A 106,969-nucleotide genomic window follows, 5' to 3' on the forward strand; every position below is an offset into this window, starting at 1 on the left:
CTAATCGATGACGAGAGCTACTTAGAGTTGAATTGCTACACTGACCAGTCAATAATTTTGTACGAATAAGCCACACTTATTTCAATGGTAAGGGTGGTAGCCCGGGGTAGAGTGGACCTTCAGCAAACCATGCTTACCATAAAAGGCGACCCAGCTTGTCGTAAGAGGCGACAAACGGGATCAGGTGGTCGGGTTCACTGACTTGGTTGGCACAAGTCATCGGTTCCCAATCGCGCGGATCGATGTTCATGCTGTTGGGAACGAGAATTAGAAAATGTTAAAAAAAACATGCTCTGATCAGTGACGATGAAAACATACAGTTTTCCGCACGTTTCCCGTACGCGACAATGTGCAATCGTGATAACCGTACGTCAACCCTGAACGCCCCGTGAGATACTTCGCGGAGCAGTAACAGCCTCGTATAAGACCCCGTAAAGATACGACTGACTACGGAAGCGGCCCCGTAATGGTCATGACAAATTAATTACTCAAAAAAAACCCCCCAAAAAACAAAGGCGTTCCCGACACGGTTTGACACGATTTGGCCTACAGTTAGTACTCACCTGTTACAGATCCACATGGTCAGTCTGCAGTCTCTAAGCTGTCCTGAATCTTCTTGACAATATGGCGACGACCTGATCCTACCTCTGAATTGTTGGCTCCTCTCACCCTTATTGCAACAGTAATTTTGTCACGTGTTTGTTTGAGACCGTAAACAATGGGTAAAATGTAAACTAATCCGTCAATAGTATGATGAGTTCGTGATTCTAAAATATCGTGTTGATCTAAAATATACTGGAATAAAGATATGTTGTTGAGTTTGAAGAAAACAAACCCGTTGCTTTATGTTCACTTCCGGTCATCAAGTTCTACTTCTGTTATTAACAATTATCCACAATCTGAGGCTGGGTTTTATGTTGCATTGATGCTTCCTATTTATATACTTCTGCTGTAGCACTGCTTAAGTCGTTTGGACAACACTCTCTTGTTCACTCGTACCCATGCAACCATGCAACCCCCCCCCCCCCCCCCCAATACTCACTCACTCAGAAAAATCCTTTCGACATGGTATTCTGGTGACGTAACGTGTCTAACATCAATAAATGAGTTTCAATACAAGTTTCTTTGCTAGCCATGATGGGATAAACTTCTCAGACCGCCCCTATGTGAAGACGGTGTCGAAGAATTTGCCTCCCCATTGACGTAGCGGTCAAGCGCCTGATGGAAGTGCTCCTCTGTAGCCTGACGGGGTAGCTTAGTCTGTGACACTGTGTAAGTGAGTGAGTGACGTCGGTCTGTGACTGTGTCGGTCAATTATATACAGACCGCCGGCATGCAGCTGGTACAGTGTTGAGTGGGGCGCAAAACTAAATTCACTCATTCATACACTGCGTGCACAGTTCGCCTTATTAGCAATCAAGAAACTGATTTTTAAAATCTCACTATTTTCTTCACTTGTTAGTTTCTATACAGAAACGACCCACTCATTAATAGAAGCAAGTTCTCAATCCACAGAGTTATCGACCTTACCTGGAGAAACCACAACAAGAAGTGGCCATTTAATTACTCAGTCAGCAGAGCTTTATGTATACTAAGATCACCATACAGCAGATGGGTAGTTTTCACTTTAGGGTGCCTTGAGGGTGCCTTAAACATTTGAACGTTTCTAGAATATCAATACGCGTGAAACATAGGTAAACAATTTCACATCTACCATGATTAATATTTCTTCGAAATGAATAAAACTAAAAGTATTTTTTGTTAATATTATCTGTCTAACACAAATGACAATACCTATACATATCCTCTGACGAATGAGACGTATTTGGCGTTCCTTCACTCACTCTCACTCACACACTCACTCACACACTCAGCCCAGAACTGTCTTATATGATCGATATCGTTCCGAGACATGTTGGCCACTTTCAGCTCAGACCTCCTTGAAAAGTTGTTGGTCACTAGCTCATCAGCTACTTCTGCAAGCTTTGCTGTACGGGGTGAAGAACTTCGACAGCAGCAAGATACCCGTTTGCAATCTATCGGTTACTGCAGTTAACTAAGTCACTCTGGTAAGATAAGTTGGCAACGCAAATTTGAAAATTATAATCTTTGGTTATAATAAGGCATCTTTGTTGGGCCTAGTTCGTTTGCTTCAGTGTGTATTCAAAAAGGAGTTAAACACTGTTTTCTGTCACCTGACGTACAATTTCCAGAATTCATAATTTCCAGTGATGATCTGCACGGTAAACGGGGTGACGTGCTCTGAAGAGTGAGCGAGTGAGTTTAGTTTTAGACAGCGTTTAGCAAAAATAACGGACACTAAAAATGTCCTCCGCACATTGAACCCAGGTGGGGAATCGAACCCGGTCTTCGGTGTGACGAGAGAACTAGGCCACCCCGCTGTCCTGACTCTGACGAAATTTAGTTGACACCGAAACGAGCGTTTGAGCTTGGTATTGGAGGAAGCACAGGTTCAATATTTTTGGTGAAACGCATGAGGTATGGTGTCGAATGGTGGGAATAAGGATTAAAACTTAGGTTGGAAACTTTCTGGCGTGAACCAGAGATGGAATTTATCACAGGAAATTGCTGTGTCATTCATAATTAATGTGTATACTCTTAAAAAAAGTAGAGGATAATGAACTTTCAATAAGAAGTGTAAACGTTAACAAACATTTCAAGGACAGACATCTTATGAACGCACCACCATTTCCCTCTATTACAACCACTAAACCCAACGCAAGATATGCATGTGCACAACGCAGTTGCCCCATACACGTGCATGGGGTCCTATTCTTGATTTTGACGTTTTTTAGGGACCGCTTAGAAGATTAATTATGACACTCATCTTGCATCACACATTTGTTAGTGTTCGTTTCTAGTCGTTTGTATTAACATGAAAATCTTATACATGCAAATTACATGCCATACACCAATTATCTTTTAAAAGCGATTACATTCCAAATAACTATGGTTTTAAGGAAGTGCAAATGGTGATGCACTCTCAAAACATTCAATAACATCATATCAACATTGATTGCCTCCAATAAATCTCCTAAAGATGTTTAATAGATATAAAAAAATGAAGATCCCTACTTTTTTGAAGAGTATATGTGAAGAAAAATACTGCATATGACTGGTGTCAGGATTGTGAAGGAGGTATACTACTTTCAGATGTCTTTTGTCAATCAGCAATATCGTCAGGTGCAGTACACCCTGTGTGACTTATACAATGTACTAGCTTTACATAGTCACTGATGATGATCTGGGGTAGAATAGGCCTTCAGCAATCCATGCTTGCCATAAAGGGCGACTATGCTTGTCGTAAGAGGCGACTAACGGGTGGTCAGGCTTGCTGACTTCATTGGAACATGTCATCGGTTCCCAATTGCGATGTTCATCGATTCCAAAGATCGATGCTCATGTTGTTGATCACTGGATTGTCTGGTCCAGACTCAATTGCTTACAGACCGCCGCCATATAGCTGTAATATTACTGAGTAACTAAACTAAACTCACTCACTCACTCATGAGTGATCACTGATGATGATGATGATGATGATGATGATGATGATGCAGTCTCCCACTTGTGCAGATGCAGCTCAAGATGTAAATCACTGGATTGTAGATAATAGAACAGTATCTACTTTCTCTGGAGGGATTGATGTCAACAGGAATATATTATACAAGGTAAGAAAACAGCAAACAGCCACCCTGTCTAATAACCAGATTCTGTATATAAAAAATTATCAGATTTATGATAACCATCATAATGGCACAAAAAAATCATCCAAAAAAAAGGCTTCACACAGTGTGTCCATGTGGGGAATCAAACCCAGTTCTTCAGTTGACAAGCAAACACTTTAACCACTAGCCCAATGCCTCTGTTTATTGTTAACTTGGATTCTCTCTTTGAATCCAAATGAGGGGTTATTTCTATGATAATATACCCCTGTATGTCCAGAAAGAAGGTGTCACTCTACCAATACCAACTAGGGGCACTTACTGGCTCAAAAAGGACTAGTTCAGCACCGACCTGACAATGACCTTGTGAGAGGCTTATGAGCAAGGCATGTGCTGCTACAATCAATTTGTGTGCACTTGCATATGTCTGCTCTCCCTTTCACAAAACAAATAGTTTTGCTCATTAATGTACACTGCTTAGTTCTCAAAAACACATTCTCTGCACCAGTCTGACTTATCCATGTTTGCCAGTACATGTTTTCAATTTATGATTTGATGGTACTTATTTAATAATTTATGGCATCAAGGTATCCAGGAAAGCTAACGGTTTTCTTAATAATTTTGAATTGATCAAATGATACAAGAATCTAATTCCATAGTTGATTCATATGGCATTAATGTTGTCACTTCTTGTCAACTCTGAGATGTGGTCAGTTTGTGTTCGAGACAAAATAAGATGACTGGAAGGGATTACTCCTTGACTTGTTCAATCTCCACACCATTTCATACGGATATGGTATTCTGGGTTCAGAAACTTTGTCCAATCGAGCCATCTGGAAAACAAAAAGATATTACAGGAAACTCATCATAAAAGTAAGATCAAAGTAACAATACAACTATGTCACATTCACTTCCTTATAGAAGAATTACTTGTGATGTCAACTTCTGTATTATGAGGAACTTAATTTCCAGAATATATTCTAATGCCTTTATCATCCATCACGTGAGCAAGAAATACAAAAAGTTATTAGTGCAAACTCACCTCCTCAAAAGACAGTGCCCTGCCACCAGCAGCACCCAAGTTTTCTTCAGATGTTACAGACTTACCTCTTATGAAGAACATGCTCAGCCACCAGCAGCACCCAAGTTTTCTTCAGATGTTAGAGACTTACCTCTTCTGAAGTACATGCTCAGCCACCAGTAGCACCCAAGTTTTCTTCAGATGTTAGAGACTTACCTCTTCTGAAGTACATGCTCAGCCACCAGTAGCACCCAAGTTTTCTTCAGATGTTAGAGACTTACCTCTTCTGAAGAACATGCTCAGCCACCAGCAGCACCCAAGTTTTCTTCAGATGTTAGAGACTTACCTCTTCTGAAGTACATGCTCAGCCACCAGTAGCACCCAAGTTTTCTTCAGATGTTAGAGACTTTCCTCTTCTGAAGTACATGCTTAGCCACCAGCAGCAGACGTCACAGACTCACCGCTTCTGAAGACATGTCCAGCCAACAGGATCACACAAACAGGCTTCAGATATTCCAGACTCACCTCCTCTGAAGACAGTGTCCAGCCACTAGCAGCTCCCAGGTTGTCATCCAGCTGTCCCAGACTCACCTCCTCTGAAGACAGTGTCCAGCCACTAGCAGCTCCCAGGTTGTCATCCAGCTGTTCCAGACTCACCTCCTCTGAAGACAGTGTCCAACCACTAGCAGCTCCCAGGTTGTCATCCAGCTGTCCCAGACTCACCTCCTCTGAAGACAGTGTCCAACCACTACCTGCTCCCAGGTTGTCATCCAGTTGTTTCAGACTCACCTCCTCTGAAGACAGTGTCCAGCCACTACCTGCTCCCAGGTTGTCATCCAGCTGTCCCAGACTCACCTCCTCTGAAGACAGTGTCCAACCACTACCTGCTCCCAGGTTGTCATCCAGTTGTTTCAGACTCACCTCCTCTGAAGACAGTGTCCAACCACTACCTGCTCCCAGGTTGTCATACAGCTGTCCCAGACTCACCTCCTCTGAAGACAGTGTCCAACCACTACCTGCTCCCAGGTTGTCATCCAGCTGTTCCAGACTCACCTCCTCTGAAGACAGTGTCCAACCACTACCTGCTCCCAGGTTGTCATCCAGCCGTCCCAGACTCACTTCCTCTGAAGACAGTGTCCAGCCACTAGCAGCTCACAGGTTGTCATCCATCTCTTCCAGACTCACCTCCTCTGAAGACAGTGTCCAGCCACTAGCAGCTCCCAGGTTGTCATCCAGCTGTCCCAGACTTACCTCCTCTGAAGACAGTTTCCAACCACTACCTGCTCCCAGGTTGTCATCCAGCTGTTCCAGACTCACCTCCTCTGAAGACAGTGTCCAGCCACTAGCAGCTCCCAGGTTGTCATCCAGCTGTCCCAGACTTACCTCCTCTGAAGACAGTGTCCAGCCACTAGCAGCTCCCTGGTTGTCATCCAGCTGTCCCAGACTCACCTCCTCTGAAGACAGTGTCCAGCCACTAGCAGCTCCTAGGTTGTCATCCAGCTGTCCCAGACTCACCTCCTCTGAAGACAGTGTCCAGCCACTAGCAGCTCCCAGGTTGTCATCCAGCTGTTCCAGACTCACCTCCTCTGAAGACAGTGTCCAACCACTACCTGCTCCCAGGTTGTCATACAGCTGTCCCAGACTCACCTCCTCTGAAGACAGTGTCCAACCACTACCTGCTCCCAGGTTGTCATCCAGTTGTTTCAGACTCACCTCCTCTGAAGACAGTGTCCAGCCACTACCTGCTCCCAGGTTGTCATCCAGCTGTCCCAGACTCACCTCCTCTGAAGACAGTGTCCAACCACTACCTGCTCCCAGGTTGTCATCCAGTTGTTTCAGACTCACCTCCTCTGAAGACAGTGTCCAACCACTACCTGCTCCCAGGTTGTCATCCAGCTGTTCCAGACTCACCTCCTCTGAAGACAGTGTCCAACCACTACCTGCTCCCAGGTTGTCATCCAGCTGTCCCAGACTCACTTCCTCTGAAGACAGTGTCCAGCCACTAGCAGCTCACAGGTTGTCATCCATCTCTTCCAGACTCACCTCCTCTGAAGACAGTGTCCAGCCACTAGCAGCTCCCAGGTTGTCATCCAGCTGTCCCAGACTCACCTCCTCTGAAGACAGTTTCCAACCACTACCTGCTCCCAGGTTGTCATCCAGCTGTTCCAGACTCACCTCCTCTGAAGACAGTGTCCAGCCACTAGCAGCCCCCAGGTTGTCATCCAGCTGTCCCAGACTTACCTCCTCTGAAGACAGTGTCCAGCCACTAGCAGCTCCCTGGTTGTCATCCAGCTGTCCCAGACTCACCTCCTCTGAAGACAGTTTCCAACCACTACCTGCTCCCAGGTTGTCATCCAGCTGTTCCAGACTCACCTCCTCTGAAGACAGTGTCCAGCCACTAGCAGCTCCCAGGTTGTCATCCAGCTGTCCCAGACTTACCTCCTCTGAAGACAGTGTCCAGCCACTAGCAGCTCCCTGGTTGTCATCCAGCTGTCCCAGACTCACCTCCTCTGAAGACAGTGTCCAGCCACTAGCAGCTCCCAGGTTGTCATCCAGCTGTCCCAGACTCACCTCCTCTGAAGACAGTGTCCAGCCACTAGCAGCTCCCAGGTTGTCATCCAGCTGTCCAGACTCACCTCCTCTGAAGACAGTGTCCAGCCACTACCTGCTCCCAGGTTGTCGTCCAGCTGTCCCAGACTCACCTCCTCTGAAGACAGTGTCCAGCCACTACCTGCTCCCAGGTTGTCATCCAGCTGTTTCAGAGTCGTGGCTCCGATGATGACTGATGGGACAGTGTCCTTCTGTAGCAGCCAGCGGAGAGACACCTGGGCCACAGACTTGCCTGAAGGCGAAAATGTTAACAGAACTTCAAAGTATGTTGCAAATTACACTGTGTATCAGGTTTGTCATAACGCTTGCCAAGTTTTTGAAAATGTTCACAAGGTCTCTTTGCAAATGTTCTTTGCCAGGATTGTCTTCCCAACTTGTCACAATGTCTACTTGGTTGGTCACAATATCTACCACCCATGAAGATCCGGATTAGAATTGATGTTCTGTAACCCATGTTGGGTGGTCAGTCTTGCTGACTTGGCAGACACATGTCATCATATCCCAGCTGCATAGATTGATGCTAATTCTGATGATCACTGGATTGTCTGGTCCACACCATCGCCATACAGCTGAAATATTGGTGTGTGTAAAACAAAACTCACTCACTACCAAGTGTGTCTACTTATCGCAATGTCAAACAAGTTTCTCATACTCTCCATCAGTTTTCTCACAGTATCTACCAGATCTGTATCTACCTATTTTTACCAAATGTCTATCTGGTTTGTCACTATGTCTTTTTGTCAACCATGTAAAGAATGTTACTCACTACATCTACCATATATATCCACTACTTGTCTGTATGTTGCCTGTATATATCTACCAAACTTCTCATTGTCTCATTGTTATAATAAAAGACACAATAAGTACCTAATTTTTCAAGCATATCTACCACATCTCTCACAATCTACAAATCTTGTCATTGTTCTCTACCAGGTTTTACTGAATGTCTACCTAATCAGATGCAATATCTACCAGGTTTTACAGAATGTCTACTTAATCAGTTGCAATATCTACCAGGTTTTACAGAATGTCTACTTAATCAGTTGCAATATCTACCAGGTTTTACAGAATGTCTACTTAATCAGTTGCAATATCTACCAGGTTTTACAGAATGTCTACCTAATCAGCAGCAGTATCTACCAGGTTTTACTGAATGTCTACCTAATCAGTCGCAATATCTACCAGGTTTTACTGTATATCTACCTAATCAGTCGCAATATCTACCAGGTTTTACTGTATATCTACCTAATCAGTTGCAATATCTAAGAGGTTTTTCACATTGTCTACAAGTTTATCATACTGTCTGTAAGGTGTATATAAGATGTCCGAGAGTCATCCTTCAAGTGACACCTACCATGTGTCGTCGCAATGTCCTTCAGGGCATCGATGATGTTCCAGATCTGATCATTCCCTTCTAGGGTGCTCCATCCCGGCATGGCCTGGTTTGCCCGTTTCTCATCATCCCTCACCCAGCCCAGGCGCCCACTTGTCGGGGGAGAGTCTCGTGTGTACTTCCCAGACAGCAGGCCACTGGTCATGACATTGATTTATTCAAAACAATTATCATATGGTGAATACTGAATTTCTCTGAATGGCATTTTAAGTGACAAATTTATGGATTAAAGTTTTCATATTTTGTGAATGCGATTTTTCTTAGATTCTTGTATTGCTGCCAAGCAGGACTTACTGGCTAATCAGCCAAACCACATTTGTCTGAGAGCTAATTTAAGTAGAACCATTGAAAAATGTATTGAAAAAGCACACAGCACACAATTAAATGGAATGTTGTACAGCATATTCTTCATGCATACATCACTAAAGAGATTGGCCTCATTAAAAATGTGCTCATCCTTCAAGAAAGATTACACAATATGAGTAATCCTTGATTAAACGCAAACCTACTGAACCTTACTTCCATGTGCTCATTACTCTTTAGCAAATTTTACTTGCTGGTAGGGGAGAATGACGGGTTTGGGTGGTCAGGCTCGTTAACTTAGTTGACCATGTCATTGTAATCCAATGGTGTAGGTGACTGCTCATCCTGTTCATCACTGGATTGTCTGGTCTAGACTCAATTATTTCCAGACCACAGCCATATAGTATTAAACAACAATCCAATGAGTCACCCACTGACTACCAGACCAACACAACACATTCACCCATTGACTACTAGACCAACACAACACATTCACCCATTGACTACTCGACCAACACAACACATTCACCTATTGACTACTAGACCAACACAACTCATTCACCAATTGACTACTAGACCAACACAACTCATTCACCCATTGACTACTAGACCAACACAACTCATTCACCCACTGACTACCAGACCAGCACAACTCATTCACCAATTGACTACTAGACCAAAACAACTCATTCACCCACTGACTACCAGACCAGCACAACTCATTCACCAATTGACTACTAGACCAACACAACTCATTCACCCACTGACTACCAGACCAGCACAACTCATTCACCCATTGACTACTAGACCAACACAACTCATTCACCCACTGACTACTAGACCAGACCAACACAATTCATTCACCCATTGACTACTAGACCAACACAACTCATTCACCCACTGACTACCAGACCAACACAACTCATTCACCCATTGACTACTAGACCAACACAACTCATTCACCCATTGACTACTTGACCAACACAACTCATTCACCCATTGACTACTAGACCAACACAACTCATTCACCCATTGACTACTCGACCAACACAACTCATTCACCCATTGACTAGTAGACCAACACAACACATTCACCCACTGACTACTAGACCAACACAACTCATTCACCCATTGACTACTAGACCAACACAACTCATTCACCCACTGACTACCAGACCAGACCAACACAACTCATTCACCCACTGATAACTAGACCAACACAACTCATTCACCCATTGACTACCAGACCAGACCAACACAACTCATTCGCCCACTGACTACCAGACAAACATAACTCATTCACTCATTGACCACTATACCAACACAACACATTCACCCATTGACTACTAGACCAACACAACTCATTCACCCATTGACTACCAGACAACAAAACTCATTCACTCACTGACTTCTACACCAACACAACACATTCACCCACTGACTACTAGACCAACACAACTCATTCACCCACTGACTACCAGACCAACACAACTCATTCACCCACTGACTACCAGACCAGCACAACTCATTCACCCACTGACTACTAGACCAACACAACTCAGACATCCAATGAGACATGGCTAGGGTAACCGATCGACACGATGCTTTACAATGTGATTTTTGTGCCAAGGTAAAAGGTATCACCATATGGTCATTTACCGGGTAATCATTCAGTTAACATCACAGCAGAATTGTTGAGGGATCTCCAGGACATTACTACAGAACTGTAAACTCCACCACAAAACTGTTAAGTGATCGCCATTTAATTCATTCATGCCAAATTGTCCATTAATATTCATCCTTCCCTAGAATTTGATTGATGACGCAATGCACCATTTATACACCCAACTCACCCCTTGAGAGGACTCCAAGGCAGTACCCCTAATCCCTCCATCTTGCACACCTGTAGGGGTTCAAACTCCGGTTCCCGACACGCCAGGCTGTATTGTTGCTGGAAGCCAATACATTGTCTCATTAGAATTATAGATACTGCAACAACATGAGAATGCTGGGTTAAAGTGAATGAGTTTAGTTTTATGCTGCTTATAGAATATTCCAGAAATAATATGGCAGAGGACATTAGAAATGGGTTTCACACATTGTACCAATGTGAGAGTGATGAGTGAAAGCTTTACCCACTAGGCTACCGGCCTACAACTGGGTTAGACGGGGCACACAAATGTTGGTCAGGATCAGTGACGTGATTCATCATTTTCAAGTTGTAAACTAATTCTTCCAGAAACAATGTTTGATCAAGACTTGAAATTATTCACAGACTAGTGAAGTACAACTGGAAAAATGTGTGTTGTTGCACAGAAAACACTCAGACAGAAATTTTACTTCATTTCAAACACTGTCAGTATATAGAGATTACTGAGTGTGTTTCCATGACAACAATATCATATATCAGGAATAAAAATTATATTACATGACACATTTAATGTCATTGTTAAAATTATTCTTTAAAAAAAAGCAGCAAATGATACATAAAGAGAATTGAGCATTCACGTCAGAATACACAGTGCAAACCAAGGTGATGTAATGTTTTTGGATTTTCATGGCATGTATGGAGTTTTGTGGAAGTAGATTGGATCTAATTTGCATATTTGTCAGATTCGGTCACCAAGTTTATCAGATTGCTTTATTGCACCGATAACACCCGCCATGATATGATAAAATGCTATACCATTAATTTGGTTCCAGCTATCTTGTCCTACCTGCAAGAGAGCAGAAGCATTTATACCTTTAGAGTCCTACCTGTAAGCTGATAAAGGGGTTCAGGCCAAGCTTCTCTGATGTGCAGACTATCTTCTGTAGTTGCCAGCCCACCACATTGCTAGCACCAACATAGCGCACCTTCCCACATCGAACCAGGTCATCAAATGTGCGGAGTGTTTCTTCAATAGGCGTGCCATCATCCCAGAGGTGCATCTTGAACACCAGCATAGTCCTTGGTTAGACTATGGCAATTTAAACAAGACACTTGAGAAACAAACGCTTTCCAAAAAGATGGCTATGTCCCTTGCTGCTAAAGAAGAATGAAATATAATTTATTTACTAGTTTCATCTTTTGGTATCATAGAAAATTATCTTTTGTGTGATGTAGCTTTTAATCACTTCTAGAATCTTCTGCTAACTCAAGAAGCTAAAGAATATAGTTGTTTGAATGTACCAGTGCAGACAGACATATCCACTGTCAGTATCAGAGCTTATTATGACTGGGACAGTTGCAAATTCTCAACCCAGATACCCCAACCCTCTATTACCCTACCCTACCCTGATATCTGTTATGTTAGTTCCTGACATCAAATTTATAAGAAATGGTAATATCCCCTCAGTTCAGAGGCTAAAACATGGTGCAATGTTTTATGAGATATCGCATTTACATAAGCATGAAACTGGTCAAAGTGTCATGGTGACCTTGAAAATAATGTGTCAACATGTTCCCCCAATGTAGAGTGTCACCAAATTTGAAGACACAGGATACAACAGTGTATGAGATATAGTATTAACAAGAATCGAGACATAAGTACATAAGGGTGGACAGTCTGACACAGTTTCCTGTTCCAGGTTGCAGCAGGAGAGTATCAGAGAGACAGTATACACAGATTATAGCATATAGCTGGAATATTGATGAGTGCAGCATAAAACTACACACTACACAGTGTAGAGACTGACAAAATACAGCCAGTACTCACCTGATACAGATCAACAAAATCTGTCTGCAGCCTCTCAAGGCTGCCTTCAATGCTCTTTACAATATGGCGCCGACTCAGACCCTGACCAAATGATGTGGTTCCTCTCACCTTTGTGGCCACAACAAACTTCTCCCGAGATTGTCTGAAATTGAAACCAAAGTCTCTTTTCATATGTTGTCTCAAAATGCATTCAATTACTATCCAATTAAGATTTAGTGGGTAAGTCTCTATCATCAAACTGCCATGCTCCTAGCTTTTGCTTGACACAATGGTGAAATGCACAAAATGAAATATCACCAGTGAAACATCCTGTAAGATAAGAAAATGATGGGAACTTACTACTGAGAAAGCACTACAGTTAGTTTTGAGTATCGTCCATCAGTAGTGTATGACAGAATGAGGTGTGCATGGTAGACTTGAGTATTTCCAAAATTTGCAAATTGCAATTAGTGTAACGCATGGTTTAGGGTACTGAAACTTCTGTTTCCTTTCTTTTGAAACAATGCCACTGGTAGGACTCAGATGTGATTGAATAAGAGATAAAATGAAAACATTCCCTAATTGAAGACTTCGCATTAAAGTTTGAAACACAAGAAAAAGTGTCGTGAGAGGTGTCCTCCATTTAGGTTTGTTCATCGCTCCAACAAGTAATGGCAATAAACTATTTTCTTATTTAAATGGTTTAAAAGTCAAGCAAATGCAATTATATAACCAACAAATATTCTCAAAACTATTAGTGTATAATATATATATAGGAGATACAAATGTTATTTATATTTTGAAGTCAAGGTCTACCATGACCGGTAGCAACAGACAGACTGTGTTGAACCTTGAGGTGATTCTTTATTGCAGTTTTTAACAAAGGCATTCAGAGCTTAGGAAAATAAAATGATGTCTAGATAATGTGAGGGCATGACATGGTACTGTCGGTGATAATAAAAAACAGTAGAAATTTCTTAACACATAATGCCCATATAAGACATCCCCAACTATTTAACGGCATTGGTATTCATATTGGTCCATTACTACACACTTTGAGAGCCAGGATCCGATGAACTTCTCAGACAGTCCTTGTGAGTAGACGTCAGCAGTGTCAAGAAAGTTGCCTCCCCACTCGACATAGCGGTCAAGCACCTGGTGGGAGTATTCTTCCGTGGCCTGACCAGGTAGCTTAGCCTGTGACACAAAGTGAGTGAGGTGAGTACAATATAAAGTTGCTTTCAACAGTATTTTACTTCCAGAATAGCATATAAATATGCAGGCACACATTACATACTTACTTCTGCTGTAGCTATGCATTGAATTAGTGACTTATCCCACTTGGTACCCATTTTCTGTTGGGTGAACAGAGGTAATTTTCAACAAATTCACTTGAATAAGGTGAGACCACATGTATCAAATGTGCTTCATTGTAGGGCAGGAAGAAATTCTAAAGAAACACGCTACAAAGGACTCTCAGTGACCAACATTGCTTGCAACATGGTCCTAATAATGACCTAGCTAAGATTAATAATGGTGTCTGACGAGCGAGAAATAATGGCATGTAAAAAAAATACCTTGTGGCGTCTGATTATTTATAAAACAAGTTAGAAACCAAGCCCTTGCCAAGACAAATGTGCAGTTCAGAAACTGAAACACATTATATAAATCTCAGTTCAAAAAGGGACACACTGCACATAGCTTATCTGACAGGGTCAAATATATTTCTCCATTTTGGTGTTCAGATTCTACAGGATATGCCCACATTGTTTCAATAGTACCTCATGGCATACTTGCACAATGATACACAAAATCTCAATTAAAAAATATAAAGTTCTTTGTTGCAAATGTTTATTCACATTAATCACAAAATACTGTCTGAAATTATAACATAAACGTTATAAGTGATATAGAACCTCTTAATGTCCCATTGGAGGTGTTGTCACACATTTTGAAAAGTTATGTTTGTATTTTTATTTCATTAAAAATAATTACAACTTTTAACACTATGAACAAGTCAAGCTATAAACATCATGTTTCAAGATGCATTGTGTGGGGCAAGTCCATTCAGGCAGTAATGGTTTAGTAAATGTTAAAGGGTAAAAAGAAACCAGCAGATTGACAAACGAAGGCCATACCACAAGTTCACTTGAACCTTGCTCTGGGTGATATAAGCATGTCAGCAAAATATTAGAAGAAGGTTAAGCAAAGCCCTGTGTGGGGTCATAGATTAACACCACTAGCTATGTTGTAAAGGTGAATAGGTAGAATGATATAGGTTGTGTGTCCACTAGGATAGGCTATTGACCCTGTGATGAGATTCACCTCCCTGGCCAAAATATGGGTTGTCATGCTTACATCTTTCAAATGGGGTGCCAGTCAAATCGCCCCAGCACATTTGGTCAAAATGCCCCAGATTTTTGGTCAGATCGCCCCATGTTTGGCCAAATCGTCCCAAGGGGGTAGTCAAAATGCCCCAATTTACTTAATAGCGTTTAATATAAGCCATAAATGCATAGTATTTGTCAACTTCCGTATAAAATTCTTCAGATAATATTATGTAGAAATATTTCTGATAAATTTTATGTTAGTAAACTGATAAGATCAAAAGCAATATGTGTAGACCGCGCTGTAAAAACAGTTGTTTGGTAAAGAATCACCAGAATAAACTAATGGTTTGTAGAATATGTTTAATGGAAAAGCTGTAAATTTATGCATAGTTTTTCTGTTTGTGTTTCTCCAGAGTACTGCAGCAGCCTAGCTCCCCGACTTACCCCCGAATCGCCAAACGTCATCGTCCCGAGGCACAAGTTTGCCACCTTCAGTCCAGACTTTCCTAAGAACTTGTAAGGTAATTTACTCTCCTCTGGTACAGCTGTCATCTTGAGTAGATGTTCGTAACGTCTTTTCTCAACGGTGGACGACTTGTCTCGGGAACGGGGTTAACCCCACAAAGGGGGGGCAACTCTATCCAACATGATTTTCCATTTTTCCTGGCCAAGCTTTTGTAAAAAAATTGATGTTCGAATCAAGTTTTCATTTTTAAAACCCTTTCATTAAAAATATCGGTGTTTTGGAGTAATAGATTTGTTATATTTGAGTTGGAAAAGGTATTAATGGTTTCCACTGCTTAAATAATTTTGAAACTATTTCTCGTTCAAAGAAGTCAAAACTTCCACAAAGATCAAGACTGACATACTTTATGGATAACAATTTCTTTATTATAGTATAGTAATATAGTGTGACGTTTCGGTACAGATTCTAGCACCGTTGTTAAGCAGGAATGTAACATTACAGTGGTGGCAAAATATATATAATGAGGCTAACAAAGACAACAAGAAAACAAGGTAATTAACACAATAGGGTGGGGAATGAGGTGATGTTTATACAGCTGATGGTATACAATTAAGTGATCACGTGCCACCCATGTTGCTCTGTTGCGGACTCTGAGACTATATTCCTGGATGCACACATAGTAACAGGAGCGAAAACGGTTACAATGTGAGGAGTTACGTCCCTTTGCCGCGTTGACGCAATAACACCGGCGTTGTGCCAGTGGTGGAGTGAATTACAATTTTGGGGGGATAGATCAGATCTGAAGGAGGCAAACGTCTCACGAGGGTGTACTTCTGTCTCCATGTTTTACTGTATTTATTTGTTTTATGGTTTATGTCACCTGACTCACTGACACTAAGTTGAAGCGTTAAAGTAATAAAACGAAGATGACGATGATAATGACGATGTTGATATTGATGACGACGACAATGGTAATGACAGTGATGATGAAGATGACGACGATGATGACGACAACGACGATGATGATCATGATGATGATGATGCCGACGAGCGACAACGATGGTTACAACGATGATGATAGTGTAAAAGTTCGAGATACAATCTTGAACGGCCCCGCAGTAACCTGATACGAGATATATCTCCTCGAACTGTAACCATATCAGTATGAATGAACGTGACCCGTGTCACTCTCAGTCTGAGCAGTCATGTGACAAATGAAGTTGGCTACTTTGACGTCATCGCCTCGCCTTAAACCGGCGGCGCACGCCTAAGCAGCATGGACGTTTTCTCTTTAAAGTGCGTGCAAAGTGAATGCGTTGATAAGATATGAGTTGTTTTCTTTGTTGGTTTCTTTATGCTGATTGTCCGGCAATGTAGCGTCTATAAATGACCTAACCCGGACCAGACAATCCAGTGTTTGACATAATGAACGTCGATCTTCTCGGTATCAGGTGACACGCATCAGTCAAGGCACCCTCTTACGAGGACAGGTCTCTGTGAATCAATTTTAATCTTGTTCTTCATGGTGGTGAAATTGTGTGCACTTTCATACACAGGGCAGCAGAAACATAAACATACTGAACAACAAAAGAAACGCAAGTTTAGGAAAAATAATATTTCATAAAAGGAAGCATTGTTATGTTTTTATTCTAAATCTTGACAAAAGATGATTTGCGTTTCTTTTGCTGTTCAGTATAACTTAACAAGTAAGAACAAAGATGTAATTTGTACGTGTGCATGTATGCATGTAGGGTCTCAGTGTTTCCAGGTGCCATTACAGGTCGTGTATAAGTATTCACGTCCAGCTCCGGGTATTGGTGACAACATTTGATGCAAATGGGCAAGAATATGGTGCTGTACTTTGAACTGAACTGTTACTGAATGCAGTGTCACCAAACAAGCCTGAATAAAACTTGGTCATACGATGCTATATCACGCTATGTACGTTTACCTCCCTTTGCCCCCAGTCGATCACGATATAAACACGAGTGTCAATCCACTGTCGTCGTCATTACTTGCCCAGCAACAAAGATGGCAGCTGTGCCAGAGGAGAACAAGCTTTCTTATAACTTCTTGGGGAGGTCTGGACTGAAGGTGGCTAACATATGTCTTGGCACGATGACTTTTGGGGATTCAGGGGTAAGTGATGAATGTTGACACGAATGGCAGTGAGTGAGACCTCTGTTCTGAGGGTCTTAATATATGTGCTCTGTCACATGATGAATGGCCTGTATTTACTCACCATCTTGGACTGTCGCCATTGTGGCAGCCCCTCCACAATTTCAGTCCAACCAGTTTATTTGTATATTTATTTATCCTATCGTCTTTTTCAAATGATGTTTATTTGCTCCTGCAGCATACGATCATTCGTTCTTTCTTCGAAACGTTTACTTTTCCCACTGTAGTATGAATATACTTTCGTTCGCAATATCTGTAATGCACACATTATTTCAAATTGATTTTTTAAAAAGGGAACATTTTAAAAATTTTGTCTTTCACTTCGACTATTTTTGTCTTTCGTTGAATTCTTGCTCGTGAATCAAAATTACAATTATTCTAGCTCTTTTTTCGATTATATTTTCCGTATTTCAAAATACCGAAATTTCAATCATATTTTCAATTATGTAAAAAATGCAGTAATTTTGTCGTCAATTAAACTATTTTCTTTCAATTTCAAATTATGAAAGTGAACTTGAACTAACGAGAACATAATTAGTATTATGATAAATTAATCGGAATAATGGTAAGAAAACCTCGGCAATTTGAAGCTAAATAAACAAATAATTAAAATAACAACTTTCGATGTAACAATGAACGTGTTTCACCTATGTGGCGCCTTAAGGATTTTGCATGAACGTATTTGATCTGTCGCCATGTTACAGGTCAAGCGACCCGGTCAGGCCACAGAGGAGTACTCCCACCAGGTGCTTGACCGCTACGTCCAGTGGGGAGGCAACTTCCTCGACACCGCTGATGTCTATTCGCAAGGACTGTCCGAGAAGTTCATTGGATCCTGGCTGTCAAAGTATGTTATAATCGATTAGCAGTGCGAGGCACTGGGGTACACCAACTGTAAATGGAGTAGCGTGTGCAGGGAATACCTGTACCTTTGAACTTCTAGAATCTGCTGGATCTGACGAAGGCTGTTGTTGTACTGGATACTGGAGTGAGTGAGTAAATGAGTGAGTGAGAGTCTATTTGAATAATGCTCCAGTTGTATCAGGTAGCACTATTTTGAGGTAAGAGAAAGTCCTCAGTAAGGTGATTGGTAGCTTCAGTTTTAAATATACAGAGTCAATACAGACGTATAAGCATTTTTGACTATCAACAGAAATAGATTTAATTTGTAGCAAGGTGCAAAAAGGCTGTGAAACTCGTATGAATGGACAGGTGTTCGTTACCATGGTAAGCATGTCCTGCCCAGTAGGTTGTACCCGCAATCTGCAGAATTTGCAAGTATTAGAAGGCCGATACCACACAACATTATTTCTGCTCTGGAAAAACTTGTATACAAACCAGACAAACAAGTGATTGATGAATGAGAAAGTCCAGTTGTTAAATTGGGATTACGACTAACATGCAGTCGTTCCGAGATATATTTGGAATGTGTAAAAGAAAAACGTTTTGGAAATAGATGAGTCTATGACCACTCTTTCTTTGTATTTTTGGTCCTAGAGCTTAATGTATTTCTTTAATGTATAATGTATATCTTTTATTAATGCAGACAGTCACGTGAGCAGTTCGTTGTAGCCACTAAGGTCAGGGGTAACTCGGCGGTTGGTGTCGGACTCAGTCGTCGCCATATTGTCAACAGTATCGAGAGGAGTCTTGAGAGGCTTCAGACGGACTACGTGGATCTGTACCAGGTGAGTACTGACTGTAGTGTGTGGACCTGTACCAGACCTCTGTGAGGATCTCTTCCGGAATAGTATAGGTGTACTGCCTGGAGTGGAACCAGGTTTACCTCACGCTTTTCTCGAATCCAAACCCACGATAACGAGGCAATGGCACCATTCCTAAGTGCGTGGAATATTGTCACATCTTCCAGATGCACCTTTGGGATGATGGTACTCCTATTGAAGAAACACTACGCGCATTTGATGACCTGGTTCGATGTGGGAAGGTGCGCTACATCGGTGCCAGCAACGTGGTGGGCTGGCAGCTACAGAAGATAGTCTGTACATCGGAGAAGCTTGGCCTGAACCCCTTTATCAGCTTACAGGTAGGACATTGTTTCATGAACCGACTTGCTCAAATACAGATCGACTTACAGCTGGGACCCCGTCATCAGCCATCAGGTATTACGTGATATCTTGAAACAGTTTATACATTTTTAACCTGAAAATTATTGTCGTAATTGTTTTCAGCAACAGTACAGCTTAGCGTGTCGGGAGACAGAGTTCGAACCCCTACAGGTGTGCAAGACGGAGGGATTGGGTGTGTTGCCTTGGAGCCCTCTCAAGGGGTGAGTTGTAACTGGTGGACTGATTTAAGAGGCAAGCAATAAGGAAGAGTATTTACTGAAACATACAAAGTACAGATTTTTCAGAGGCGGAGTAATGTACCAAGGCACTCTCTTATGGCGGTAGGGTAGCCCGGTGGTTCACTCCTCAGTCCGGGTCCGATTCCCTACATTGGTACAAAATCCATGTCCGGTGTTCACTCCAGTGATATTGCAAGAATACTGATAAAAGCTGTGTAAATCCCAACTCACTCTTAACTGTTCGGTAGCAATGTCTTAGAGCCAGATAGGTGTCTTGTAAATACCTCAACAGTTTAATAAAAGTGGTTAGGAAATGTCTCATTCGTTTGTTGGTCGCATGCAGAAGGTCCTTGAAGAATGTAGTTGTAATGTCCTAAAGATCTCTCAGCAGTAATGGCGTCCTTTAGATGTGACCCATAAAGGTCCGTGGTAGAATAGGCCCCTAGCAACCCATGCTTGCCATAAAAGGTGATTCTGATTGTCGTAAGAGGAGATTAACGGGATCGGGTGGCCAGACTCGCTGACTTGGATGACACATGTCATTGGTTCCCGGTTGCGCAGATCGATGCTCACTGGATCACTGGATTTGCTGGTCCAGACTCTATTATCTACAGGGATATTATTTAGGTGGAATATTGCAGAGTGCAGGGTAAAACTAAACTCACTCACTCTTTTAGATGTTTCGCAAGGAGTGTCACCTGCGTATCGTTACGGGTGAGTTGACCTTGATATCGTGATATGGTACATTACTATTCTCATGCACATCTCATTCTTATCTCTTTTCCGTTATTAGCTCAAGTAAAATGAAACAACCCTGCATCAATGTCGCCGGAAAGTGTATAATCAAACATCCTCTCGATGTCAGAAAGCGTATCCGATTGTTTACAAGAAGTCAGTACTATTGTGAATGTCTTATCGCTAATCTATTATACCACACGACTCACACAGAGGCCTGCTGTCTGGGAAGTACACAAGAGACTCTCCACCGACAAGTGGGCGCCTGGGTTGGGTGAGAGAAGATGAGAAACGAGCAAGTCAGGCCATGCCAGACTGGAGCGCCCTGGAAGGGAATGATCAGATTTGGAACATCATTGATGCACTGCAGGACATCGCCAAGTCACATGGTAAGTAGAGCTGTAAGAGCGAATGCTGCTTGTGACGTAACAGTACGGAATTTGACAGACAATATGGAGACCATTGTAGACACTGAGAGGAATCCGGTAAATGCTGTGACAAACTGAACAGGTATTAGTCCAAAACACAGACGATAAAACCTTGTTGAGAAGACCAAGATTGAAATATGTGATAAGATTACACATATGACATTGTATGGCGTTTTTTCCTTAAGGTAAATCCATGGCCCAGGTGTCACTACGCTGGCTACTACAAAAGGATGTGGTTCCATCAGTGATCATCGGAGCTACATCCCTGGAACAGCTGGATGACAACTTGGGTGCAAGTAGTGGTTGGGCGCTGTCATCAGAGGAGGTGAGTTTGTGACTGACAGAGACTGGATGATATCTCAAGAGGAGGTAAGTCTGGCACAGCTGTTGAACAACATAGGTACACCTAGATACTGGATGATATCTCCAGAGGTGGTAGGTCTGGCACAGCTGTTGAACAACATAAGTGTTGCTGGAGACTGGACGATATTTTCAGAGGAAGCAAATCTGGCAAAGACGTTGGATAACATAGGTCCTAGAGACTGGACGATGTCATCAGAGAAGGTCAATCCATGTTAGATGACTGACAACGACCTGTTGTTTTTGAGTGGGTACAACCATCAGAGGAGGCGAGTCTTTGACATATATGACTGACTACGAGTGTTGTTTGTGGCCGTATGCTGTCTTCAGATGCCGATGTGACAGAAAGATTACAGCAAGGAAGCTACTCAGGTTATTTCCCTGGGCCCTATGACGTGATCGTAATTTTACCACTACATAAGGCATCAGGCAATATCAAATCACAAGATGATTTTTGTTTGTCATACAAATTATCAAGTTCACCATGCTTTTCAGATGGCACGACTGGACGAAGTGTCTCAACCCAGAATACCGTATCCATATGAAATGATTTGGAGACTCAACAGGTCTCGGCGCAATCCCTACCAGTCATCATACTTCGTCTCCAACTCAGACTGATCACAGCAAACTGCGAAGCTTAGAGCGTCCATCTGGTCTTTTACACGTATCATTGCACCTCAGAATATTATCTTAAATGTTACCTGCATACTTCATTGGGATATAAAATCAAATTCTCGCTGAGTGACAGCACAAAGACTTTATTACTGGTACATATATTTGCACTATTTTCATTAAACTGACATATCACATATTACATTCTGTCGACGTGTATTTCGGCCATGTTGCCAAATTGTCTGTCTGTCGTATTAGTTTTCTTTCAACCAGCATGACAGATTTGTATCCTTTGGTGTGATTTCTGTAATAAAAAACAACCTTTTTCCCTTCTCATTGATTTCCTTATACTCACGACCTTTCGTCGTTTAAAGACTTTCTGTTGTTGCTTAATGCTTTATGCTTCCACAACATAATTCTATTTAACGTTATGTGTACAAAGGCTGTATGACAGCCTCTGAGCTTTCCTTCTTGTCGTTCCGGTAACCACGTATAGTGGACAGATAGCACATATTAAATAGTTCTGTCCATACGTAACGGCTGCATTTGGAACAGAACCAGTGAGCATATTTCTGTTGTCATGAAAGTGTCAAGGTATATGTTGTTCATCTTAATGACAAAACTGACGGTCATAAAGTCTACAATCTCAAGAGAAAGAGTGCTTACACGGCGCCTCATCCACATCACTCAGAGACATGTTCTAAGCGCATAACATATATACAGGTTCCGTGCTCAGGAAAGTTTACGTTCACAGATATTTCCTGAAGAGATGACTTTTGAGTTTGGACTTAAAGACTGGCAGTGATGGGGAGGTTTTAAGAACTGGTGGCAGAGCGTTACAGAGAGTGTCATCAGCATGACAAAAATGTATTTGTACGAAAGGCTTTTTGTTTCTACACAGGGACAACTAACCGATCTTTCAGATTTACGTCTGCAATAGGAAGGTGTAACTCCCGCAGCTAACGTTTTGAAAGATGGACAATGTTTTATTACATAATCCCAACAAAGCATAATAATACCTTTTTGAGGGTATCAATGGAGGCAACATGTGTGCCAAACACAAAGACACGAGGATTCAACACAAAAGATGAAACAAACTTGATCGAGGGAAACAAATACCAGCGCCTTGAGCATGCAATAGTTGCATGGATATGTGCGCTATATAAATATCCAATAATAAATAACAATATATAATAATTTTGTGTTAAAGTCCGTGGAACCGTTTGGGTCAGAGGTTAAGCAGCTTTCAACTGACAAGAACCAGTACACTATGAGGAGTTGCGCCCCTTAGTCGTGTTTATGCAATAACACGCTCGCCGTGGCAGCGGGAGTGTCCTAAAATGTCTTGGGTAGATCTGGTCTGAAGGTGGCCAATATGTTTCATTATGTGACATTTGGGGAACCATTCTAGCACCTCCTATCTGAGACTTTACGAGTCACAGGCCTGGGATGGAAGGACCCAATTTTGTTTCCACGTTTTACGGTATGTACCTCTCTGGTTTATGTTACCTGAGACCCTGGCATTAAGTTGAAGCGTGTAAGTAGCAACGACGACGACGATGATGATGTTGATGATGATGATGTTATGGTGATGATGATGATGATGATGTTGTTGATGATGATGATGTGGTGGTGATGTTGTTGTTGATGATGATGATGATGATGATGATGATGATGATGGTGGTTGTGACGACGACGACGACGACGACGACGACAGATAGTGTAAAAGTTTGAGATACAATCTTAAGCGGTCCCGCAGTAACCTGATACGAGATAGGCCTCCTCGAACTGTATCCATATCAGTATGAATGAACGTGACCCGCGTCTGTCACTTGGAGCTGTCATGTGACTAATGAAATTGGCTACTCTGACGTCATCGCCTCACCTCAAGCCGGCGACACACATATTAATAGCATGGACGTTTTCTCTTTAACGTACGCGCGACCTGAATGTGTTTGATAATGTTATTACATGAGTTGTTTGTTTGTTGTTAACCGCCGCTGTCGGAGATATTTCCGGCTAAGTAACCCAGTTATGTAAATAACCTGCATATAATTCGGATCAGACAATACAGTGATTGATGTCATGAACATCATTTAGTCGGTGAGACTGACCACTTTTTCCATTAGACGCCTCCTAGGTTTGTTTGTCTGTTGGTTAACGTGACATATAGCGATGTTCCAACTATCAATCATGTGTTACGGATGAAATATTCTACAAACTTAACGTGCAACACAAACTTTTTTATATTCCAAAGAGAGGATTTTACGAAGATTTCTCAGGGACAGTTGTTGAAAGAGAGAGAAAGAGGAGAAGGAAAGGGGGTGGATTAGGGTTTGACCCCACCTTTGAGCCCCCATTGATTATTTATTTATTTATTTATTTATTTATTTATTTATTTATTTATTTATTTATTTATTTATTTATTTATTTATTTGATGCACGCCACCCTTTTATGAAAGGAGTCCTAGTCCAAATATGAAATAGCCACGTTGTACTATACCATGCTATGTTGGGGTTACCTCCCTTTGAACGCCGTTGTTCTCGATATGAACACGAGACAATTTAATCCTCTGTCGTCGTTATTACTTGCCGATAACAAAGACAAAGATGACAGCTGGTGGGGAGGGTGTGTGTGTGTGTGTGTGTGTTAAGTAATGAATGTAGCCAAGAATAGCTGTTGGAAAGACCTCTTTTCTGGGGGTGTAAGCACGTGTTCTCTATCATGTGATGAATGGCGTGTATTTACCTCCGTATACTTTCTATTTCTCATTCTCAACTCCCTTGGGACAATATAACCCGACCTGCCATTTAAGGCTTTAACATTCGCATCGCAGTTCGGGAATCCTCTCCCGTCTACATATTTGGAAAATGTTTGAACGACGTCACTTGCCCAAGGAGATACAAGAGTCTTTTCCCACATGTGCTTCGGGTGTATGAACGTGCTAAAGTCAAATAGTGACAGTTTAATTGGTAGCATAAATTCACATTTTGAAATAGAAATTTAATGAAATGTCAGTTACATTTTAGCCTGCCTTTTAGAAGATGCTATTTAACGAATTTTATGATTTGTATTCAGAAGAAAAAGATGAAAGCCAGAATGTTTTTCTGTAATGGCAGTTGCTTCCACGTTATTCTAACTTGATTTTAAAGAATTCATTTTTTTTCAAAATGCTATCGCTCCAAATAGTTCCTTTTTTTGATTATTTTCTCTTTCCCTCAGGTCTATTGTTAAAATCAAGGACAAGATATTTTCTCTTACATCACCTCAAAACTGCCTTATAAATGTTTGTCGCCATGTTACAGGCTACGGAGGAGTACTCCCACCAGGTGCTTGACCGCTACGTCCAGTGGGGAGGCAACTTCCTCGACGCCGCTGAGGTCTATTCGCAAGGACTGTCCGAGAAGTTCATCGGACCCAGGCTAGCAAAGTATGATATAATGGATTAACAGTGCGAGGTACGGGGGTAAACCAATAGTAAATGAAGCATCGATGTACGTTTTAAGACATCTATCTTTGTATCTTTGACCTACCAGGATCTGCTGGTTCTGAAGAAGGATGTTGTTGTACAGAATACTGGAGTGAGTGAGTGAGTGAGTGAGTGAGTGAGTGAGTGAGTGAGTTTGAATATTGTTCCAGTTACGTCAGGTAGCGCCCTTTTTGATGTAAGAGAAATCATCAAGATGGCGATGGTGCTGGTTCAACGGACGATCAGCAGTAGCTGCAGTTGTAGACGTGTAGAGCCAATACAAACGAATACCCAGTTTTGACTATCCACAGGAACAGATTCACTTTGAAGTAAAGGGCAAAATAGCTGTAAAACTAATAGTCAGTGAATGGACAGGTGTTCGTTCGTTAACACGTTTAGCGCGTCCTGCCCAGAATGTAGTAGAATTTCCCTAAAGATGTACCCACAATTTGCAGAATGTCCGTGTAGACTTACGGGCAATTTGCAGAATTTCCCTAAAGATGTACCCGCAGTCCGAATCTGTAGCAAGTGAGAACTGAATGTAGTGTGATATCTGTCCCAAGTGAGTACTGACAGTAGTGTGTGGATCTGTAGCAAGTGAGTAATGACTGTAGTGTGTGGATCTGTAGCAAGTGAGTAATGACAGAAGTGTGTATCCGTAGCAAGTGAGTAATGATGTGGTGTGTGGACCTGTAGCATGTGAGTACTGACCGTAGTGTGTGGATCTGTAGCAAGTGAATAATGATGTGGTGTGTGGACCTGTAGCAAGTGAGTAATGACTGTAGTATGTGGATCTGTAGCGAGTGAGTAATGACTGAAGTGTGTGGATCTGTAGCAAGTGAGTAATGATGTGGTGTGTGGACCTGTAGCAAGTGAGTAATGACCGTAGTGTGTGGATCTGTAGCAAGTGAGTACTGATTGTGGTGTGTGGATCTGTAGCAGGTGAGTAATGACCGTAGTGTGTGGATCTGTAGCAAGTGAGTACTGATTGTGGTGTGTGGATCTGTAGCAAGTGAGTAATGACAGTAGTGTGTGGACCTGTAGCAAGTGAGTAATGATGTGGTGTGTGAACCTGTAGCAAGTGAGTAATGACCGTAGTGTGTGGATCTGTAGCAAGTGAGTAATGACTGTGGTGTGTGGATCTGTAGCAAGTGAGTAATGACTGTGGTGTGTGGATCTGTAGCATGTGAGTACTGACCGTAGTGTGTGGATCTGTAGCAAGTGAGTAATGATGTGGTGTGTGGACCTGTAGCAAGTGAGTAATGACTGTAGTATGTGGATCTGTAGCGAGTGAGTAATGACTGTAGTGTGTGGACCTGTAGCAAGTGAGTAATGATGTGGTGTGTGGACCTGTAGCAAGTGAGTAATGACCGTAGTGTGTGGATCTGTAGCAAGTGAGTACTGATTGTGGTGTGTGGATCTGTAGCAGGTGAGTAATGACCGTAGTGTGTGGATCTGTAGCAAGTGAGTACTGATTGTGGTGTGTGGATCTGTAGCACGTGAGTAATGACAGTAGTGTGTGGACCTGTAGCAAGTGAGTAATGATGTGGTGTGTGGATCTGTAGCAAGTGAGTAATGACAGTAGTGTGTGGACCTGTAGCAAGTGAGTAATGACTGTGGTGTGTGGATCTGTAGCAGGTGAGTAATGACCGTAGTATGTGGATCTGTAGCAAGTGAGTACTGATTGTGGTGTGTGGATCTGTAGCAAGTGAGTAATGACAGTAGTGTGTGGACCTGTAGCAAGTGAGTAATGATGTGGTGTGTGGACCTGTAGCAAGTGAGTAATGACAGTAGTGTGTGGACCTGTAGCAAGTGAGTAATGACTGTGGTGTGTGGATCTGTAGCAAGTGAGTAATGACAGTAGTGTGTGGACCTGTAGCAAGTGAGTAATGATGTGGTGTGTGAACCTGTAGCAAGTGAGTAATGACCGTAGTGTGTGGATCTGTAGCAAGTGAGTAATGACTGTAGTGTGTGGATCTGTAGCAAGTGAGTAATGACTGTGGTGTGTGGATCTGTAGCATGTGAGTACTGACCGTAGTGTGTGGATCTGTAGCAAGTGAGTAATGATGTGGTGTGTGGACCTGTAGCAAGTGAGTAATGACTGTAGTATGTGGATCTGTAGCGAGTGAGTAATGACTGTAGTGTGTGGACCTGTAGCAAGTGAGTAATGATGTGGTGTGTGGACCTGTAGCAAGTGAGTAATGACCGTAGTGTGTGGATCTGTAGCAAGTGAGTACTGATTGTGGTGTGTGGATCTGTAGCAGGTGAGTAATGACCGTAGTGTGTGGATCTGTAGCAAGTGAGTACTGATTGTGGTGTGTGGATCTGTAGCACGTGAGTAATGACAGTAGTGTGTGGACCTGTAGCAAGTGAGTAATGATGTGGTGTGTGGATCTGTAGCAAGTGAGTAATGACAGTAGTGTGTGGACCTGTAGCAAGTGAGTAATGACTGTGGTGTGTGGATCTGTAGCAGGTGAGTAATGACCGTAGTATGTGGATCTGTAGCAAGTGAGTACTGATTGTGGTGTGTGGATCTGTAGCAAGTGAGTAATGACAGTAGTGTGTGGACCTGTAGCAAGTGAGTAATGATGTGGTGTGTGGACCTGTAGCAAGTGAGTAATGACAGTAGTGTGTGGACCTGTAGCAAGTGAGTAATGACTGTGGTGTGTGGATCTGTAGCAAGTGAGTAATGACAGTAGTGTGTGGACCTGTAGCAAGTGAGTACTGATGTGGTGTGTGGATCTGTAGCAAGTGAGTAATGACTGTGGTGTGTGGATCTGTAGCAGGTGAGTAATGACCGTAGTGTGTGGATCTGTAGCAAGTGAGTACTGATTGTGGTGTGTGGATCTGTAGCAAGTGAGTAATGACAGTAGTGTGTGGACCTGTAGCAAGTGAGTAATGATGTGGTGTGTGGACCTGTAGCAAGTGAGTAATGACAGTAGTGTGTGGATCTGTAGCAGGTGAGTAATGACCGTAGTGTGTGGATCTGTAGTAAGTGAGTACAGACTGTTGATTGTGAGTCTGCATTAGGTATACCAAGACCTGTTACATCAAACGGTTTGATGTGTATCTAGTATCTAGCTGGCAATAAGATGTTGAAAACGTGCTGACACTGTGTTGTCTGCCTCTTCTGGAATCTTTGATATGTTTCTTTGGTAATAAATAAAGATTGATGAATATGTCGCCTGAAATTTGGTTCCAGATGCAATTCTGGGATGATGGCACTGGGATTGAAGAAACACTCTGCACCTTTGATGACCTCGCTCGATGTGGGAAGGTGCGCTACGTCGGTGCCAGCAACGTTGTGGACTGGTAGCTACAGAAGATAGACTGTACATCGGAGAGGCTTTGCCTGAACCCGTATGTTAGCTTACAGGTAGGACACTGATCATGATCACTTTCGTCACCATGGACGTAACTAAGGAAAAAGAAATTGTATGCAAATAGCAACAGATAAGTCGTGAAGCGAACTGACCGATAGCGCGTAACGCTCGAGCCTGCTAGGGGACATGTCCCCAAGAGAAAACTTTGAACTGAAAACGATCTGAAATACGTTTTCCTGCATTAGAGAAGTAAGTTAGCGATATGCTTTAGGGCATTTCTGTAGATAATTTAAGATGTCCTGGGTGCCTTTCCTGACATTTTATTTGACTGACACATACTGAGACATAGTATTTTCAAACCTCTCTCGGCGCTAAGATAGTCGTTGGTCCCATACATTAACACTTACGATTGTCGTAGTGTTATGATTGCTCCGAAAATCTAGGGTGAGTTCTTTAAATGTTAAAGTAAATATTACCCGGATTTTCATGGTCATGACATTGATGATCTGTAATATCATAAACATCCACGTTCAGAGATATCATCCACAAAATGTGACTTACGTTTTTTTTCTATCATGATGAACGTGTCTTCTTTAAGTATGTCCGGAAACCCGTTTATCCACCCATACAGTTCACACTGAGATCCCGGACAAATGGATGTCCAGATTACAGAGTATATGACTAAATCAAACTAAGATGTTTCCTTTGTACATGTCCGAATGGTGAGGTGTCCAGGCCGGCAAGGCTGCAGTGTTTAGTCCTCTTAGAAGCTCTGACGGTCATCCCTGGGTGCTTGTGGCGCTGAACCTCCTTTACGGAAGATATGAGGTGCTATCCTCCAGTAAATTTGTTGCCAAATGCGGCCTGTTAAAAGTAAACAAAGCACGATAATACTGAGTTACATCATGCTAGGTAGGGTTAACTGCTTTTGCCAATCAGGTGATCGCGATAAAACACTAGTGTCAACCCGCTGGTGTCGTCATCATTCGCCCGACACCAAAGATGGCAGCTGTACCAGCGGAGAGTAGACTGTCCTACAACTTCCTGGGGAGGTCTGGACTGAAGGTGGCCAACATTGGCCTTGGCACGTTGACGTTTGGGGAGTCAGCGGTAAGTGGGTAGGGGAAGTTGAAAGTTTGACCTCTACGCTGATTGTCTACATGTGTTGCGTAATCTCTCGCCACTGTGCACAGTTTCTGGAGCAATGCGTCACTATGCTTTTGGGCTGAGTTGCAATGGGTATCGGCGTTCGAAATAATCGCCTGCCCGGAGATCCAGCGCCGGTTGTTATTTCATTGGGCTGGCAGTTTCAAATATCTGTAGGCCCTTGTTGCCTTCGGTTTCCCTTGTTTTGTACCCTTTGTTAACGTTGGGGATATCACCCATGATCTGTCATGTTACTTTAACTAAGTTTAACTTCTTGGTATTTCAGAGCTTTACTCATAGGAATGTCCACACCAGTCTTCAACAAATAAACACGTCTCTCTGCGCCATAGGGTTCGCTAATTGATTTTATAGAAACAGCACGATGCTGTGACCGGTGTAGCTTATTTCGTTTGTTTGTTTTTTATGTTTTTTGTTGTTGGGTTGACTGTAACACGATGGGCCCGCAGGTTTCATTCAGGGCCTGTAGATTTTAAAACCTGCAGGCGGCCGCAGGCCCTGATGGCCAACTGGCAAATTAAAGTATTGCAAACACTGATGGGTACACCTATTTATACAAACATATACGCATTTTCATACCTATAGGCTACTTTACAAGTATAACCACAGCATGTATAGTTTTGAACGTTGCACTATATTTACACCGTGCACGATAACTTTTATCAATGCAAGCACAGTGACAGTGCGCGTGCGTGCGAGCATTATTATTTCTTATTTCCAAGTTCAAAGCATTTGAGTCCATTGGATCAGTTTAATGCTGATGATATGACAACGTCTTTTGTCAACATAAACTCGTTTACAAAATATACACTTCACCTTTTGAGATTTACTCGATTTCGGACCGGAACTGTTTTCTATAACGAATCCCCGAGTGATTCAGTTCTCGGAGAATCATTGGGAGAATGTGTATTGACCGGAATATTTGGATTGCATTGGGAATCCAGAAAAAAAAGTAAAAAATGTCATCTATAATGACATATTTGATGTGTAGATGATATGATAGATGTATATTCGACATAGATGACAACATCATGACCGTAGACGTAACGTATCATGAACGTAGACGTAAAGTATCATGAACGTAGACGTAACGTATCATGAACGTAGACGTAAAGTATCATGAACGTAGACGTAACGTATCATGAACGTAGACGTAACGTATCATGAACGTAGACGTAACGTATCATGAACGTAGACGTAAAGTATCATGAACGTAGACGTAACGTATCATGAACGTAGACGTAAAGTATCATGAACGTAGACGTAACGTATCATGAACGTAGACGTAAAGTATCATGAACGTAGACGTAACGTATCATGAACGTAGACGTAAAGTATCATGAACGTAGACGTAACGTATCATGACCGTAGACGTAACGTATCATGAACGTAGACGTAAAGTATCATGAACGTAGACGTAAAGTATCATGAACGTAGACGTAACGTATCATGAACGTAGACGTAAAGTATCATGAACGTAGACGTAACGTATCATGAACGTAGACGTAAAGTATCATGAACGTAGACGTAACGTATCATGAACGTAGACGTAAAGTATCATGAACGTAGACGTAACGTATCATGAACGTAGACGTAAAGTATCATGAACGTAGACGTAACGTATCATGAACGTAGACGTAACATATCATGAACGTAGACGTAACATATCATGAACGTAGACGTAACGTATCACGAACGTAGACGTAACATATCACGAACGTAAACGTAACATATCACGAACGTAGACGTAAAGTATCATGAACGTAGACGTAACGTATCACGAACGTAGACGTAACATATCATGAACGTAGACGTAACGTATCATGAACGTAGGCGTAACATATAATGAGATGAAAGTATCACGACCGTAGACATGACGTATGATAAACGTAGAAGTAACGTATCAGCGACGTAGAAGTAACGTATCATGACCGTAGACGTAACATATCATGAACGTAGACATAATGTATCATGAGCATAGAGGTAACGTATCATGAACGTAGATGAAAGTATCATGAACGTAGAAGAAAGGCTCGTCCAAGAAGAAAATTGTATCATTTTCATAGATGATATAGTAAACTATATTTTTATACAAATGATTCCTGTTCCACACTGAAAATAGCTGAAACAACAATCCAACTGAAATCCACAATGGTTTAGCAAGTCTTAGGTGCCTCAGCTCTGATAAACACGGACTGTTCTGAACCAGCATTTCGATGTCACCTTCAAATTTGTAACTAAACGCTTGCTACAATCAATCAGCGATGCTGACACTGGGATAAGGTTCCCAACACAACACATGTTCGGTCACAAACTGGACAGTTTCCTGGAATTGTTCAGAATCAACGGAAACACAAAGGAAGCGTGTTTGTTTGCATTGCTGAGTCAAATGACTTTTCTTTGCATTACAGAACAAACGACCTGGCCAAGCCACAGAGGAGTTCTCCCACCAGGTGCTTGACCGCTACGTCCAGTGGGGAGGCAACTTCATCGATACTGCCGATATCTACTCGCAAGGACAATCTGAGAAGTTCATTGGATCGTGGCTAGCGAAGTATGTTATATTGGACCAGACGGATTAGCAGTGTGAGAACGTAGGTAGACCAGTGGTTACTGGCGAAGTAATACGTCTTTGAAGTACCAGGATCTGCTGATTCCGTGTTTACACACCAGAGTTACTGCACAAAAATAGAAACCAGAGTGTGTGGGTGAGTCTGTAAGTGAATCCAATTCATGGTATTAATGTGTTTAGTGCTGAGAACTTTTAGAAAATGCCAACAAACTTTCATAGAGCAATCGAGATAACATAGATAGCAAACATGGTCAAAATTTGAATACAAACATTATCACGTCAGAAACCAGCACCAAGAAGCATGGATCAATTTTTTACCGCAATTTGACGTATTAATGTGAAAATCATTTATATTACCTCCGGATTGTTTTGATAGTGTGAGAGACAGTCTCGCATTCTGGTCCCAGACTCGGTTTGGTGGCGGATTTGGTAAAACGAGTGCAGGAGGGCCTGTACGTCTCGCGAGGCGCTACTTCTGATACGAGGCCGGATCCCGTTTCCCTTTGCGCACTCCAAGTTGCGACATCCAAGACGGGCCCAGCGTCCTTCCGGTACCATGTTTCTGGTGACAAGTGCATATTCAAGAGCAAGTTCTGGTTCCAAATTGCATGACCGCCAAATATAACTTTACTAGACCGAATCAAGTGTACAACTTGCTTGGCTGTCACAGCTGTTGACAATCGTAACAGCTGGCTGATTTGGGGAGGGTTAGATCGGAAATTTGTTATGCCTGCAAGGATCTTGGGTCGCCTACTGAAAACCGACAAACATGAGACCATTCGAAAAGGTACTATACGTTGTGTCTCACCGGAAGTACTAAAGTCTCGCGAAGTAACATGACCTACTTACGGGTCCTATTGTTGCACAGCATCCTGTTTTGGTACATGCATCTTTAGAATGACGACAGAAACACCATGGACGGTCTAGCTTGATATTTGCTACCTATTATTGAGAACTGTAAGCAATAAATATGATATGCCAGGTCGGCACAACGCAAAAGTTCGACGTCTTTCTGTGAAGAAAAATATTTGAAGTTATCGATATTTGAAGGATCGACATTTATACTTCCTTGAATTTTTTTTAAAGACAGTCACGTGAGCAGTTCGTTATAGCAACAAAGGTGAGAGTAACGACTCCGATTGGGGTCGGACTCAGTCGTCGCCATATTGTCAACAGTATCCAGCGAAGTCTTGAGAGGCTTCAGACGGACTATGTGGATCTGTACCAGGTGAGTACTGACTGTAGTGCGTGGATCTGTTCCAGGTGAGTAGTAATTGTATTGCGTGGATCTGTACCAGATGACTACTGAGTGTAGTGCGTGGATCTGTACCTGGTGACTACTGAGTGTAGTGCGTGGATCTGTACCAGGTGACTGCTGATTGTATTGCGTGGATCTGTACCAGGTGACTACTGAGTGTAGTGCGTGGATCTGTACCAGGTGACTACTGAGTGTAGTGCGTGGATCTGTACCTGGTGACTGCTGATTGTAGTGCGTGGATCTGTACCTGGTGACTACTGAGTGTAGTGCGTGGATCTGTACCTGGTGACTACTGAGTGTAGTGCGTGGATCTGTACCAGGTGACTGCTGATTGTAGTGCGTGGATCTGTACCTGGTGACTACTGAGTGTAGTGCTTGGATCTGTACCAGGTGAGTGCTGATTGTAGTGCGTCGATCTGTACCAGGTGACTACTGAGTGTCGTGCGTGGATCTGTACCAGGTGAGTGCTGATTGTAGTGCGTGGATCTGTACCAGGTGACTACTGAGTGTAGTGCGTGGATCTGTACCAGGTGAGTGCTGATTGTAGTGCTTGGATCTGTACCAGGTGAGTGCTGATTGTAGTGCGTCGATCTGTACCAGGTGAGTGCTGATTGAAGTGCGTGGATCTGTACCAGGTGAGTGCTGAGTGTAGTGCGTGGATCTGTACCAGGTGAGTGCTGATTGTAGTGCTTGGATCTGTACCAGGTGACTACTGAGTGTAGTGCGTGGATCTGTACATGGTGACTACTGACTGTAGTGCGTGGATCTGCACCAGGTGAGTGCTGATTGTAGTGCGTGGATCTGTACCAGGTGACTACTGAGTGTAGTGCGTGGATCTGTACCAGGTGAGTGCTGATTGTAGTGCTTGGATCTGTACCTGGTGACTACTGAGTGTAGTGCGTGGATCTGTACCTGGTGACTACTGACTGTAGTGCGTGGATCTGCACCAGGTGAGTGCTGATTGTAGTGCGTGGATCTGTACCAGGTGAGTACTGAGTGTAGTGCGTCGATCTGTACCAGGTGACTACTGAGTGTAGTGCATGGATCTGTACCAGGTGAGTGCTGATTGTAGTGCGTGGATCTGTACCAGGTGAGTGCTGATTGTAGTGCGTGGATCTGTACCAGGTGAGTGCTGATTGTAGTGCGTGGATCTGTACCAGGTGACTACTGAGTGTAGTGCGTGGATCTGTACCAGGTGAGTGCTGATTGTAGTGCGTCGATCTGTACCAGGTGAGTGCTGATTGAAGTGCGTGGATCTGTACCAGGTGAGTGCTGAGTGTAGTGCGTGGATCTGTACCAGGTGAGTGCTGATTGTAGTGCTTGGATCTGTACCAGGTGACTACTGAGTGTAGTGCGTGGATCTGTACATGGTGACAACTGACTGTAGTGCGTGGATCTGCACCAGGTGAGTGCTGATTGTAGTGCGTGGATCTGTACCAGGTGACTACTGAGTGTAGTGCGTGGATCTGTACCAGGTGAGTGCTGATTGTAGTGCGTGGATCTGTACCAGGTGAGTGCTGATTGTAGTGTGTGGATCTGTACCAGGTGAGTGCTGATTGTAGTGCGTGGATCTGTACCAGGTGAGTGCTGATTGTAGTGCGTGGATCTGTACCTGGTGACTACTGAGTGTAGTGCGTGGATCTGTACCAGGTGAGTGCTGATTGTAGTGCGTGGATCTGTACCAGGTGAGTGCTGATTGTAGTGCGTGGATCTGTACCTGGTGACTACTGAGTGTAGTGTGTGGATCTGTACCAGGTGAGTGCTGATTGTAGTGCGTGGATCTGTACCAGGTGAGTGCTGATTGTAGTGCGTGGATCTGTACCAGGTGAGTGCTGATTGTAGTGCGTGAATCTGTACCAGGTGAGTGCTGATTGTAGTGCGTGGATCTGTACCTGGTGACTACTGAGTGTAGTGCGTGGATCTGTACCAGGTGAGTGCTGATTGTAGTGCGTGGATCTGTACCTGGTGACTACTGAGTGTAGTGCGTGGATCTGTACCAGGTGAGTGCTGATTGTAGTGCGTGGATCTGTACCAGGTGAGTACTGACTCTAGTGCGTGGATCTGTACCAGGTGAGTGCTGACTGTAGTGCGTGGATCTGTACCAGGTGAGTGCTGATTGTAGTGCGTGGATCTGTACCAGGTGACTACTGAGTGTAGTGCGTGGATCTGTACCAGGTGAGTGCTGATTGTAGTGCGTGGATCTGTACCAGGTGAGTGCTGATTGTAGTGCGTGGATCTGTACCAGGTGACTGCTGATTGTAGTGCGTGGATCTGTACCAGGTGAGTGCTGATTGTAGTGCGTGGATCTGTACCAGGTGAGTGCTGATTGTAGTGCGTCGATCTGTACCAGGTGACTACTGAGTGTAGTGCGTAGATCTGTACCAGGTGAGTGCTGATTGTAGTGCGTGGATCTGTACCAGGTGAGTACTGACTCTAGTGCGTGGATCTGTACCAGGTGAGTACTGACTCTAGAGCGTGGATCTGTACCGGGTGAATAGAAATTGTAGTGCGTGGATCTGTACCAGGTGACTACTGACTGTAGTGCGTGGATCTGTACCAGGTGACTGCTGATTGTAGTGCGTGGATCTGTACCAGGTGACTACTGAGTGTAGTGCGTGGATCTGTACATGGTGACTACTGAGTGTAGTGCGTGGATCTGTACCAGGTGAGTACTGACTGTAGTGCGTGGATCTGTACCAGGTGAGTACTGAGTGTAGTGCGTGGATCTGTACCAGGTGAGTGCTGATTGTAGTGCGTGGATCTGTACCAGGTGACTACTGAGTGTAGTGTGTGGATCTGTACCAGGTGAGTACTGACTGTAGTGCGTGGATCTGTACCAGGTGAGTACTGCCTGTAGTGCGTGGATCTGTACCAGGTGAGTGCTTACTGTAGTGCGTGGATCTGTACCGGGTGAGTGCTGATTGTAGTGCGTGGATCTGTACCAGGTGAGTACTGACTGTAGTGCGTGGATCTGTACCTGGTGACTGCTGATTGTAGTGCGTGGATCTGTACCAGGTGAGTACTGAGTGTAGTGCGTGGATCTGTACCAGGTGAGTACTGACTGTAGTGCGTGGATCTGTACCAGGTGAGTACTGATTGTAGTGCGTGGATCTGTACCAGGTGAGTACTGACTGTAGTGCGTGGATCTGTACCAGGTGAGTACTGATTGTAGTGCGTGGATCTGTACCAGGTGAGTGCTGATTGTAGTGCGTGGATCTGTACCACGTGAGTACTGACTGTAGTGCGTGGATCTGTACCAGGTGAGTTCTGACTGTAGTGCGTAGATCTGTACCAGGTGAATACTGACTGCAGTGTAGGATCTGTTCCAGGTCACTACTGCCTGTAGTGTGTGGATCTGTATGAAGAAAGTACTGACTGTAGTGTTTGGACTTGGAGTGTATCCAGTCGGTATGAGCTGTTGTCAATGATATAGAATCAACTCTAGCAAAGCCTCAGTCCATACTTAAACAAGTGATATGATAGCATCGTTCCATCTCTGATTGGCTGTAAACCTCACTGAAGCAGTTGAACATCTTCCTATTGTAGTTACACATTTGGGATGATGGCACTCCTATTGAAGAAACACTCCGTGCATTTGATGACCTAGTTCGATGTGGGAAGGTGCGCTACGTCGGTGCCAGCAACGTGACGGGTTGGCAGCTACAGAAGATAGTCTGTACATCAGAGAAGTTGGGCCTGAACCCCCTTGTCAGCTTACAGGTAAGATCAGATATTGTAGCATGAAACGTGGATTGTGACTATGTGTCTTAGCCCACCCAGATGTCAATGGGTACCTCGTGTTGAGAATCAAACCCGTATCTTCAGCGTGACGAGTGAACGCTTTAAGCATTCGGCTTCCTCACCTTCCCTGAAGTGAAAGAATGGTATAACCATGATGTTTGAAATACAACTAAGTTGTTTTGCTTTCTGTTCTGCAATTCACAGGTCTAAGAAGGAATGATCCAGTTATACTATAATTATAACCGCTCCAAATTTCAAGACTGGGGGACACTAACCAGTAGTTTATGTAGTAAACAATGATTCACAACTTTTGGGTAATGTTTAAGGAGCAGGTACTGAGTGTATGGTAAAGCATTGTATTCACAGCGTTTGAATTATTGTGGATTGGCATATTTATAAGACCTCAATGTATATTGTTCAGCAACAGTACAGCCTGGTATGTCGTGAGACGGAGTTCGAACCCCTCCAGGTTTGCAAGACGGAAGGAATAGGGGTGCTGCCTTGGAGCCCTCTCAAGGGGTGAGTTGGGTGTATAAATGGTGCATTGCGTCATCAATCAAATTCTAGGGAAATATCAATGGACAATTTGGCATGAATGAATTAAGTGGCGATCACTTAACAGTTTTGTGGTGGAGTTTACAGTTCTGTAGTGATGTCCTGGAGATCCCTCAACAATTCTACAGTGATGCCCTGGAGATCCCTCAACAGTTCTGTAGTGATGTACTAAAGACCTCGACACGATTTAGTAGTAATGTAAGGGTTGTTAGTCAATACTTCATTAATAGTTTATAAGGATCACTCAGCGATTTAGTAACGGTGTCTTGGAGATCTTGCAAACATGGAACAGTTGTTTAGTGGATACCTCGCTTGGTGTGAGTTGACCTGGGTATCACTAAATGGTATACCAGTATTCTCGTTGATGTCTTTGCGTGCCAGACCACGAAACATGGAGTAACTCTCTACAGTAAATGTGTCGTTAAATGAAGACCAACAGAGACATCCTCACAGAGACAGTGACTATATGAAGGCGTGTTAGTGGTAACGTTGTTGCTCAAATGATTTACGCAGAGGCCTGCTTTCTGGGAAGTACATACGAGACACTCCCCCAACAAGTGGGCGCCTGGGTTGGGCGAGAGGAGATGTGAAACGAACAAATGAATCCTCTCCAGACTGGAGCTCCATAGAAGGGAATGATCAGATTTGGAACATCATCGACACAGTGCTGGACATCGCAAAGGCACGAGGTACGCACAGCACCTAATAACACCAGATGAATATTATGAATCTGTGATAGACAATCTCAGAAACTTAGAAGAAGTTACCAATATCCCGGTAGACCGTACAAAAAAACGGAAATACATTGTGACAAACCTGGAAGATGCTATATGAAATACTATTTAGACACAACTTGAAACATACGTTTTGTCCACAGACAAATCTGTGGCCCAGGTGTCTCTCCGCTGGCTGCTACAGAAGGACATTGTCCCATCAGTCATCATTGGAGCCACGACTCTGAAACAGCTTGATGACAACCTGGGAGCTGCAAGTGGCTGGACACTGTCTTCGGAGGAGGTGAGTCTGGAACAGATGGATGACAACTTGGGAACTGTTAGAGGCTGGACACTCACTTCTGAGGAGGTAAGTCTGGAACAGATGGATGACAACCTGGGACATGCAAGTGGCTGGGCACTGCCTTCAGAGGTGGTGTGTCTGGAACAGATGGATGATAACGTGGAAACTGCTTGTGGCTGGAAACTGTCTTCAGAGGAGGTAAGTCTGGAACAGCTGGATGACAACCTGAGAGCTGCTAGTGGCTGGACACTGTCTTCAGAGGAGGTGTGTCTGGAACAGCTGGATGACAACCTGGGAGGTGCTAGTGGCTGGACACTGTCTTCACAGGAGGTGTGTCTGGAACAGCTGGATGATAACCTGAGAGCTGCTAGTGGCTGGACACTGTCTTCCGAGGAGGTGTGTCTGGAACAGCTGGATGACAACCTGGGAGGTGCTAGTGGCTGGACACTGTCTTCAGAGGAGGTGTGTCTGGAACGGATGGATGATAACCGGGAAACTGCTAGTGGCTGGACACTGTCTTCACAGGAGGTGTGTCTGGAACAGCTGGATGACAACCTGGGAGGTGCTAGTGACTGGACACTGTCTTCAGAGGAGGTAAGTCTGGGACAGCTGGATGACAACCTGGGAGCTGCAAGTGGCTGGACACTGTCTTCAGAGGAGGTAAGTCTGGAACAGCTGGATGACAACCTGAGAGCTGCGAGTGACTGGACACTGTCTTCAGAGGAGGTGTGTCTGGAACAGCTGGATGACAACCTGAGAGCTGCGAGTGACTGGACACTGTCTTCAGAGGAGGTAAGTCTGGGACAGCTGGATGACAACCTGGGAGCTGCAAGTAGTTGGACACTGTCTTGCGAGGAGGTAAGTCTGGAACAGCTGGATGACAACCTGAGAGCTGCAAGTGGCTGGACACTGTCTTCAGAGGTGGTGAGTCTGTAACAGCTGGAAGACAACCTGGGAGCTGCTAGTGGCTGGACACTGTCTTCAGAGGAGGTGAGTCTGGGACAGCTGGAAGACAACCTGGGAGCTGCTAGTGGCTGGACACTGTCTTCAGAGGAGGTGAGTCTGTAACAGCTGGATGACAACCTGGGAGCTGCAAGTGGCTGGACACTGTCTTCAGAGGAGGTGAGTCTGTAACAGCTGGATGACAACCTGAGAGCTGCAAGTGGCTGGGCACTGTCTTCAGAGGTGGTGAGTCTGTAACAGCTGGAAGACAACCTGAGAGCTGCTAGTGGCTGGACACTGTCTTCAGAGGAGGTGAGTCTGTAACAGCTGGAAGACAACCTGGGAGCTGCAAGTGACTGGACACTGTCTTCAGAGGAGGTGAGTCTGTAACAGCTGGAAGACAACCTGGGAGCTGCAAGTGGCTGGGCACTGCCTTCAGAGGTGGTGAGTCTGTAACAGCTGGAAGACAACCTGGGAGCTGCTAGTGGCTGGACACTGTCTTCAGAGGAGGTGAGTCTGTAACAGCTGGATGACAACCTGGGAGCTGCAAGTGACTGGACACTGTCTTCAGAGGAGGTGAGTCTGTAACAGCTGGAAGACAACCTGGGAGCTGCTAGTGGCTGGGCACTGCCTTCAGAGGTGGTGTGTCTGGAACAGATGGATGACAACCAGGAAACTGCTAGTGGCTGGACACTGTCTTCAGAGGAGGTAAGTCTGGGACAGCTGGATGACAACCTGGGAGCTGCTAGTGGCTGGACACTGTCTTCACAGGAGGTGAGTCTGGGACAGCTGGATGACAACCTGGGAGCTGCTAGTGGCTGGACACTGTCTTCAGAGGAGGTGAGTCTGTAACAGCTGGAAGACAACCTGGGAGCTGCAAGTGGCTGGGCACTGCCTTCAGAGGTGGTGTGTCTGGAACAGATGGATGACAACCAGGAAACTGCTAGTGGCTGGACACTGTCTTCAGAGGAGGTAAGTCTGGGACAGCTGGATGATAACCTGAGAGCTGCAAGTGGCTGGACACTGTCTTCAGAGGAGGTGTGTCTGGAACAGCCTGGATGACAACCTGAGAGCTGCTAGAGGCCGGACACTCATTTCAGAGGCGGTAAGTCTGGAACAGATGGATAACAATCTGGACACATTTCTTGTGACTTGCCCCTACCTTCAGAGAAGGTGTGTCTGTAACAGCTGAGCGACAATTGGGTATTGCTAATAACTGGACACTGTCTTCTAAATAATAAATGGATAGCATCGGAGCTCTTTGAGACTAGACACTGGTCTGTAGGGAGGTGAAAGCTGAGTGGCAGTCTGGTGCTGCAAACTATAGTGACTGGACAGTCTTCTAAAGATGCGAATCTGGTATAGCATGGTGACGCCGAAGTGGACATTATTTTTATTGGGATTGAAGAATGGAAAGCTGGGCGCTGCTCATATCTTAATGAAAATCAGGGTCTCATTGTGATGCGCTCCTCCTTCTGCATGTCAAAGCGTGCATTACCTTGATGAAATCGGAGACGACGATAAAATACAAAAGAACATCTGGTGAATCATGTGAAGATAAGAATGCACAGACTTACGCTGAATTATGGCATTAACTTGTGTCGCCGGTACGTCACATGATAAATTCAAATCGTTCGGGTTTTTTCTATCATGCAGTTTCTCAAGATGACTCTGTTTTTCAGATGGCTCGACTGGACGAAGTGTCGCAACCCGGAGTACCGTATCCATATGAAATTATTTGGAGACTCAACAGGTCTCGGCGCAATCCCTACCAGTCATCGTACCTCGTCTCCAACTCAGACTGATCACAACAACCTGCCATGCACAGAGCCACCAGCTGGGCTTGTACGTGAGACATCGCATATCAGAACCATGAAATACCATCCATACAGAGATTGTGCGCAGAATTATATTGAATGTATCAAATAACTTATCAGCTTTTTCTAGGTCCAGTTATGGATAAATTGAAATGATTTTAGCTGTGAAAATATTAAACGCCTAAATGAAAGTCAAAGATGAACATGCTGCCAAACATGAATGCGCACACTGCCACTTCCTTCTAGATATCCAGATCTAAACCCCCACCCAACAGTTATTGGACGATCTTGATGCAAGCTTGCCATCACGTCTGGAAAAGCCACGGACATGCGCACTACAGGACGAGTGCATAGACATTCCTTTCGCCACATTTCTTAATAATTGGTTAGAAGGGGCGACGATGACAGGCAGGTCTGGCCATACGAGATATTTATAACAGATGACCTTCATCTTGACATTCCATTCTCCATGTGTTTCTGGTCTGGTTTTGTCTGGTCTAGACTGGTTTTGTTTACAAACGACATCGTACAGCTAGATGTAATACTGGTGAAACAAATATAAACTCATTATATTGTTACAATTATACAGAGATTTCTCATGGATGTGGAAAGGGTTTTGTTGCATCTATTTCCGTAATGAACCTATGACGGTGGGGTAATCTAATGGTTAAAGCGTTCACTCCTCACACAGAAGCCTGGGTTCGATTCGCCACATGGGTACAATGTGTGAAGTCCATTTCTGGTGTTCTCCGCCATAATAGTGCTGGAATATTGTTGAAAGTGGTGTGAAACTAAACTCGCTTGCTCACTCACAATGAACCTCGGTCAGAGACAATGATTTGTGAACTGTGACCAATTTGCTATGATCTGCTGATTGTTTGTACAATAAAGATTTGAAACTGTTTTCCCTTTGTTGTTTTTAGTTTTTTTGTTGATTTTTGTTTGTTTGCTTTTATTGCAGAGAACATGTAATCGGCAGTCCTGTCAAGTTAACCCCAGAAATAGTGACTCAACATGTGGGGATCGACCACGAGAGACAGTGATGTTAAACTTGTTACTGACTGTTTAATTTGTCTTTGTAAACAGTGAAAACAGGCCATTTTAAAGACCACCATTTATGTTCAGCAATTTCTGTCCTACATTCATTTCATGTTGGTGTATTTGGCCGCCACGCTCCTATATTGATGCGTGCATGTGCTTCCTCCACTTTCACTTTTTTGCCGTACCCGAACAAATCACTCCTGATGCATGTACACGAGAACATCATATTCATGTTGTATGAATATCAGTAAAACTCAGTCAGATATTCAAATTGTTGACTTTTGCGTTTCTTTTTCTTTCATAGTATATTCGTTATGTTGATTGTGTGTTCTGTCGTAAACACGTTCGAGTAATTATCTTTACCAATCATCTAACTATGTGTTTAGTGAGGGTTGGTTTGGTCTTGTTTGGTATTTTATCGCGGCACTCAGCATTACATATGACAGCGGTCTGTAAATAATCGAATCTGGACCAGAAATCCACTGATCAACAGCATGAGCATCGATCGACGCAACTGGGATACAGTGACATTTGTCAACCAAGTCAGCGGATCTAACCACCCATCCCATTAGTCGCCTCTTAACACAAGCATAAGTTTCTGAAGACCAGTTGTAACCCGGATGTGAACGAATCAGGATGGAAGTTTCGGTATTAAGGAAATACAGACTGTCTTCTGTACGTAAATACTAGAAAAAAGAGAAGGTAGGCTCAGAACATTTCAAACCGTTTATTTCATACAGCTCTCGTACACATCAGATGATATAAAGTAATTCTGTAAGGTAACGATCAAGCAACGGACAACAGAACCTCTCAGTGACGATAGGAGGCGAATATAGGTGCATAGAGATGAGGAGGGAATGAGTTTGCTGTGATCAGTGTGAGTTGGAGACGAGGTACGATAACTGGTAGGGATTGCGCCGAGACTTGTTGTGTCTCCAAATCATTTCATATGGATACGGTACTCTGGGTTGAGACACTTCGTCCAGTCGTGCCATCTGAAAAGCATAGTGAACTTGATAATTTGTATGACAAACAGAAATCATCTTGTGATTTGATATTGCCTGATGCCTTGTGTAGTGGCAAAATTACGATGAAGTCATAGGACCCTGGGAAATAACCTGAGTAGTTTCCATGTTGTAATCTTCCAGTCGTGCCATCTGAAAAGCATGGTTAGGCTAATCATTTGCACAACAGACACGTGAACATATGGTGTTTGATTGACTCATCATGTACTAGCAACACTTTGTAAACGTCGTCTTTACATATAAGGGCTATTAATATTAGTTGCCTCTGTTTCGGCCACAGAGTCACCCATTGTGGACACAGCGTCTGGCGTCACACAACGGCTGGTTGTCAGTCACCTCTCGTAGGCTCACCTCATCTGCAGACAGCGCCCATCCACTATCACGGACTGCTCTAAACGCATCGTCCAGCCACGAGCAGCTTACGGCCTTTCATCCATCTATCACAGACGTCCCTCCTCAGAAGATTTTGTCCAGCCTGTAGCAGCACCTACGTCGTCCAAAAGCTGTGCCAGACGTTCCTCCTCTGAAGATATCGCACAGTATCTAGCAGCACCAAAGTGTCCAAAGTTGTGCCAGACTGAACTCAACCCTTAGACACAGCCTTACAAACTCACCTCCTCCGATGACAGCGCCCAACCATACCTTGTGGTCATCCATCTGTCTTTTCCTCAGGAGGAAATGTCCACTCACTAGCAGTGTCTAGATTACCATCCATATATCACAGACTCACCTCCTCTGAAGACAGTGTCCAGCCACTAGCAGCTCCCAAGTTGTCATCCAGCTGTTCCAGGGATGTGGCTCCGATGATTACTGATGGAACAACATCCTTTTGTAGCAGCCAGCGTAGTGACACCTGGGCCATGGACTTCCCTGGTGGAGAAAACGCCATACAGTTTCATACTTTCATCTTGCTTACCAAACAACTTAACACAAGGTATTATCCTCAGTAGTTACTGGAATTGTTACAATATCTGTTACGTCCGTCACAAGATCTACAGGGTTCATCACAGAGTCTACGATGATTTCCATATTGTCTGTCAGATTTCTTACAGAGATGTGTAGTTGTAGTTGTGTGTAAGAAGCATTCGCTCTTAAAACTCTACCTACCATGTGTCGTAGCGATGTCCCGCAGTGCATCAATGATGTTCCAGATCTGATTATTCCCTTCCAGAGCGCTCCAGCCTGGCATGGGCTGACCTGCTCGTTTCTCATCTTCTCTCACCCAACCCAGGCGCCCACTTGTCGGTGGAGAGTCTCTTGTGTACTTCCCAGACAGCAGGCCTCTGTTTAAGTCATCTGTTATGTTTGATTACCCATTCTGATCTGCACTAACTGACCTTCTGTTAAGGAATCACACATCTTCACAATATAGCTTATAACCCTCTGACATCGAGAGGATGTTTGATTATGCATTTACTGAAGACCTTGATGCAGAGTTACTTCAATCAGGGAAAAGACATTAAACATTCACGTTAATACTAATGCACCATATAGAGATATCCAGGATATCTCACCCGTACCGATATCCAGGACATATCACCGGCAAATTTCAAAGACCTCAAGGACACTATTACTTAACTGTGGAGGAATCGTCGAGGCAGTGTATTGTTCAACGGCCATCTGGACGCCACTGATGTATCTCTGCGTCACCATTACAGAAATACCTAGAACATTTATTCCTCTGTAGCCCAAAGTCCTCCACGCTATTATCAGACCTTCAAGTGTGAGTGAATTACCAAACTGAGTTAGTGGGTAGGGTTTTACGATGCTTTTTTCAATATTCAAGCCATACCTCAGCAGGGGACATAGGGTGTTTAGCTTCACAGATTGTACCCATGTACAGAAACTAACCTGGCTTGACAAGTGAACATCTGGGCTAAAACCGCCCCAAACCTTTCAAATATTAACACCCCATTGAAGGTTCTGCAAGACACCTCTACTGACTGTTGAGGGGTCACCGAGACATCATCACTAAACTGTCACTTGTGTAATGTTCGATAAATATGCTGCCTGACTATTTGCTTCTTAAATCAGTACACCAATTACAACTCACCCCTTGAGAGGGCTCCAAGGTAGCACACCTAATCCCTCGGTCTTGCACACTTGTAGGGGTTCGAACTCCGTCTCCCGACACGCCAGGCTATACTGTTGCTGAAAACAATAATGAGTAGCAATATTCGGGTTAAAGTGTAAAATAATAGGTTCATATCATCCAGCGTGATGAAGTCCATGTTATAACATCGTTATAATGGCGTTTTTCCAGTTATGTGTTCTAAGAGTGATTGAACCGTTCTTGTCACAATGTCCTCCCGCAATTTAAAGAATGTTATAATGTTATAATGTTTTACCTGTAAGCTGATACAGGGGTTCAGGCCAAGCTTCTCCGATGTACAGACTATCTTCTGTAGCTGCCAGCCCACCACGTTGCTGGCACCGATGTAGCGCACCTTCCCACATCGAACCAGGTCATCAAATGCGCGTAGTGTTTCTTCAATAGGAGTACCATCATCCCAAAGGTGCATCTGGAAGATGTGACATGATTCCAGCGCACTTAGGAATTGTGTCATTGCCTCGCTATCGTGGGTTTGGATTGGAGAAAAGCGTGAGGTAAACCTGGTTCCACTTCAGGCAGTACACCTATGTTATTCTGGAAGAGAGCAGTCTTGAGGATCTAACCTGGTACAGGTCCACACACTACAGTCAGTACTCACCTGGTACAGGTCCACACACTACAGTCAGTACTCACCTGGTACAGGTCCACACACTACAGTCAGTACTCACCTGGTACAGATCCGCACACTACAGTCAGTAGTCACCTGGTACAGATCCACACACTACAGTCAGTACTCACCTGGTACAGGTCCACACACTACAGTCAGTACTCACCTGGTACAGATCCACACACTACAGTCAGTACTCACCTGGTACAGATCCACACACTACAGTCAGTACTCACCTGGTACAGATCCACGTAGTCCGTCTGAAGCCTCTCAAGACTCCTCTCGATACTGTTGACAATATGGCGACGACTGAGTCCGACACCAACCGCCGAGTTACCTCTGACCTTAGTGGCTACAACGAACTGCTCACGTGACTGTCTGCATTACAAAAGATGAAATACATTAAGCTCTGGGACCAAAAATACAAAGAAAGAGTGATCATAGACTCATCTATTTCCAAAACGTTTTTCTTTTACACATTCCAAATATATCTCGGAACGACTGCATGTTAGTCGTAATCCCAATTTAACAACTGGACTTTCTCATTCATCAATCACTTGTTTGTCTGGTTTGTATACAAGTTTTTCCAGAGCAGAAATAATGCTGTGTGGTATCGGCCTACTAATACTTGCAAATTCTGCAGATTGCGGGTACAACCTACTGGGCAGGACATGCTTACCATGGTAACGAACACCTGTCCATTCATACGAGTTTGACAGCCTTTTTGCACCTTGCTACAAATTAAATCTATTTCTGTTGATAATCAAAAATGCGTATACGTTTGTATTGACTCTGTATATTTAAAACTGAAGCTACCAGTCACCTTATTGAGGACTTTCTCTTACATCAAAATAGTGCTACCTGATACAACTGGAGCATTTATCAAATAGACTCTCTCTCACTCACTCACTCACTCACTCACTCCTGTATTCAGTACAACAGCCTTCGTCAGATCCAGCAGATTCTAGAAGTTCAAATGTACACGTATTCACTGCACACGCTATTCCATTTGCGGTTGGTTTACCCCTGTGCCTCGCACTGCTCATCGATTATAACATACTTTGACAGCCAGGATCCAATGAACTTCTCGGACAGTCCTTGCGAATAGACATCAGCGGTGTCGAGGAAGTTGCCTCCCCACTGGACGTAGCGGTCAAGCACCTGGTGGGAGTACTCCTCTGTGGCCTGACCGGGTCGCTTGACCTGTAAGATGAAACAGTCTTGAGACTACAAAATGTAGGTTGTTTTTTTTTTAAATCGAGAGTTGTTCTATCAATTATTTGTTTATTTTGTGTCGAAACAGATTTTATCGTTACCTCGATTATGTTTTTTTTTCGTAATATGCATTATGTTCTTGTCTGTTCAAATACATTTTTAAAATTTGGATATTCTTGAAAATAGTGGAAGTAAGGATTCAAAGTCGGGAAAGAAGTGAAATAACGAGAACATAATCGAAGTAAAGATTAGATAGTTTTAGGAACGAAAAGAAATTCGGATCGTTTTGAAATAACGTTTAAAAAATCGCCGAAACCAAGATATCTTTATTTTATTTTTATCAAAGACTTGAACGGCAACATGATCGAAGTAGGAAATATTTGGAGCGATAAGAAAACAGAGTATATTATCTAATATATCGAAACATTCCATCTTTCAAATTTAAATTTATGCCGGTTCAATTCCACCTCTAATCTTTCATACGTTTGAACAAGAACAAGTTGGAAAGTGCAATATAGGACGCACTTTATGGAGAACTTCTTTTATTCGTGAGAGATACAGATTCTTGTAACGTTGTCACATATAAATGGAACACGAAGAAAACAACATAATTAACTTAACTGGCAAGACATTTTGAGCTGGTTGAGACCAAACCTTCGCTGATGAGGCCAGTGATGTACAATTATAAGTGAGATGTTTATACAGGAGACTTTATGCAGTAGATTGGGCTTGGTGAAGGACTGAATAATGGGATGAAGTATCCTTGCTCTCGGCTGATGGTGGGTTGTTGGCGTTTGACGTTGATGGCTTCGGTGAGCCTCACTTTAGTCAAGTCTGTTGATTGTTAGCAAGAATGCTGATGTCAGACCAACGTGTTTCATGATTGGGGCTTGCTTTGATATGGTCAGAGATGGCTGATTTGCTGTCGGAACTAGTAACAGAGGACTGATGTTCTTTTACTGGGGTGTTGATGGGTCGGGGCGCTTCGCTTATATAGACTCTGTCCACAACCACAATTAGTTTTGTAGATGACATATTTCGGGTTGTTGTGTTTGACGGTGGATGGTTTTCTTCCATTAGCAGAGAGCATGTTGTCGACGCTGGAGGGCACGGAGGTGGTGTCGGTGCCTGCTTGTTTTCGGAGTCGTCTGATTTGATGTACCCGTTTACCAATGTAGGTAAAAGATATCTTGTTGGTTGAACAGGCCCCGATTTCCCGAAACAAACTGATGTTTTTACTCAAATTTCAAACTGAGTCTGACAATTGGAAACAGCTGACATTTTATCCCAACTGCATTTTCAAAATATAAAAGCCCAAACAACTTAAGCAATACATTCACAAACCTCAAACTGTCTACTATTTTTGATTGAGTTTATTATCAATTTCAGTACATTCTGGGAAATGTATTTTCTCAAATTTGGGTAAAAACTTAAACTTAAGGGTCAAAACTCAGACTTACGTGTGTTTCGAGAAATCAGGACCAGGTGTTCTTGTCCTTTTCCATGACGTACTTCTGTCCCGTACCTACTGTGACCAACTCCAGACCACTGTATACAGAAAACCCACCTATCCGGATCAGTACATAAACTACAACTCCAACCATCCTCCGAAAGACATGACCGGCATCATTTACACATTCACCAGAAGGGCCAAGAGCATATGTTCAACTAAACTATAGGATGAAATAGAACATCCGAAGAAAGTCTTTGTACATCTGAACCACCATCCGTCAAAACATAACCGCCTGATCCATCTATGATACCCTGTCATCTACCAAAAGACCCAAACCAGATTCAGCTCCCATCAAGATATCTATTCTTTGTATTTATAAACCGTCAAATCAAATCAGCCGGCTCTTAAAACAAGCCGAATAAAAGGAGTTGTTATCCATAAAGTTTGTTCTATAGTCACATTCTGACGTTCTTCAAACGTGCCCATAAACAGTATACGGATTGGTTGAATTAATGAATGAATAATCGGGATAGAGGATGGCCTACTGACATTGAAAGGCGTTATCTTGGCTAAGTGAGACATTGGCGAACTGCTTGGTGATAGAAATATACTCTATGGACGGCATGACTTAACGTAAATATACAGGTAGACCCTCAAGATTGAGGTCTTTCTCGCAACATTTAATGTCAACATTTCCACTTACCGCCGAATCTCCAAACGTCATCGTGCCGAGACATATGTTGGCCACCTTCAGTCCAGACTTCCCCAAGAAATTGTAGGATAGTTTGCTCTGCTCAGGTACTCCAGCCATCTTCGTTGTACGGTGAGTTGTGACGACGCCAGCGGGTTGACACTCGTGGTTATATCGTTATCAACTCAGGTCAAAGTGGGGTAACTCATTTTAGCATGCTATTGCACAATATGACCTATTCTGGTTACTCTGCATTTAGCAATAATTCATCTGTAGGACAGCACTTTTCACCTGAAAACAGCGAGACTCTGTTAATCTGGAAACCTCACTTTGCGAGCAGTGTGAAGGCATTTGTATGTTACTGAATTACATATCCTCCTTTCTGTAATCTAGATATCTTTACATCCAGAACACTTCACTGTCTGTGGAATACCTTCTTTGAAATCTATCTAAAACCAACTATGTATTTCTCATTGCTGTTGTTTTAATAATGATGTATGGGTTTTTAAAATAGTAAAACCTCATCTGTACTTTGTACTTCAGCTGTTTATGAAAGCTGACTTTCCATTATGTGGCTAGAATAATACCGATGTGATTTAAAGCCCAATCTCAACTCATGACATAAAGATTGAAAGGCGCGTTTCCTAATTACATCTCTCTTCTTGTAGCATAGTATTAAGAGTATGCTTTTGCTGACCTGTTTATGACGGCACTCACATTATTACCACCATGATAATTCTTGTTAGGGTTCATATACAGAGACCAGTCCTTATGAGGCCACATATGAGTCACCCACAGGATCGGGTGATCTAACTGGTGCATGTTATCTTATGCCAATGGCGTTGCCATATGCTCATGATGTCCATCACTAGATGGTCCAGCTTAAAGTCATGGTCACATAGCTTAAATAATAATGAAATGCTCCTTTAACATACTTATGAACAGTAAACGATGAATGACGTTTCGATCCCAACTGGTCAGTTTCAAAGGCGACTACGTTCTCGAGGTATGTGTGTCTTTCATTTTTAATATATTGAATCTGGCTGTTGTATTTTGCAATTTCTTTATTTAATATCATAAAGTGTAATGCAACAAGTAATTAAAGAACAGAGGCACTTAACAGGGTTAAATCTTGGGTTACAATTGGTCTTCAGCAACCCATGCTTGTCGTAAGAGACAACTAACGAGATCAGGTGGTCAGGTTCGCTGACTTAGTTGACACCTGTCATTGTATCCCAGTTGTGTAGAGAATGTTCATGATAATATCTGGTGTATTGTCTGGTCCATACCAGGTTATTTACAGACTGTTGTCATATATCGAGAACATTGCTGATTATCTTATCAAACACACTCAGGTCGCGAGTTGAAGACGTCCACTTACTTCATACATGCATTGCGAGTGAGTGAGGTGATGGGTCACAGCCTTTCATTAGTCGCATACCTAATCCAAGTGATAGGCAAGGGTTATTCATATTGACATAATTATATCTCGCACATGTCACCGTGAGGTTTTGTGGATTCAAGGTTGTATCTCAAACATTGATAGATGATAGAGCTAATTTTATCACTCTTTGCATCATCAGCATGACTGTCATCACCACCATCATCAACATCAGCAACAGCGTCATCGTCATCACCAACAGTAGCAGCAGCATCGTCGTCGTCATCATGACCACCATCACCATCATTATCGTCGCCATCGTCGTCGTCGTCATCACCATCTCCACCACCACCACCATCACCATCGTCGTCGTCATCATCATGATCATCGCTATCGTCATCGTCTTGATCACCACCATCATCACCATCGTCTTCATCATCGTCATGATCACCTCTAACACCATCACCGCCATCATCGGCGTCATCATGACCACCACCATCACCATCATCATCACCATTGTCACCACCACCATCACCATCATCATCACCATCGTCATCACCACCATCACCATCATCACCATCGTCACCACCACCATCACAATCATCATCACCATCGTCACCACCACCATCACCATCATCATCACCATCGTTACCACCACCATCACCACCATCATCACCATCGTTACCACCACCATCACCACCATCGTCATCACCACCATCACCATCATCATCACCATCGTCACCACCACCATCACCATCATCATCACCATCGTTACCACCACCATCACCACCATCGTCATCACCACCATCACCACATCATCACCATCGTCACCACCACCATCATCACCATCGTCATCACCACCATCACCACCATCATCACATCATCACCACCATCACCATCATGACCATCGTCACCACCACCATCACCATCATCACCACCACCATCACCATCATCATCATCACCATCGTCACCACCATCATCACCATCGTCACCACCACCATCACCATCATCATCATCACCATCGTCACCACCACCATCACCATCATCACCATCGTCACCACCACCATCACCATCATCATCATCACCACCATCACCATCATCATCACCATCGTCACCACCACCATCACCATCATCATCACCATCGTTACCACCACCATCACCACCATCATCACCATCGTCATCACCATCACCACCATCATCACCATCATCACCACCATCATCATCACACCATCACCATCATCATCACCATCATCACCACCATCACCATCATCACCATCATCATCACCACCATCATCATCACCATCGTCATCACCACCATTATCATCACATTTATAATCAAATGCTCAAGTGAAGTAAACTATAGAACATATTTACACAGTCACACATGTACAGTACAGGGTTTTCGATGCCTGTCAAGAGGAAGCGCTTTTACCCATTGACTCGTATCTTTCAAGTATCTCTGCTTGACCAGTTCCTCAAAGCCACAGTGACGATACATGCTTTAGTTCAGACCTCCTCAATGAGTTGTAGGATACTCGACAACTAGTACCTGATCAACACCAGCAACGTTCTTGAAAACGTCGCCTACGCAGCAAAGGGAAGTAACTCCTGACAGGGTAACGGTTCTCGTTGCCGTCACATGAGTGACTTTACGATACAGCTTCTTAGAATTGTCGGATTTCTTTTAGACAGGGGCGATTTCTTTTCAGTCGTTTCCCGCTCAAATATTGTTTGGGAGCCTCTGCATGAGTTAACATTTCGGCAGATACCGGGACACTTTCAACCAGCGTGTACCGGCACACACAGCAACGGCCTATTCTAGGGCCTTGTGGTCAACTCGTGCGATGCTCACGGGTTTGATTCCCGACATGGGTACAATGTTCATTGTTGTGTCCGTTGCTTGTTGGGATATTGCAGCGTAAAACCAAATTCATCCCAAGTACGTGGAACCAGGTCCATGATATTAATCACTGCATTGTTTGGTCTAGGTTCGATTATTCAATTAGCAGCTATAGTAGCTGGAATATTGCTGTGTTGACAACTAAACTCACTCACTACTAATAAATTATTCACTGAAGCAAAAAACATTAAATATTATTAAATGAATTTTAAATGTCATCAACAAAGTTCCACAATTATCAAAAAATCAGTTTTATAATTTTGCAGTTCGCTCCTTTGTTTTTCGGGGATAAAGATGAGAAAAAACATCAAAATATATAGATGGCCTTAGAAACGCAAGTTATCAAAAAAGATCACGACATTTATATTTCACCTGTCAAAATATTATTCCAAGTTTCTTGTACATTAATTCGCAGTTGATCTAGGTATGTTTGGATCAGCAATGAGTACTATTCACGCCAAAGGTCGTCGGTCCTCAGATTCGTATGTTGACGTGAAAACCGTTTATCATAAGTCTCACCTGTTGTCTAATGCTTATTTGACAGGTGATCAATAGACGCCCGTCAAAGACGACTTCCTGAAGACTCAATACCCCACAGCTGTTCCGAGCAGGGGACTTTCTGAGTCCCTTAGTCTCTGTAATAAATATTCTCACAGCGTTCCTATATTAACAAGATACACACATCAGGTCCGGCATGTCAAAGCCACTAATAGGAAAGAGCTGGTTGTCATTGTTGTAGGATTAGCGACTTGTCTGTTGCAGGACGTGTTCGATTAGGAGCTTCCTTGTTGGATTTTGAGTGAGTGAGTTTAGATTTACGTGACATTTTACAGTATTCCAGGCGGGGCACACCAGAAATGGGCTTCACACATCGTACACATGTGGGTTATCAAACCCGGGTCTTTGGCGTGACGAGCGAACACTTCAACCGCTAAGCTACATCATCGCCCTCAGAGAATTTTAGTTGGTTAAAACCGTAGCAATTATGAATGTTTATATTATTTAAAGTAATATGAAAAGCAAGTGCCCGAGGCAGGAAAATATCCGTCAGATCGATATAACGGTGTTCGTTATAAACGCTGCATATTGCATGCCTGTGTGGGGAAACCTGATACAGTGATTGAGTATAGATTTATGCCGTTTTCAGGCAGTGATAAGTGTTTCACATATTTAACGGGATTTTGCACGCTATAACGGCTGGGATAACCAGGCGGCTTGAGTACGTAAGCGAGTGATTGAGTTCTAGTTTACGCTTTCTGGTAATATTCCAGAAATTTTACCCTATGTAGGAAACAGAACGCACGCTGATCACTTGGCTTCACCTCGAAGTTGACTGAGAATCTTTGATAGATCGTTTTCCGTAGGGCTACCTTAACACCAAGTCTATTTTCAAGTGAGAAATAACTGTTTCAGTATTGCAACTGTAGATCGACAGTCATCTATATTTAAATCAATCGTCTACCATATCCAGCTGTCGGGGGAAATAACGTATACTTGAATACCTGATTTGATCAAAAGATCAAAGGTTATGATTGCAAGATGCCCTGCAGAAAGTAGTCAAATGTAACATGTGTCATAGTTGGGATTTCACACTAAGAAATTGTAATCCCAAATTTGACATATGTTACATTTGACCACTTTCTACATGGCATTGTGCAATCATAGCTTCCGGCCCCGCGAGCCAATGTACACTTTTCAGAGGGGTACAGAAAGTACGCAGTTTAGACTACCAGTTGTCCGACCTCCATTTTATTACTAGAAGTGTAATCCTAGATACGTTAGATCAAAGGTCATTAAAGCACTTCGAGACAAAATATAACAGCCATGGATACACTGCAGCCTTAAGTGTTCAAAACACAATAAAGAACCTGTTTCAAATACATCGCCATCCATGCCAGTAAACCTTATTCATTTTTACCAGCATCAGACAACGGTTTGTGTTTTCAGCACGACAATTTTACACGCACACACAGAATCACGCGTGTTCTCTCAGAATCTTAATCAATTCATTTTTTTTCGCAAGTTTTCTTCACGAACCTGGTTTAAACTTACATGCGATGGCTTGTAATGAAGTTTACTCATGCAAAACGAAATAACGGAAGTTCGATCCAACCAGCGATTGCAAATTAATCAGCGAGGGATCATATGTTTTGCCCAGGTCTTGTTGGTACTTAAGTTTTGTCAATCAATACTTTCCAGTCACAGAGTTCCACATATCCGATTACATAGTGATCGATCACCTCTTTAATTTCAGCACAGACAAATGTATGGCACAAGTCTCTGTAACGCAATCCATCCCAGTCATCAAAGATTCATACTTGTGTATACTTGATTGAGGGCGTAAGTCGGGGTAACTTGATTAAAGCATTGATTATCTTTAAACATGCAACCAAGACGAAATAAACTTTTGATCTTATTCAACCTTGAAACAAGTCTTTGAAGGGCATTTAGAAGTGAAATACATAAGAATGAAAATTTTTATGAATATCAACTCTTTTATCATGAGAACACAACGTTTCGGAGTTAATGGTTACTCCTTCATCAGTTGAATGAGAATTGGGTAACTACGAGAGGCCATCGAGATCCGGAGACAGAAACCAGCAATCAACCGTGACCAAGGAGTGTACCTACCTCGTTGATAAATTAATCTCTTCTATCTGTGTACATTCCATCTATGTATTCATTAGTGTTTACACAACAGTGTGCCAATATATAGCCAATCCACCCGTATACATCCATTATCATCATCCCTATCATGTGCATCACCCTTATAATTATCCTCATCCAATCATGTGTATGTCATCACCGTTGGCTTCCACCCTTAATCCCCAATCGTTTACATCGTCCTTAATCCCCATATGTGTAAACATAATCTTACCATTGGCTTCCATCATGGTTATCATAACTGTCGGCTTCCTATCAGTGCTTGTTTATACTGGCTTCCAGCTTTTGTTAACTCAAGCCACTTGTTACTTTGTTATTGTTTTACCTGTACATATAAATATAGCTCTGTACCCAATTCTCATTCACCTGATGAAGGAGTAGGTATTAACTCCGAAACGTTGTGTTCTCATAATAAAAAAGTTGATATTCATAAAAATCTTCATTCTTAACCTTGAAACAGTCTGTATGCAACACGACATTTTATGGGGAATCCATAAGGAATGAGTCGGATGGTCAACAGATGCTTCGCCCGGTCCCCCGGCCCCTCAACACTCCCCATCCACCATCCTCCAGACAACGCTCCACGAGCACAGCAACCATGATGTCACATTGTCAGCTTTTTCAGTTGCCCTAGATCATTTTTTTCAAATTCTGGATCACTCCCGAGTGCGGTTAGTTTTACACCGCTTTTAGCAATATTCCAGTAGTAGGACTCAAGAAATGGGTTTCACACGTACCCATGTGGGAATCGAACCTGGATCCTCGTGTAACGAGCGAACACTTTAACCACTAGGCTACTCCCCAGTCCTTTACGATTCAGAGGATTCACAAGTACTATAGTTTCCTGAACTGGGTTAGCAGTACGAACAGGATCTATATATTTTACTTGTCCTGTATTGCGAAATATTGTGGTAGCCTGTTATGAATGTCGGTTTTATACATTTTCTTTCACCCGAAGTCCAAAGCTCGACTGTATTGTGACTTTATGAAGTGTAGAGGGAATGGCTTTTATATATGTCACATAAATGTCACATACATACACACACAAACACATGGACGCTAACACAGACACACACGCTAATGTGTGCAGAACGGAAAGGATGTAAGACACTGAGATAGGACATAAGATCTCTCTCTCACACACACACACGCACACACACAACCACACACACAATCAAACAACACAATACATCTACAGACCCCCTTAGAGCATTACCATTCAATGCTTGACAAATGGCCATTCTTTAGGTAAAGTCGCCACTGAAATCAATTGAAAATGCTACCATTGCTAGTTTACACATCATCTCACTTCTCCAGGCAAATTCTGGACATCCCACAGTAAATGACATCACGACAGGACGGACACATTCATACACTTTCCCAAAAAATACGCACACGCGCGCGCGCGTGCGCGCGCACGCACTCCCTCTCTCTCTTTCTCTCTCTCTCTGTCTCCTCTCTCTCACCAACGCACACTTCTCTCCCACATGCAAGTATATTCAAAATTGCTTCTGTTCACCCCACAGAAATTCCAAGAGGCTGCTCGTGCTATCCGTGGTAGTAATAATGATATTCTGTGAGCACATTCATTATGCATGGAGCAATACTAAATTCCCACTAGCCACATAATACATACACAGCTATCACCCTCGTCGAATCCCCTCTGAATCACTGTTTTCACAAGTTACTCTTAAGTTATTCAACACGCAATAAGTAACACCTGTTATTCAATCCAACAGGGCACTTAGTAACAACCCAAACCTCACGCCCACTACTTATGACAACAGATCATATATAATCCATAACTCATGTGCAGTCAGAAGGATCAGAGGAGTGACCATTACTGCAGGATCAATGACGACGCTACAATACACTATAACGTGATGAGACCCGGATATGTTGGTTGGGAAATCGATGAGTCACTTTTATGATAGATTAGTGTTCGATAAGGTGATCAGGAAATATGTTGCCGTTGTTTGGGGCGATGTTTGTTTATCTTAGCTGCCTTCACGAACAATGCTATACTTTGATACCCGTCTTAGGAGGAGATTTTCATGAGTGCGAAGTGTTTGTTTTCAATACACAATCAAACCACGAGTCTCCCCATATTTTGTTTATAATTGTTAGCTGTATTTGTGATCTTGCATTTGCTCTCAAACAGCAAAATATATATTTAACGGCATTTTCGTTATGGAGATTATCCCAGCAGCGGCTAAAGTTTGCTTTGTGGGTTATGGGGCATTAAAGGTGCCCAGTACATATAAATATAGCATATATTTCTGGTGTCCATGGAGATGATGTCCTCGAGACATTCAGTTGGAGAAGAGGTGGCTTTTTCATCTATCCGTATTCCGTAATATGTGTCCTGTACTATATACCATTCTAATTTAAAGATTCTGAGCGACGATACGTGCCCTGTATAATATACGTCAATACCTAACGGATTCTGAGAGACTATATATGCGCCCTTCACAATATACAATGTTACTCAAAATATTCTGAGGCAAAACTATGTGGCCTGACATACGAGCTCATATAACCTGAGATCCACTACGGAGCACAAAACGAACCGCGATTCCATGTTAAGAATGGACTCGGTCGACGAACTGTGTTCCATAAGTGGTTAGTACGTTAGATTATTTTCTGCTGATTAAATATGTATGCATAATTAAGTTTCTCAGTGATACTAAATGTATGTTCCAGGGGTTCCTTTCACGTAGCAATCTTTACTTAGGTTAATCTTAACTCCCATTCTTTAACATTGCACCACGTCTACCTCAGTGACTTACGATCACCTTGGTGCTGTGTGAAAGGAGGCCCAGGTCGTCGACAATGTAAATCTGCGATTCCGATGCAGATTTGATGATATACAGGTTGGGGCATACCCGTGTCTACAATGTTGCTGGCAGAATCCAGTACGTCACTCATTCTTCCTGAGACAATAGTGATAATTTGCCAAACGCAAGTGCCATGATTAACATCACAAATAACCTATTAACATCCGGGTTGCAGCTAGTCTTCAGTAACCCAGGTTTGTCGTTGGAGGCGAGTAACGAGATCTTGGTTGACATATGTCATCCGACCCCAATATAGATATTATATAGATCTATACCGTATATAGATGCTCATGCTATTTATCACTAGATTGCAGGAGAAGGCTCCATTACATACAGATTGCTGCCATATAGCTGGAATTTTGCTGTGTGCGGCATTAAATCGTAAAAAAATATCCCAAACGTGACCTAGGGCACTCGGTCTGGACCTTTTTTCGACATAATTGCCAACTAATATTCTCACACAAAATATACGGGCACAGTTCAAGTCAAACGGTCTCTTTACTGACGTGCAGTATACAATTCAACATTCATTCAGGAATGTTCTCAATGGAAGGCCGCACAGCCTGTGCTTTGAGTCACGACAAACGTTGCTAGTAACCTTCTCCGGCAGCACAATACCGTCCTGCTTAATGCCTGTACATAAGCTTAACACCCAACTTGGTATTTTGACAACCAGTTTGTCAGAAATCCTCTCACATACCACATGTCAGCCACGGTCTGTCGAGCAAGCAAGTGGAGCCTAATCAAACACGCCCATAGCTGTTAACGATTCTTTGAGACACCAACAGCTTCATGATCGCATAGCATATCGACCCTCGCGGAGATAGACGAGTCACCAGGTAGTGGGCGACGCGAGCAGAGGGGTAAGCCTATAGGGGTAGGTTCCAACCGTCACGCACCTGTCAAGCGGGTATATATAAAGAGACAATCACGCAATCAGTATGCAGGACAAGAGGGGGACCATCAGCACGACAATGAGGTCACGGAAGGTGTGCTTCGACGACTACACCAACGCCTTCTTCGTCGAAAGCAGACTGGAGACTCTGAAACGACAGATAGAAACTCGAAGCGGACTGACTGATGTCCTCAACAAGAGTCAAGAGGCGAGATGTGATTTTAAAAAAAGACAATTTGATGCCGCTAAAAGGATATTCATTCGTAAGAGCTCAATGGCGATGACAATCCATAGGGACAACTTACAAGAGTATAAGGCTCACTGGAATGTGCTACAGGACATTGCTCGGAAGAAACAACGAGCGGGTCTATATGATGAAGATGATTTGGGGACGTACGGACCTGGTGCAAGTAAAGTTGAAATTCAGGATTTAATTGAGAAGAAGATTAAACAGAGTTCGCCGTCCGCAAAACGGCGGAGAGACGCTCGGAAACACTTGAACCACAGGAACAGAGTGGAGGTGTTCGACAGGAACCTCCCCACCTCGGCTCTTCTTAAGTCGAAGGTTAAGAGTCGAACATCGACCAAAGGAGGGGAGTTCAGAAGTAGGAGAAGTGGAATTGTGTTGCCTCCCATTGCTGTGACTTTCACCAAGCAGGACGGGGAAGAGGTTGGGAACGGCGTTCATATTACTACACGACCTGCGACCAGTGGACGATACAATGATCTCGGACTCCCGGCAGTGTTTGTTACGGAGACCAACCACACCGTTTGACGCAGCAACGTGGGCGACATTTTTCACCACACTTTCAGTATTAGACACAGTTGTGATGACGATGTGTTATGGATTTGGGTATAACGAAAGGGTGATGCTTCAATGTGATGATTCAGTGATGATGACGACGACGACGATGACAGTGATAGTTACAACGCGACAATATTCCACACGTATTATGTTTCAACGGCAACGACGTTGGATTGGATTGAAATAGATTCCGTTATGTTTGCGCATACTGATCTGTGATCGTCCACCTTCACGACGATTATGAGACCTACGCAGACCTTGTTTGGCTGCCATCGCACACATATTTTAACTGGGATTCAGATGTGTAATTGTGTAAACGGATGTAACATCACGGATGCACTGAAAACTCACGAGTTCGAGGATAAATCGTATGTTATGTCATCTGTTACCGTTGTTCACGATATTTGACAATATGTGTCTTAATTACTGTGAGTGAGTGAGTGAGTGAAACCGAAAATAGACTCACGCATTGTACCCGTGTGGGGAATCGAACTCGGGTTTTCGAAGTGACGAGCCAACGCTTTAAACCACTAAGCTACCCCACCGTGAATGAGTTGTATGTAAATGAGTGAGTGAGTGCGTGGGTGAGTGATTTGAACAGTTTTCATGTGTATCACACCATCCGGCGTAGTATGGGTTAAAACCCAGTCGTAATGCAGATCTCACACTCTGTTGAAGTTCCAGAAACTGCTTTCATGCTTTCATGCTTTCTTCAAATTTAACATTATCATGACCAAGGGAATATTCAAAATATCCCCCTTATACCGGTAGCCGCCAAAACTAGGACAGTATGATTATTGTTGTGTTTGGCTGATGGCACCGTGACCCGTGAAGTTCCGGGGTAGAGCAGACCTTCAGCAACCCTTGCTTGCCATAAAAGGCGACTGTGCTTGTCATAAGAGGTGAGTAACGGGATCGGGTGGTCAGGATCGCTGACTTGGTTGACACATGTCATCGGTTCCCAATTGCACAGATCGATGCTCATGTTGTTGATCACTTGATTGTCTGGTCCAGGCTCCATTATTTACAGACAGCCGCCATATATCTGTAATATTGCTGAGTGCGGCGTAAAACTTAACTTACTCACTCACTCACTGATGGCACCGTCGTTAACATCCCGCTGTAAAATAGCTGGAATATTGCTGATTTCAAATGCGGCGTATAACAACAGTTACTTATTTTTGGTATTCTTCGAGAACTGACCCGACCATATTGTGTGGATATGCTCGCATGTGATATTTTGAGAAATTTATTCACTTTTACACACTCATCATGCACTTTTTGTATGCTGAAGTCTTGCCAAATATATTTCTATCTCTTTGGAAAACATGTTTTGTTTTGAATCACAGGGGATATTTTGAAATGTTTTCCCAAATATGTCGATTAAAGAAGATAAAATAAGAAAGGCAACCTTACGGAAAAATCAATGCAGATACCAGATTTTAGATATCGATTCAACTGGACTGTAGCGATAACGTTATACAGTAAGTGGGATTTGACAAGTGACGAACACCGTTTGGTCTCGTTGGTCTGAACCATGCGTCATCTACTACCCGTAGCAAGCACATTCACAGATATTTAATTTACATCTAATTTATATTAAGCTGACCATTGACTGATTCACTAGAGGTCACTGTGTACCTAAACACATTTGTGGCTTTCGGAATCTGTTAAATGATTGTGCAAAACTCTTTCAGTCCGCTTTCTTGAAATAGTGAGTGATTTTTGTTTAAAACCGATTTTAACAATATTCCAGCAATTTCACCAGAAATGGGCTTCACATATAACACACACGTGGGGAATCGAACCAGGTATTCGGTGTGACGATCGAAAGCTTTAACCGCTTGGGTACCTCACCACCCTTCTTGATGTAGAGTCCAAACTCGCTTCCAAATGTGTCGTCTCAATATTGGTCTCAGTATCTCTTTGCCAATATCACTTCCTCAAAATGACGTCATGCCATCATTCGAGTTGTCATAAACCTGCATACAGCCTCAACCCTAATTATTGTTTTAAAAAACACCATTGCCATTATCACATATACTGTATACACTGTGTGCGTTCATTGTGATTCACCTCCTTGAAAATTATAATTAGGAAAAGACAATAAAACAGTAACACTTTACTCAGTAACGTCATTTGATTAATCACCGTCAACTGTATTAATCACCGTACAAAGCCATAGAAAGTCTGACATTTTTCATTTCAGCCTTTGAACTAAACCACTCGTCTTTTGACAGGCCTTATGATTCGCAAAGGTGTTAAAAACAAGAGTAATTACAAGTCACATGTAGTATTTATTCCGGCCCAGTTTTAAAGTGTGAGAACGCTGTGTGCCTGCGTGCAGGATACGTACAACCAACACCAGCAGAGAGCAAACGCCATTAATCAATTAACACTGGCATCAGCAGCGCAGATCAGAGGCTAATACTTTGGTTTAAATATTCAAAGAAGAGTAAAATGCATTTGTTTCCTTCGGGGAGGGGAGAGGGGAGGGGTCTGTCTTGTTACTTGTGTTTATCTATTTTGATGTTGTTTTGGTATACCATTGACATGATCGTCCATGTCGGGCGAAGAACCTGGCACGCTGGAAACGTTGTTTCGGCAAACATGAAAGTCAAGGCTTGTAAGTCAAAACAATAATTTGAAAGTGTTCACGTATTTTTTATTTTTTTAGTTACTTATTTAGAGGAGGGGGTTTGGGGTATTTTTATTTTTATTTTTATTTTTTTTGGTTGTTGTTGGTTTTTTTAATTTTTTTTTGTTTTTGTTTTTTTTTTTTGGGGGGGGGTGTTGTTGTTGGTGGCGTTTTTATATTGGTTTTGTTCGAAGATAATAACCAAAAGGCAGTTTGTGTAGTTTCTTTAATGCGTCAGTTTATTTATTTTGTTTTTGTTGTTTCATGGGATTCGCTCTTGAATTCTTGCAAGGAAACTGCACTCCTTCACACTAATGCTGGCGCATATGAAACATTTCGGTAAAACGTAATTTAACAAAGGACATGATAGTACTTACTCCCCACCTGGTTAACATGTAGCGACACACAGCAGTGACAGGCATGCCCACACCGCAGATACCTCTGTCGTACTGTACCAGAACATACACGATACATGGGAGAGAAAAAAAGTTTCACACGGACACATACATACTGCCGTACGGTGCATTCAAGAGAAATATGAGATTATATTTTCCACTTACTTTAATATAGAGATAAAGTAGGTGGCCCCACGCAGTTTGGTGTTGTGGTGACATGCGCGTCACGCGGGGTACAGACACAGCGCGGTGTATCTGTTCATTCAGACGCACTGCATTCAGACACACTTGTTATTTAGAACATGCATGACGCGTGAGATAGTGACATTCATGTATACACATTTTAGCATGCGTGTACACGCAGACTCACGCGACACGTACGGCAGGGTCACGAAGACATACATAGTGTGCCAACCGTCCCCTCGTAAACCCTTACATGTTTAACTCCGGGTTCGATTCCCCAAATGGGTACAGTGTGTAAAGCCCATCTCTGGTGTCACCCTATGTGATATTGGTAAACTATTGCTAAAACGGAAACAGAACAAGTCGTAAACACTCACATACATGTATTAAACATTAATATCAGACGTGTGACATTGTTAATTACATGTACTTCAAGGAGCCGTTCCTGAGCGATGGTAGCGCTATGGTGGTCGTAACATCTATACTTTACCATAGACTTACGACTGTCGTAGCGAAACTCAAACTGCTACAGGATGTTTAAATCATCCCTGCCTTACCAACCCTGGCTCAACCTGACCAAGATTCTTGTCGCATGCCGTGTTGGAGGCCTTGTCATTCATAGCAGTAAGCGATAGAGACATCGGTGGGACATCGTGTACCATACGAGTGAATAGCGATCTCACCATGTGTTGAAGTGCTCTGTATTGTCGGATCACCGTTATCATATCATAAATAATCTCAGCTTAATCACTCCCAGGTGTAAAGTGACATCGCTACAGACACTGAACACGACTATAACAGCGACCATGACAACATCGTAACCATTTACCGCTGTTATCAACGACGCCGTGCGTTGCTAGGTAACTGTAACCGACTCCATCCATAAAACAACAGCAGGAAAAAAATTGCAATAATTTTCGTATGACCCCAATAATACCATTGTTATAAAGCGTATGGTTTAGGCTGAAAAGAGTCGCAACACTAAAATGGAGATCAAAACCAAAAGGATATTATCAAATTATTATCAACAGCATTATCAAGATAAGAACAATTAAGGATTAATTCGTATTCTTTTTTCTTTTGTATTTTTGCCGTCAACAAACATGGGTTCAGATTTTGTTTTACAGGGCAATTGAATGACCATGCACCTTCTCCGGATATTGTCCGCACCTGCATCTCCAACTTCTAAAAATGCCTCTCAAAGAGGACCCCATTTGGTGCTTTTATGTGTTTGGCCACCCTGCCATGGTTGTCTTCCCCTCCCCTAGTACCTACCCTATCAAATCAACACTTGCACATGTCCCACGACACAATTGTGAGATTAGATCTGCGTTCATATTTATGGCTACCCAAACTGTACCTTAAACATTTACCACTCCACATTTTATCTCATCTGTTATCAAACAGAACCTTTCTTGAGTGGACAATGTTCAAACATGTTCGGAACAATTGAAAACAATCCTTCTGTTTTTTTCTCAATATATCATGTTACCTGTTCTAGAAATAACTCATTCACTGTACAAGCCTTCAAGACGAGAGAGCAATTTCACTCCATTAAGGGCGTGTTCGATTGGATAAACTAGCCCACTTAGGTATGTTGAGCGGTGTCTCCTGGACTCGTCCTTCAAGAGGGTCTACTCGATCAGAGCTATAGCATGACCAAAGTTACCTAAGACAATGTTGACTTTCTAATTTCCCACACACCTGAATGAGATAAGAACATACAATGTAGGCTAAATTAAGAAATGGTATTATTATCCTGCAGCATACTGATAATACATACATTGACTGTAGTTTCTTTTTCGTTTAAACTGTTTGACTCGCATTGAAGACAATGAGTCGCATTATGTGTCACAATAAAAATGTACTAGTTGTCATCCAGATAAGTTTACGATTTCCATAATATCGGGCAAGTCCATTTTATTATGACTTTAATGTCTCTGCACAGACTCACACCAAAAAATTGACAACCTTTATCTGTTCGCTTCCTGAAATTACAGATTACTTTATCTCGCCACCGTTTGTTGCAATCGTCCGGCTATTATTTCAGCTGATTCTAAGTTCATTCTAAGGGGAAAACCTCACTCTGATATGAGCTATATTTGGAAGAGATGGAACTTTCTGAGTAAATTACAAATTCTAGTACTTTGGGGGATTGAGTCCGATCTGAGATTCGAACCTACACTCTCAGAGAGAGGCGCGTCATATAACAAAGTATAACTAACCCACCGCGCCTTCTGCGGGGTAGCCATGCCTTCCTACCTTCTCACATGCCTTCTCAGACAGATCGCTGTGTAATGTACATCATCAGTTTACGAGGTTATGTCCGAATGTCCAGGTAAAATGATGAATAACAGTCTAACTCCAAATCGGTTCATGATCAAACATTAATTTCAACGCAGAAGATAATCAGAACATCATGCCAGTCCTGGGAAAAGGGTTCAAAACGTTTGTCTTAAAAATAATATAGTTAATAAACAAACTATCATACTTTTGTTTTGATTGTTCGTGTGAAGTTTTACGGAGGAAAAGTAAAAGGAAATAGTTGCAGGAACAGTCTCAGGGACACGTAAACAGAACCAGATTCTGAGCCGAATTTTATATGTATGTGTTTTGAACGCGATTAACCTCGAGTGTAAATAACCTAGAATGATTTGGAAAGCAATTGTTTTCGCCCACTGAACCTGTCATTACGGGTGGCGGTGTAGCCTAGTGGTTACAGCTTTCGTGCGTCACACCCAAGTCCAAGTTCGACTCTCCATATGGGTACAAGGTCCATTTCTGGTGTATCCTGGCCGTGATATAGTTGGAATATTGATAAAAGCGACTCACGGACTCACTCACTTCCATATTCAACATTAATATCAAAAGCATGTTTATTCATGTACTTAAGTACTGCAACTCAGATTTGTACAGTGTGAAGTCCATTTCTTAAATCTCCCGCCGTGATATTGCTGGAATGTTGCTAAAAGAGACGTAAAACTGAATTCACTCACTGTGTCAGTAGAGATTGTTTATAAATGTAGTCAACCCCATTGTATCGAAGATGAAAGGACCTACGTAAATACTTCGAGTTATCTAAGTACGCCATAATTTCAACTAAGGGAGGAAAATGTAGATAGCAGTCTTTCACTTTGTGCCAAATGAAGTTCGACACATCAGAATTCGATACAATGGTATTTTTATTGTATCCTGTTGCGGCTTCTGTTAATACATATACGTGTATTCGAAATATGTTTTCCCGAAATATTACAATCTCTTGTCTATTAGTCTGTCACACAGACCCCGAAGCAAATAAATTCAAGAAATCCCAAGTCTATGTTATGTAGCATGTCTAGATGACCACAGCTTGAAGATGAAGAATGTCTCAAGGCTCTCTTACATTATATTATATTTTTATCTATAAACTATTGTTTCTGTAAAACATATTCATTTCAGAGACTAGTTGTTAGTCTGCTTGTCTGTAAATGAAACTTAATTCGATTTAGAAGTCTTAACCCACTAAACGGTGGGTAGCTCCCAGCTAAACAAATGTTTATGTATCTAAAGCCTAATGCAGCAAAATAGTAACAACACACGCCACTCAGTTATTTTGTGTTTTAGTGAAGCGGAAAAAATCCCTTACTTACATGCACGCCAAGTCGCTCTCAGTAGCTCTAGCCAAAGGCCATTATTGGCACCGCGGCTACAGCTACAATGTACCCTCTTCGAAAGCTACCCCATTTGGTAAGCAGTGGAAAATATTCAGAACCCTTGTTTACTGGTCGAGGAATGATTCAGGGTGAGAGTTTTGTTGTGTCTTACATCCAGTAGCCTTTAAACCCAAAATCAATGTTTTCAAACCATCTGATCTTCAGCAAAGTATGCTTGCGTTAGAGGCGACTAACGGGATCTGTTGTCAGACTCGCTGTCTTGGTTGACACATGTCATCGTATCCTACATGCGTCGATCAATGTTTTTGATCACTGGATATTCTGAATCACGTAAATCATTCACGCGTCACGATAAAAGCCCGGTTTCCATTTCCCACATGGATACACCATGTGAAGCCCATTTCCAGTTGATAATAATGGAAAATTGCTAAAAGCGGCATAAAACCATACTCGATCACTTGGCTACTTCAGACGTGTCACAATGTTACGTCCACACGCAGGTGGGAGGGTCAGAAGCGGTCGTAAAATCTCGAATTTTCGTGTACCATAACACCTTACTTTTAAATAGCCATGAAGAGAGTGAGTTGGGTTCTACGTTACGTTTAGCAATATTCCAGCAATACCGCTGCCAGGGACAAAAGAAATGGAAAATACATGAAGATTCTACACTAACGTAGAAACTGTTTCCACTGGGGTGGATGAGTTGTTTGTAACAGTGTCTGCTAAATGTGGGAGAGAAACCCGAGGTAATGCAGGTCTCAGACGTTTACCACAAACGGCGTTGATAAACCATGAATCATAATCGAGACGAACCGGAATTCAAACTAAGTTCCTGGCAGCGAGGTTCTGTGCTGCGAACTGTCTCGTTGATTATAGGTGAAGCAATCGTTCCCTTTTCCCCCCAATATCCACGAGTCTCTAAGTCTCTATAAAGACAGTTTGAAATTTTATGTCTGTATCGCTAAACCAGGACACCGTTAAGTCGATGTAGCTTGGTTGGCAGGTTTGTTGTTTAGCCAGTAATATTCCATCTATACACCTGTAAATATTCGAGTCTCTCCCATAAATGAGCATCGATCTACGCAATTGGGATACGATAGCGTGCCAAAAAGTCAGTGAGCTGGACCATCCGACCCGTTCGTCGCCTCTTACGACAACCATGGTATACTGGAGATCAGTTCTAAGCCTGGCTCTTCACGGGTACAAATCGACGTTATAAAGACATGACAATGCCGCGTTGTGGGGATGTTTAAAACCGTTTCTGCATATTAAGATAGGGCTACAATGCGACCATACATTGGTATAGTTGGTATTAGATATGTGTTGTAAAGATGGTACATAATGGAAACAAGATGACAGCATCCTCCTCGCGTTGTAGTAGCATCTACAAGGTGTCAAACCTAAAACGCTTTTCGAGTGTTTTTGCAAAGGTGACAATGTCCCTTCCAGTATTTCATACACACTGCTCAATCACTCGTTTCCGATGTACAGGCTTAAGATTTACAGGTGTTTGATTCCGAAAGACTTTAATCGAGGTATTGGTTGTTACCTTGCCTGGCACTCCGTATTTGAAGGATGAAACAGTCCTGTCGGCTCAGAATTTGTATACTGTTATTACAGTGGGACAGGATCTTAAACCCACCATACAGGTCACCCTAGGAAATCCATATACTGAGTTCCAAAAGAAACGTCAAATTTCCATTTTCTTAAATTACACGAAGTAATGGCTAAATCAAGACAAGGTCGTTTGTGTTTGATGCTCAGAAAGTTATTCTCTATATTTGTCTGTTCTGATGAAACTAGAGTAAGGGCTAATGGAGGCCATATTAAAATGTCATGTCCCTTTACTCTATGTGGCGTCGGCAGATAGGGTAGCCTAAGACATCTTTTTAATGACATTATTACAAAACAGGCCCTGCTTGATTTTTGAATAAAGATCGTTCGAATGTTTACTTTAAGGGATCAAGTTGTCTTCATGGCACGTTTTGGGGCGGTGCATTAGCGCAGTGGTTAAAGTGTTCGCTCGTCACGCCGAAGGCCTGAGTTGGTTCCCTACTTGGGTAGAGTGCGTCCCGCCATGATATTTCTGCAACATTGCTAAAAGCGGCTTAAACTCAAATCTCCTCCATCGCTCTTCCCGTGTTTTAAATAAACAGGATTAACCTCTCTATTATCAGTTTGACATGATTAACGTTTCACTGGAGCTCAGTGTGAAAAACTAATCCTATTTAAAGTCTCCGGACCTGTCATTTTGCTCAAGGAAGTAGTTGTAAACACGTGGCTCCTTTTTTCTGTCCGGCTCCATTGCCTTCGGTCAAGATAACACGTCCTGTTCAAGATACTAATTTATTTTTCAATTACCAAAACACCACTTCTTGATATAAATACCTACATGACCTTAGCATGAACCCGATACTGCTTGGTGAATGCTTAGTGATCTTTATGTCCACATGACTAACGCTAGGACCACGGCTTCGGAACATCAACTTCTTATTTGCAATTCCCACAATAGATAAAAGAATGATACCTAGTCCTAAAAAAGAATTAGAACACATCACAAAAACACAAATTCAAATACTAGATGAATAGAATAATTAGAAATGTCCGGGGGTTTTAAACTAGACATTTAGTATACTCATGTTGTTGGTCAGAGGTGACTAAGTGCACAGTGAGGCCATCATACAATGTCTTGTTTCCACACTGGTCAAGCTTCATCTCGGCTGTCCACTACAGCGACCACTGTGAAAAGACCACCAGATTACACCAAACTGAGTATCTCTTAACTGATGATATAATATCCACCTAGCCATGTTCGTGCCTTACCTATCGTAAGTTTATTTTCGTCTATGGGTGTTAGTATTGTTAATATCTCTTGTACAGGTAAGGGGTTCTGGTCACTATATTGTTCTATTTCGTTAGGGGTCACTCGGGATAGTACTGAAGTGTGGCAGGGACTCAGTCTGGGAATATTGATATATTTGTGCGAAGAAGATAAATTCATCTTCGTAGAAGAGACTTACATCTATATAAAAGATATTTACGTCTACGCAACACAAGGCAAGGCGTATATGCTTACACCTACGTAGAACCGGGCTAGGCGTAGAAGGTACTTACGTGTGAAGATACGTTCATCTGCGTAGATGATACTTACGCATAGCAGATACTAACATGTACATAAAATCAGGCTAGGCATAGAAGATGCGTACACCTGCGAAGAAAATTCTTAACTCTAAGCAGAAGATACTTGTATCTACGCAGGAAATTCTTAATTCTAAGCTGAGGATATTTGAATCTACGCAGAAGGTACTACATCTACGTAGAAAATCCTTAATTCTAAGCAGAAGATACTTGCATCTATGCAAAGGGCACTACATCTACGTAGAAGGTACGTGTATCTACGTAGAAGAAACTTAAGGTTACATTTACGCAGGAGATACTTACATCTACGTAGAAGATACGTGTATCTACGTAGAAGAAACTTAAGGTTACATTTACGCAGGAGATACTTACATCTACGTAGAAGATACGTTCACCTACGTGTACGCTCGGTGGTGTAGCTTAGTGGTTAAAGCGCTCGCGCATCACCCCGAAGACCCGGGTTTGATTCTCCACATAGGCATAATGAGTGAAGACCATTTAGTATCCTATTATTGCTGGAATATTGCAAAAAGCTTCGTAAAACAGAACTCAGTCACTCATATAAGTTTACACTAGATATCCAAATAGATCAATCTTGGTCTTATTCAGTGAAGAACGGGTTTTATTACTTTGGTTAGGTTTAGTCCTACCCTTGATTTGAACCCACACTCACAGAGTCAGGCATGTGAGTGAGGTTATTTTTATGCCGCTTTTAGCAATATTCCAGTAATACCACGGTGGGGGTACCAGAAATGGGCTTCACACATTGAATGCATGACGTGGATTGAAGGTGAGACATTCAGGCACGCATTTGAAAACACTAGACTCTGTAATCCCCAATATGACGTGCTACATTTTGCCACTTTTTAAAAATGGCATTGTGCATTCAAAATAGTAGTCTTAAAGAACTAATTTGTAACTTTTACATGTGTTCTGAAATGTATTATGAATTGTATTGAATAATTTACTTATGAAACATAAACCATGTTTAAGTAATATGTATTTACACATGTTAAGTAAAATATATATATTTACATATATTAATAATTGAATTCATTTGTGCCATAAACTGTTCCTTTGAAAGTCAGAAGTAACTTGAAACTTGTCATCATGAACTTGCAGGTCTTCATCAAACGCTGTGGGTAGTTGGCTATGAAGCGGGGGACTAATATTTTTATCGTATCTGTGGGAGTCACACCTGTTACCTACATGACTCAGTCGGTGTTATTATCAAACGTTAACCGTCCATTATTGTGACTGTTCCGCGCATCATTACCCATCTGGTGACTGAGTGTGTTTTGCCTGAGAGACATGTAAGGTAAGAAAATGACATGCGAACAAGTTTAACGTGACCTTCAATTACACTGAACCCGGGGTGTGATCAGGTATCGGTACAGATAGGTCCACTGTGCTGTACCTAAAGGGTCTTGGGTATAACTATGTTATATCTCCAAATTACTGACACACCGAATTCAGTAAATGGACATTACGCGTTATCCTGTTTAGGGCAGTTACAGGAGAAAGGGAGACCCAGGTGTTCAAGCAGCTATAGCACGTGCACAAGTGCCGAAAACGTTATTGATTAATTAACTTGTGCTGTGCCGCCTCTATCCTTTCTCTCACGCCTGGCTGTCCCTTTCTTTGAATTCCTCCCTCGTAACAAATAGTGAACTGTGGCAATATTTTAATTATGTGTTTTTTCAAACAACCTTTTCGTTTACAGGACTTCAGTTCGGCAGGAACATCACGCTGTAGGTCTGATATTTTGATTATGGTCAGCGTTTTATTGAGTTTCATTGAGTATTATGTGTATGTCTACTTTTCGAGGCAGATTGCAATTCATCGGTCCGCATTTGAGAAAAACGGACTGCAATGGTTAAAGCGTTCGCTCGTCACGTCGATGACCCGGGTTTGATTACTCACAACAGTACAATACGATGTGCTCATATCTGCTGCTAAACGGCGTAAAACTACACTCAGTCAGTCAGTATATGTAACTGAATTGGTCTATAACAATGTTATGGAAATGTGACAGTAATAAACAACTTGAATACACTATTCAGCGTTTATTAAGGACCAAACATTGAACACCATTTCGCTCTTTCCAATTGTTGGGCACTTAATACATTTTGATGTACTTACCATTTAAAACTGACTTCCTGAGCGGGCCAGTGAGGGTGTAGAAATAGCTTATATTAATAATCTTATTAAAATGTAAAGGAAAAATGTCACACCGCATAAAACATTATGTATTTCTTTCAATAATACTAACTATCAAACCTGAGGCAAGCCAGCATATAATGGATACCAATTAATGGATAAATACTCTTATCGACTTGGAGCTGCCAATTCTCCGATCTGTATGATTAAGGGGAGATAACTCTTATAGCTCTTGGTAATCAGTAGAAACTCGCGGTAGGACGTTATCGTCTTGTCGATGTAATAACTCTAGAGTTCTTTCACTTATCACATGGTGCCAGCGAAAGAGTCAAGGCCAGGGGCAGTGAAATATTAAGGCAAATATCCCATCCACCCTCCCATTCAATTTCATAGTTACAGTTTTAATTTCATAGTTACAGTTTTAATCAGCTGTTGTGTCACAACTATGTATATATGTCCATGTGGGGTTTAAATAGGCAAGATACTTTGTGGATTCATTTATTTCAGCTTGTGAGTCTCCATTGTCAGAGGCGTAACCCATGACATTCTTGTGGATCCCCCTTGAATGGAGCTACCTGACCTCTTATGAACATTGATTAAGAGGCATTGAATTGATGGTGGTCAAGAAGGAATGTCACAGATTTCTGTGCTTGGTCTGGTGAGGTAATAATTACCATATATTTGTACTTGGAAGTTAATTCAAATTGTTCTTTGCTGTTCGGTACAGTTTGTGTTGGCGGTATTCTCTCGGCAGATGCTCACAACACCTACTAGTTCTAGGCATAGGTAGGGTATGTGGCTGGGCTCCCCGCTCATATCATACTACCAGGGGGTGGGATTTGTGTAAGCACTCTGGTCTTACGATGCCGTGGCCCCCGGAGCCTGAGTGATGCATACTGGGTTTGGCCGAGAGAAATGGGTGTCTATGTGGTGGCCCTAGCACTCATATGGTCTCATTGTCATTGGCGGAGGTGAGCTTGCGGCTCTCCTATGGGATTAAGGGTGGAGTTAGGGTTGTGAGCAGTTGCTGGGGGTATATAGTTTATATTCCGGAATATGCTGTGCCCATTATTCCCAAATCAGTTCTTTGTCTATTTGTGCATTAGCGTTTTAAAAGCAGGTCGTAAGATGATAAATTACTCAGCGTTAATGGGAGTGGATACACGCTACATGCCAACTCTTCTATAACAAACCTATTTGCGATATTTCTGACAAAAAATATAAATTAATCACGTTTGAGTTTAATGTGGAGCAAAATATATATTCAATGATATCAGCAGTTAAATACGTGGTCTTTTTTGTCAGACCTCCATTTCCCAGAGAGTGTAGAAGTATGACAGTCGTGTTTGGGCAAGGTCTAACTATTGCCGATACACCTGTATGTAGAGCAGTGTTCAGTGTAAATAATATAATTAGTGCAATTCATCCGGCACTAGTCCGTTCTGTTACAGGACTAGTTAACTGATTAACACTACTACAGACATCGTGAAATACAGCAAAAACGTAATCATATTATGACTGTTTAATGATATATATATATCTACAAATTATACATGTTTGTTGATCAACAAGTCGAAAATACATATACTCCCCAAAGCTCAAACCCCAAATCCCCCAACATCCCAATCCCGTCTTCGCATTTCAGCGTTCTGAGCCACGCGTTCTTTTCCTGCTCTGCAAAATAAATAGGTTTGCTAGAATAACTTATCACTGCTTGACAAGTATGAGATGAGCCAGCGCAGTGTGTGAGAAGCAGGCGGGGCAAGTAATCTGGAGGAATACACTTGGTTGCTACAGGTAGACTGGCGATGAAGCACGTGCAATACATGCTGAAATGTTTGAAATCAATACCGCTTCTGTTTAACACGTGTCTCGCAGAGCGATTTAGCTCAGCAAAACACCATCACGACACGACTCGCAGGAGGAAATTTAACTTTTCAACATTTAGACGACAACCTGTTTCCCTCTTGTTTCACTTGGAATATTCTGGAAGGCGTTCCGATAAATGCAAATTGGGGTCATTTATCAGGTCGTGGCTCATCTAATACTTGTCTAGCAGTAGCTACAGTACATAAACACACACACATATATAGCATTATTGTCAAACAGCAACACTACCTATACACTTCACTGTATCAATCGCTTAAGTAACGATTTATCGCAGTCCATATAGTGTCCAAACTGCAAACGTTGATAGTATCTTGCAATTGTTCATTGTTGGCTTTGAGTGACCAATCTAAGGCAATTCCCAACAAATATCGGATAAAGAACCTCTATTACTCTTTTGCTAGAAGCTGTATAATAAATTATGTTAACATATTCCAAATACATACACGAGAACACAGCTTGCCTGTATTAACACCAATACCTGATCAATCCTAGTTCTATTTTGTGATGATATGTATCCTCATCCTGATTCGTTTCATTAGCTTCGTTTCGGCCTGATTAAACTTACATGAGGCTTGAAATACCTGTCAAAACATATTACTCCCACCTGAGAGCGTCTGTAGGCAATGTTAGTTGTAACGTATTGCGATGTGAGGCAGTGCCGAAAAGGAGACACGCTAGCGAAATGCCCAAGGGTAGTTGTCGTAAGAGAATACATGTAATAAATACCCTTACTTATCGAGGATGGTAATTGTTTTCACACTGTCAGTTTCCTGAATATGTATGCACTGATAATCACGTTATGTTGCCCAGGCACATCACTACCACACAAATCAAGGATTCTTGCTACCCATCAGGTTCTCACGGGATTGTCTGGTCCACACACAATTATTTACAGAACACTGCCAGACAGCTGGAATATTGCTGAGTGTGGCGTCAAACGAAACCTCACAAGGTCTGTCCTCGAAACCTATGCCCATGGGTAAATGACAGATGAATGGTCAGCGACAGACATACATGTAGAAACCCCTTGTGTATCTATTACTGATCTTATGTAATCTCTATTGCACTGAGCACGTGAGCAGATATGGCACATCTGTAATCCATTGTGTAGCCCTTGCCACAAGAAGCTGTTGTCCACAAATTGCACAAAATATCCATCCTTTATTTGGGAATGTCGTGACAGTGATTGGCATCGAGAAGTGTAATTATGAATATATGTCTGTTTCTAAAGAGCTTGATCGCTGGCAATTGTCTCCACGTACCCGGAAGTTCTCCTTAAACAATTTCGTTTCCTTAGACACATAAATCAGTTTCTGAAGTCTGGAAATATTTTCACTCTTCACCTGTCGAAGAAAATATCCTCGCTAAAATCATCAACGCTGCGACCATTCCGACCGTAGTAGGGGAAGTCACGGATCTCGGACGCCGGCCGTGCAAGACTGATGGCGTCAGACATTGGGCCGTACCCCATGGGATGACCCCCGATAACCACAGGACCCTCCACATCAATGTTATAGTTCTCCAGCTCAACCATAAACTGAAAGCTGTAGGTTACGTCCATGATGCTGCAGCCGACGAGGTCGGTGTCGGCTATGTATGGCGGTATTGGTAGCTTCACCGCACGCCATCGACGACCATGGCGATTATTGAAACCATATTCATCTTCCCTTTGACTTATAATTTCTCTAAATGTAATCTTCTTGTCCTTGACGTGGTAGACACTGGTCATGACGATGGAGGCGAAGATGCGAAGGATGTCCCTGTCGCTCCAGTTCATCACCTGTGCGTTTACCAAAAGATTTTCACCTGGCACGCCTCCCCATCTTGTTAACGCCGAGGAGATCTTCACTTTGCCAAAGTTGCAGCAGCTGAGGAACCTCTTGCTGTTCTGGAGTTCTTTTGGGAGGTAGCTTTGTCTAGATAACGGTGGCCGTCGGAAGACAAAGAACGGCTGACTTGTAACAGTGTTGTGAATTGGGTTCGTTGCCTCCAACTCCACCTTCATAACATACGTCACACTGCCGTACACCCCTCGAAAGGACGATGGAAGAGTCTCCGGCAATGGGTGGTTAAACGTGAACTCGTGAGTACCTCTCCCAAGGTTTAGACTTTTGAAGACCCCGTCTAGGAGAGACTTCGATATGTCTATGTAGACCTCGTTAGACGTGTAGGTCTTCTTTCGTTCTGGGATCTCCCAGGACACGTTGGCCATGCCTTTGAGTATCATGACAATTCGGTTGACACGGATTCCGGAACGCAGGTGCAGTAGGACAGAGCCCTTCATGAGCTCTCCTGGGAGGAAGAACTGCTTCCTGTCGTTGTTGTCGTAATCGAAATTGATGACCATGTCCTCCACGGCCGTCTTGGGAACGCTGCTGCTCATTATCGACGACATCTGAGAAAACAACGAGACAATGTTATTCGACAATCATCTACCATAATAGACTCGTGAAGAATTGCAAGAGGCGACTAACAGGATTGGCTGGTCAGGCTCGATGACTTGGTTAACAAGTCATAGTATCCCAGTTGCGTAGACCGATGCTAATGCTGTTGATCACTGGATTGTATAGTCCAGACTCGATTATTTGCAAACTCACTCAATCTATTATAATAGTAAGGGAGAGCGTTTTGCCGGTGGTGTGTGCATTAGATCTGATGTAATAGTATTGAAATAGTATTGACGCTGAAGATACATTTGTGCAAATTGGTGGACCGCGAGACAAAACAGCATGAACATTGACATGTTATATGATACGGCAAAATCTAACAATCCAGATTGTGACAAGTTAGTCTACATTCAGAATATATCATACATTGTTCAAGATGTATACGGATGAGGTTCATATTCAAAACACAGTTTCAGCTCATTTTTCCAAGTATGAGTCTGAGCTGTGTATTTGATATATTTTTGAAAGTAATTTTGTTCTAGATCAGTCCATGATCTCCCAGCAGAAAATGGGTACCCGGTAGGTTTGTGAATGGTCGCATTAATCCAATGTGATGCTATTGCAATTGAATGGCCTATTCGTTCGTTGCTGTTGGTAATGACGTCACACACTGGGAGCATTAACATCATAAAACATCATCATAAAACATCATAATAAAACATCATAAACCACCAGAATAATTCACTGAAGGCCCTCTAGAGTGGATTTTAACCGATGCTCATAAATTAAATCGGTAGTGTATTTAAAACTATTCAGTGATACGCAGTGCACTCAAAAGAAAACCTATGTGATTGTTTCGCCCTGTCGAACAAAAACGACAGCACGACAACAAACGACACAGTATTGATATAATTTATCATACAATCCCTTCCTTATCCTCTGTAAATCAAATCCATTTAAAACCTTGCGATAAAACACCTGCCCTTGAAGGTAGCGAAACTGAATATTACCATTCACCGGTAAGGTGTAGTATTCGCTACTACGCTAAAGAAGCTCACGTTAAGTATGAATTCAAATAAGGAGAGATATGAACATGTTTCGAAACAACTCAAGAATGTATTTGAGGTAGAGGTGTGGCTCGGGTGTTGAGCCCTGTCAAGTGGTAGGATATTTTCACATAACATCCTGGGTGTGTCTGTATTTAATTGTTAACCAAAACTAACGACAACCTACATATTCCAGTGTTTCAGAGTTGTTGCGCTGTGAAAAATACACTCGGGCTGATTTTGTTTACTTTTAGCTAAAGGTGACATGACATGCACTCACTTACTCTAAATCTTCAAAAGTCTGAATATTCTTTAATGCAATAGTACATGTGAATGGTATTCCCTCCTTGAAGCATTTGACACAAAAAATGACCAATGAATACATATCAAGACTAAATGCGTGTTCATTGGTTGGACGCATCGAATGCATTAACGTTAAATGGGTGCTGAATCCGTGCAATGGCAATTGAAGTGACATCCTGACATCATATGACGTCATCGTAATGTTTTGCAATTTCTTTTTCCCACGGAGGTGGGGTAGTGTAGCGGTTGCTGCATTCGCTTGTCACCTCGAAGACCCGGGTTCGATTTACCACATGGGTGAGGCCAATTCCTGGTGTTATATTGCTGGAATATTGCTAAAAGCGGCGTAAAACCCAACTCACTAACTCCATGTATCGTATCTGCATTCTGTTATAATAACACACTGATCCGTTCGCTTCCAGAGTTACGTGAGCCGGAAGCGACGTCACCAGAACTATAGCTCCCCTAGCCAGCACCCTCCTCTCTCGTTCGTGAATGATCTATTTTGACTAGTTCTTTTAGGTTTATTTTTGAGAATCTGGAAATGAAACTCTCGTGCGGAATGGGTTTCAATGGGTTCCAGTTTCAATTAATTTCAACCAAAATCTAAACCTATTAGGAAAAGATAGGACAAGACAGACAGACAGACAGACAGTAATTAGTCAATAAAGAGGCCCTCGCCCATCATACAATCAGACTGACATCGTGTTTAGGTTGTGCGCAAAATAACATTGCAGCTTTACGTCCCGGGCTTGGATTTTCAAAGCTGTCTTAGGAATATCTGAGCGCAAAGACAGCTTCGAAATTCTAAGCCCTTTAGTTTATCAAAGAGATAAAATGTCACGTAACATACAACACTTAACGTAAAGAAAATATCAACAGGGTGTCAACTTCTATAGTAATCATCTACATGTGTCGGTTATCAAAAAACAGGGAGTATTCGTTCCTATTGACTGCAGTCTATGAACCCAGTATATTCTCACGGGAAATATGACAGTCAGTGCTAAGCGGTTAGATCAGCTAGTTTACTGATCCAGATTGTTTAATCATAACTGTGTCAGGTTTTCTGAGGCTAAAGCGACACAAATCAGTACGGGACATACCGCCATGAAAACAAGATCTTCTGCTGGCCTACTTTCAAAAAATAAATTATATTTGGAATTAAAGTGATGCTAAAAAAAACACGTTGTTCGCCAGAAAGAACGCTTGGGATGTTATGCTTACTTTTAACGTTAGTAAATTCATAAAATACTTAATCTATGAATCTCCATTTCAACTGCCTCGTTTGAAATATTCAACCGGTGCCGCGCCTGTTCAGCGCAACAGAATCTGTGATGCCAGGCAATATTCCCGTCAAAGACTGGAATGCGTTGCAACATTGTGTACTCTTTCATAACCTTTTACAGTCCAGTATTTAATTTCATTGTGTCAGTGGCGTCAGCGACGACAACTTTCTCAATGGCAGAGTGAATGCTCTGAACGTGATTGTTCAAAGAATGAGGTTATTGGGTCGCGTATTCGAACCATATATACAAAATAAATAAAAGAACAGCCTTTCATTCCTTTGAGTGTCGTTAATCTGACATGAACGATTAACCATAGCGATTTGACACAATCCAACGTTCTCTAACTTCACTGGAGAGCGGAGGTCGCTGGTTCTTTTCCCGGCCGCGTCATACCAAAGACCTTAAAACATGGTACTTGTTGGTCCCTACCTGGTGTTCGGTATTATACCATACCAACACCATTTTATTCTCGGAAAACCACGGTTGGTGGTACAAGATCGAGTACAGCGTTACATATGCAAAAACATAAACCGAAAATAAGTAAGTAATAAGTAATAATAAGTAAAAAGAAATATACAATATATAGATTGCAAAAAGATCTAATCCAAGATGGTTGCAGCTAGTGAGAGTTTGTGTGGCTTAGAAGAGCTCATACTTTTTAATACGAATTTTGATAAGTTGATAATTTCTTAGGTGTCATTTCTTGAGAATAATTAAACATAATTTTGCCTGTTTGGGTAATTTGTTTGAGGTGACGATAAATACCTGGCGTTCGGTATTAAAGGGTACAAAGACTGGTTGGCTTGGAGTCAGTATACTGTGTCTTGTGGGAGTATTCATGCTTAAATACGGCATGGTATCTCAGTGAACAAGCATTACATTAAACCAACTTAAGTCTGGGCTAGTACAAGCAGCTGCACAAACAAGCATGCACGTCGTCATATGAGCGGAATATTCTCATCCAACCAACCAACCAACCAACCAACCAACCAACCAACCAATCGATCAATCTGAAGAGGCCACACGCCCGTAATACATACATATAGTACATACATAAATATAACAGGGAATTACATAAATAATTAATTATAAAAATATTTACATTACAGTGATGAAACCTTTTGTTCTATACAACATTGCGTAGTGAATGAACATGGCAAGATTTTGAAATACATATTATGTTTTTTACTGCTTATAGAATTTTATGATGGATAATCATAGTAATACTTTTTAGTGTATTTACAACGTATTGAGTAATATGACAGACAGATGAGAAGAAAATGATAGCCTTCTTCAATTCCCCTTTAAATTACAAAGTGTACATATTCTATCCTCTTTTTTTAACAGTTTTGTACCTGCCACTTTGAATTAACAAATCATGGGACGATCATCAGAATCATCGGAATCGCCTAAATTTCTCTATATTAACACATGATAAGTATACTTCACTGAATAGATCTTTTTGATTTACTTGACAAAGCTATCTTCTCACACCATGTTTGAAGATATATGTCTTTAAGCCTTGTGGTTAATGACTGAATGAATGACGTAAGTGATTCTACATATTGTGTATTCCAAGTATTTCCGAAGCCAATAGAGAAAAAGAAGTTCTTAATCTGAGATGTCCATTTTCAGCATACAATTGTAACATTCTTTCGGTAACCGATATAGAGGCATATTTAACAGTTTTAACCAATATTTGACAACCCTTATGCTTGTAAACAAGTGCATTGGATATATGCCGCATTCACCGTAAACCACTGCTTTAACTGTATTTAATTCAACACCAAGTCCACAAATCAACAGAATATTCTCAAGGGCGACGTTAAATCTCACTTGACGTCACCTCGAGCTCTTTAAATTATTTTGAGTAGTATACTTGGAGACAATGGAACTTGTTACAGATTGAATGGAAATTATCGAATTAATTGGTCAAATCGCATGATTGTTTAAACAAGGCCAAGTGATTAATATAAAGATATTATTTAATATAAAGTATATATAAATATGATTCAACTGAATAAGTGAATCACATGTGAATTAAGTACTTACATTTTTCAACAAGAATCGAATCTTCCTATGTTGTAAGTGAAGAATATTAAACAAATAGTGATATCTCCCTTATTAAAATCAGAAATTTACTTTCAAGATTTACAGTGATATTCTTACCGTTTCTGAGACAGGTGGGTTAAATGTACTAAACTGTTCCTCTTGTAGCTATTATCCAAATGGTCACACCTCACGGTCTTGTACCGAAATGTTCATTCATTTCTCAACCACACCTCGCTGTAGGCGAATATATTTGCCCTAAATAACGCTGTGGCCTAGTGTGGCTGTATATAGATACCCGTCAACAAACGGGTAGACGGACGCGACGCCACCTTGTATTGTCAACCGGTCGGCCAATACTAGGTAACTGTCTCGTCTTTGCTTGTCGTAAGTGCAAATATGTGTCGGAGCACAGGGTAAGGACCCCAGGCTGTTCCGTGGGTGTGGTGAGGCCCAGTAATGAGATAACTGCGGAATGATTTAAGGGTATATAAATATACACGTGTTTACATACCTCTGATGCGTTCCCGTTTACGTGTTGTTTGGTATTTATTGATATGTTGCTAGTTTTCTCAACGGGATTCTTAAACTTAAACTATAATTGAACAATGACGAACTGGGTCTAAAGAGTAAATTTGAATAATCTTTTGATTAAGAGCCTGAATAGTTACCATCCCTATATTTTACGACGTCATAGAGGGGTGGGGTGCAAGAATGGGTGAGATATTTAACATATTAATAACACTTGATCTGATATGTAGTTTATTACAAGTCGACCTTATCTTCAAACTGTAACAACGCCTAGAGATGTCCTTGTGCAGTTTGCTGAGTTCTCGCTGGACACGAGATACCGCTGTATGGAGTTTGGAGAATTGCATGTTTACATCCATTTGAGTTAGTGTAGTGTGGAGCTTTGGTGGGGTGGTCAAGTGGGTAAGGCGTTCTGTAATCACGCCGAAGACCCAGCATAGGTGCAACATTAAGTCGTTTTCCGGTGTCCCCTGCTGTGATATTGCGGGAATTTTGCTAAAAGCAATACACACAATGGTATTTAATACAATCGAAGGATGTCTCGGCACCGTTAATCAACAAACTCGGTCTGTAAATAATCGAGTCTGGACCAGACGATCCAGTGATCAACAACGTGAGCATCGATCTGCTCAAATGGGAACCGATTATACATGTCAACCAAGTCAGCGATCCTGACCCCCCGATCCCGTTAGTCGCCTCTTACGACAAGCATAGTCGCCTTGTATGGCAAGCATGGGTCGCTGAAGGTTTATTCTACTCCGGACCTTTACGGGTCGTGAATCAACTAAGAAAATAATTTTAGGGATTATGAATATTTTAGTGTTGTGAAATTGTGTGTTCAGTATTCACTCTAAAAATATTCATGATCTCACTTTGCATAGATCGAGACTCTACAGAAGTACACACTTTGACATACATACTTTGTCTATGACATGCGTAGCGTACAAATCGGTTTTAATACAATGCGACAACGATAAATATTTCCAGTATAATCTACAAGTCTAGCTACTCTTTAAAGCTGCAGATTTTCTTAAATACTTGCCAGCTGCTAATTATGCTAACTGCCTCATTCATATCACAAAGCCACAACGACAACTCTTCTTACCCCAACCCCAATTGTGTCTATCGATGCTCATGTTGTTGATCGCTGGATTGTTGCGTCCAGATCCGATTATTTACAGACATATAGCTGGAATATTTCTGAGAGTGGCGTAAAATTAACTCACATACACTCAATCAATTTGTTTTCGAAACTGAAACCACATGGAACATAATACACTCACAAGAAAAACATTTATTTCTCTAAAAACTTAACGTGTCCAAACTGTGATAACACGTATGAAAAAAAGTATATCTTTGAAGTTTTGTAGGTGCAACCAAACATGTTCTTATCACTAATTCCCATCACCCATCACCCATCACCCATTCCCTCACCCCGCCACTCGTCCATCACAATTTATAAAGATTCAAGCGATAAATGGCTGCATTTCAACTGAAATTGACTCTAGTCATATGCATTGATCGGTTACGGTTGGATAGTCGTTTTGAGAAATAAATGTTCTCTGGTGGGATAAGTATTTAAGCCTTAACCTGACCTACGAGTTGCCTTTTCCCCGATTCACCCATCCGTGAATGTTGTTCACAGTAATGTATGAATGTCAACGCGAACTACCTTTGATGGCGTCTATTTACAGCCACTTAAAGGTACCTGAACATTCGTATTCGCTCCTGGGATTGTGAATGAAACAGTGGTTGATATTATGTACCGTTATTATCAAGTGGACCTAAATATTCGTAACTTTCACGATTTTGTTAAAATCGTATGAGTGGTGTTTGGTATTATTGCGCCCTCTTGAGTTGCAGAGTGAACCTAGTGAATTCAGAACTTATGTAGAGGCCTAGCATACCATAACAAAATCCCCTGGTGGTATTCATTCGCATGATTTATTCACCAAGTTGACATACATACCAGTTTGACACCCACACCAGTTATATAAACACAGTGTTACCAATATGACATATTTAGACGAATGGCAGTAACAATCATATGCTCATCATTATTTCAAGTTTAGCGTTTGACATCTACCTACATGTTCATCAGTATGACATATTCACTGTCATGGTATCCACTGTCATAATCTCTCATATTACCATTTATGACATTCACTGTCATATTCATTGTCATGATGCTCACCGTCATATTGTCCGTCATGATATTCACCACCACATTCATTATCGTGATCTTCACCGTCACACCCTCTGTCATTATATTCACCGCCATATCCTCTGTCACGAGATTCACCGTCATGTTTATTGTCGTGATATTCACCGTCATATTCAGTGTTATTAAATTCAACGTCATGTTCGTTGTCATGATATTCACTGTCATGATATTCCCGCACTCACAAATGATTTTGCCATATTATTTCACATCAGCATGAAAATCAGAGTGGTCGTACACAAAGTCACAACACTGATATTGTCCGTACGTTATTGTCATTTGAAGTTTAGATGCTATACCAGTTAGAAACTGTATGTGTGAACTTTGTGATGATTTTAAAGTACAAAATTATTAAGCACGACCTGTGAACATTTCGCAGCTAATTATGGGTTTGTGGCAGAGGTTGTGGTTTCGTTTTGTGTAAACAGTTGGATAAATGGAACAAATATTATCGGTGCACCCTAGCCCGACCGGGATCCCGTAAACCCCCATATAGTGTCAATGTATCACGTCACCACACCACACCAAGTCACCACACCAAGTCTCCAAACCAAATGAACACACCAAGTCATCACAAGGGTCACCACTCCCCGTCACCACAACACCACACCTCTGTCGATCCACACCACATCTCCTCACGCGACTCCCCCAACACCCAACCAATAAACAACACCTCCTCGCACCCCGTCTCCCCACACCTCCTCTACCCACACCCAAACACCATACCACACCCCATCTCACCACACCTACTCTCATCACACCACACCGCACCACACCACACCACACTCCCTCTAACCACCCTACCATACATCCTCTCCCCACACCCAACCACCATAACACACCTCCTAGCACCCCGTCTCCCCACATCTCCTCTACCCACACCCAACCACCATACCACACCCCATCCCACCACACGACACCACACCACACTTCCTCTAACCTCCCTACCACACCTCCTCTCCCCACACCCAGCCACCACACTACACCCCGTCTCCCCACACCCTACCGCCACATCCCGTTTTTCCTACACCTCTCACCACACCCGCTCTTACCAAACCTCCTTTTCCCACGCACACCGCCACATCCCCTCTCCACCACGCCCCAAATCAAAACACCACACCACATCTCGTTTCCCCACACACTGTCTCCCTAAACACTATCACCCAGCCCTACACCACCCCGCACACCAAGGCGGTGTTACCTTTGCAAATAATGAGCATATGGTGCCTCCGTCAACAATCCACCCGTGTACTATGTCCTCATACCCTATTGTGAATAGACCCAGTTACACCCAGAGATGCCTCTGTTCCGTAGTGTTTACTAGTATGTCTAGTCACGTAATCTGACAAAGCCCTGCAAGTAAAAATACTCTCATTATGTTGTCAGCAAAGGTTTCGCAAGGACATGTTTACATGAACCAGCACCTATTCTCAGTTAACAGGCTATCTGTACTTTTAAATTTATGTAAATACAACTTCGTAGATCGTGGCGGTTATGGGAATGTAGTCGAAATGCTTACTTTATGCTTATCCAACAGTGAATTTATTATACCGACATCAATTATCAAACCTTGGCAATTTTCTGCAAAGCACACAAAGTATAAACACGGAAATGAATAAGGGAAGATATGAAAGTACAAGTGTTCCTTTATTCTTTTCCAAACTTTCACCCAAAGTACAAAAAAAAACAAAGCTTGTGAAGAAACCTAGAAGAGACTGGAACACTTGCTCTTTCAGATGTTCCTTTATTTGTTCCCATGAGTATATGTGCTTCACGCAATCAAGTCGTGTGGTATTCAACCCTCGGGAGTATTCCGGCTAATAAAATAGTTGATTTTCTTGAATTTGATACGAGAAAGATTTTTGCACTTTCAAAATTCGACTGTCTGAACCTCGAACTTCAAACCATATACTGAACGTCAAGGGTGCCGTGCCAAACTGGATTTGAGCATCTGCCTCGTATGACGTCAAGACTTGGAAATGAACCCAACCTTCAGTCTGTTTAAAACAGTCTAGCGGACATAACAACATAGGGATGGTGGGGTAGCCGAGTGGTTAAAGCGTTCGCTTATCACACCAGGGACCCGGGTTCGATTCCGCACGTTGGTACAATGTGTGAAGCCTATTTCTGGCGTTCCCTACCTTGATATTGCTGGAATATTGCTAAAAGCGGAGTAAAACCCATCTCATTCGCGCACTCAAAACAATAAATGTAACACTATGAAACAAGGTCACAGACAAGATGTGGATAACATGCATATATTATACACTAAAAGAATACAACCATTATAATATATTCAAACAACGTAACAAATACAGAATGTGTATACAGGTTATTCCAATGTTTATACATGAGTATATCGCTCTCATACGACCCTGGCATGTCATACTAAGAGTCCTTGTAAATAATGTAACAGATCGACAATGAATGAAGTATTTTTCAGATATCAACATCCAAAGCGAATGGTCTGTATTAATTTCAGCTCACTGACTTCCTGTGTCGCCATGACCTGTTGCGTCTCTTTTTCTTTTTGTTCTTTTTTCGGGTAATGTTGCTTTTTTCTTCCCTTTTTCATATTTGCATCACCCGCTGTTATTTTCATCCCATCCACCATTATCATGAAACTATCCATAACTGTTTTCATAAATATCAAATTTTCAAATGTCTCTTGTATTTTCTTGTGTGATGAATACTTATGTGAAGAACATAAATGAGTTGGAAAATCAGAGGTATGTAACGGAAATATAATAGCTCGATATTTCATTTAAGACCAAGCGCGTAGTATATTCATCGCTATTCAAGCATAATCGAGCTATTACAATTTTACGAAAAATATAAACCGTGTCTTATTCATAACTTTAATTAAGCAATTATAATCCAGCATTTACTACAATCACGGTAGAATTACATATAGCTATATATAACACACATGAAAATCCCTCGATTCACAACTGCCATTGCCCATTTGCCACAAGCTGCATAGGAAGTATGTCTTCCACATGCACTAGGCTCTTCGGAATTCGTTTGAGCGTTTAAATTCAACATGGTGCTGGTGTCTTTCAGCACTTGTTTTTCGCTGTTTTTGACCATGATTCGTTTCACTGAAACTCAACGAATACTGAATCAGTTGCTTCGCTGAAAGTTCTGCCACGTCGTTCAAAGTGCCCATAAAGCTCACAAAAAGTTGCATTTACTATAGAAAATAAAAGACCTCACCACTTTTAAGTTTAAATATTAAGTTCAGAATTCAGGGTACCGGTGTTCCCATACTTTCTGTTTGTAATATGGATTCACATTGCCCAAAGCAGACAACTGGCAAAAAGCATGATATACAAAGGGAAACCACTCCTATTAAGCTACGATTACCTGCCCTTGAAATATCGGGAAGGTCACGGTCATTACCAGACAAGACACGTTCGTTACTATCCTTCCATTGACTATGGAAAAAAGTATGTTATTTTACACTTCTTCCAACATATGGATTCGACTCGATAGATATGTGGTTCACTGCCGTAACTGAGGATGGCCATGCGGATCATAAACATACCATACCTTGAACGGGATTTGGTCCAGTTTATTCTCGAACGACAACGACCCTAGCTATTCCAATCCAGTTCCGACTGAAAACATCGCCCCTCTCAACTGCAGGCTTGTCGCTTTGGTAGCACCATCGGCAAAACCAGTTTCCGTGACGTACATTTTGCTCATGGTGCTTTGGTACTTTTACTTTGTGAAAAATATAAACAGAGAAAATAATATTATTTTTAGAATTACGAATTTTGTTTAAAAAAATGTTTAGTTCTCAGATTGTATATGGTGAGTGAAATTGGCTGAAACTTTAGGTGCTACCGAAAAAGTTCATCTAAAGTTCCTGAAATTGGCTTCTTGACTTAAAACCTCTTGGGATAGTTGTGTAGCCTAGTGTGAAGCCCATTTCTGGTGTCACCTGCTGTGATATTGCTGGAATATTGCTAAAAGCAGCCCAAAACCATACTCACTTAGAAACACCACTCCAGGTTTTATGTTATATGGAAAACTTGGTCGAATGTCTCAAGATGTCGTAATTTTCAAAAGAACCATTAGTTATTGACACAGCTAGATTTAACACTAACAGCTCTTTAACCCCGTCAGAAAAAAACCCCGCATTTACATAGTCTGTAAAACTGATAATATAAACTCCAGATGGTTAAACTATGTTAAGCAATAGTTAGTATGTTGTACTTTTTAACAATTTTCATGAATGTTAATTTTTCAGATCATAGTGAAAACTTACTTGCACCAAACAGTTAAATAAAATAAAATATCAAACATCATTTCCATTATTTACGTGATTATTTTGATGTATTTCATGACATTTATATCAATAGTGTCCATTCATAATCTACGTCATTCTCATCACTGTTATCACAGCTGCCATCCTCCACATCGGAACCAGTCTCTATGTTTGTACAGGTTTGCCTCAGTCAATTTCCCATGCATGCGCACCTTGGAAGTTTGGCTGTTCTGGAGCATTTGCATGCTAAAAGCTGTAGGACAGTCTCAGGAGCAGGTAGACCGCTCATCCACTCAACTGTTAGCACACTTTCCACCTTCCACGTCTCTCTCTTCCAGGATCCATCATCTTCCGACAGGTGAAAGAATTCCAGGATTGCATTCCGTGGTCATCTGTCACCCATGAGCCTGGTAGCATGCTCTCTGTTAAAATAAGTTAAACCTATCAGTTCCAGTGGCAGGGAGGTAGAAAACATGAAAAAAGGACTTTACCGAGGAGAGATTAGTGCAGAAATGAGCAGTGTGGAGTTTTTCAAAGTCCAAAGCGACTTGCTTGGTACAGAACATGGCTTTATGCAAAATGATGTGGGATAATATTGTATGATAAAGGGCACTTTTAAAAAAATTAAATTCGGGCTGGAGAATAGAGATGTCACCTTAAATATGGTAATCCTTCAGGGGAATTATACTGGGGAAGAATGCGGTATATTATAAAAATTTACAAATAATATCCAGTTATGTCTTCTTCGGGTAGTCATGTCACCTGTATATTTTAAGACATGTAGTACGACGCGTTACCAGGGTTATCAGGTATCATACGCATTTACATATTTCTACATGAACTTTTGAAAGAAAGACACCTACATCAGATGTAAATCAATAGATGAGACCTACTCAGCTCACACGAAACAAAAACAAACGAACTGCCACCTATAGTCCGATCTATTGTTTACATCAGCCATTCGTATTTGGTTTTACCCGATTTTACGACAAAACGTGCTTTTCTGGATATCCTCTTACGCATCCCACAGAATACTCAGTTTTTTCGAAGTGGGTTGTTTCAACATGTGTTATTTGCAGTTGTTGAATTTTAAGGATACAGAGTAACAGTCTGAAAACGCGTTTGTCATTTTTCTATTTCCGACAGTACTCTATCCCAGGAGGCAAATACTTGCGTACTTTGCTCAAAACGTTATATCTTTGTGTTTCAGTGTCTCTACAGGTATCATGACATTGCGTGGCTTTTTCAGTTGTTGTAGATGGCAGTGCCGGCACTCGAGGGAAACCACCCATACACCTGGAACGCATGCCCGTCAAATGCCTTTACACCCCAGATGTCGGCTTGATTTGACAGGTGGGTACTCAGAGCGAGTGAGTGAGTGAGTGAGTGAGTGAGTGAGTGAGTGGGTTTGGTTTTTACTCCGCTTTTAGCAATATTCCAGCGTGTTTAAGTCTCTCTACATGTATCATGACACATAATTCAGCATATTTTAAAGCTTACCTTTACTCAAAACTCTTATTTTAGTATTCGTAAATTTATGAAAGTGTGTCCATCTTAACTCAATTCCACTATAAAGTTATAGTTTTGTCTAGAGTTTGGTTCATTTGCAAAAACAAAATCGGAGATGATATTCACATTTGGTCAAAGTTGATGTTTCTTCAAAAGGCAACTTAGGGAGTGTAAAAGTTGAAAAGGGTCATAATCGTTTAAGAATTGCCTCTTACACTGAGCCCTGTAGAAATTCTGTGTCTGGAAATAATGTCCCAAGGAATATGAGCTGCTGATGGTGATATGAGCAAACGGATTGGACGGTGAGACCCAACGATCCGGTTAATTGTGAAGTTGAGGATGTGGCTAGTTGTCGTAAAATTATGGTTGAGGATTTTTTATTTTTGAGGATTTTTGAAGGTTTTTTATAACAAAAAAACTATACCTATAACTAGGAAGAAGACACATTCTCACAAAAAACATTGAACTTTCTACAGGTGTCCGTCGCCCCTCACAAAACTAACATCGCGATATATACGATGTACCGAGCGGCAATGGAATGTGTCATTCTATGCGGTCATTATACGATGACGTCAGATGTTTGTGACGTCACAGCATTGTCTTGCTAGTATTTATAGAAGTCAGTCGTGTTTAGGAAGCTCTGTCGGAATCAATATCGTAATGGGATGCAAGCAGACAAAGACGCGGTCTCTCAACCACACATCGGCTACAGAAGCTCTGGAGGGCAAGATCAAGTGCCCACGAGAGTTGTACTTCGCCAAAAGTCAGCCTACTTCCCGGCTGTCTGGAGAGGAGATATTAAATCAGCTTCGAGAGGAAGGGATCGTCCCCGACCGCCACCGTTCAGGAGGCGTGGCTTTTTCAGTGGCTGTAAATGGCAGTGCCGGCACTCGTGGGAAACCACCCAGACGCCTGGAACGCATGCCCGTCAAATGCCTTTACACCTCAGAAGAGCGCCAGATAATTGCTGATGTCGCTCGTTTTGACAGGTGGGTACCTGTGCTTTTTTCGAAAGGTTGAGTGAGTGGGTTTGGATTTTACAAGGCTTTTAGCAATATTCCAGCAATAGCACAGCGTGGACACCAGAACTGGGCTTTATACATTGTACCCATGTGGGGAATCGAACCTGAGTTTACGGCGTGGCATGCGAACACGTTAACCACTCAATTTCTAAAGAGCAAATCTTCTGTTTGAGCCCAGTTATCTGAAGCATCCATGTACCAGTCTAAGAGCGCATCACTGTCCTTTGCAGGTTTGTGGAGCAAGTACAAAAGCGAGCCCTTGACAGAGATATCAAACGGAAGACAGTGCTTCTTGAGAAGGAGAGACAGAACTTGATGAAGAAGATGAGGGCCCGTCAGAAACTATGCGAGAGGGAAAAACGTCTTAAGCAGTTCGCGGAGGAGAAGGCATCAAAGGAGGAGGAGAAGGCGGCCAAGAAGAAGAAGGGGGCTGCAAGGAAGAATCATAAGACCGAAGAAATGAATTCTTCTCTCAAGAAGTAGAGGAAGAATGAAGAGGAATCAGGTGTAGGGACAGGCGCCTCTGTCATGATCAGAGCTCGGTGTATAAACAATTCACCATCACGGATGCTACCATGTTGTCAATATCAGTTACTTCATTACTAGAAAGAAAACACGAATAACAATGGGGGTTTTTTACGTTCATGTATGAATATACAAATATATTTTAAAAACATAAAACATATAAAACAAAGCTTAAAAATATTTTCTTAATGTTTATCATTGCAACCAGTGTTACACTTGTGGTTAAAGTGTTAGGCCTTTGTAAAGAGAAGAAACACAAAGATTGTACAACCTCGTGTCATGATTATCAGTTGAATGTTAAATCAAACAAACTGTTTATCAAAATAACAAATAAAAATATAGTTTCTAAAAGGTCAAATTCATTGTGATCTCAGCCGAGACAGGCATAAATCTAAATGATCAAGCGTAGAGCATTTTGATATGTGAATCTTGTTTTCAAAGTGACACTGAGAGATGATAACGGTGTTCTTTTCAATATGGCAATGTTTTGGAATTGTTTTATTGAAACTATAAGACCAATAAAGTTTTTTTAATGGATCCCTTTTCATTTTATCCTGTCGTTCAGTTCCTCTGCTCTGGCGCCTGGGTATATATCAGTGCAAATAGATATCTGTGCCCCTGGAAGTACATGAGTTTATATATGTTCATTTAAGTGAGTGAGTGAATGAGTTTAGTTTTACGCCGCCCTCAGCAATATTCCAACTATATGGCGGATTTATTTAAGTAAATGAGCTGATTTACAAACGTTCATTTACAGGCAGACAGGCCTTAACAGCTGTATTATTGGCCTGTAGCACAGAGATGTCGGATATATTAATAGCGATTTATAATGGACACTCAGGATTATCCTCAGAGACGATTACGTGGCGAGAATATAATTTAACAAACATTATGACTTCAGCGCTTCACAAACATTTTGCTAAGAATCACATTAGTATCACTGTCTGAATTTTAACATTGGAGGTTTTAATAAAGCTGCTTATTATACTGACATCTTAAACCGTTCCCACAAAGGGCAATCCAAGACGAAATGGTACACGTTTTGTATACCATTACTTTTACATTTTAAACAGATTCCGCGCAGCGGGGCATTCTTTTGTTTCCACGGTTACCAGCCTCTATGTGTAGAGGATGAGAGGATATTCGAAATGTTGAAAGTACTCATCTATTTCTCTAGTTTAAAACTTTGTAAAGATTATCTTTAAGACCACATTTCAGTTTGCAGTCCTCACACAATTAAAGCAAATTGGATGCCCTCACATTTTGGTACCAAGTTCAATTTAAATATCAGCGAGGAGAAAGGCGTTCCTCGGGGAATGAGTTTAGTTTTATAGCAAAATACCTGCAATAGCACGGCGAGGGACACCAGACGTGGGCATCAGACATCGTACCCATGTGGAGAATCGAACCCGGGTCTTCGGCGTGACGAGCGAACGCTACCCCAACGTCCCCATCTGAACCTTCGAACAACGGATCTTGGCAAAAGTCAAGTGTCGTATCTCCATGCAAGTGATTGGGACTCTTTTACTAGTGGACTATCGAGTGGATTAAGTGTTAATGAGGTTGGGTGACTGATCACATCATGTACACGTCACAACACACGTGTCAACAAATGTTTTTAATTACTGTATTCAAATAGAAGCTGTGTGATCCGTGTGGTTTTACGTTTCGTAAAGAGCTCTCCTTTTCATCATTTGTGATATTTTTTTATGAACAGTTTTTTTTAATCTGCAGAATATGGTCATTTCAGAGACTGGACGTAAGTCTAGCAATTGGTGTACATAGATATATACAGATATACACACATTATCTATGTGTGCAGACACGACCGACGGTAGCTCACTATTGCACACATTGTTTTCAAGTGTTACCAAACGCTAATCCCACTTTTTGGACGAACCGGTAAGTAATTAAACAATACTTTAATTCATGTCGTGTTCGTAAATAATAGCAAATGAGGAACATGATTTATTAGATATACCATGATATATATATTTATTTGTTTGCCTAGTTCTGTTCATGTTAGTGATACTAATCTGATAATGTGTCCACAGCGATCCATTGTCAGTCAGAAGCGAGTACAATGGGTACCTGAAAGGATTTCTGAACATTAGTGGATGCCAGAGGGCAATGTTGGTCAGATTCGTTGACTTGGTTGAATGCACGTATGGCCGATGCTCATGATGTCAGTCACTGGATTGTCTAGTCCGCATTCAGTTAGTAGATACAATCGTCAGTGCCATGTTAAATGTCAAACCATCCTGAGGTTCACGGTTGTAACTGTGTATTGTATCCACAAAGTATCTGCTGTTAGAGTCAGAGGATCACAATAAATTACAGTCTGGCCGAAGCTATAATCTGTTTGGCTCAAAATAATGCCGATTAATCACAATCTAACTCCAAGCAGCTGATTAACGATCAAACATGGAAAATCCAAACAAAATGATGATAGTTTGTAAAGTAATTTTTTATCTTGGCGACAGACGTTAGGAACGTTTTCGGTCATGGTAAACGTGCTTTTCTGGATATCCTCTTACACATCCCACCGAATGTCCAGTTTGGTCGAAGTGGGTTGTTTCAACATGTGTTATTTGCAGTTGTTGAATTTTAGGGATACAAAGTAACAGTCTAAAAACTTGGTTCTTTTTCTATTTCCGACAGTACTCTATCCCAGGAGGCAAATACTTGCGTACTTTGCTCAAACGTTATATCTTTGTGATTAAGTGTCTCTACAGGTATCATGACATGGCGTGGCTTTTTCAGTTGCTGTAGATGGCGGCGCCGGCACTCGAGGGAAACCACCCAGACGCCTGGAACGCATGCCCGTCAAAAGCTTTTACACCTCAAAAGAGCGCCAGATAATTGCTGATGTCGCTCGTTTTGACAGGTTTTTACTCCGCTTTTAGCAATATTCCCGTTATATATTTTTGTGTTTAAGTCTCTCTACCCGTATCATGACACATAATTCAACTTATTTTAAAGTTTACCTTTGCTCAAAACTCATATATTAGTATTCGTAAATTTATGAAACTGTGTCTATCTTAACTCATTTCCACTATAAAGTTACAGTTTTACCAAGAGTTCGGCTCATGTGCAAAACCAAAATCGGAGATAATATTAACATTTGGTTAAAGCTGATGTTTCTCCAAAAGGCAACTTCGGGAGTGTAAAAGTTGAAAAGGGTCATAATAGTTTTAGAACTGCCTCTCACACTGAGCTCCGTAGACATTCTGTGTCTGAAAATAATGTCCCAAGCAATATGAGCTGCTGATGGTGGTATGACCAAACAGATTGGGCGGTGAGACCCAACGATCCGGTTAATTGTTAAGTTGAGGGTGTGGCTAGTTGTTATATAATTATGGTTGAGGATTTTTGTTTTTAACAACATAAAACTATACCTATAACTAGGAAGAAGACACATTCTCACCAAAAACATTGAACCTTCTTCAGTTGTCCGTCGCACCTCACAAAACTAACATCGCGATATATACGATGTACGGAGCAGTAATGGAATGTGTCATTCTGTGAGGTCATTATACGATGACGTCAGATGTTTGTGACGTCACAGCATTGTCTTGCTAGTATTTATAGAAGTCAGTCGTGTTTAGGAAGCTCTGTCGGAATCATTATCGCAATGGGATGCAAGCAGACAAAGACGCGGTCGCTCAACCACACATCGGCTACAGAAGCTCTGGAGGGCAAGATCAACTGTCCACGAGAGCTGTACTTCGCCAAAAGTCAGCCCACTTCCCGGCTGTCTGGAGAGGAGATATTAAGTCAGCTTCGAGAGGAAGGGATCGTCCCCGACCGCCACCGTTCAGGAGGCGTGGCTTTTACAGTTGCTGTAGATGGCAGTGCCGGCACTCGTGGGAAACCACCCAGACGCCTGGAACGCATGCCCGTCAAATGCCTTTACACCTCAGAAGAGCGCCAGATAATTGCTGATGTCGCTCGTTTTGACAGGTGGGTACCTGTGCTTTTTTCGAAAGGTTGAGTGAGTGGGTTTGGATTTTACAAGGCTTTTAGCAATATTCCAGCAATAGCACAGTGTGGACACCAGAACTGGGCTTTATACATTGTACCCATGTGGGGAATCGAACCTGAGTTTACGGCGTGGCATGCGAACACGTTAACCACTCAATTTCTAAAGAGCAAATCTTCTGTTTGAGCCCAGTTATCTGAAGCATCTATGTACCAGTCTAAGAGCGCATCACTGTCCTTTGCAGGTTTGTGGAGCAAGTACAAAAGCGAGCCCTTGACAGAGATATCAAACGGAAGACAGTGCTTCTTGAGAAGGAGAGGCAGAACTTGATGAAGAAGATGAGGGCCCGTCAGAAACTATGCGAGAGGGAAAAACGTCTTAAGCAGTTCGCGGAGGAGAAGACATCAAAGGAGGAGGAGAAGGCGGCCAAGAAGAAGAAGGGGGCTGCAAGGAAGAATCATAAGACCGAAGAAATGAATTCTTCTCTCAAGAAGTAGAGGAAGAATGAGGAGGAATCAGGTGTAGGGACAGGCGCCTCTGTCATGATCAGAGCTCGGTGTATAAACAATTCACCATCACGGATGCTACCATGTTGTCAATATCAGTTACTTCATTACTAGAAAGAAAACACGAATAACAATGGGGGTTTTTTACGTTCATGTATGAATATGCAAATATATTTTAAAAACATAAAACATATAAAACAAAGCTTAAAAATATTTTCTTAATGTTTATCATTGCAACCAGTGTTACACTTGTGGTTAAAGTGTTAGGCCTTTGTAAAGAGAAGAAACACAAAGATTGTACAGCCTCGTGTCATGATTATCAGTTGAATGTTAAATCAAACAAACTGTTTATCAAAATAACAAATAAAAATATAGTTTCTAAAAGGTCAAATTCATTGTGTTCTCAGTCGAGACAGGCATAAATCTAAATGATCAAGCGTTGAGCAATTTAAAATGTGAATCTTGGTTTCAAAGTAACACTGAGATAACGGTGTTCTTTTCAATATGGCAATGCTTTGTGATTGTTTTATTGAAACTATAAGACCAATAATTTTTTTTTAATGGATTCCTTTTCATTTTATCTTGTCGTTCCGTTCTCTGCTCTGGCTCCTGGGTACATATCAGTGCAAATAGATATCTGTGCCCCTGGAAGTACATGAGTTTCTATATGTTCATTTTAATGAGTGAGTGAATGAGTTTAGTTTTACGCCACACTCAGCAATATTCCAGTTATATGGCGGGTTAATTCAAATAAATGAGCTGATTTACAAACGTTTATTTACAGACAGACAGACCTTATCAGCTGTATTATTGGCCTGTAGCACAGAGATGTCGGATATATTAATAACGATTTAGAATGGACACTCAAGATTATCCTCAGAGACGATTACGTGGCGAGGATATAATTTAACAAACATTATGACTTCAGCGCTTCACAAACATTTTGCTAAGAATCACATTAATATCATTGTCTGAATTGTAACACTGGCGGTTCTAATAAAGCTGCTTAATATACTGACATCTTAAACTGTTCCCACAAAGGGCATATCAAGACGAAATGGTACACGTTTTCCATGCCATTACTTTTACATTATAAACAGATTCTTCGCAGCAGGGAATTCTTTTGTTTCCACGGTTACCAGCCTCTATGTGTAGAGGATGAGAGGATATTCGAAATCATGAAAGTACACATCTATTTCTCTAGTTTAAAATTTTGTAAAGATTATCTTCGAGACCACATTTCAATTTACAGTCCTCATACAATTAAAGCGAATCAGATTCCCTCACATTTTGGTACCAAGTTGAATTTAAATGTCAGCGAGGAGAAAGGCGTTCCTCGGGGAATGAGTTTAGTTTTATAGCAAAATACTTGCAATATCACGGCGAGGGACACCAGTAGTGGGCATCAGATATCGTACCCATGTTGGGAATCGAACCCGGGTCTTCGGCGTGACGAACGAACGCTACCCCACCGCCCCCATCGTCATCTGAACCTTCGAACGGATCTTGGCAAAAGTCAAGTGTCGTATCTCCATACAAGTGATTGGGACTCTTTTCACGAGTGGATTATCGAGTGGATTAAGTGTTAATGAGGTTGGGTGGCTGATGACATCATGTACACGTCACAACACACGTGTCAATAAATGTTTTTAATTACTGTATTCAAATAGAAGCTGTGTGATCCGTGTGGTTTTAAGTTTCGTAAAAAGCTCTCCTTTTCATCATTTGTGATGCATGTATTTTTTTATTAACGGTTTTTTTTTTGTCTGCAAAATATGGTCATTTCAGAGACTAGACCTAAGTCTAGCAATTGGTGTACATAGATATACAGATATGCACACATTATCTATGTGTGCAGACACGACCGACGGCAGCTCACTATTGCACACATTGTTTTCAAGTGCTACCTAGCGCTAATCGCACTTTTTGGACGAACCGGTAAGTAATTAAACAATACTTCATTTCATGTCGTGTTCATCAATAATAGCAAATGAGGAATATAATAAATTGCAATCTGACCGAAGCTATAATCTGTTTGGGTCAAAATGATGTCGATGAATTACAATCTAAGTCCAAGCAGCTGATAAACGATCAAACATGGAAAATCCAAACAAAATGATGATAGTTTGTAAAGTAACGTTTTTATCTTGGCGACAGACGTTATGAACGTTTTCGGTCATTGTTTTCAGAACAGTCTGCGTTGGGCTAGAGTTAGATTTTAATGTTTCATGTTATTATTGATGATCCTAAAATGAATCCAACTTTCAGGTCCACTTGATGTCCGATGTCCAGGGGTCATAACAATGTATGTAACATTACAAAACAAGATACTGACAGACAAGATATGAACTTCATATACCATTTTATGATAAACTTAAAGAATACAGCTACGGTACTACATGTTTACAACATACCAAATGTAGAAAGTCCAGGCTCGATTATTCGCAAAAGGACGCAGTGAAGCTGGAATATTGCTCAATGTGCCGTTAAACAACAAACTTACAGCAATTCCCATGTTGAGAGCCTCCTCTGGAAATGGTTTCACCTTTTTACAATAATGAAATCTAAATAAAAAATGAAGGCTAAATAAAAAGAGTGAAATCTGGCATCGGCGCGTCACTTTTACTTAGAAAAGATCATTTTGACTTGGCTGCGTCCCGATCATCCATTTGTCCACTATAAGAATGAGTGTCTGTAAGAACGGGTGTGACTGAATCTACAACTCATAAACACTAGCTAAACTTCCCAAGCTGTATTTCTGAGTGGTAAAATAGAAATGCGTTCCTCCCTCGTCACTTTTTTCCTATCCTAAGGCGTCACCTTTAAAAAATGTGCCCGAGAAACATTTACTTTTTTTAAATGCTGCCTTAATGAGCTGATACACCTGAAGACCTGTAAAGGTCCGAGTTAGCTTATTGACATTCAGTAACTTATGCTTGTCTTTGCGCGATCGGGTGGTCAGGCTCGCTGACTTGGTTGACACGTCATCGGTTTCCAATTGCGCAGATCGATGCTCATGTTGTTGATCACTAGATTGTCTGGTCCAGATTGGATTATTTACACATCACCGCCATATAGCTGGAATATTGATGAGTGCGTCGTTAAACTTAACTCCCCCCGATACACCTGAAATTGTATTTTTAATAAATACATAATTATGATATTGTGCAAATACTTCAGGATACTCAAACACATTTGGAAGATACCGGATTTTTGTCAAGACATAAAATTAAAACTAACATTTGTATTCTAATGTTATCTTTGAAACAAGCTGCTTATGACCTGTTCACGACTAAGTGCGTCAAGAATGAAGATTTTATGGATATCAACCTCTTATTATGGGAACACAACGTTTCGGAGTTAATGATTAATCCTTCACCACTTGATGAAGGAGTAAGAGTAGGAGAAAAGTAATCCGTTTAGCACAGACAATAGCATTCCTAAGAGAACAAAAGCATTCCAGACGAATACAATAGCATTCCAGACGAATACAATAGACATTCCACAGGATTACTCCTTAAAATCCTTAAACTATTCAGGATTACTCCACCCTTCGAGAACAAAGCATTCCAGAGCACAACAATAGACATTCCTGAACACACCTCCCTATGAGCACAAGCATTCCAGAGGGATGAATCAAACTATTTAAACTATTTAACGATATCATTCCACATATGTATCCTAAATACAATAGCATTCCACAAGAACGACTCTTAACACTCTTAAAACTAGGCAAACTATTTAACCTTGGCATTTCACAAAGTGCTCTTTAACGCAAAGTATGCAAACTATTTAACGATGGCATTAGACAGATACATACTGAGTCAACTGAAACCGTTCAAACGATATGCGGTGAACAACCAAGTTATACATTAACCTTTGAGCAGCTCGTTAGCTTATATAGAGTGTTTGTTTTTAGGGGTTTTTTTTTTTTTTTTTTTTGTTTTGCTTTGTTTTGTTTTGTTTTGTTTTTTTGTTTTGTTTTTTTTTTGGTTTTTTTTTTTTTTTTTTTTTATTTTTTTTTATTTTTTTTTTTTTATTTATTTTTTTTTTTTTTCAGATCTATGATAGAAGGTAAAGGTTAACTTTATGAAACGTGAACATTCATAGAGTTCGGAATGTATCAAATAATGAATGAATAAACCAGACGTTGCTTTGAAAAACTTGAAATGCTCGCTGAGACATATACACAGAGAATCAATGTTCCCGTACGCTCTCGAAATTGATCGCCAAAACGCAGAAACAGGCGAAGTAACGCGTTCGGTTTGACCTCATAACGCCTTGGCAGTTGCGTTCGAGTGAATGTTTTACGGTTCATGGTCTATGAAATGGAATTGTAATGCATCAATAACATCGCATCATAGTAAAGTACAACACATTTAAGTGTGATGACACATTTTGTTCACCCATGTAACACTTGTTACTCAATGGAACACAATAAATGAATGAAACTTACCTAAAGTTTAACATAACAGGGTTTGCAGATGCACTCCGTTATCGTCTTTAGACAGGTCAAGGTCATGTTCATTTTTTTTTCAAAAATGGTATCGTTAACACCTGTAGTTCCACCATACACTTGATATTTAAACACGGTCTCTTCCTAGTTGTGTCCTTAAATATTTCCAGATTGTCCTCTCCTCTATTCCTCTTCACTATCTTCTCTTTCTTTCTCCTTTGCTTAATTGTTTTCTCTTCCAATGTCTTCTGTTCTTTCTTAATTGCTTTCCCTCTCTGTCTTATCTCTTTCAGTCTTTTTCAGTTTCTGTTCTCTCTTGAACTTTTCGCAGTAAGCCTTAATTATTGGTTGATTTTCTAGTATTTCTATTTGACGATCCAACAAAGTAGGAGTCTATTTTTTGGTAAATGTTTGGTTTACTTTCCTTAATCCTAGAACGTTAAAAAAAATCTTCCATCATACCAGCAGTAAACTGTCCAAACGTACAGAATATTCATCACACACTCACATCGTCTTTGACTCAGTATTTACCAAAACAGTGTTCTATTGAAAATATTTCAATCTACCTTGTAGTTAATTTGAGGGTTGAGTTTATGGGCGGAGGGGAGGACTTCTTTGCCAAAAAGAACGTGAGCTAGGTTAACAAAGTGTGGTAGCCGTCCATGACCAAGGTTTTGATATTTGTCATGCCAACGTCAGCAAGATTTGATATCGCTTATGTGAATGTACCTAACTTCTTGAAACGTGGACAATTTCTTTTTTGTCTTTAAGAATACACCCATCATGACTTGTAGTTTTTGTTGAAATCTATGTCACGATTCTCGTTTTCAAAGCTGCGACTGTGCGATATATAAGATGGTATAAACTTATACTAATCAAACGGTATGGCTTATCTCACCTTCACCTTCTGTTTCGGGATACGATTTCGCTATAGTTAAAGCAAACCATAGTATATCTTTTTGTTCTATTTCGTTCGAGAATTTGATTGATACCTTTGGATTTATTTTTTCAAAACTTGTGGAACATCAAAATTATAGTTATCCTTTTTCGTTGTACGAGAGAATTCAATTCACGCCCTTAAAACTAGGCAAACTATTTAACCTCAGCATTCCACAAAGCGCTCTTTAACGGAAAGTATGTAAACTATTTAATGATAGCATTTCACAGATGCATCCCGAATCAATTGAAACCGTTGAAAACGATATATGGTGAACAAACAAGTTATACATTAACCCTTGAATAGCTCGATCCGGTTAGTATCGTAAGCGTTCTATATACACGTGTGTTTCACAGCTCTCACTAGTGACAAAAAACATGCCAACAAGTTTGTTAGCTTATAAAGGAATCCTTTTGTATAAGTTTGTAATCTTCTGTCACTATTCAGATCTATGATAGGAGATAAAGGGTTAACTCTATGAAACGTGCTCATTCATGGCGTTTGGAACGTGTTTTCAAATAAATGAATGAATGAACGAGACGTTGCTTTGAAAAACTTGAAATGCTCGCTGAGACATATACACAGAGAATCAATGTTCCCGTACGCTCTCGAAATTGATCGCCAAAACGCAGAAACAGGCGAAGTAACGCGTTCGGTTTGACCTCATAACGCCTTGGCAGTTGCGTTCGAGTGAATGTTTTACGGTTCATGGTCTATGAAATGGAATTGTAATGCATCAATAACATCGCATCATAGTAAAGTACAACACATTTAAGTGTGATGACACATTTTGTTCACCCATGTAACACTTGTTACTCAATGGAACACAATAAATGAATGAAACTTACCTAAAGTTTAACATAACAGGGTTTGCAGATGCACTCCGTTATCGTCTTTAGACAGGTCAAGGTCATGTTCATTTTTTTTTCAAAAATGGTAGCGTTAACACCTGTAGTTCCACCATACACTTGATATTTAAACACGGTCTCTTCCTAGTTGTGTCCTTAAATATTTCCAGATTGTCCTCTCCTCTATTCCTCTTCACTATCTTCTCTTTCTTTCTCCTTTGCTTAATTGTTTTCTCTTCCAATGTCTTCTGTTCTTTCTTAATTGCTTTCCCTCTCTGTCTTATCTCTTTCAGTCTTTTTCAGTTTCTGTTCTCTCTTGAACTTTTCGCAGTAAGCCTTAATTATTGGTTGATTTTCTAGTATTTCTATTTGACGATCCAACAAAGTAGGAGTCTGTTTTTTGGTAAATGTTTGGTTTACTTTCCTTAATCCTAGAACGTTAAAAAAAATCTTCCATCATACCAGCAGTAAACTGTCCAAACGTACAGAATATTCATCACACACTCACATCGTCTTTGACTCAGTATTTACCAAAACAGTGTTCTATTGAAAATATTTCAATCTACCTTGTAGTTAATTTGAGGGTTGAGTTTATGGGCGGAGGGGAGGACTTCTTTGCCAAAAAGAACGTGAGCTAGGTTAACAAAGTGTGGTAGCCGTCCATGACCAAGGTTTTGATATTTGTCATGCCAACGTCAGCAAGATTTGATATCGCTTATGTGAATGTACCTAACTTCTTGAAACGTGGACAATTTCTTTTTTGTCTTTAAGAATACACCCATCATGACTTGTAGTTTTTGTTGAAATCTATGTCACGATTCTCGTTTTCAAAGCTGCGACTGTGCGATATATAAGATGGTATAAACTTATACTAATCAAACGGTATGGCTTATCTCACCTTCACCTTCTGTTTCGGGATACGATTTCGCTATAGTTAAAGCAAACCATAGTATATCTTTTTGTTCTATTTCGTTCGAGAATTTGATTGATACCTTTGGATTTATTTTTTCAAAACTTGTGGAACATCAAAATTATAGTTATCCTTTTTCGTTGTACGAGAGAATTCAATTCACGCCCTTAAAACTAGGCAAACTATTTAACCTCAGCATTCCACAAAGCGCTCTTTAACGGAAAGTATGTAAACTATTTAATGATAGCATTTCACAGATGCATCCCGAATCAATTGAAACCGTTGAAAACGATATATGGTGAACAAACAAGTTATACATTAACCCTTGAATAGCTCGATCCGGTTAGTATCGTAAGCGTTCTATATACACGTGTGTTTCACAGCTCTCACTAGTGACAAAAAACATGCCAACAAGTTTGTTAGCTTATAAAGGAATCCTTTTGTATAAGTTTGTAATCTTCTGTCACTATTCAGATCTATGATAGGAGATAAAGGGTTAACTCTATGAAACGTGCTCATTCATGGCGTTTGGAATGTGTTTTCAAATAAATGAATGAATGAACGAGACGTTGCTTTGAAAAACTTGTCATGCTCGCTGAAGCATATACGCAGAGAATCAATGTTCCCGTACGCTCTCGAAATTGAACGCCAAAACGCAGAAACAGGAGAAGTCAGGCGTTCGGTTTGGCCTCATAATGCATTAGCAGTTGCGTTCGAGCGAATATTTCCAGTTCATGGTCTATGAAATGGAATTGTAATGCATAAATAACATCGCATCATAGCAAAGTTCAACACCTTTAAGTGTGATGGTACATTTTGTCCTCGCATGTAAGACATATTACTCAAAGCAAAACAAATAAATCAATAAAACTTACCTAAAATTCGAACAAAAACGGGTTTGCATACACACTCTGCCGTTTTCATATCAGTGATGCTTTCTTTTTTATATAAAACTAATTCCAGTGTTAGTCTTTCCAGTTTCACTGAACATTCCAGTTTCACTGAACATTCGGTCTTTAAACACAATTTTCACATCACTTTTCAGGACAGGTTTCACATTCACATTACAGTTTTAGATTGGTACAATATTTCCATTGGAATAAATCAACAGGTGTTTTTCCGCTATAAATCACCAAAAGTCTATCAAATCCCACACATTTCAACACGTTAAGTCGCAAATAGTTTTCATATCAGTCATTAGCTACATACATAGTGAGATTTCTTCTTGGCGTCATGTAGCAGTTATACAAACAAATTGTTCAAATACTGTGATGCCCTCGGAGCACGATTGAAGTGAGTGGAGTAGTTTTACAAATCGTTTCAGCGGAATCACACTCAGGGTTCAACTGGTGAAAACCATAAGACATCTCACGCATGGTCGGTTTTATCGTTTGCTTCAGCCTTTCGCCGAAACAACAGGCTTTATGCAGTAACCGTTATCACAAACCGACCTCTACCCTGCGCATTTTATACTAACCGATAAACTAATGTATCACACGTTTTTGCCATAATGTCGGACACGCATAAGCGTTATACAACAAATATCACGACTTCTACTACAAACTTCAATAAAATGTACTGTTCAAAATGTCACGGACAGGATTTTGCAATAGGTTTAGTATGTATGACGAAAAATACCCATGCATTATAACAGAGACCATTTAATAAATTTATTATATGGTCTCTGACTATAAGTGTCATGCCTGTTCTATTGATTTCACCTGCAACATTTGGCTTTGATTATTTATTGGTTATTCCTAACCATCAAATTTCTCTTTATGAACATACCATTCCATTTTCATAACTACTTTAGATCAAATCAAGAATTGACGAAACAACTTTTATCATTTTTTTTTTTTTGGTTCATACTACCATTATTTTATGTCAAACATAAATTAGTTTCACTGTTAAGTTATTTACCACGTCTGTGGAGATAACCGGTTATATTAGTAAAAAAAAATTATGAACAGAGCCGATCGCTACGTGTTCACCACCACCTTCCTGAAACACCCATGTGCCAAAAGACATCCTGGTACCTATTTATGCTACATAGTAGTCTGTCCGATTGATCATTTCTTTCCGATTCAGTGCTGTATCACGTTGCGACCCAGCCCAAGTCAAAAGAATGTGCCGACTCTCACCATCTTTTATAATCTAATGTAAAATGTAGACAAATGAAACCTGCCAAAGAGAAATTTCTCACGATTTGATATTGCAATGTCCTGGCACTTTCATAGAACTCTTTATCTCTTACAGACACCGCTAGTGCTTAGTGAAAGGAGCATGATATTGCAAAAATATTTCATCTATAAAAAGATCTGACTGTCCTATCATTCACTCACACGACATCAGGCAAGCATACACATTCGTGAAAAGCCTAGCCTTGTCACACCGAGGATTCTTCATCCGTTCTTGCATACAACAGAACGGTAAGCATTTTTACTGACTTTATTGAATAGTTTTGTGTGTTCTTTTTTAAGTATAAGCTCGTGTTGCATGCGATATTATTCATTATTTGCAAATGTTTCTATAACTTCCTGTATTACCTTGATCGTTTATAAGTAGAGTAAGAGAAACATTGTGGCCAATATAAATGAGCGTTATGCTGAGAGTGAGCTATGAGACTTTTTATTATTTTTTTCCTCTCTCTACAGATCGTCAAGGGGTGTAACTTAGTAATTGATGAATAACCAATGGTTCCACACATTGTTGTTAGCCTAACAGTAGTTAGCTATGAGTAATTTCAGCACCTGCCCGGTGTTTGTTTGTGATCGTTGTCAGCAAACCTTTGGTCTTAAACATAATTTACTACGTCACCAAAGATCTTGTGGTAGAGTAGACACTTTATATTCTTGTCAATTTTGTCAGAAGACTTTCAACCGAAAAGATAATTTGAATCAGCATGCTAAATCCTGTCGACAAAAAGTGACCTATCACCAACAATGTCTGCATTGTTTTCAACATTTTCAAAATGAATCTGATTATCTAAACCATCACTGTGCATCAAGTAGAGCTCCTGGTCTCACTTGCCGAACCTGTCACCAATCCTTTCCTACCTCAAAAGCATTCAGACTGCACAAATATAAAACAAATCATGACATGGTAGGGCATGGTAAAGGCAGGGCTAAGACAAAGTCTAAGCCAGCAACAGTGTCTGTAGCACCCCCTGATTCACCTCCTGTTTCCACTGCTCCTCCGCTCCTCCCGCTTCGCCTCGCCATCCTAGTCAACCCAAAGATCATTCAAAGGCATGTTCTAGTCAGGCTTTACGTGGTGATGTGAGGGAGTATGATTTTGAAGGACAAACGTCTACTGACGCATTAGAATTTCTAGTCCGAGAACAGAGTAATGTCATTTCAACCCTTGAATCAGAAATAGGTGAGAAAAAGGCAATTAAATGGTCTTTATGTTTACACATTAAAATGGAGAAACCAAGCGAAGATGCTCATTCAAATTATCACGAAGCCTACTTTAGAAGCAGCATGCAGATAGCCATGGAAGGGAGTGATTTGATTGAACAATATTTGGCCTCCA

General features: G+C 41.6%; 8 protein-coding genes across 9 annotated transcripts; 5 read left to right on the forward strand and 3 right to left on the reverse strand.

Annotated features, from left to right (window-relative positions):
• Positions 1–3,096: 3,096 nt before the first annotated feature.
• On the reverse strand, positions 3,097–15,665 carry LOC137295657 (1-deoxyxylulose-5-phosphate synthase YajO-like). Its single transcript, XM_067827124.1, has 8 exons — positions 15,462–15,665; positions 13,742–13,884; positions 12,709–12,850; positions 11,768–11,941; positions 10,864–10,961; positions 8,669–8,844; positions 7,407–7,546; positions 3,097–4,516 (listed from the first exon to the last, which is right to left on the reverse strand). Exons 1-8 carry the CDS (start codon positions 15,567–15,569, stop codon positions 4,394–4,396), a joined length of 1,104 nt encoding a protein of 367 aa, XP_067683225.1. The 5' UTR covers positions 15,570–15,665; the 3' UTR covers positions 3,097–4,393.
• Positions 15,666–17,448: 1,783 nt separating this feature from the next.
• On the forward strand, positions 17,449–22,437 carry LOC137295659 (1-deoxyxylulose-5-phosphate synthase YajO-like). Its single transcript, XM_067827125.1, has 8 exons — positions 17,449–17,622; positions 18,366–18,508; positions 19,208–19,349; positions 19,532–19,705; positions 19,851–19,948; positions 20,915–21,090; positions 21,315–21,454; positions 21,985–22,437. Exons 1-8 carry the CDS (start codon positions 17,515–17,517, stop codon positions 22,105–22,107), a joined length of 1,104 nt encoding a protein of 367 aa, XP_067683226.1. The 5' UTR covers positions 17,449–17,514; the 3' UTR covers positions 22,108–22,437.
• A 7,438-nt stretch (positions 22,438–29,875) lies between these two features.
• Positions 29,876–43,272, forward strand: LOC137295660 (1-deoxyxylulose-5-phosphate synthase YajO-like). Of its 2 annotated transcripts, none has more exons than XM_067827126.1 (9): positions 29,876–30,004; positions 32,470–32,612; positions 33,717–33,858; positions 37,435–37,608; positions 38,051–38,148; positions 38,698–38,873; positions 39,062–39,201; positions 41,826–41,988; positions 42,922–43,272. In XM_067827126.1, the coding sequence occupies exons 1-8, from the start codon at positions 29,897–29,899 to the stop codon at positions 41,946–41,948; spliced, it is 1,104 nt and encodes a 367-aa protein (XP_067683227.1). In that variant the 5' UTR covers positions 29,876–29,896; the 3' UTR covers positions 41,949–41,988; positions 42,922–43,272. The 2 variants fall into 2 exon arrangements, with proteins under 2 accessions (XP_067683227.1, XP_067683228.1); XM_067827127.1 differs by lacking the exon at positions 42,922–43,272 and adding an exon at positions 42,207–42,864 and having other exon boundaries at positions 29,886–30,004.
• A 440-nt stretch (positions 43,273–43,712) lies between these two features.
• On the reverse strand, positions 43,713–50,302 carry LOC137295662 (1-deoxyxylulose-5-phosphate synthase YajO-like). The gene is made up of 8 exons (XM_067827128.1): positions 50,118–50,302; positions 47,807–47,949; positions 46,983–47,124; positions 46,375–46,548; positions 46,080–46,177; positions 45,134–45,309; positions 44,757–44,896; positions 43,713–43,996 (listed from the first exon to the last, which is right to left on the reverse strand). The coding sequence occupies exons 1-8, from the start codon at positions 50,223–50,225 to the stop codon at positions 43,874–43,876; spliced, it is 1,104 nt and encodes a 367-aa protein (XP_067683229.1). The 5' UTR covers positions 50,226–50,302; the 3' UTR covers positions 43,713–43,873.
• Positions 50,303–59,723: 9,421 nt separating this feature from the next.
• Positions 59,724–61,914, forward strand: LOC137296012 (uncharacterized). Its single transcript, XM_067827637.1, has one exon. The coding sequence runs from the start codon at positions 59,829–59,831 to the stop codon at positions 60,555–60,557; it is 729 nt and encodes a 242-aa protein (XP_067683738.1). The 5' UTR covers positions 59,724–59,828; the 3' UTR covers positions 60,558–61,914.
• Positions 61,915–75,983: 14,069 nt separating this feature from the next.
• Positions 75,984–77,039, reverse strand: LOC137296370 (arrestin domain-containing protein 2-like). The gene has a single exon (XM_067828154.1). The coding sequence runs from the start codon at positions 77,037–77,039 to the stop codon at positions 75,984–75,986; it is 1,056 nt and encodes a 351-aa protein (XP_067684255.1).
• Positions 77,040–90,909: 13,870 nt separating this feature from the next.
• On the forward strand, positions 90,910–91,754 carry LOC137295592 (inner centromere protein-like). Its single transcript, XM_067827016.1, has 2 exons — positions 90,910–91,238; positions 91,502–91,754. Exons 1-2 carry the CDS (start codon positions 90,910–90,912, stop codon positions 91,752–91,754), a joined length of 582 nt encoding a protein of 193 aa, XP_067683117.1.
• A 3,676-nt stretch (positions 91,755–95,430) lies between these two features.
• On the forward strand, positions 95,431–96,275 carry LOC137295593 (inner centromere protein-like). Its single transcript, XM_067827017.1, has 2 exons — positions 95,431–95,759; positions 96,023–96,275. Exons 1-2 carry the CDS (start codon positions 95,431–95,433, stop codon positions 96,273–96,275), a joined length of 582 nt encoding a protein of 193 aa, XP_067683118.1.
• The last annotated feature ends 10,694 nt before the right edge of the window (positions 96,276–106,969 follow it).

The sequence above is a fragment of the Haliotis asinina genome, chromosome 9, assembly GCF_037392515.1.
Source record: "Haliotis asinina isolate JCU_RB_2024 chromosome 9, JCU_Hal_asi_v2, whole genome shotgun sequence".
NCBI lineage: Eukaryota > Metazoa > Mollusca > Gastropoda > Lepetellida > Haliotidae > Haliotis > Haliotis asinina.

Bases quoted from the DNA above. Each gene is read 5' to 3' on its own strand.
- LOC137295657 (XM_067827124.1), bottom strand. From the start codon at position 15,569: ATGACAGCTGTACCAGAGGAGAGTAAATTACCTTACAAGTTCTTAGGA. The intron at 11,942-12,708 runs GTGAGTACTGGC...CTGGTGTTCAAG, and splicing joins ATTTTGTTGATCTGTATCAG to ATGCACCTCTGGGATGATGG. The intron at 8,845-10,863 runs GTGAGTTGGGTG...TGTCATGACCAG, and splicing joins CCTTGGAGTCCTCTCAAGGG to TGGCCTGCTGTCTGGGAAGT.
- LOC137295659 (XM_067827125.1), top strand. From the start codon at position 17,515: ATGGCAGCTGTGCCAGAGGAGAACAAGCTTTCTTATAACTTCTTGGGG. The intron at 19,706-19,850 runs GTAGGACATTGT...AATTGTTTTCAG, and splicing joins ACCCCTTTATCAGCTTACAG to CAACAGTACAGCTTAGCGTG. The intron at 21,091-21,314 runs GTAAGTAGAGCT...TTTTTCCTTAAG, and splicing joins GGACATCGCCAAGTCACATG to GTAAATCCATGGCCCAGGTG.
- LOC137295660 (XM_067827126.1), top strand. From the start codon at position 29,897: ATGGCAGCTGTACCAGCGGAGAGTAGACTGTCCTACAACTTCCTGGGG. The intron at 32,613-33,716 runs GTATGTTATATT...TTTTTTTTAAAG, and splicing joins ATTGGATCGTGGCTAGCGAA to ACAGTCACGTGAGCAGTTCG. The intron at 38,874-39,061 runs GTACGCACAGCA...TTTTGTCCACAG, and splicing joins GGACATCGCAAAGGCACGAG to ACAAATCTGTGGCCCAGGTG.
- LOC137295662 (XM_067827128.1), bottom strand. From the start codon at position 50,225: ATGGCTGGAGTACCTGAGCAGAGCAAACTATCCTACAATTTCTTGGGG. The intron at 46,549-46,982 runs GTGAGTACTGAC...CACATCTTCCAG, and splicing joins ACTACGTGGATCTGTACCAG to ATGCACCTTTGGGATGATGG. The intron at 44,897-45,133 runs GTAGGTAGAGTT...TTTCTCCACCAG, and splicing joins GGACATCGCTACGACACATG to GGAAGTCCATGGCCCAGGTG.
- LOC137296012 (XM_067827637.1), top strand. From the start codon at position 59,829: ATGCAGGACAAGAGGGGGACCATCAGCACGACAATGAGGTCACGGAAG.
- LOC137296370 (XM_067828154.1), bottom strand. From the start codon at position 77,039: ATGTCGTCGATAATGAGCAGCAGCGTTCCCAAGACGGCCGTGGAGGAC.
- LOC137295592 (XM_067827016.1), top strand. From the start codon at position 90,910: ATGGGATGCAAGCAGACAAAGACGCGGTCTCTCAACCACACATCGGCT. The intron at 91,239-91,501 runs GTGGGTACCTGT...TGTCCTTTGCAG, and splicing joins GATGTCGCTCGTTTTGACAG to GTTTGTGGAGCAAGTACAAA.
- LOC137295593 (XM_067827017.1), top strand. From the start codon at position 95,431: ATGGGATGCAAGCAGACAAAGACGCGGTCGCTCAACCACACATCGGCT. The intron at 95,760-96,022 runs GTGGGTACCTGT...TGTCCTTTGCAG, and splicing joins GATGTCGCTCGTTTTGACAG to GTTTGTGGAGCAAGTACAAA.